Below are 122,229 nucleotides of genomic sequence, written 5' to 3' on the forward strand. Positions count from 1 at the left end.
TTATTCTTTCTCTCCCTTTTTCTTTGTTCCTCCCCCTCTTTTCCTCTCCCTTCCATGTATTCTCTATTTTTATTCCTTCTCTTACTCCCTGTTGGGGAGTATAGGATCAGTGGCAGTGCTGGCGGGGAGTTGGGATCAGTGGCAGTGTTGGCGGGGAGTTGGGATCAGTGGCAGTGTTGGCGGGGAGTTGGGATCAGTGGCAGTGCTGGCGGGGAGTTGGGATCAGTGGCAGTGCTGGCGGGGAGTTGGGATTAGCCAACTTAGGTGCTCTTGATCAAGGTCATCTGCTGATATGAGAACTCTAGCGGGGACTTTTAAAGGCAACTCTAATCACAGGTAGTGTTACTCACTGTGTCTTCGACTTTGTGATTTCTCGTAGCAGTGACACCTATGCTGCAATCAGCAGATAAGGTCTCCTCCAGCCCCTCCCACTTCACATTTCACAACTAATTGGGCGGCTGTGAAAAGGGTGAGTGGGTGGCTGCAGGCTTCAGGAACAGCCCAGGCTTTGGTGACCCCTGGCAAATCCTCATTTGACCCCCAAGGGGGTCCCGACCCCCAGGTTGAGAACCACTGCTCTAGAGCCTGGGCCAATGGGGCATAATGCAATCATAGGGAGGAGATAAAGGAAAGAATCACCTAAAATATATAGAAAAGATAGGTATTTCAGTACCTCTAAGGCCCCGTACACACGACCGAACATGTCTGCTGAAACTGGTCCGCGGACCAGTTTCAGCAGACATGTTCGGTCGTGTGTACGGCCGATCGGACAGGATTCCAGCGTACATTTGCCCGCCAGACTGTTTTCGAGTGGACAAATGTTTCTAAACTTGCTTAGAAACATGCCCGCTGGAATCCTGTCCGTCGGACATGTTCGGTCGTCTGTACAGACTTACCGTACATGTCCGAGCGGCCACCATCCCTCGCATGCGTCAAATGACTTTGACGCATGCGTGAAAGCATTGACCTTTCAGCGTCGCGCACGTCGCCGCGGCAACGGCGCAAACACGTCACCATGCTGTCTGTCCGCGTGGATTGTCTCTCATTTCAGTATGATGGAGTGTACAGCCATCATACAGAAATCTCCGGGCGGGCATGTCCGCTGAAAACGGTCCGGCGGACCGTTTTCATCGTACATGTTTGCCCGTGTGTACGAGGCATTATTAGTTACATATAGATCAGGTTATCCACATGTGAAAAATTTACATTGATCGTATCAAATTCAAAAGAATGACCAATTAGTTCCCCTTTTGACCTTAAAGAGAGTATTCAGCTGCTGAGATTGGGAAGAGAGAAAACATACATGGTATTTCCTAAGGAGGGCCCAGTGTGGAACGAAAACAGCGAAGATCCCTTCTACTGTGTGGACTTATTTAATCAATTTCCAAACAGGAATCAGCCAAATCCTAAAGAGAGAAAAGGGATGTATGTTGTCTCATAAGGAGTGATGTTGCGAAGGTTGAGATGGGGCCTCTACTTTAACCAAATAGGTAGGAGATAAAGTGCTTATCCCACCATGAATGTGAGGCAGATAACTTGTCTTAGATGGTACAGAAAACCCCCTCTCACAAAAAAAAAGGAAATGGTGACCAGAACATCCCTTATCTCATCCCTCTAATATGATTTAAGACATAGGTAAAATAGCTCATTAGAGTACTTGCATATCCTGGGAAGAAGTAAAAAAATATTTAGAGCACAAGTGGCTGCACTGTTGTATGAATTGCATGTTGCCTTGAATGCTTTTATTGTCATTTTGCAATTTTGATATTGAATAAAAATAATAATTTTTATCATGTTGTAAATTCATTCTTTGGCACCTTTTAAAAATGTATTTTGAAAACCCGCTGTTTAGGGGATCTAAGTCATTTTCTAGCATACAAAGGCATATTTCTACACGTAAACAAAAAGTGTAAGAAATGGCTTGCTCCTAACACTTGTGTTTATTTTTTGGACTAAAGTACCGTACTTAACGACATATAACACGCACTTTTTCCCCCTGAAAGGGGGAAATCGTGTGTTATACACTAATCCCCGCTGTCTCTGAGGGAAGAGAAGCAAGCGCCGCTGAATTACATAGAGCCGCGATCTCCTGTGTACCTGGCACTTCGTCACGCACAGCCATGCTTCCTGGCCCCGCATTGGGCCACTGTTCTGTCTATCATATGAGCAGGGCTAGGAGGCATGACTGTAAGTGACAGAGAGCCAGTTACACAGGAGATGTGTAATTCAGTGGCGCTCGCTCCTCCTCTTCCCTCGGAGACAGCAGGGTTAATCCCACACTGTGTAATCCAACACTGGCAAGGCTGCAATGATGGAAAAGGTGAGGCTGCAGATGGGCACTGAACAGGCTGCATTGTTGGGCAATTTAATGGCTGCAGATGAGTACTGAGAAGGCTGCAATGATGGGAAAGGTGAGGCTGCAGATGGGCACTGAACAGGCTGCATTTTTGGGCAATTTAATGGCTGCAGATGGGCACTGGGTATGGTGCATTGTTGGACAATTTAATGGCTGCAGGTGGGTACTGCGCAGGCTGCATTGTTGGGCAATTTAATGGCTGCAGATGAGCACTGAGAAGGCTACAATGATGGGAAAGGTGGGGCTGCAGATGGGCACTGAACAGGCTGCATTTTTGGGCAATTTAATGGCTGCAGGTGGGTACTGCGCAGGCTGCATTGTTGGGCAATTTAGAGGTTGCAGGTGGGCACTGGTGAGGCTGCATTGATGAGCTGTGACCCTAGTTTATTTAAAATGTACGTTTTTTTTCCTGAAACATCCCTCTTAAAATGAAGGTGCGTGTTATACGCTGATAAATACGGTAAGTGTAGCTTCTTTTGTACTGCATACAATTCAGTTTTTGTGTAGTGAATTCAGCATTAAATTGTCTTTACATTGACATACAAACATGCATTTGATGCAAAATAACATTTCTTATAACCCCACAAATTTGCAAAACATTAAAATTGCCAAAAGTGTCCATATATTTTGCCGCCACTGTATGCATGTTTGGATAGTACTAGGATATTGCCCCATTCACAATAAAGGTGAAACAATATTATGATGTGATCAGCCCTGTTTTGCAGTCCAAGCTCACAGAAAAAGTCAGGTATTCTGCACTAGCATCTAATCTCCATTTTATTGTCTGTTTTGGCAGGAGTTGGAAGATCGAAACCAGGACCTGGAGAAAGAGCTGCAGAAGGCAGAGCAAAGCCTGAAAGAAACACATATGGAAAAGGACAGGATACGAGAAGAGATCAGCCGAGCAGGAGATGAGCTGGATGTAAAGATCTGTCAGCTCAATGAGTTGCGTTTGGGACTCTCCCAACTCCTAGAAAGCAATTAGGTTTTTGGAAAGGGTTGGTGCTGAGAACTGTTGATAATGATTGTATGCCTAATGTAATTTAGGGCAACGTTAGCTTTGTTCCTGGGAGCTAAACAAAAGAGACAGGTGAGCCTGGATTGCTGGAGTTCGACTATAGCCGCTTCATTCTGTTTACTGGCTAAATGCCTGTAAATCATGTTGGTGTTCTAGCCCGGGCAGCTGTAGATGTAGGAATAACAGATCACCTGCTTAGCCAGGACGAGCATACTTAGTTGCTCTTATTTGTAATAATTACAGTGCGAAAATAGATTTTTTTTTTCATCTACAATTTCTATCAATTTTAAACCAGGAACAAAAGCCATGAAACAAAACCAGAATGAACTGCACCAAATGAGGGGTATGTCTATGTAAACTCCTCGGTTCCCTTCAATGAGGTATAGGATACTCCATGTAACCCATCTTCACTTCACATCCCAGACCAGCTTTCCAAGGACAGGTGCAGCAAACCATCCCTGTGAAATCTGGGACCAGCTATCTAAATGCCTTAATTAAACTCATGATTGGACTGTTATTATCTTATCAGAAGAGACATTCACCTGTTTTTTTAAGCACTTCTTGTTAGATATGAAGTATGGTACTGCAGCTTGCTGAGACTAGTGCGCAATAACTCTCACTGCCAAAGTTAATCCTTCTTAGAGGTATGAAAAGCCATGGAGACAGCAAATTAAAAACTGTGAGAAAAGGGCCCTTGGCCAGTAGAGGAAAGGTACATTCCTTGTTTAATTGAATATGTATCAAAGATCAGGGTTAGAATGACCAGTGAAATATACAGTCTTTAATTGATGGCCCATTACAGTGTTTTGTGGTGATATAATGGAATAAGAGAATAAATTAGGGAGCCATCATTTAGACAAGAATTTGCATTGCATTTTCTAATGTCTTGCAGGTTGTTCTTTAAGTACTGTAGGCTCAATGCTTGTCACTCACATGCTGTTTTCAGCGACTGTAGCCAAAAACTTCTCACAGCCTGAAATGCCACAAATAAGTGCATACATTATTTTCTAGGGTAATGCTTCTCAATCTTTTTTCCTATCAGGAACAGTCTGGCATCTTTCCTAAAGTCATAATGACTCCCTTTGTTACACAGATTATTTTACGCTTTTTAATGGTAGAAGATTAAAGCCCAATTAAAGGCTTACTAAAACCTTGTTTTTTTGTTTGTTTTTTAATTAACAAACATGTCATATTTACCTCCCCTGTGCAGTTGGTTTTGCACAGAGTGGCTCCTCTTCTGGGGTCCCTCAGCGGCGCTCATGGCTCCTGCTCTTCTTGAATGCCCCATCGGAGAAGCGATCTCTTTCCGGACACCCGCGCGGGCGCGCTCCTGTGTCCTGCTGCTCTATTGACACAGACAGCAGGACTCTTCCCCACGTCATTGGATTTGATTGACAGCAGCAGGAGCCAATGGCTGCGCTGCTATCAATCTATCCAATCAGGACACGATACACCAGCTAGAGCTGGTGTGCTCATCCCTGGGGCGAGAAAGAACAGGATCAGGTAAGTAAAAAGGGGGGCCTAGGGGGGCTGCTGCATGACAGAAGGGTTTTTACTTTACTGCATAGGATGCATTAAGGTGAAAAAAAAATGAGGATTTACAACCCCTTTAAGCTTTTAGTTCAAATTAGCTATATGTATTTCAGGTAAATCACAACAAAAGGTGCGCCGTATCTTACAGTTTGTTTTCCTTCTAAAGCAGCTACAAATTGAGTAGAAATCCCTGTCTCCTGCCAGCAATTGCTATCAGCAATGCTTACGCTCCCTTCTGGTTGGAGAACTCTAACTCTGACTCAGCAGGGGGAATGTCAGCCCTCAGGAGTGCGCTATGTGCAGGGTGCAGGACTCTGGAGTATGCTAGGTATAGGGGACAGGACTCTGGAGTGTGCTATGTATAGGGAGCAGGAACTCAAGATTGCACCACATACAGGAAGCGGGACCTAGGATTGTGCTATTTACAGGGTGCAGTACTCTGAAGAAGTGTGCTGTATACAGGGCGCAAGGCTCAGGAGGGTGCTACATACAGAGTACAGAGTTCAAAAGTTTTGCTGTGTACAGGGGGTAGGGTTCTAAAGACCACAAAGTACAGGGTACAAGGCTCAAGCGTTCTCTATGTACAAGGTGTAAAGTTAAGTACCGCATGCTTCACAGGCCAGAAGAGAGGACCGAGGGGCTGCTGCTGAAGAGCAGCTACAACTTACAGAGGGTGTGCAGACTAGGCTTATGAAGGAGCTGCCGCCAGGACAGTTGAGCTGTCATACACATTGCCTGCCCCCTCCCTCTTTCATGGAGATACTGCTGGGCACTGGCAGTTGACATCTTTCCGATCTCTTACTCCAATTGGCCGACACTGTTGCTGATCAGCCCTATGAATTGGTCTGGAGACATGTGTCTTGCAGCGCTGCCTGTCTGGGGCACTGTGACCCCGAGTGGCTTTGTGTGCTGTGTGTTGAGGGTTAATATGACACCAAGCCACCTCAGCAGCCAGCAGTCATAAGTGCAGCAGTAGGGCTCAGATTCATTTCATACAACTTTGTGTGTGCATGCCGCTCCCCCATAGCGATGCCACTGTGCTTCCGCACTTTGCAGCATGCTGACAGGACACAGGCTTTTCTACTCAAGCTGTGGAGGTTTTTAAACACATCTTTTTATGCACATGGGATGCATTTAGCTGACTAAAGTTCAATTGGGCTTTAATGTAACATACTGAGAACAGAATAAAACAAACTAACAAATATCGCTGTAAGATCCATATGCCCACAGATAAGTTCTTGTAATAGAATCCCTTTTCTAACCCAACCTATTTCCTACCCTTCCCCTCTCCACTTACCTACTTTATTTAAAAGCACCCAAATTTACACTTGAGGTTAGTTCTGGGCTCACTCCTACTTTTTAGCAGTGATGCAGATTGCCTGCATATAGATTGAATAAGCACATATATTGCAGCCTGCACTGCATGTATTTGCATGAGGTTGGTGGGCAGGGTGATTTCTGCATATTAAGTTAGGCAGTGCAGCAATATTAATTCAGCAGATAGTTTGGCAATTGGTGCCCTTTGCCAAACTCACCCATTGAAGCCAATGAGACCATGCCTGTAAAAAAATAAAAAAAATAAACAGGCATTTAGGAGGCAGCAGTATTATCTCCTGAACACCTGAAAACCACCTCTGAAAAGTGTCCAATTCAACCTGACCTTTGAGAGGAGGGAAATATGCTAGGTAAATAAACAGGTTTAGATTTGCAAGAATAACATGGCCCACACTGCTGCTGTGGTTCTTCCACCAGCAGCTATGTCACTAGGGGACACAAGTGTTGCTTAAGGATTTTAATTCTTATCAACTGGTCAAGTTACAACCCAAGGTCCTACAATTTTTGTATAGCACTCTTGCCATGTCTAGTCATGTACTGACCAATGTTCATTGTCAGAGGTACATGTGTTCTTGAAGTATCTTTTGACTGGTTCCTAGGATAATTCTGTATGTTTGCCCAGGTAAATGCTGCACAATAGCCTACAGGAGGAACAACGGAGTACTTTAGAAAACCTCATCATGTGGCCACTATTCCTCCCAAAGCTGTCACAAGCTACCACTAACGGTTTGCCCCCTTCCCTTCTTATAGAACTACATTTCAAGTTCAGCTTAGGCATATTTGCAGCTTTGTCACTAGCTTTGCAATCAAATGTGTTTGAGGGCATTAAGACTGCTAGCCTTTTCATTGCTTTAGCTTTTCGGTGGTACTACCAGACAAAAAGCTAGTATTGTACTGCTTCCTAATGTTTATTGTGCCCCTCCCCAGGCACAATAAACCATGCTTGTGGTAAGATATCCCCCTTGAATACAACAGTAACATCTTCTACACTGCCAATGTTCACAATTCCAGGAGGGGACATTGCCCAGATCACCAACACCTTTCACGTTAAAAACAACAACTTTATTAAAAAAATGTAATGCAATGTACACACATACAATACAGTTTAGTTCATAGGTTACATGTGATCCAATTGTTCAGTTCAACAGGCCAGGACAAAAACAAAAAGGGGTAAATGCATTAAATACATACCAATACATTAATGAATAACTAGCAGATGCGTGCCAGGTCTAATGCCCAAACATGGAAACCCAATAATGTATGAAAGGGATGATCTTCTCAGACACAAGTGGCGGGTTGACCATTTTGTAGGGGAAGAGGTAGGCCCCGTACTCACGACCAAACATGTCTGCTGAAACTGGTCCGCAGGCCAGTTTCAGCAGACATGTTCGGTCGTGTGTGGGCGCGAGCGGGCCGAATTCCAGCAAACATTTGCCCGCCGGGCCTTTTCCCAGCGGACAAATATTCCTGGACTTGTTTTAAAACAGTCCGCTGGAATCCTGCCCGCTCGGACATGTACGGTCGTCAGTACAGACCTACCGTACATGTCCAGGCGCCCGCCGTCCCTCGCATGCGTCGAATGACTTCGACGCATGCGTGGAAGCATTTTAAAGGCGGTCCGCCCACGTCGCTGCGTCATTGTCGCGGCGACACCGCGTCATCGACGCGGCGACACCGCGGACACGCCCCGCGTATTGTTTACGCGCGGACTTCTGTACGATGGTGTGTACAACCATCGTACAGAAGCCCTCTGGCAGACATGTATGGTGAAAACGGTCCGACGGACCGCTTTCACCATACATGTTTGTTCGTGTGTACCCGGCCTAAGATTCACCTCTCGAACTGAAGGTTCGCGCAATCAATTTATGGGCTGTAAATAGTTTTTCATGTAGAAATATGGTCATCACCGATACCTTTGATTTGAATGTACGCCCTGTTTTCCTGCATTTTTGGACCTACAGCGCCTCTTTTCAAAGCTGCTAATATCTGGGACTATAGTTTATGATGTCTTTATATTGTGCAAGGCATCACCAGCATGCTGTGTCATAGCTTAAACCCACTTCATACATCTATTTGCACACTTTAACATTCCATTCTGGAAAAATTAATGCAAAGCACTGTTACACGATATGAAAAACAAAATAGTGGATAGCTCTAAAAAGATCACTTGGACAGTGTATAACAAAAAGGACAATATTCTTTCTACACACTAACCATAAACCATTATTTTTTTGCTATTCATATCATCAGTTTATTATCAGAGTATTTACAAAGGTCAGAAATAAGCTTGAACAGGAAAAAAAAAGAAAATGAAAATTTGGACACAGCCAAAATAATTTAATAGAATCTAATAAAGACTTGGATTTAGGTTACAGACTCTAAAGTATCACACTGGCAATATATAAGCTACATACAGGCATTATAAACATCTACAGAGTTTTTTTTTTTATTCCTTCATGAACCCTTTAAGTGTATAGTACACTCTATTAGCTGGATTCAGGTACACGTGCCTAACATTAGGCAGGCATAGCGTATCTCATATACGCTATGCCGTCGTAAGTTAGAGAGGCAAGTGCTGTATTCACAAAGCACTTGCGTCCTAAGTTACGGCGGCGTAGCGTAAATGTGCTAGCGTAAGCGCGCCTAATTCAAATTGTGAAGAGGTGGGCGTGTTTTATGTAAATAAAGCATGACCACACGTAAATTATGTTTTGAAATTACGCCGCAAAGACTTATTGGTTTCGACGTGAACGTAAATTACGCCCAGCCCCATTCACGGACGACTTACGCAAACGACGTAAAAATTTTAATATTTGACGCGGTTCCGACGTCCATACTTAACATTGGCTGCGCCATCTTTTTGGTGGAATATCTTTAGGCCTGAAAACGCCTTACGTAAACGGCGTATCTTTACTGCGACAGGCAAGTGTACGTTCGTGAATAGGCGTATCTCGCTGATTTACGCATTCTAGGCGTAAATCAGGGTACACGCCCCTAGCGGCCGGCGGAAATAGACAGCTAAGATACGACGGTGCCGGCGGTCGTATCTTAGCTAGATTTAAGTGTATCTCAATTTGAGAATACACTTAAATATACGACAGCGCAGATTCAGAGTTACGACGGCGTATCTACTGATACGCCGGCGTAACTCTACCTGAATCTGGCTATATGGCTAAAAGCATGTAGACACCTTTTCAAATCATTGAGTTGAGGTGCATAAAAGCCAGGTCCATAAAAACATAAGTTGACGAGTTCGGTGTGGTGAAACTCCAATACCCTGTTCATAGCCTTGATCTCAACCTCATTGAACACCTTTAGGATGAATTGGAGTGAGAGATGCAAGCCAGGTCTTCTCATTCAACATCAGTACTCAACCTCAGAAATGCTCTTTTGGCTGATTGGGCGCAAATTTCGAAACGCTCGTAATCTTGTGGAAGGCCTTCCCAAAAGCAGTAGAGGCAGTTATAGCTGTACAGGTATACCCAACTCTATATTAAGGCCCATGGTTTTGGAATGGGATGTCCAATTAGCTCAAATAGGAGTGTCCAATAAGCTCAAACTTTTGGCTATATAGTGTATATCCATAAAATTAAGTATTTCCAGACATATTGCTACTTTTAATTCCAGAAGGCATTTTTAAGGAAAATATTGATGTATTTCTTAGCAACTCTTAAGGCCTGTACACACGATCGGCTTTTTCCGACAACAAATGTGTAATGGCAGGGTTTTGTCGGATAATCCGACCGTTTGTACGCTCCATCAGACAATTTTTGCTTTAACATTTTCCCACAACAAATGTGGATTATCTGATCGTGTGTACACAAGTCCATCGGAAAAAAATCCAAAGCACAAACACGCATGCTCCGAACCAATGCTAACCATAAGACAACATTGGCAGAAGTTGCCCAAAGGGTGGTGCTAAAGAGCTGAAAAAACGCGTAGTTTATGTTGGCTGAAAAAGTTCTGCCGTCTTTATGCATACCAAGTTCGCGGCCAACGCCCTTTCGTACAAAATTCCACGGATTTGTCAGATGGAAATTTGATCGTGTGTACGAGGCTTTAGAGTGTACAAATATTATGGGACAAACAAAACAGTACAAGAACAGTGAGCACACTTGAGCAATATGCAGTTCAACATATTGAAGCAGATAATTTGGCTACAGTCTATTAATTAGGGAAATACTAATCCTGTAAGAATCATGGTCCTTGAGGATTGGAATTTTGCTGCCATTGTTCAGAGGTTTCTTGTGCAATCTCAAAAGCTTGTGCAGATTGAAATGTCATAAAGATTATTTGGTTGCTTACCATGTGCAGAGGTAGTTGCTTGGGTGACAAATATACTGGGGTGGATTGAAAGGAGAACATATTAAAAAGGGTGAGAACCCTAAGCAAAGTTCCATTTCATATCCACGGTTCATGTGTACTAATAGCAGTTTTGCATTCCTTTAAAATCACTGAAAATCTGCGTATTAATACGAGGCTCCTTATTTCAGGCCTTGAAATCTCAGGAATGCCATGTAAAAATGATTACTGGGAAACAATAGACACTGCAACATCTGTTAGCTGGTTCAGTAGAATATTACAGGGTTTAGCTTGCTTTTACTTACAGTTCAGGAACAAGACTACCAGTTAACATTGAGCAGTTTCATATTTTCTTTTATAAAAGCACAACCCTTGTTTGCTACTTCCCTTATTTATACCTAAGGTATCTGTAGAACACAATGAGATTTCATACATTTGGAACTGTTTAGACAATTTGAAGCTTTTCTCAGACTTAATAAAGCTTTGCAGCTTTCAACAACCAGTGTGTGCAGATTTAATTCTTCTCAAAAAGAAACATACAATAGCTGCATCCAGAGAAACACAGGACAGCAGGTGCCGGGTCAATGCACCCTAAAATAATGTTTTGTTACAGATGTAGTCCCTGACTTTAAAAGCAATCCTTTTGTTTGTCCCAGGACATTCTCATACATCCATAATATAAAGTAAATTTAAAAATCCAACATTGGGAACCCTTTTGGTCACAGCAGTTATACAGACCCTGGACTTCAGTATCTCAACAGTTGAGTCAATGATAGATATAAATATTGTCAAGCAGTTTAACTCTTCAGTAGCTAACAAAAACTGTAATTACAGGTTTGGGTGGAACGACCTTTTAAAGTAACTTTTTGACTATAGAATTTGGTTAGGAAACCTGTACTTCTAAATGAAGGTAATCAGCTCTCCTGCTGCTTAGCACTACTCCAATTCTGGGAAATCACTCCCTGATGTCTGCCAGGAAACTGACACTGCTCAGAGTGTTGATCTGGATCCCCTGCAGCTCTCACTGGCTTCTCCTAGTAACAGTCACATCAATACAGGACATGGTAGGGATGTGGGCATAACTTTTGGTTCTTTTACGGTAAGTACAAACATATTATATCTAAGGTGACTGGACACTGGCAATTTGTTTTGCTAGAGCTGCCCCTAGAGCGGGGATAAGCAATTAGCGGACCTCCAGATGTTGCCAAACTACAAGTCCCATCATGCCTCTGCCTCTGGGTGTCATGCTTGATGCTGTCAGAGTCTCGCTATGCCTCATGGGACTTGTAGTTTGGCAACATCTGGAGGTCCGCTAATTGCTTATCCCTGCCCTAGAGTGTACACATAGAACCATGAGACCCCTGTACTTAGGTGATTGCCCTAAGTATTTTTTCTTTTTTTCTTCTTTTAAACATTGAATTTTTTTTTCATTTGACTCTATCAACATCTGACTTTTTATTGTGCTACGAGCAGTCTCCAAAACAGCTACCCTTGGCGTGTACTTTTTGGACTGTATCCAGACCCCACTCTGTGCCAGCTGTAATGTTTGCTCTAGGCACTGGATCCATGCATTAAACACTCATTTTGGCATGTGGTAAGTGCAATATGTGAAGTAAGCTGCAGGGTTCTGTACAGGTCCAGGGCTATGGTCCATGTTTATGGTTTTCAGACCCCGAAGACCCTTTCAGGCTTATGTCCATTGTGACAGGCAAAACCTGTACCTTATTACGGCTCAGCATTGTGTATAAGGTAAGACAAGGTTTCACTGTATTTGGACTCTGATTCCAGCTAGATGCCTTGGGCTGTTGAACATGCTTCTAAGTAACATCTTCTGTGCATGCCTTTTAATGGTGTATCCCTTGAAACATTCATCAAGGAGGGAACTGTACGTAAGATACTGTTCCCTCCCTGACATGGTGGATCTCCATTCCTGCCCTGGAATTAAGGAAGTCATTCCTTCACAAGACCTGGAAGATGGACAAATGCAAACCATATAAACTAAGGCAGCGTTTAAAACTCTTTAAATGCTCAGGGGTCGTGCTCCCCACAGAAATTACAACTACCCATCAACATTCTAGAACTAAGAGCCATCAAGACTGTCTCTACAAAATTGGGCCTACCTTCTACAAAGTCGCCCAATCAGAGTACAATCGAATGTCAAAGCAGTGGCCTAAATAAATCATTAAGGGGGCACCAGAAGCCTAGCAGCCCTGAGAGAAACAAGTCTAATACTTTCATGGACAGAATCTTACATTCCAGCTCTCGAAGGAGTTACCATTCTGGGAGGTGGACAATTGACAGGCAGACTTTTTAAACCATCAATGCTTGGACCTGGGAAAGTGGCATTTGCACCCAGAAAGCTTTCAAAACCCTTGTCAAATGTGGGGGAAACCAGATGTGGAAATCATAGCCTCCAGGTTCAACAACAAGCTGAACAAATTCAAAAGACACTCAGACTTCTGGTGGCTAACACTTGACCTCTTCCAAACAGGCCAGACTTACTAGCCCAAGGCTCCCTCTTCAACCCTGCTTCTCAGTCACTGGCTTTAAATTCATGGCTGTTGAAACTAAAGGATAGGGACACAATGTTTTTTTTTTTGCTCAAAGCTAGAAAATCCATCTCCTGCAAGATTACCATTGCATATGGAAGGCATTCTTTGCATGGTGGGAGCACAGAAGGCTTAACCCTAGGGAATACTCTGCCACTCGTATTCTGGTCTTTCTTCAGTCTGGCCACAACCAGCATCTGTCTCCAAGTACCCTCAAGGGGTTTCTGTATTATCTATCCTTTTCCAGAAACTCCTTGCTTGGCAATCTTTTTTTATCATTGACTATTTTTTTTTTACAGGCAGTTTCTCATATAATTCCCCCAATTTGACCTCCTATGGTATCTTAAACTGGTACTCTGTTCTTCAGGGACCCACCTTTAAAATGATTAGAGACATTCCTTTGGAAGACCTCACCTTCAGCGGTCTCTTGCAAAGAGCCTTTTCTTGTTTTGAGCAAGGACAAGATGTTTTTTTGACATCAATACTTCCTTTTTGCCTAAGGTGGTTTTCTCCCTTCCCCAAAACATGAAGAAATTTACCTACATTGCCTGGATATGGTGCTGTCAGGGGTCTACCTGAAAGCTACCATCTCTATCTGCAAGGCCGAGTCGCTTTTTTTCTTGCCTGTGGTCCATCGTAAAGGACACCCTGCCTCCAGCTCCACCATTGCCAAATGGATCAGACAGCCAGGGCCTTTCTGGGGTCTATAACCTTAACCACTTGCTACAGCGCAGTTGACCAGTTCTGGGAGGGTATTATATGACATCCTCCCATCATTGTGCTTACTGCGGCAAGTGGGCAGTGCAATCTGTGATTGGGGTAAAGAGCCAATCACAGCGACTTTTTACCATGTGATCAGCTGTGTCCAATCACAGCTGATCATGATATAAACACACTTGCCGGTGTTATGTCGATGTGTGTCCCATGTCGAAAAAGTGCCCGCGCGGGCACAGAACGGAAGGGCACCCCAGCTGACTTCCCAATCGGCTGGCGTGACGTCACCATAGTGCATGTGTACGAGGCTTTTTTCAACGGGAGGCACAATTGAATGCTATGCAAACAGCGGAGGGACACCCCTGTGTTGTAGGGCTGATTTTGTGTGCTGAACGGCGGGTTGTAACCTGTCCTGCAACAGCAAGGCTCAATCAGACAACTACGGTGTCCCTCTGCTCTTTGCATAGCATTCAATTGTGCCCATCAAATGGTATCACCCGTCAAAAAAAGCCTCCTACGATATAGGCACTTTTCGACAGAGGACACAAATCGATAGAACACCGGTTATTCACATTTGTTGAGAGGAGAGAGCCAGTAACCGCCTAGTGTGAAAGGGGACATCTGCACTGATCATCAGTGTCCTGATGATCAGTACAGCCCCAACAGTGTCCATCAGCGCTGCCAATCGGTGCTAGTGCTGTCAATCAGTGCCGCCTATAAGAGCTGCCTCATCAGCACACATCAGTGAAGGAGAAATATTACCTGTTTGCAAAATTTTATAACAGAAACTAAGAAATATTTTTTTTTCTTTTTCTTTTTTTTATTTGTTTAAAAAAAATATTACAATTTCATATGGGTACAGTGTTGTATGACCATGCAATTGTCATTCAAAGTGTGACACCAATAAAAGCTGAAAATTGGCCTGGGCAAGAAGGGGGTAAAAGTGCCCAGTAGGCCATTGGTTTAAGAAAGTGTTCCTACTTTTCCCATCAGAGCTGTAAGTATCTCCTGAGCTTTTCAGTATCAAGCATTTGTATGCCAAATTTGTATGGCTACCGTCTGGTCCTCTGTTCACACGGTTTCCATGTTCTACCAGGTGGACTTTCAGGCCTGAAGGTGCTTTAAGCTGTTATCTTGAGTATCTTGTTTGGGTTCTTTAAACCAGGGGTGCCCAACCAGTGGCCCGCAGAGCCCTCTGATGTGGCCGCGACCTCCTGCTCTGGAATAGTATATGATTCTACATGTATAGCGCCAACTCTTGTCACAGGTGGCGGGATACCAAATTCTCTCTTCCCGGGACAGCAACAGTTGGCGATATCTCAATGGAAGACTGTTATTAAAGGTACGTTTAATACTAAAATCACAGTATATGGCATATGTGTTCTGCAGTGGTTACTGGGCTGCTTTCAAACTGATTTGCAGGTGCAGCGGAGAACACCTGCGGGTTACCTGCACTGAGCCATAGAATTCTGTTATTACCTGTGGGTTGGTGCACTTCATAAAGTGCGCCACACCTGCAGGATATAATAGAAGTATATGGCAAAGTGCAGCTAACCTGCAGGAAAGCCACAGGTGCACTGCGCTGCACCCTCGGTGTGGGTATACTGCAGTGCATCAGTGTGAAAGCAGCTTTAGGCCCCTTTGACACAATCAGTCTGACCCAATTGGACCCTTTGCGCACCGCTATTGAGCCAGATGTCAACAGACTTGTGGTCGTTTACACACACCTACCTCGAATTCGATCCACAAAAAAAAACAGAAGGGGGGGGAGATCCATCGCCTTCCATCTGGGAGGATCGGATTGGAGGGCCAATAGAGTACAGTGGGCTGTGCCCCTGTCTGCTATGCATATGCGGAGTGGACATGGGCCTGTACTCTGCCCGCTCCGCTCATTGTGGCCCGCAACCGCAAGTCGCTTAAGTGGCCCTCACTCCTCAAAAGGTTTGGCACCCCTGCTTTAAACCCTTATGTTTCTTATGGGCCTGTTGCTAGTTCTTTGTTGTTGTCCACCCCTCAGTATTATTGCATGGATATGTCCGATTGCCTAGGAAAACAAGTCCTATGCTGTACGATTAAGATAATAGAAATGTTGACCTAGCTGTAAATCCCTCTTCTTGGAGTACAGTAGAAGACACAGGTTTCTACCCTGTATTTAATTATTTGCACAAAAAAAAAGCTGTAGCCTCGGATTGGGAGTTTTTTTTTATTTTTTTTTGCCAGTGTCCATACGCCTGAAGGCAGCAGTATAAAACCCATGATCTATGAATACAAGTTCTGTTGTCCCTTACTCTGAGTCAACTGTGAGTATAGGATTGTATACATTTGTTTTCCCTTGTATTGATTGAAATGTATTTTCAACCAGATTAAATGTCTCTTACCTGTAAATTCCTTATTGTGCACTGAGGGACATGGGCATGGGCGTCCGCTCATAGGGTTACATAGGGTCATAGCGAGTGACCCCCCCTGGAATCAGCAAGGGTCATGTAATCAGCAAATCATGCTCGCATCTGTAGCTGTGCTGACTCTGTGTTTGTGTGAGTCGGCTCCACAGCTGTTGTAAAATCAGTGTCACGGAGCTTACAGAGCTCTTTACTGCCACCTCTGGCTGCTTCCTGTATGTGCACCCTCATGTTTGCTTTGCTGCCTGTAATGTTTTTTCAAAGGGACATGTGGTAACAGGACTTGGGAGAAGGAAGACCACCGTGACCTTACAAGTGGGGGCTGTGAGTACAAGTCAAGGGAGGAGGCTGTTTGTGTACAGGGGGGGGGGGGCTGACATATATACAGATGAGGGGGGCAGCTGAGTGCATACAGAAATTATCAGTGAAGGGGGGGTGCCAGATATAGGAAAGATCATATCTGTCCTGTATACAGCTATATACACCCATCTTCCTTCCTGTATTCCTCCATCATCACTGACTGCAGATATACATCACCTGTCCTGTATATAGAGCTGTATATACCCACCTTCCTTCCTCTATATACCAATACCATCCACTCCTATATACACATACTGTACACCCTCTGTATTGTACATTTGATCAGCACAGTGAGGCTGCATATCATGGGCACATGCCTGCGCTTTATGGGATAATGACTAAGCCCATCCCCTTCATGACATTGTCAAAGAAGCGGAGCATAGGTGACCGTAAAATGATGTCCCCCCCTGGAAAAAGTTCAGCGGACGCCCATGGACATGGGATATAATTTTTCATTCCTTTTTTTTTTTTTTTTTTAAACAAAGGTTTTTATTGAACAAATTGGCATGTACATATGAGAAAAAAATACAAAGGGTATCATTAGTTGGTTCATACATGACATTGCATAACACTTCCAGAACTTGCTTTCATTAGCCAAAGTAACAATAAGGGCCAACAGACCAAACGAAGTGGAGACAATAACCCAATAACATATAACTTGTAATATATAAGCAGGGCGCTTCTCCCCGATCATGTGCATGTCTTAGAGTCATTCAACCAGCGGTCCCAAATCTTGTTATATTTCTCTGGGCACCCTCTATCAATGTACACGTACTTTTTATATGGCAACGTCCCATTTACCTCCACCTTCCACTCTGTCCATTCTGGGGACAAAGGTCTCATCCATTTCCTGGCAATGATCTTTCTAGCTGAAAACAGCATCTCCTGTAGGAAAGTTTTAGTGTGTCTGTCCATAACCTCTGAAAAAATGCCCAGAAGACACTGTTTAGGGTCAAGAGTTACTGGTGAGCCCATGCTGTCGTGCAGAAAAGTGACCATCCAGTCCAGTAGCCCTGGATCCTAGGACAGGACCACAGAAGGTGGAAGAATGTGCTTGTTTCTACCTCACACATCGAGCAAAGAGTGGATTGCTCCCTTCTGTATTTGTCCACCCTGATAGGGGCAAGGTACGTTCTGTGTAAAATATAAATTTGAGTCAGCCTATCTGACAGTTTGGGGGACAATTCCCTACAGGTCTCCAGTGCCTCCTCCCACTCCTCTTCGTCCAATGGGCCCACCTCTCTCTCCCATCAGGGTTTGAGCGCATAGGCCACCCTTCTAAACCCAGGAGTGAATAGCATACCATAAAACGAGGAGATAAGGCCCTTAGGGTCTGAGCTTCTGGCAACAGCTATAATGTGGTTAGGGGCGGGCTGAGGGATCGACAGTGAAAACTGAGCCCGCAGGGCGTGTCGTAGCTGGAGAAATCTGAAGAACAGATGGCTTTGGAGTGCGTATTCCTCCCTGAGGCTATCAAATGTTTTTAAGTCCCCATTTATCAGCACATGATGCAAGTAAAGTATACCCCGTGAGCTCCAGATCCCAGGGTCCTGAATATCACGGAGTTCTGCCAAGTGTTTGTTATGCCACAGTGGTGTGTAATCATTATGTGTCGGTATCCCAATTTTGGTGGATGCCAAGTCCCATATTCGTCTATAATGATGTAGTAGAGGTTTAACCTCCCCACATGGATCAATGCTACCAGTCCCCGCCGCTATGGCATAAAGTGAATCTCCCGTACGCTGGGCCCACCCTGGGCATGTTAAGATTCTAAATCGGTCACTATCCGTTTTGTCAAGATGGAAGTGTGAAAGTTGAGCCACAATATAATAATAGTTAAAGTCGGGTAGAGCTGTTCCCCCCATGTCCGACGGGTTTTTAAGTGACTGCCAAGACAATTTATGCCTGTTATTTCTCCAAACAAAAGGCTTGAGAAGGGTTTCTAGTGTTTTAAAATATTTAAGCGGGAGGTATGATGGAGCACGTACAATATCTTGGGCAAAAGAACCATCTTTATAAGGTTTATGCGGCCCCACACCCCTAGCGGCAGGCGAGCCCACGCTCTAATCTTGGCCCTAGTCATGGAAAAAAGAGGTTCAATGTTAAGTGCAACATAATCAGCTGGATTTCTGGATATATGTATCCCCAAATATTTTATTACCGCAACCCTCTGCAGTGGCAAGTCGGCTTGGAACTCAGGGGGAGGGAAACTGTCGAGTGGCAAAATCTGGGATTTATCCCAATTAATTTTAAGTCCCGAGAAGGTACCGAACAGTTCTATGGTCTGGAGGGCTTTATGTAGTGAGGGGCCAGAGTCAGCCAGATACAATAGCGTATCGTCTGCATAGAGACTGATCTTTTCTGTTAGTGATCCTACGCATAGACCCCTGATCTTTGGATCTGCTCGAACAGCCATGGTCAAGGGTTCCGCCTCCAATGCATAGAGCAGCGGGGAAAGTGGGCATCCCTGTCTTGTGCCCCTACTGAGGTCAAAGGGCATAGAAGGCCACCCATTTGCCACCACCCTGGCCGACGGGGCTTGGTAAAGGAGCTGTGTCCATCTGATGAAATTTGGCCCAAAACCACAACTCTCGAGGCACCTCCACAGATAACTCCATTCCACAGAGTTGAACGCTTTGGCAGTGTCAAGCGTCACCACAACTCGCGTTCCTGTGTCTTCATGATCTGCCTGTAAATTAATGAATAGTCTGCGGAGATTAAAGGAGGTATTACGACCAGGCATGAATCAACATCTGAACAAAGGGTTTCTGGAGAAAAGTCAACCAATATAGGGAAGGCCATTTTCAAGGGAATGACCCAGGAGGATCAATTCGATGCACCAGACAAAGACAGATAATCCCAGAGGAGGAAACTAGAACCTGCAGAAGCAATGGACAAAGGTAAACAACACTCTCTCTATAGCATTGGAGTGATTGTCCCGTATATATAAGACAACCTATATATCTTCCATTATTATAAATATAAACATGAACTATTTATTCTCTTTATATCTTTATATCTGTTTTCAAATCTTGATTCATCTAGCCTATACCTAATTTGAAAAATCTCTTTATTTCATTCTCTGCAGTTACTCATTATATATCTCCCTCAACAGACTTCTGGCTGTAGTCCAGGCACCCTTGGTCTATCTCCAACTATTGTTTTTATTGATTTAAGTACTCCATGTTCTCCCCTGGCATATATTATCACTTTACATTAGCACATTTTTAGTAAATCACTTTTGCCCATAGTTTCCATCTGGTCATCAGATGTTAACCATCTTGCCCATCACTACCTACATTTTTTTTATCTCTTACTACCCCCCCCCAGTTCATCTCTCCATCCAGACCATGCACTTCCACTGTTCTTCCCACCATCTCTCCTCATATGTCTGTATGCTCTTTACCCCTCTTTTTTACACGATCCCTTCTCCCACCACCAACCCCCCAAAAAACTCCCACTTTCCAACCGTATCTCCTCCCCTTTCCCCCTTTTCCTCCCAATTCATACTCTATCCCATCTCTCGTCTTTTTTCTTTTTCCCCCTTTTTCTCTCCCCTTCCCCACTCCCCACTTCTCCCTGGGGTCCCTGCTCTTTCTTAATTTCTCCCTTTCCCCCCCCCCCCTCCCCTCCATCCCCCTTCTCTCATCTTCCTCCTTCCCCCCATCCCCCTATCCCTCCTATCCTTTCTTTCCCCTCTCCTTCCCCTTTTCTCCCCTAATTGTCATTTCCTTCTTCTTCCTTATTTTCCTGCTCCCAGTCCTCCTTTCACCTCCTTCCACCTTTCACTTAAAGGAATGGAGATACGTTCGCCATCCGTTCAACAGGTCGGATGAAAACGGACATGCCGTCCGTTTTCATCTGATCTCTCCATAGAGGAGAGCATGGCTCTGACAGGTCCGTCCCTACACAGTGAGCAGAGACAGACCTGTCATTCGCTGGCTCAGTGGGAATCAACGGATCGTTCCACCCCCGCTGAGCTGGCAACATCCACGGAGCGGCTCCACCCTGCGTGAAAGGGGCCTTACTGTACTAATGACAATGGCAGGGAAGGGATTAACATCAGGGGCGATCAATGGGCCAAGTGTGTCCGCTATGCATGCTTTCCAACTGTGGGGAATATGCTTTCTTATAAACACAAGATCTCCATTTTCCTATCTGGCAGAACAATGCAACATAGGCAGACCTCCAATCTGCCTCTCCTCAGAATGATCGCAGGTTGCCAGCGTACATCGTGTCCACCGGACCTGTTGATTGGCTCCCAGCGGGAGCGGTGCTCCAGTGCCGCGTGCTTTTACGGGCCACACTGCCGCAGTAAATGTACGTGGGGAGGTCCTTAGGCAGTTAAACCATGACAGGTTTGCTATCTATTTATCCAGAACACCACAATATTTTATATTTTACCAAACATTTGAGTATAATATTGTCTTTGTGTGCATTGAAATTCATTAACCACTTCCATACCAGGCACTTACGCACCTTCCCGCCCAAGCCAATTTTCAGCTTTCAGCACTGTCGCACTTTGAATGGCAATTGCGCGGTCATGCTACACTGTACCCAAACAAAATTGGCGTCCTTTTTTCCCCACAAATAGAGCTTTCTTTTGGTGGTATTTGATCACCTCTGCGATTTTATTTTGGCGCAACAACTAAAAAAAGACTGAAAATTTTGAAAAAAAATATGTTTTTATTTTTTTCTGTTAATTTTTTTGTAAATAAGTACTCTTTCAATTACGGGCACTGATATGGCGGCACTGATGGGCACTGATGAGATGGCACTGAGACATCGATGAGGTAGTACTGACGGGCACAGATGAGGTGGCACTGATTGGCGGCGCTGGTATGCGGCACTGATGGGCACTCATGGGCAGCACTGGGCACTACTGATGGATACTTATGGGTGGCACAGATGGGCACTGATAGGTGGGCACTGGGCATGGATGGGCACTGTGGGGTGGCACTGATGGACACTGTGGGGTAGCACTGATGGACACTGTGGGGTGGCACTGATGGACACTGTGGGGCAGCACTGATTTACCCATGTTTCCAGTCAGTGCCCATTTGTGGGCACTGATTGGCATATTTTGTATTTTTTAATGCTTTTTTCTTTTTTCCCCAGACTTTAATTTTTTAGCCCCCTTTTTTTTTTTGCCCTTCCCTGATGGTCCAGGGTGGGCTTCCCTGGTGGTCCAGTGTGGCGATCCGAGGGGGGGGGCTGCGCTGATAAACAATCAGCGCAAACCCCCCCTGTCAGGAGAGCCGCCGATCGGCATACTCAGGACGAGTAGCAAACAGTGTTTTGGGGTGTAGTTGCAAGTATGCTTATGCGGTGTGAGAGAAAGAACTTATTAATATGACATTTTTGTAAAAAAAAAATATATATATTAATTTTCCAAAAGAATTGTTGGGGGGAAAAAAACTTGCCCTGCCTCTCACTAAATACATTGGGCTGTCTACTATCCAAAAATGGGTCATTTGGGGGATATTTGTACAGTCTTGGCATTTTAGGGCCTCAAGAAATTAGATAGGCCATTAGTACATCCGCTGCGATCAATTTTTAATGATTGGTACCATAGCTTGTAGACCAACTTTCACACAGACCAAATAATAAACACTGATTTTGGTTATTTTTACAAAAAAAATGTAGCAGTATAAAGTTTGGTCAAAATTTATGAAGAAAAATTACTTATTTGCGAAATTTTATAACAGAAACAAAGAAAATGCATATTTTTTTTAAAAAATGGCGGTCTTTTTTCATTTGTAGAGCAAAAAACTCAGTGGTGATTAAATAACCCCAAAATAAAACAGAAAATGTAATACTTACCTTTCCGTAAATTTCCTTTCCTGAGCCTACCCATGGCAGCATACATATGGTTGGTTACTCCGCCCCCAACCAACCCACAGGACCAATCATAACTCTATAAAAGAAAGAGTCAGCTTCCCACACACCATTCTTGTAACTGGACTCAAACATTTAAGGATTACAGACAGGGAGGGCTTATGCTGCCATGGTAGGCACCAGGAAAGGAAAATCACGGAAAGATACGTTTTCAATTTTCCATTTTCCTGGTGAGGGTAGCTGCAAAGATATTTTTTACGTTTGATTATTAATCCGAAAGCTACGAAGCCCCCGTTTTTTCTTTTTTTTTTTTTTTACAGGGGAGCAAGTGCAACCAGGACTAGACTATAGTGGCAAATGAATGAGGTGAAAGACGACCAGTTTGCCGCCTGACAGAGTTTCTGTAGAAAATCACACTACAGCTGCCCAGGAAAATGCCATGAACATTCACCCACTTTGGAACCGGAGGACTACTAGCTCGATATGTCCTCTGATTGAGATGAATAATTCAACTTGCCAAAAGATGCTTTTTTTATGTTGACCCCCTTTTTTTTCTACCGTTAGGAGTCCAAGAAGAAGCCGCTGATTTTACGAGAGGTTTGCGTCAGACCATTGTAATGTCTGAGAGACCTCGCCATATCCAGCTCGTGCAGTCTTGAGGTTGCTGAATCTTTCCTCCAAAGCTGGAAGCACCAATTCCTGGACAAGGTGGTTTGTAGGGAAAACTGTAGGTATAAACTGGTGGAACGATTGGAGTACCACTCTGTCTGGAAGGAACGTAATACAGGGGTCCTCAGCCCCTAGGGCTTGGATTTCCGAAACTCTTAGGTCAGCGATGACTGTGATTGAAAAAAAAAAAAGGAATTGCTTTGAGAGGAATGTCTTCTAGAGAGCGATCTTGTGCCTATGAGAGTAGAGAAGCTGCAAGTGCACTGAATACTGAAGGTCGTTTTTCCGTTAGACGTAATGACTCGCCCAGATAAACTAAGAATTGTCTTTAGGAAACGCTCTAACAGCGGATCCAAAACCCATTTGATGCCTGTCAAGGCTAAAAAAAGGCTGAGACCTGAACTTCTAGGGAGCTAAACCAGAACTAAATCTAGTCAGGAATTACCGAATTACCACAGCTAGTTTTGGTGAATTTCAAAACTTCTTCCAAATCCTGTCATAGGTGTTAATGGTGGAATTTTCTGTCTTGAAGCACCATTGTACCGTTCCATGGGAGCAACCTAATTCTAATAGCTTCCTCCGCTTAATTTCTGGAAGCTCAACTCCCGGATCTGTGGATGTGGACGTGGACGGAAGAGGCCTTCCCCGGACTTACGATTGTGCAAAACTGAAAGGAACGCCAAGGGACAATTTGAACAGTAGGATGAACCCAGACCCTTTTTATACAATAAAGTCGTTTACCCGTAGGATCTTGACACGCTTGGGTCTGGACACAAGTTAAGGCTGGCTTGTTGTCCATTTGTAGTAAAATGGATTCGCCTCTCAGAGAGGACGCTTAGGCGAGACATTGCCGAACTGCTGAACGGATTTTAAGTTCTTCGTATTGAACTGCCATGTGCCCTGGAACAACTGACTTTCGAAGTGGGTGCCCCAATCCAGACGGCTTGCCTTCTGATGCAAGAGTGAGACAAGAGATGGAACCAAGCTGGCAGTTATTTCATAGGTTATGAGCACTTACCTACCATCATAAATCAGAGTCTTCTGAGACAAGAATTCCCTCCTTCTCGTGGAGAGAGAATCCCCTGCTGAAAAGTGGGGAGATGCCATTGTGATCCCTGCACCATTGAGATGCAGGAGGAGAATAACTCCAGGAGACTCAGACATTCTGCTGCTGACAAGGTTCTGCTTGCCACCATATTTAGGCCATGATTAGAGTGATTTCTTCCGAAAGGGGAGACAACAACCCCTTTTTATGGGTACCAAACAAGGCCCCAAGGTATATAATTTTCTTTGCTGGCAAAGTCCACTCGGCAACCGTAGTTCACCAGTGCCCACTACTCCCCGTAGGTGATTCTGGAGCGCTTCATTCTGATGAGGCAGGAATAATGTATTGTCTTGTTATTGCAGGATACGTAACCCCTTCTCCTAAAGCCAAAATATGTAAGCGTTTTGAGGGCTATAGAGACCACCTAGTCCTTTGGTCGAATTGCCAGGAATACCGTATTTAGAGATTCCATCTTGTAGTGTTCAAGCCTGATGGGTATAATTCAAATGCAACTTCAATATAGCCATGTGTGTTTTGGGGTACAAAACTACCAAGAATCTCCTGATTCTTGAGCCGATGTTACTCTCCCTTGCTGTTTCGTCACCTGTACAAACCGGATAAGAATTTCCTGTCTTCTCCCCTAGATTTTGGGTTCTCGGTGGGTAGAATGGTGTGTGGGAGGCTGACTCTTTCTTTTATAAAGTTATGATTGGTCCTGTGGGTTTGTTGGGGGCAGAGTGACCAACCATATGTATGCTGCCATGGGAGGCACCAGGAAAGCTCTTTGTGTGAAAAAAAATAATAGAAATGTAATTAAAGGTACAGCGTTGCATGACTGAGTAATTTATCATTCATTCAAATTGCGACAGGACTGAAAGCTGAAAACTGGCCTGGGCAGGGAAAGGATGAAAGTGTCCAGTATTGAAGTGGTTAAAAGGGTTGTAAACCTCATGGTTTTTCACCTTAATGCATTCTAGCACCGTTGAGGGACACCATAAAAGGAGGATTGGGGCCAATCTGTGCAAAACAACAAGGGTTTAGTAACCCTTTAAAGTAGCGCAGGGCTAAATACCAAAAACTGGCCTGGTATGAAGGTGGTAAATTCTCCCGAAGCTGAAGTGGTTAAGGACCAAAAGTACTTGAAACAGCAACTACTTGAGCTGGAGAATAACTTAGAGTAACAGCTAAGGTGAGCAACACAAAGCAGAGTTAGGAGAGAAAAAAAAAAAAAGGCCCAAGCTTCAGGGAAGGAAGCAAAAACAGAAAAAGACTAACCAGTTAAAGTGGAGTTCCACCCATAAATATAACATTGCATCAGTAGTTTTAAAAAAATGTCATTAGTTCTTTAAGAAATTTTTTTTTTTTTTAGATGCCTTCAAAGTGTTGTTGCTAGGCAGAATAGTTAATCTTCCCACTTCCTGCACCTAGGTGCTTAAGCTTCCTAACCTACACTGCACAGACTCCTGGGAATGTAGTGGGTGTAACTTTCCAGGAGTCTGTGCACTCCCCAGTCTCGAAGAATCATGTGACTTAGGTTTCAGATCAGGTTTCAGCACCTGTACTGTCCATTACACTGCTTGTGCAGCACTGAGCATGTGCGACATCTGCAAGGCTGAAATCCAGGAAGTCATACAGTCTGGCTTCAAGATGCCCACACTTAAGATGGCCCCAGTCAATTTCTATTTTATAAAGTGTCTAAATGCTGTAACAACCTAACAAAACGGACCTTAGTTTACAGACTAACTTTACTAGAATACATTAAGCTTGTGTATTACAGGGGTTTTTATATTTAAAAAAAGAAATTGTGGCCGGAACTCCGCTTTAACAACTAAGCAAAAAAACACCCATATGCATTGATTTCAGGAGGAGGGAGGTCTAAATATAAAAACGGACATCTGAGAGGAAAGAAATCTCAAAGACAAACGAAGGAAAGAAAAGAAAAAAGTGTAGATATTATGCCGCGTACACACGACCGTTTTTCGGGATGTAAAAAATGTCATTTTTAATGGTCTAGAAAAAGCAACGTTTTTTTCAACCCGTTTATTGTTAAACCGGCCTTGCCTACACACAATCGTGAAAAAAAAATGCTCTAGCAAAGCGCGGTGACGTACAACACGTACGGCGGCACTATAAATGGATGGCGGATGGCACTACCCTTGGGGCTGATTTTGTGTAAGTAAAAGACGATTCGCGCTTTTCAGTCTGTTACAGCGTGATGAATGTGCCATCTCCATTACGAACGCAAGTTTTACCAGAACGACCATTTTTTACGTCATGAAAAATGCTCTGGAGCCCACACACGATCGTTTTTAATGACATTAAAAAAAAAACATAATTTTTTACAACCGGAAAAACGGTCGTGTGTATGTGGCATTAGAGTCGTATTAAAGAGTGTTTGTGGGGGTAGAGAATACAATAATAATAGGGGTGCTGCCCTGTGAGGAGGAAGGAAGCACACTCATTCGAAGGACCCTCACTGTTAAAGTGAAGAACATCAGATGCAGAAATCTGAAAACAGTCTATTGGTATAAACAGACTCTAGGAGTGTGTGAGATGATACAGCCATTGTGAGAATACTCCCAGAAGGAGGGAAGAGATTGTCCCCACTCTGGTCAAAATCCAGCAAAAGTTAGCAGGACTACCAGGAGGAAAAGGTACAAGAAAGTTGCATGTTGGATTCGCTAGGAAAAGAAATAGCTGAAGAAATGTATACGGGGGGGGGGGGGGGTGGAGGAGTTTCCAGATTATCCCAGAGATTCGCTAAAGAGGGGAATGGGAAAGAAATTGATTAAGCAAAAGGTGTCTAAGGCATTTTAAGGTCGGGAAACAAGGAAATAGAAGTCACTATGGAGGATACAACAGTCCATGCCATGTGTAGCGAGTAAAAATTAGTCTGGTGTCACAAGGACAAAAAGAGCAGTGGATACCGGTTCCTATGGAACTAGGATGTTACAAAATCACTACAGAGAGGGACAAACAGGATCAACAATTAGCTGGAGTACTATGCAACTTAATGAAAAAAAAAAAAAACTCTAAACTACAAAAAAAGTGTGTGGTTAAAAAGGGATACATGCTCAGAAATACATTTCTAATAATTTCTAACAAGAGATCCCAGGGTGCAGGGAACACAATTTTGTAAAAAAGCACAGTGGGGTGCATTAATGCCAAAAGAACAAATAAAATGAAGGTGCTTGATCTACCTGTTACAGTAGTGATACAGAGGAACATTGAACATCAGAACGTGCTTGGATACAAAGAATAAGTGATCCAGAAGAAAAGACAGACTATCACATGGAAAAGTGTGACTATCTTCATGTGGAGGCTTGAGCAGATTATACAGAGGGTTTTTGGCATCTAGATCTGCCAATTAGGTGGGAAGTACCGTAAATTATAAAAGTCTACAAGGAACTGTGGAAGAAGCAGATGAAGAATATGGTTGTTTCATTCCGTCTGTAGACCTTCACTGAGGTAGGCGTACACTCCAACCTTCAGAGGTTTTTAGGAATGACATTAGCAAAGGACAGAACCTAAAGGAAACACATACCCTTAAAGGGCGAGTTAAAAATAAATGTTCAATTAGGGAATTTCCAATGTGGCTGCCATAAAGCCAAAGCACCCTACACATGTGGACAGATTTTATGACCAAGCTTGCAAAAGAGACCACCACAACTGAAACACAGTGCTTGTTCCAAAAGCTTCAGGGTATAGGTATTTGACTTCGAAACGGAGCGGTCTCTTTTAAGAGTGTTAATCTGCTCTGATATGGATGCAAATATAAGCGTTGCCAATAATTGTTGGACAACCCCTTACGTCTGATAACTCAAACAGAGATAGAATCTGATAGTCAATGAAATCTGATAATCAATTAAATTCTTAAACAACATAGAAGTAGAAGCCTTTGGCCTTGGACACCATATGCACACCTGGGTGAATTCACTATATTCCTACCCTATTGCACATGTAAGAGCCAATAGTGTCCTTTCACCTCCTTTTCCTGGCACGGTCATAGATGTCCCCTATTAATCTTTTTCCTGACTCTCAAACTCTTTATTCATCATGTCTGGGGTAACCAAAACATTGATGTGAATAAGATAGGAAGTCATGTACATAAGGTCTCTGCATACACATTTTTTTTTTTTTAACAGTCCATAAACCACCCTCCCAAATCTAGAAAAGGGAAAAGGGAAAATTTATTATCATACTGACCGTAATTTTCCTTTCCTGATGGACTCCATGGCAGCATACGTGTGGGTTAATACCGCCTCCTCTCCAATGTGATAGGACCCCATACCCATAAAAGTTAACTCACCAATAGTCTCAGTGTTCCATAACTATCCCGACTCCATAATTTCAGGGTGGGAACTCTGTCTGCCATGGAGTCCATCAGGAAAGGAAAATTACGGTAAGTATGATAATAAATTTTCCCTTTTCCTGACTGACTCCATGGCAGCCTACGTGTGGGAAATAACTAGCCAAACACACGGGTGGGTATGCTGAACAAAAATATATTTTAATTTGTCCCGTCAGCCGACAAGACTGATAAACCAAAATTCACAGAAGACAGTGCTGCAGGTTCAACACAGTAATGGGACATAAAGGTGTTTATAGAAGACCAAGAGGCCGCTCTACAAATGACGTCTGGCGCCACATGACAGGCTGCTGCCCAGGAAGCTGCCATCCCTCTGGTGGAGTGAGCTGTTACCGCCTGCGGAGGAGCCAAGCCTTTTGCACAATAAGCCTGTTGTATCGTCTGGACGATCCAGGATGCGATTGTTCTTGAAGATGCCTTTTTCCCTTTGTTCTTGCCTGAATGCAGGATGAACAGGTGATCAGAACGTCTGAATGTAGATGTAACTTGAAGATATTCAGTGAGTATCTTGCCCATGTCCAGAGGGTGAGTCTCGTCAGAATCTGGGGTTTTAAAGGTAGGGAGAACTACTTCCTGATTCTCATGGAAAACCGACGAGACCTTCGGTTTGGAGCCCAGCATAGGTATCAGAACCACTCTGTCTGGAAAAAAGGTGAGAAACGGCTCCTTGTGACCCAGAAAACCGATCTCGGACACTCTCTTGGCCGAGGTGATGGCGACCAGGAAGGCTACTTTGGCTGAAAAGTTCTTCAACGAGGACGGGGAGGGCCCCGACATACTAAGTCCATTCAGGAAGTCAATTACTAGCGGGAGATCCCATTTGGGGAATCTTGGCTTCCTCAGAGGTCTCAGTTTTGAAGCTCCACGAAAAAACTGTTTGATTAGTGGATGAGCTGCCCAAGGAATTCCAGAGAAGGCTGATAGTGCTGAGATTTGAACTCTTAGTGAGCTTACAGACAAGGGAAGGTCTAGCCCTGATTGAAGAAAGCTTAGCATGTTTTGGATTTCTGGGTTCTTGAAAGAACTGCCTGTGGTTAAAGAAAATTCCACAAATTTAGACCAAATTCTACCATACACTTTATTTGTGCTTACTTTCCTTGAGCTCATAAGGGTAGAGATCACCCGAGAGGTGCAGCCAAGGGATTCTAGCCTTTCCCTCTCAAGAACCAGACCGCTAGTTTCATTTGAGCCGGACAGGGATGGAGGAGTGTCCCTTGGGAGAGAAGGTCTGGTCTGAATGGTATTAGAATTGGGTCCTGAAGACTCAGCTGGACCAGAAGAGGGAACCATGGCCTGTTCGGCCAGTATGGAGCCACCATTGTAATTTCTACTTCTTCCCCTAGAAGTCTCTTCAGGAATTTCAGAATTATTGGGATCGGGGGAAAGGCGTACGCCCTCTGAAACCACCACCGATCTGTTAGGGCATCCGTCCCAATTGCTTGGCTGTAGTAACCCCTCGTGTAGAATTTCTTCAATTTGGCATTGTTCGGGGAAGCAAAGAGATCCACTTGGGGATTGACTCCCAGGGACAAGATCCAATGGAAGGACTGATCGTGGAGAGACCATTCGTTGACGTCCACCTGAGTTTGTGACAGGAAATCCGCTTGGGAGTTCTGAATGCCTGGAATGAAAACAGCCGTCAGGTTGACCAGGTTCATTTGGGCCCATTTCATAATGGGCTCGACTTCCTGAAGAAGGGAAGAGCTCCGAGTCCCGCCTTGTCTCTTGACATATGATACTGCTGTGGTGTTGTCCATCCTTAGTATTACTGACTTTCCCTTCAGAAGTTGTGAAAAGGACTGTAGGGCACACCAGGCCGCTCGAAGCTCCAGGGTGTTCGAGCCTGGATTGTGGAGGCGAGCGTCCCACCTGCCTTGCGCCATGCTTGTGCCGCACAGGGCCCCCCAACCGGAGCATCTGTCGTCACTGTGACCCAAGAAACTGGAGCGATAGAGTGACAATTCAGCAGATTCTTCGGTTGAAGCCACCAGAAGAGGCTGCCCTTCATTGACGTTGAAATGTGGATCCGTTGACTCATGCTCCCTGACTTCCACTGCCTGAGAAAGCCGGATTGGAAGGGACGTAGCCTCCATAGCGCCCATTTCACCATTGGTGTTGTGGATACCATTGTCCCAATGATCTTCAAGCATTGATGAGCTCTTAGATGGCGAGTACTCAAGGCCCGGGAAATCCTCTCCTGAATTACCGGAATCTTCTCTACTGGTAGAGAGATGGTCTTCCTTACCGTGGCTCTAGATGGCTTTTTGCCAGGTTCAGGAGCCACCCGAATTCGGACAAGGTCGAGATGACCTGATCCCTTTGTGCCAAGAGAAGAGTTTTGTCTTGGGATAGGACCAGGAGGTCTTCCAGATAATGATACAAACAAATCTTCTTCAGCCTGATGAGAGCTACCAGTGCCAAAAGAACTTTGGTGAAGACCCGTGGGGATGTTGTTAGGCCGAAGGGTAGGCACACGAACTGAAGGTGTTCCTGGTTGGCATAGAACCTGAGGTACTTTTGCAGCTCTGCTGCTACTGGGACGTGGAAATAGGCATCCTTTAGGTCCACGGAAATCATCCAGTTGCCCGGCTGTATTGCTTGTTGGATGGTTGATAGAGTTTCCATTTTGAACTTTTTGTGTGTTATAAATTTGTTCAAATATGTCAAGTCTATGACTGGGCGCCAGGTACCGTTCTTCTGCACTAAGAAGAGAGGGGAGTACACCCCAAGAAACTGTTCGTCTTTTGGGACGTGTACCACCGCCCCTTGAATCTTCAGGAGGTGAATGTAGTCTAGAAGGACCTGTCTCTGCTCCAGCGACCCTGGAAGAAGGGTGGAGATGAACTTTGGACAGGGAGGACTGGAAAAGGACCATGCGTGTCCTGAGGTCACGGTCTTGATGACCCAAAAGTCCTTGATTGAGGCCGCCCAGACGTGCCGATAAAGGAGTAGACGAGCTCCCACACGATCCGCTTGGGCGGGCGTTGTCTCAAAAAGATTTCCCCTTGTCGCGTCCAGTTGACGCCTGAGTAGTTGTAGTAGGTTTGCGGTAGGAGCCTCTACCTCTGCTCCAATTCCTTCTGTAGTTTCCGCCAGGTCTGTAAGCGCGAGCTTCCCTAGCGCTGTCCGGGCTGTATCGCCGAAATTGAGGTATTTTTCTTCCTGTTTGGCGCTTGTCCTGAGGAAGGAAACCAGACTTGCCACCCGTGGCTTTGGAGATGGCATCATCCAGCTTGTTGCCGAACAGGGTTGACCCTTCGAAGGGAATCTTGCACCAGTTCTGCTTCGATGATGGGTCAGCAACCCAGGGACGTAGCCAGAGGGCCCGTTTCGCAGTCACAGAAGAAAGCATAATCCTAGCTAATAGGCAGATTAAGTCAACAGAGGCTTCACCCAGTTTTAGCTCTGCAGTGGCTGAGTTCTTGGCTAGTTCTTCAGAGACGCCTTTGAGGAAAGAATCAACGTTTTCCGTCCAGGCTTCCATGGCCTTTGATAATGCCGCTAAGGCTTGAGCCGGTTTGCACGCTGTGCCTGCTAGGCCATAAATTCTTCTAAGGTCCTGGTCCATTCTTCTGTCCAGGCCATCCTTGAAAGAGACGGAGTCAGCAATAGGTAGTGTGACGTGTTTAGCTAGTCTCGTTACTGCCGCATCTACTAGAGGAACATTCTCCAGATGTTTGACCTCTTCCTGTTTGAAGGGATAGAGCCTTGAGGCTTTGTTAGCCATGGAAGATTTTTTGTCCACCTTGCTCCATTCCTCTTCAAAGATACCCTTCAGTTCAGTCAGGAACGTAGGGCGTTCTTTCCCCAAGCGCTTAAAATATTTTTTCTGCTTGGCTGGAGAAGCGGGTTGTTCCTCCCATAAGAGAGCCTCTTTAATCGCTTTGACGAGTGGCGTCACCTGCGCGAAGTCAAATTCTAAGCCTTCTTCGTCACTCTCTAGGTCACCCTCAGGAAAAGCCGGAGTGGAGGCTTGAGGCCGGGAAGGACCTGGATCCTCGAGGATCTCCAAGTTTGGAGAAACAGACCCGTCAGTGTTGGTCTGAATCTGCGTGTGGGGCATATTCTCTCTTAGAGTTCGTTGAACCACACGTTCCACCAGAGACTCGATACGATGACCTTCAGTCTCTTTTTCCCTGACCGCATGGGCGTAGCATCGGTCGCACAATGACTTGCCCTCAGGGACACGAGTGTCACATCCCCAGCAGGCTCTGCGATCAGAGCGACTATCATGGCGGTGGGAGCGGTGTCTTGAGGAGGAATGTGAGCTTCTCCTCCGGTGGGAAGAAGTAGATGGAGATCTACGCTTGGACCTCGACTTTGAAGAAGAAGTGCGTTGCGGTCTGGCAAGGTCTTCCGGTTCTGGATTGGAAGGGCTAAATAAAAAACATTTAGGGAGGAAACTGTCAACACACATGAAAATGTGACTAGCAGCCCCTAACCCGAACCCTTTCCCGCACATACCTTGTGCGTGAGGGCTGGCCGCCTGTAGACGGTGACTGGTCCATAATTCCCGGACCTGCGTGTAAAGGGTGACGCTAATTCAGAACCACAAAGGAACCTATACAAAAGAACATAAGTATACTGCCCCTTTAAGAGTAAGAAATTCTTATTTCATCTGTGTGTTTTTTTTTTTTTTGTTTTTTAAATAAATAAATAAATAGAACCAATTAAATAAAATGAATGCATATAAATAAATTAAATTTAGAATTAAATAGAACTTAAATGAACAATCAATTGGAATAGACAATGTAATGTAGAAAGTACACAGCAAGGCAATGGTAAAATCAATTTAGCCAGAAGCAAAGGATTTCTCACTGACCTGACAGCTTTAGCAGAGTAGCACAGACGGTCAATCAGCTGCTCGCCTGTAGGGAAACCCAATGTACACAGGCCAGCAGCTGATTTTAAAAGGCCCGCCGGTGACGTCACACGTCCTCCACGTACGCGCCTGCGCAGTGGACCGCGAACCCACGGCGCCTGCGCGGCCGCCGCTGGAACCGACGGACTGCGCATGCGCGACCAAGCCTCGCTTCGGGAGTGGGTACAGCGCATGCACGGGGCTCAGGCGATGGGGAACCAGGAAGCCACAGGCGTGCTGGAACGCAGAAGCGTTCCAGCCGCCACATACAAACGATAGACAACATATATAAACAAATAGGCGACTGCCATGGAGGTAAAAGTAAAGATGGACCTTGCCAGCCGAATCCTGTCTTCAGCACACGCCACAGCAACAACCAAGTGTGCTGGGAAGCTCTCCACCCGCCCATGGCTGGGATCCGAGCTGCACCGCTTAAAGTGTGCCCTTTTCCATTCCTTGAAGAAAATGATTTTGATCCATGGAGGAGGAAAAAAAAAAGGAACACTGAGACTATTGGTGAGTTAACTTTTATGGGTATGGGGTCCTATCACATTGGAGAGGAGGCGGGATTAACCCACACGTAGGCTGCCATGGAGTCAGTCAGGAAAAGGAACTTTCTACATTTGATGAGTTATCAAACGTTCATATTTATTTTCAAAAGTCAGAAGCCTTGAACCTAACCCTTCCCTCAAAAACTGTCAAACATTCACTTAAAAAGGCTAAATCCCCAAAAAAATAAAATAAAAAAAAAGGCTAAATCCCACATTAGGTATCTAGGAATTACATTTTTTCAAACAATCCTACTCACCTATTCCATCTCAATTTTAAACCTCTCATCCCTGTATTATGTTCTGAAATGGTTGGTTGTCCTAAAAAAAAACCCTCTCCTAGACGGGAAAATTTAATGCTGTCAAACAACATTTTTTGTTTTAGATTTTATACTTATTGCAAACAATCCCACTTTTTTTCTCAACGTTTTTTGGTCTCTCCTCACATCCATCTCTCTAGGTCTTACAGATTTCTTCATGTAGACACTTCCAAAAGCCTGCCCCAATTTCTTGAGCACTAGGAAACAGATCAAAATTCTCTTCCCTTCATGCAAAATTAGTAACCAGTAACAAGAATCTGTGTGCAAAATCCTCACCCCCTGTTACTGCACCCCAACGGTACTTCATGCCATATATCCCTCTGTTGGCACTGTGGACAAGGTTTGGGAACTTTACTCAATATTTTTTGGAGTTGCCCTGCCTTAAAGTCTTTTGGTCTAGAATATTACTCAAGCTTTCATGGATAGGCTAGTAACTAAATCGCCAACATTTTATCTCTTACATCACAATTTTTTTCCAACAAAGACATACCGCTCATCTGTTCTGCAGCATCTGATAGACGCAGCACGTTCCTGCACCAGATTTTTCACTCTTCAGCTTTAGTAAATCAACCCCAGTATGTTTTTCAGCGAAGCAGTAGTTCTTTACATGATCCAGTTGTGCTCCATTTGGCAAACTCACTGTTGGTTGGTGGGCTTCCAACAGCGGGTTAGCCAAATGGAGGACAACAGGATCATGTAAAGAACTACCGCTTCACTAAAAAACATACTGGGGTTGATTTACTAAAGCTGGAGAGTGCAAAATTTGGTGCAGTTGTGCATAGCAACCAATCAGCTTCCGGGTTTTTCGTTCAAAGCTTAATTGAACAAGTTGAAGTTAGAAGCTGATTGGCTACTCTGCACAGCTGCACTAGATTTTGCACTGTCCAATTATAGTAAATCAACCTCAGTGTCTAAATTTACTTTAACCTGGTTCTATTAGGCCTCGTACACACGGCCGAGGAACTCGACGTGCCAAACACGTCGAGTTCCTCGGCGAGTTCAGCCCTGAAGCCGCCGAGGAGCTCGGCGGGCCGAGATCTCCCATAGAACAACGAGAAAATAGAGAACATGTTCTCTATTTTCTCGACGAGTTCCTCGGCGGCTCCATCGGGCCAAAAGTGTACACACGACAGAGTTTCTCGGCAGAGTCAGGCTCTGACCGAGTTTCTCGCCGAATTCTGCCGAGAAACTCTGTCGTGTGTACGAGGCCTTAGACTTCACTTGTAAGGATGACTTTAAAGTACAACTAAAAGGCAAAACTTTTTTTTGGATGGAGTAGAGCTGGATTAGAACATCTGTCAGTTTGTTGTCTATAAGTCCGTTAGGGAGAGTTACTATCTCTATTTGGCCTGTTTACCATTATCATTGAAAGTAAAAGAAAATCACACATTTTGGGTTGTCCCCTGAAAAATAATAGAGGGGAAATATTCCAATGGGGAAACGAGTTTCATTTCCCTAGGGATTCTCTTAATTTGCAGGGATTTTCTCTCACTTCCTTGTTTTGGCAATGGGACAGGAAGGGACACAGATGATTAAAAATAAACTGACATGGTTTATGACCCTCCCTTACTCTATCTAAAATAAAAAGTGTTGCCCATATTTACTTTAAAGCAGAGCTCCATCCAAAAATGGAGCTTCCGCTTTTCGGAGCCCTCCCACCTCCGGTGTCACATTTGGCACCTTTCAGGGGGAGGGGGGTGCAGATAAGACAGGTATTTGCACCCACTCCCTGGAATACGGAACTGCAGCAGTGACGCCCCTACCCGCAGCCCCCGCTGTCTTCTGGGAAACACACGGTTCCCAGGAGAGAGCGAGGATCAGTGACGGCGTGGCACGCTACTCGCGCAGTAGGGGAGCTGCAACGCTTCGCAGTGAAGCCGCAACGATTCCCTAACCGAGGATGGCGGCGGGTACACCCGAGGGACGAGCAATTGCTCGTCCTCGGCTGACGACATCGCGGGTGCGCTGGACGGGTAAGTGTGCATTTTTTAAAAGTCAGCAGCTGCAGAATTTGACCTGGAGACTATATTGGTCATATGGTAAACCCGAATGGCTACCCTGATTTTCTATACATTGTGAAGGTTCTGTTTTGCCGTCAGCTGTGCCCCGATCTCCCCCCTTGTATCTCCTAGTATGTTCTTAATTCCCTTCTCTTCTTCTCTCACTGGCCCTGCTAGATGCCCACTACCACTCTTCATTCGTGACCTCACCATATAAAAATGGCAATTTTCCCCCTATGCTTCCTCTTTTCGGCCTTGTTCAGCTTTCTGCTCATGCCTGTATATGTACTTGAATGGAAAGGGACTGTCGTGATGAGCTCTCATACGCAAAAATCGGTCAAAGGGTCATTGCCCAGTTGGAGCCATGCCTCCTGTAAAAAATAAATTTACTTTAATTTACATCAATATCTGTATTCATTGAATGCTGAATTTTTTTTCACTTAGCAACTGATGCTTTGATCCCTCAATGCTTTATACGGTCTGGTGTGTTATCTACCTTCTAGTCAATGATTCGATGGTTATGGCATCTCTTGTCCATGCAGAAGTCAATAAATATAGAATGCATAAAAAAGTAAGATCATCATTGCCCTTTTTGGTGGTATGTTCCTTAAGGCGGAAGACTGGAGTGTCTCCAGTGGCCAAAAATCATATATCAATAAAATCAATTTCAAAGAGGAAAAGGTTCCTTTACATTGTCAGCAGGGAAGCATGACTCCACAGGTTCTTTTCCAGGCCTTATAAAGGAAAGTTTTACAAATGGAATGTAATACAGGTACGTAAATCTTTGCTTCCACAGTTCTAAATGAGATCCCCCAGTTGCAGGGTAGAATGCACTGCATCAGAGGATCAAGGTGAACACAAGTCTTTACATGAAAAGGCTGTGAATTTGAATCAAAAGGTAATGGGGAACTCAAGCACACCTAGGTGAAGGCACAATAGTGGGTTCCACTGCAAAATGTGCTTAGAACCCCTGTGATTAGCTTGTTCTATTAATTATACACAGACAAATAAAAAAAATCCAAAGTGATGAATAAAGGTCTTGTGGAAGTATGCAGCCTCACACTGCAGAGCTGTACAAAACTCTGGAGAGGATGGCTCTGTAATAATAGGGTTCCCAGATTTGTGTTGCGGGCTTTGATCCCTTCTGGGAAAACCAAAAACTGCATTTAGACTTGCCAGTAACTTCTTTTCCAGTAGTGTTCTAGGACAACATAAGAGACCGAGGCTACTCCCACCAGGACAGGACACTTATCACCAAATTAAATGATAAAAGGCGTTCCTTGCGACACTCTTCGCCTATTACAGTGAACCAAAAGGACTGAATAAAATTAGGAGGATATATTTGTTTAATACAGGGTAGGAACCCTACTGTACGACTAGCAGAACAAAAACATTTTTTGGTTTTTAAAAATTTGCCTTCCAGGACAGCATTTGAGAGTATGAGCAAGAACTTACCGAGTTTGGCAGAACAACAGCCTGATGGCTTGATAAAACGTTGTGCCAAAAAATGGCAATTAAATTGACCATGTAGCAGCCTTGGACACTGGCAAAAAACAGAGGCATGACCGTTCAAATGCAGGGTTATATGGTGGCTGGCTTTACATTTGTTTGCCAGCATCCAAATCTCCTGCAGGCAGTATAACCCACATTTCCAAGAATGGCTTCTATACTATATCCTTCAATAGATGATATAAAAAAAAAAGGGGGGGGGGGGGAATCCGGTACAAAAAAAGTTTACATGCAATAGGTGAAACCTCCTGTCAAGATAACTGATTGTACCTCAGTTTAATCCCACAGCAAAAATAATCATCATGAATAAGGTCATACAGTAAATAGTACATTACAAGTACTATAAAAATAAGCAAAAAGACGGAGACTTCCAAGTGAATTCCATAAAAGCCCTCAGCTGGATTGTCCATAGGAATGTAAATAAAATAGAGCCAAGGGTCATTGTTTCTTGACCCAAGGTAAACCATATGTGTTAGCTTGTCACACAAGCTGGTCGTACTTCAATCAAGGCGTGTAAAAGTTACAGTAAATCAAAAAGTACAGAATCATTTATGTTAAATTTAAATACTGCAAAATGTGTAGCTATTATATGTGTATATGTATGTTTTCTGCAAACATCAGGCTGACATATGTAAAGTGGTAAGGATCACCACTACTCCCCACCAGCCAAGCTGAATAAACAATAAAGAGCAGCCTCAGCCTACATGTCTCCACCAAACCACACACTAGAGCCGCACGATTAATCGCTAAAGAATTGAGATCGCAATTTTACCCCCCTCGTGATTTTAAAACAGCATTTCCTTGAAAAAAACAGCCTGCCAAGTTTATCACAACATCACTTAAGCAGAGATAAAAGAGAAACATTTTGTTCTTTCAGATTAAAGGAATGAATTTGTCTGTAGATGAGGGCAGTTTAACCACTTAATTTGTAATAAAAATATCTTTGCCATTCTGAAGCTTCTCTCCAACCACTTTCCATATTATTTTATATATGCTGCAACTCTGTACTTGCCGAGTATGGAAAAGCGTAGCGCTTATTTTTGTAAATGGATCTTTTGCAACATTTAATATGTAGCTTCAACCGATCCATTTACAAAAATAAGCGCTACACTTTTCCATACTCTCCAATTTTTGCTTAGTCTACAGCTGAGTTGGCAGCTAATTTGTTGTATTCACGTTATACACAGCGCAGTATACCCTACATATATTTTATTTTATGCACGATTCTGTACTTGCCAACTATGCTGCAGAAATATCCCTCTACCAAGTCTGGCTGCAGCCATATTAAAGCATTTCTTAACCCAAAAAAAGACAATAAAGAATGTTATATAGCACAGTACTTGTGCTGTGTAATTTGGCCCCTTTTATCACCTGAAATACCTGGCTGATCCTGCCAGTTTCTACCCTCCCCTCTGTACACTGACCACGATATATCAGGGTTACCGAGTCCTGACACTGTTGGCAGCTTATGATGGAGGCACATACGCTGACATCTGCAGGTCTCCTGTGTTTCCCTCTGTCCTCCTCCCCCTCCCCTTCCTGCCCGTCATCTCTCACTAATCGCTGATCTACACCTCTCCCCACTGCTTCAAAACGAACTCATCTTTAGCTCATCCCCTCGGTCACATAAAAAGCCTATTACAAAAAAAAAAGTATATTTTGCTGTCCAAAGTCAAAACAACAAGGCCAGAAGATTTAAATAGATGGAAAGTAAAAAAAAAAACTAAACAGCAAAAGTTATCCCATTTTTTTTTTTTATGTGAAAGATGTTACACTGCGAGAATCGTGATCTTTATTCCAAGCAATTTTTTAAAAATTTTTTTTTTTTTTTATAAATTCTTTATTTTTGTTAACAGAAATAACATTATGAGTAAATACATATCTCAGTTCTTCCATTATAACGAAATCTTTACCAATTTAACCAATTATTACCACTTCTTTATATTAACTAACCGGTACCGGTATACTTCATGACCAAAGATTATTCCTTAAATACAAATCAACTAAATTCGCATTACACAATGTTAACACCATACCTTTTCCTAACCTCAGGCGTTAGCCCCTAGTTATCCTTCACATCAATAACACCAGGTGCTGCTCAAGAAAAATAAAAAAAGAAGCAAACACCTTAAAAAAAACAAAATATAGAAAAACAAGAGCGAGAAGAGAGAGAAAAAAAAAAAACGAGAACTGGTCCCACCCCCGCACCCAGTCCCCCCCCCCTATGGATTTTGTCTCTTATATTCCTCATATGGTAGCCAGATTTCTTGGTACTTTCCTTCCTGCTCTCTCAATATCATAGTCAGATTTTCCATTTGTTGAATCTCCGCTATCCTCCCCATCCATTGTATTTTTGTTGGAGCTACAGTATTTTTCCAGAGACACGGAATACACACTTTTGCTGCAGTAAGTAAATGCCTAACAAGAGAGTTTTTGTATTTTTCATTAGATAGCGGTATATCATGTAATAGAAAAGCTGACGGTTTTTCTCCAAGAGACACGTCTGTAATTTTTTTTTACAGTTTCAGACACCATTTTCCAAAAATCTCTCAAACCCGAGCATTCCCAAAAAATGTGTAGAATAGTACCTTCTGCCTGTTGACATCTCCAACATTGATTAGATACTTGTGGAAACATCCTATTTAGTACAGCAGGGGTTCTATACCACCTGGTTAGGATCTTGTACCCTCCTTCCTGATATTTAGTTGCCATTGACGCCTTATGTGTAAATAGCAGTATTTTCTTTTTCTGTGACTCCGAGAAGATAATTCCCAGATCCCGTTCCCATGCTTGTAAGAATGCCAGTTCTTGTGGGGCTTCTAAATCTATCACCATGGTATATAAAGCAGAAAGTAAATGCCTCATAGGTTCGCCCTTTAAACATAACTGTTCAAAGCCGGATAATGACCGGACTTCTGATATATGTTGTGTAGCTACTCGTATATACGCTTTGAGTTGAATTAACCTAAAAGGGTCTAGATTTTCAGAGAACTCATTTTCGATCTCCCCCCTTGACATTATACACTTGTTCCTTGAGAAATGGACTACCCTACTAATTCCTTGCTGCCTTAGCTCCTTAAAAGGTTGATCTACCAATCCGGGTTCAAAGCTTGGTGTCCCCAAAATTGGGGTCATCGGACTTGGATAATTTGATATCTTTGTTTTCTTAAATATTTTTTTACAAATCTTAATTGTAGCTCCTACCATAGAATGTCCCTTCACATTTAATGGTATCACCTCCTCCGCAATCCATACTATTCCTTCCAGGGGTATTTCCGTTATACTTTGCTCCATCTGTATCCAAGGTTTTTCCTTTTCTGCTATGCACCACTCCACTACTCTTGTTAAATGTGCCGCTACATAATAGTTCTCCGGGTCTGGGAGTCCTACCCCCCCCTTTTTCTTTAGGTAAGGTCAAGACTGTTCTACGGACTCTTGGGGTTTTTCCTGCCCATATAAAATTCACAAACCTGGATTTGATATCTCTCAGAAATCCGGCCGGTAGTTTAATAGGCAGAGTTTGAAATAGATATAACAGTCTCGGCATCACATTCATTTTGATGATATTTATTCTCCCAAACCAGGTAAATACCTCCTTATCCCATCTCACAAAATCCAATTTTATTCGCCGAATTATTGGGGCAAAATTAAGTTCAAATATACGATTCAACTTATTTGGTATTTTAGTCCCTAAATAGCTTGTATGTGAATCTGTCCATCTAAATCCAAAGTTCCCCACCAATTGTTGTTTTAATTTCTCACTCAATTCAACCCCCATTGCTTCGGACTTGCTGTAATTTACCTTAAAGTTGGATATCTCTCCGTACTTACGTAACTCCTGTAGCAACACAGGTAGGGACAGTCTTGGGAAAGTCATAAAAAACAGCAAGTCGTCCGCATATGCTGCTACTTTGTGTTCTCTCCCTTTTGTCAGAAGGCCCCTAATATCTGAATTAGCCCGGATTGTCCTCAACAAGGGTTCTACTGTAAGGATAAAAATAATAGGAGAGAGTGGGCATCCCTGCCGAGTTCCGTTACCAATTGAAAAAGGTTTAGACATCAAATCATTTACTTTAACTCTTGCTTTTGGGCATGAGTATAAACTCATAATCCAATTTAGCATTCCCTCTTTCAACCCTATATGTTGTAATACTACTCTCAGGAACGTCCAATCTACCCTATCAAATGCTTTTTCAGCATCGGCAGATATCATCACGAGCGGCTTTTTTTGGGAGTGGGATATATGAATAGCTCCCAGAACCCTTTGAGTATTTTCCCTCCCTTCTCTGCCCGGAGTAAACCCCACCTGATCTGGGTGTATGATCGCCGGAATATATCCTAATAATCTGTTAGCCAGAATTTTCGTGAGAATCTTAAGGTCTACGTTTAATAAAGATATTGGCCGATAACTGGCACAATTAGTTGGGTCTTTGCCCTCTTTGGGAAGTAATGTAATATGGGCCATCAATGTCTCTTCACGCATCTCCTGACCTTCCCGTATTGAGTTAAATGCATCAAGGAATCTGGGTGCCAATTTCTCAGAAAAGGTTTTGTAATATGACAGTGTATACCCGTCCGGGCCTGGCGCTCTACCTTGCTTCATTACTTTCAAAAGCTTCTATAAATTCTTCCTGCTTCATCTTCAGATAACCCAGGAAGACCTGATGCCACTACATACTCTTTTGCCCGTTGCTCTCTGATAGACCTCTTTATATTATCCTGATGCCTTTCTATATTATAGAGCTTGGTATAATACTCTTTAAATGCTTTAGCTATCTCCTGAGTAGATTTTACTAAAATATCTCCCTGCGTTTTTATCTGTTCAATATGATTCCTGGCCCTGGTTTCTCTTAAAGCATTAGCCAACATTCTACTGGGTTTATTTCCATACTCATAGTACGCACGTCTGCATCGTATTAATTTCGCTTTTGCACTATCCATCAATAAAATATTTAGTTCATCCCGCAAACCCATCAGTTTTTCTTCTACCTGTTGGGCCTGTGATTTCTTATGCGCCAGTTCTAATAGCCTAATCTCACCCAGTAATGTATCTATTTTGGCCCCTCTAACTCATTTTCTGTGTGCCCCTAGAGAAATTAGAATCCCCCTAATATAACATTTATGTGCTTCCCACCCACATAGTGGGGAGACTTCTTCTGATTCATTGATTGTAAAAAAGGCCTCTAATTCTTGCGCTATTCTATGTTCATATTCAGGTTCCTTCAGGAGCGTCTCATTTACCCTCCAGTTCCATTCCTTCGAGCTTACATCCCCTAGTTCTAAAGTGCAACTCATTGGTGCATGATCGGATAATGTAAATGAGCCTATAGAGGCATCTACTAAACACATTAATGCATTCTGGGATACAAAAATATAGTCAATTCTGGTATACGTCTTGTGATTCGCTGAAAAAAAAGTATAATCTCTATCGTGGACATTTAACACTCTCCAGGTATCCATCATTTGTAAATCTTGCAATAATCTTTTCGCCCTCCGAAGTTTGGGATAGGACAAATGTGACACTCCTTTTGAAACATCCAACGTGGGATCCAAAGCCATATTCAAATCCCCCCCCCATTATTACAATTCCTTCTTTATTTTGATGAACCAGATCCAAATATGTCTCCAATGCAGACACTTGGTCCTCATTTGGTAAGTACAGATTCACTAACGTGACCTTTTGCTCACATAAAAATCCATTTATAATAAGAAGACGTCCTAACTCATCTTTCACCGTCTTGGACTCCTTCCATGAAACTTGATTGGACACCATAATTGTTACCCCATTAGCTTTCGTGGTTTGAGACGCACTATGGTACACATTTGGAAATCTACGGTTCCCTATTCTTGGAATCTTATCGTTTCTGAAGTGTGTCTCTTGTAAGAAAATAATTTGGGACTTCAATCTACTTAATTCCGCTAACAGTCTCACACGTTTTTCAGGGCTGTTTAGCCCCTTCACATTATATGAAGTAAAGTTACACCTCGTCATCTTTACAAACCACCCCACTTATTCCCTGAGCAGGTCACTAATGGGGGAGGGGATGGGACCAGAACTCAACAACACAAAAAAAAAAAAAAAAAAATTCCCTTAGGGTCTGGATAGTTTTCCAGTTCCCTTTGTATTGTACTCTCTAGCTTGTTGCAGGCTCTATGCCCTAGCAAGTCTGCTTACACCTTGCCTAATAAAAAAAAAAAAAAAAAAAAAAAAAACAAGAAAAACAAAAATAAAATTCTAAACGTCTCCGACTTCCCTCCACTTGGAGGAGAGACGTTATAATAGGTAGGAGTGGATAAACACAGCAGCGATCTTGAGCCAACTTATCTACCCCCTTGCACCCAACTTTTAGCCCACACCTCTTATTATACCATCACCTTCAATTTCCCCCTTAGTTCCATTAAGCTTTTATTAGGCCTTTTGGACTCCTATTCTTCTATCCCATATAGACTAACTTAGATCCCCAATTCTTTAACCACTTAAAGACCTCAGGTGTTTTTCAGATTTGGTGTTTGCAAGACTAAAAACATTTTTTTCTGCTAGAAAATTACTTAAAACCCCCAAACATTATATATTTTTTTTTTCTAACACCCTAGAGAATAAAATGGTGGTCATTGCAATACTTTTTGTCACACCGTATTTGCGCAGCAGTCTTACAAGCGCACTTTTTTTGGAAAAAATTCACTTTTTTGAATTAAAAAATAAGACAGCAATACATTTGGCCCAATTTTTTTATATATTGTGAAAGATAATGTTACGCCGAGTAAAATGATACCCAACATGTCACGCTTTAAAATAGCGCCCGCTCGTGGCATGGCGTCAAACTTTTACCCTTAAAAATCTAGATAGGCGACGTTTAAAAAATTCTATAAGTTGCATTTTTTGAGCTACAGAGTAGCTCTAGGGCTATAATTATTGCTCTCGCTCTAACGATCGCGGCGATACCTCACTTGTGTGATTTGAACACCGTTTTCATATGCGGGCGCTACTCACGTATGCGTTCGCTTCTGCGCGCGAGCTCGTCAGGACGGGGCGCTTTAAAAAAATTTTTTTTTTGTTTTCTTATTTAATTTTATTGATTTTATTATTTTTTACACTAAAATATAAAAAAAAAAAAAAATGATCACTTTTATTCCTATTACAAGGAATGTAAACATCCCTTGTAATAGAAAAAAGCATGACAGGTCCCTCTTAAATATGAGATCTGGGGTCAAAAAGACCTCAGATCTCATATTTAGGCTTAAATGCAAAAAAAAAAAAAAAAAAAGGAAAATTTGTCATTTAAAAAAATGACAGAAAAAAAATTGTCTCTTTAAGAGGCTGGGCGGGACTGACATTTTGACGTCACTTCCGCCCAGCAGAGCTATGAGGACGGGTGGGGGCCATCTTGCCCTCACTCAAGTCCTCACTCTCCTGGCGGCAGCATCGGATCTCCTCCGCCGCTACCGACGGCTCCGGTAAGCGGCGGAGGGCGCGGAAAAGCGGCGGGAGGGGCCCTCTCCCGCCACCGATAACGGCGATCTCGCGGCGAATCCGCCGCGGAGACCGCCGTTATCGTTTACACGGCCGCCAGCTGAAAACATGGATATCTCAGTTGTGGCAGCACCTGCTGCCGTTACTGAGATATCCATGTTTAAAAAGAGGACGTATATATACAGTGGGGGGTCCGTAAGTGGTTAAGTACGGAACAGGGAAAAAAAAAAAAAAAAAAAAAAGAAAAGCCCTCCCCTCACTGGAGTAAGGGAGCTAATTCTCTCCCCCTTACCCTCCCACCCTCCCCCCTAGAGTCTCCCCTTTCCCCCTTACCCCATGTGACCTGAGTGAATGTGCTAACAAACTCCCTTTTCCCTTACCATCCCTCCCATCCCACCCCCTCTTAATATTCTTAACCACTCTTAACCATTTACCCCTCTATCCCCCCCCCAAAAAAAAAAAACACCCCTCCGGGTATCCTTCGATACCAAATCTATTCTAGCCACAACAATAATAAATACATTTTCTATACAATTCATATATTCATATATTTAAACAGTGAAATATCGTGCCCCTCCCCTCCTGTTCATAGAGTGCCAAACTCCCTATAATCCAGACAAAAAAAAAAATGCAAAAAGCAAAAAAAAAAAAAGGGGGCGGGTATTCCCCCACATAGGTTATCTAACTATTTCTACATATATGAGCTATGTCAGATCTATTTACACATTTCACATACATCATTAGAGATTCCAATCCTAGTCTCTTAAACTCCTATTGGGAGACACACCCCTCCAGCACCCTAAAAAAACATAAAAAATATCAATCAGTACCAGGTCTAGCCCAGCAAATATATTAGTGCATTAAGTGCATTATTTCATGCGAGTCATATATCAAACTGTGAAATATTGTGACCTCCCCCCCTTACCCCTATTACAGGGTGCCTATCCTCCCCATCTCCTCCAAAAAAAATAAAAAATATGGGGACACTCCCACCAGTAGATTATTGATTCCCTTTTCCTGTACCCAACCCTCATTTTAATTATATTATTTAAATATATTCAATATATTGTATTTTAAACTACCTCCAGATACTAAGGGAAAAAAGAAAAAAAAACAAAAAAAAACACATCTTTTTACATGTGCCTCGCTACTCCTTAGAGCATTAAACTAATTCCCCCCCCTTTTCCCTTTCTCTCCCCTTCCCCCCCCTTCCCTTCCTACCCACCCCTCCACACACATTACCTATTCCACCCCCTCCAAGCACATTACCTATTTCACCCCCCTCCCGCAAAAAAAAAAAAAAAAAGGGTTTTTTTTCCCTTCCCCAGTTCCGTCCTAACCAATCCTTTTCTTCTCTTTCTTTCTTCTTCCCAGATTATTAATCTCTTTTATTCAAAATGTCCTTCTATACGGGATACTCCAATCCTGACGGCAAATCTGTCCAGTTAGGAATCTCAATAGGCTCGATCTCCAACGATCTGAAGAGGCTTGGGAGATGGCCCGGATCTCTTAAAATAAAACTTTGACCGTTCCTTTTAATAATTACAGCCAAAGGATACCCCCATCTATATGTAGCTCCCTTACTCAGTAAATATTCCAATAATGGCTTTAATATGCGCCTCCTCATTTTAGTATATTTACACAAGTCCAGATATATCTGAATTTCTTTCTCCATATATATCACAGTACCTTCTTGCCACGCCGCCCTCAATATGTCCTCTTTCACTCTGAAAAAATGGACCCTACACAACACATATCTAGGCTTAGTGTGTGCTGGATTACGGGTTGTGGGTATTTTGTGTACTCTATCCAGCTCAATAGGTGTATTTGGAGGACATTTTAATAATTGATTCAAAACGGCCGTAACAGTCTCCCTTAGTACCACACCTTCTATTTCCTCAGGGATACCCTTTATCCGAAATGTTATTTCTTCTGCTTCTATTCTCAGATTCTTCCGACTGTAATTGCATTATTATCATTTGCTGGTGCAGAGTATAAACTTTTTCCTCTAATATTCCTATGCGGTCATCCGAAGCATTTTGTTTCTGCTCCAGGTTGGACACTTTCAGATCCACCACCTCAACTTTATTTTGCACTTCCACAATCTCCTCCCTAAGCGACCCAGTTATGCTAGACATTAACTGATGGATATCGTCTTTGGTGGGGAGAGCCTGAATTAACTGCTTCAGATGGATAATATCCTGCTCTATCCCCCTTTCCTGAGCGATAGGTATAACATGAGAACATACCTGTATATCTTCTTTATTAGTACTGCTCGCTGGGGGATCCTTCTCCAACTCAACCCACCTAGTGTCTGTGCTCCGAGTTGTTAATGCAGCTGATGCCTGTCCTGTTACCAAGCGCGCAGCTTCAGGGTATGGTTCCTGTGTCAGAGCCATTTCCATACTTCCCCCGCTGCTATCAGTAGGCTGCTTCAGATCTTTCTTCACTGTCAAATACCTGGTAATGTAAGTATGGGTCGGCGTGGACGGGACTCCTGGATTTCTCCCTCGCCTCGACATGAACCACCGCCGATTCGACACTTGTGTAAGTAGTAGTTTTTGTCTAAGTAGTAGTTCCACACTCCCGCCCCTCAGCGTTCTGTCCACCTCTCCCGTGTTAGCCGGGAAATGCCGCGGGACTCACGCCGCTCACTGCTCACAATGCCCACATTCAGATGACCCCCCTTCTCTCTTCAGTCGTCAGCAATCCGGGGTATAGTGCTTTTCGATCGCGGGACGTAAGTGCTGCTTTTAGGCGGTCTACTGGCGGTTGCTTCACGGGGGTAATTTAGGCTCCGATCTCCACGAGACTCACGCTGCCATGATCAAACCACTCCCCCTAGGAAACGGAAGTCCACCGGCCGGTTTCTATTGAATTGGCCAAATGCCGGCCAACCTTTTTAAATTTTTTAGCCACGATTGTGCAACTCCACCACCAACCCTGATGCATTTCACCCCACCCACCAGGAGTTGCACCCTATGATTAAGCCCTGGTGGGAGAGGCAAAATGCATCAGGGTGTGTGGTTTGGTGGAGACATGTAGACTGAGACCGCTCCTTATCGTTTATTCATCTGGGCTGGTTGGGAGTAGCAGCGATCCTTTCCTCTTTATATTTTCTAACCCCCTGGATTGGTATCAGGACAAGCTTGCACCCCATGTTCTGAAACACAGGGATATGCTTTTCAACTCTACTTTGAGCTGCGTCATAAGCAATCAAACAGGCATCAGACTGACATAGGTGGAATGCATCTGAACTTGTCAACATGCAAAATGTGTTGCTTCATAGAACATTTCTCCTGACCACTCCAAAAATATCCTCATATGTCTGCTTATTGGTGTTGGATGATCATCTTCCATGGTCTATTTACAGCATTGCACTCACTCAAAGAAACTGGGGAAATGGACAGGTCACTTCCTCACTAATGTTCCAAAGCTCTTTGTGCTACTATTAATAGTTACAGAAAACTGTTCAGTCCCCACTTGCTAAATAGGAATCCATTTTTATTTTTTTAAAATCAAATTCATTCTGCAAGAGTAGGCCCAAGTGCATTCCTTGTGTTCCCAGAGCTTTGCAATCCCAATGGAATACCAAAAGCAGCAACATCATTTTGGATTTATAGAATTAGTAAAATTACTTTTACAGTGTATCCTGGACTGAAGGTTGAACACTGTTCATTTTTGTCATACAACAAATTTTTTCTTTTTTTAAATAAATTCATTTTGTAAATCCGCTGAGCAAACTGTTGCCGTTATATAAATCCTGTATAAGAATAATAAATATGGATAATACTTCTATTTTGTCCTCTCCCTTCCTTATTTTAGGCCCAGTGATAATCACTAGGTCGCTGACATTCTCTATGCAATACATGCAGAGAATGGCTGGTGGGAGGGGCAAGAAGCATGCTGTACATAGTTTTCAGAAAGCATCAAAGCACCCTGTTTGCATTTGGGAGTATTTATGCAAATATTAAATGCCTTAAATGGTGGGTGTCAATCTAGAGCTGATGGCATCCTAAGCAGAATGTATTTGTATGCCCACTGCCATAGGTAACACCCCGATGCAAGGTTGAACCCTCATGATTGCAAGAACTGAAGTCCAATAAATGAAAGAGTAGGCCAAAAACAGCTGGGATGGGGAGAAAAGCTCTAAATCAGAGGTGGCTCTAGGCTTTGTGAGGCCTTAGGCAAAACTTAGACATGAGGCCCCACTCACGCCCATAATGGGAAAAATAATTCAAGCAAGAAAAATGGCTGCAGAAAATGCACGGATCTAGCACACAGGTGATCAGCGCCACTTCCAGGGCACCCTCCTCACCCATCAGACATATTCAGCCAATGCAGGGGGGGGAGAGAGGGGGAGGCGAGAAAGAGGGGTAACAGAGAGATCCGATGATGCTGACATTAGTATTGATCACAGGCAAATTAGGCGGCCGCGATGGCCCCTGTGAGTGCGAGGCCTTAGGCAACTGCCTAATTTGCCTAATTAGAGAGCCGCCTCTGCTCTAAATGTTGGATGTCCTCCATCCAGGAAATAATGTTGGCTCTATCTGAAGACCTACAGCTTCTAATGTATACTATGAGAAGATCACAGAGTGCAGTGAAATCAGAGTAAGCCGATTCAGTACAGGAAAGAGCCTGTACAACTGTACAAAACTGCAGGTAAGGCTGGAGTTCAACAACGTCGATCCAAAATAAATTTGCTCTTTATGTTATACGAGACACAACATACCATCAACAATTGCATAAGAAATGTAATACTTTACAAGTCCCCCCCCCCCCCCCCCCCCCACACAAAAACAAAGTTATCATTTTGAATAATGACATTATAATATAGACCTCCATTTGTGATCAGATATCTGTGAGCTTCAAGGTTAATATCAAACAGTCCTCCTGCCACAAACAGGTACATCTGTCTATAAAGCTACCAGGCCAATGACAAGCTCTGCAGGTGGCAGTAATTCAGTTCAGATCCTTGCAACCAAGAGCAGAACATTCCCCCAGGATAATGCATATTTTTTACGGTTCTGATATGTCTCATACAGCCATCTTTGCGGACCTGTCAGGTCTTCATTCAAAAGTGGGTGATGCAGCCTACTCTTGGTTTAGTCACTGTTGCATTTTGGCTGCCTTCTTCTTTTGTCTCAAGTGTTTCTTCTGCAGCTTCCTGCGCACCACAGCATCTTGTTTCTTCTGCATGGACTCTTGAATGTGCTCCTTGAATTTCTTTTTTTGCTTCTTAATCTTTTCAAGCTCTGCTTTTCTTTTTGCTTCCAGATCAGGATCCTTACATGGAGAAGGAGGAAAGCATTAGAAGAATATCATAAATAGACAACCCCCAATTCCAAATAAGTTAGGACGCTGTGTAAAATCTACATAATAAAACAAAATGCAATGATTTGCATACCTTATAAACCCAGATTGTATGCACAATAGAAAACATATCAAACGTTTAAAGTGAGAAAATTTACTAATTTTATGAAAACCAAAAATGAAAATTTTAGAAATTGAGGAGACAGGGCAACAAAAAGCTGGCAAAGTAAGTGATCCCAACAATGAAAAAGTGGAAGAAAACTTTGCAACCAAGTAGGTTAATTGGCAACACAGGTCGGTAACATTAAAGAGAATATTAGAGAGTCAGAGGAGGTGATTTACGAAAGGCAAATCCACTTGCACTACAAGCGCAAAATTACAAGTGCACTTGAAATTGCACTGAAAGTGGACTTGGAAGTGCAGTCGCTGTAAATCTGAGGGGAAGATCTGAAATGAGGGGAAGCTCTGCCGATTTTATTATCCAAACATGTGCAAGCTAAAATGCGTTTATTTTCCTTGCATGTCCCCCTCAGATCTACAGCGACTGTACTTCCAAGTGTACTTTCAGTGCAATTTCAAGTGCCCTTCGCACTTGTAGTGCAAAGTGGATTTGCCTTTCGTAAATAACCCCCAGAGTGTCTCAGAAGTAAAGATGGGCCAAACATTGTCGAATAACATTCCTCGTAAAAAAAACAAGGCCGAAATGCGATCTTGGATGCTCACGATTTTTAGGGCCTGGGGATAACACTGCATTAAAATCATATATATCCAAGCTTTAGAGCAGCATATGCTCCCATCCAGATTATGTCTTTTTGAGGGAAGGTCTTGCATATCTCAGCCGGCCAATGCTAAACCACATACTGCCTCTTATAAAACAGCATGGCTTCATAGTAGAAGAATCTGGATGCCTGCCTGCAGTCCAGACCTTTCACCAATTGTTATATTTTCCGTTTCAAGATGTGCCAAATATTTTCAAAGATGACCCAGGACTGTTGAGCAGTTAGAATCCTTTATCACGCTAGAACGCAACAATTTTCCTTTCCCAAAACTCCAGCAAATGTTCTCCTCAGTGGGGGGGGGGGTTGTTCGCCATAGTAAACATGGCCCTGTTCCCAACTTTTTTGAGATGTGTTGCTACGATCAATTTCAAAATTACCTTTTTTTGTGGTACATTTTCTTATGTAAATAAAATGATGGATTTGCAATTCATTGCATTATGGTGTTAAATGTATGTTTTACTCAGCGTCCTAACTTTTGGGGAATTCAGGTTGTGTAAATCAAATCAATCTATTACTGCTCAGAATTTTAATATAAAAAACAAAAACCGGAGCAGCACTATAAACACATAAAATCAATCAACAAGTGTCCATATACTACAAATGTGACGGAAGCCCATCAACCCTCATGCAATTGTCCGTGATAAGTCTGATTGCAATAGCATGAGAGTTAATGAGAACCTGTCACATAGTATATGGGCACATACTGTATGCGTTAATTATTTAGGCTTTTTTTTTGCGCCACAGTTTTTTGGTTTTATGCAATAACAGTGTATTTTAGGCTAACACTGGAACTTTGCGTAGCAGCTGGGTCACATATATATTTGATTTTATTCACATATAAGTTTTTATTTGTAGCGTGTTCTATTTTTGGTTTGTTTGCAGAATTTGTATACGATTCTGTGACATACATACATTTTAGAACTCAGGCAACCATCATACAAATGTGTGTGTACATGAGTACATTACAAATATATGGAGGCATAATGCTCCCCCCCCCATGCTGCATCTGACTCCTGTCCAAGACTGAGAACCAAGCGATCAAAACTCTTGATCGCTCAGTTCTCAGAGCTCCATGAGCAGAGAGCCAGTGACTGTCAGTCACTGGCTCTCGGTTCTGCCCCCCTCCCCGCACTCACTGATGCGCTGGGCTGTGGAGGGGGGATGTCTCAATCTTTCAGCGGCTCACCGAATGGCTGAGCCAGGTGACGGTCCAGGGTTCTGGGTGGATCTCAGCTTTGTGACTTCAGCCCACTGACTGCTGAAAAAAGGGCACACGAGTGCAAAACGAACTTCAGTTGCGAGAAGTACAGCCAAACGAGCTTTGGTTGAACTATTGCCTTTGAAGTGGAAGTTCAGCCTAAAACTAAAATCTCTAAATCTACTTGCAGCCACAATATATATATACACATACACACACACACACACACACACACACACACACACACACATACATACACACATACACACACACATACACACACACATACACACACACACCTTTTCTGAAGCCACTCTGGTCCGGTGTTCAGGAGACAGCCAACAACTGCTCGAAAATGCCTAGGAAGTGATGTCACTCATAGTTACTATGGGGCTTCTGTTGTCTGCTGCCTCTTCTGCACACTCCCACATATAGAAGCTGCTGCTGACAGCTCGGTGTGGGACTGGAGCGGCTCCAGAAAAGGTATGTATAGCGATTTTTGCTTTAGAGGGCTAGATAGGTTAGTTTCAGATTGTGGCTGCAAGTAGATTTAGCAATTTTAGTCTTAGGCTGAACTTCTACTTTAAGACCCCTTTCACACAGGCATTTTTCAGGCGCATTTGTGCTAAAAATAGCACCTATAAAGCGGCTACCCTACAGTCTCAGTGTGAAAGCCCTCGGGCTTTCACACTGAGGCAATGCGCTGCAAAAAATCATGCAAGCAGCATCTTTGGAGCGGTGAAGGAGCGGTATATACGCCGCTCCCCCACCACTCCTGCCCATTGAAATGAATGGGCAGCGCCGCTTTGCGGGTGGTTTGAACCCTTAATCGGCCGCTGACGGGGGTTAAAAGCACCCTGCTAGTGGCCGAAAACCTCTGCAAAGATGACAATAAAGGTCAATACCATACTGGCTCCCCATCCCCTGCATATATGTCGGGAAATAGAGTGGATTCAATATTTTATTCCCTGACAGAAGGGATATATACAGTTGTGATCATAAGTTTACATACCCTGGCAGAATTTATGATTTCTTGATCATTTTTCTGTGAATATGAATAAAACTTTTTCACTCATGGTTAGTGTTTCGCTGAAGCCAATTATCAATCAACTGTGTTTACTCTTTGTAAAGTTAAATCGATTTTGGCCTGATAACATGCACACAAGTTGACACAAAGGGGTTTGAATGGCTATTAAAAAAGGTAACAATCCTCACCTTTGATCTGTCTGCTTGTAGTGTGTGTGTGTGTGTGTATGTGTGTATGTGTGTATGTGTGTATGTGTGTATATATATATATATATATATATATATATATATATATATATATATATATATATATATATATATATATATATATATATATATATATATATATATATATATAAAAATTACATATATATTACACACACACACACACACACATACACATACATATAAAAGGTCAATGAGTTGCTGGACTCCTGACGGACCCTTGCATCTTTCATCCAGTGCTGCAATGACGTGTCTGGATTCTGAGTCATGGGGAAAGCAAAATAATTGTCAAAGGATCTGCAGGAAAGGGTAGTTGAATTGTATAAAACAGGAAAGGGATATAAAAAGATATCGAAGGAATTGAGAATTCCAATCAGCAGTGTTCCAACTCCCATAAATAAATGAAAAATTAGGAGTTCTGTCTACCACGGTCAGGTAGACCAACTAAAATTTCAGCCACAACTGCCAGGAAAATTGTTTGGGGTGCAAAGAAAAACCCACAAATAACTTCAGGTGAAATACAGGACTCTCTGAAAACATGTAGTGTGGCTGTTTCAAGATGCACAATAAGGAGGCACTTGAAGAAAGATGGACGGAATGGTCAAGTCGCCAGAAGAAAGCCATTACTATACAAATGCCACAAAGTATCCCGCTTACAATTTGCCAAACAGCACAGAGACAAGCCTCAAACCTTCTGGCACAAAGTCATTTGGAGTGATGAGACCAAAATCAAGCTTTTGGCCACAACCATAAATGTTTGATTTGGAGAGGAGTCAACAAGGCCTATGATTAAAGGTACACCATATTCCTACTGTGAAACACGGAGGTGGATCGCTGATGTTTTGGGGATGTGTGAGCTACAAAGGCCCAGGAAATTTGGTCAAAATTAAATGACAAGATGAATGCAGTAGGTTATCAAAAAATACTGGAGGAACATTTGCACTCATCAGCCAGGAAGCTGCGCATGGGACGTACTTGGATATTCCAACATGACAATGATCCAAAACACAACGCCAAGTCGACCCGTCATTGGTTACAGCAGAATAAATGTGAAGGTTCTGGAGTGGCCATCTCAGTCTCCTGACCTCAATAACATTGAGCCACTCTGGGGAGATCTCAAAAATACAGTTCATGCAAGACAGCCCAAGAATTTACAAAAACCATGAGTGAAAGAAAAGTGTTTGTATTATTCTGCTAGGAACTGGGGAACTGTCACACACAGATCAAAGAAGCTCCGTGACAGCTTCTCTGATCTGTGTGTGACAGTTCCCCAACTACACCGACTGCCTATCCAGTGATTCAGCGCTTTCACTCAGATTTGGGGACTATATGATTATCTCATTTGAGAACTGCCAGCTCTATGATTGTCCCCTAGTTTGATGCATTGATCTGTGTGTGAAAGTTTTCAGCCACACTGTCTGTCAAGCCAGTGTATTAGCGCTTTCATTCAGATCAGTGCACCATATATTTACAACATCTGAGAATTGCCAACCCTTTTGTGTTTCTTAGTGGATATATTGTTTTAGTTTGCCCACTATATTCTTTTTTTAGTTGCCGTTTTATATGTTCACTTAATAATAATTATTTTTTTGGGGGGTTGCGCTACATTTTACACTTTTTATAATTTCTGTTTATTGCTGCCTATTCCAGCAATACCTATTTTGCAGCACCTATTCAGAGTTTTCTCTGTCCCAATATTTATTAAGTTTTTTTCACTCACCTTTGTTTTATAATTTCAAATTTTTACCACCGAATAGGTTGAGGTTAATTAGCAGGTGTTGCCCTGCTTAACCCAGTTTAACCCTTTATTATCACCTTGATTTTGTGGTTTATTTATAAGTACACCCTTTTTTGGGGAAGCGCAAATTCACCATTGCTTTACATACAGGACAGGGGCATTGAATTAAAATTCCCAGAGGTCCGGTCAGTAAAATTTTCTGACAGCAGCAGAGGTCCGAATATCATATTGGTACCCATGGCACATTTTTGCATTTGTGCCAAACCTTATGTTCCTGCAGCACAATGCGGCATGATTTTGGAAAAAAAGGTCAACTACTTCTTTCTCTGTGTTTATTGGGGGTAGTGAAGCCCATTAAAATGGGCTTATCTACCCGCAACGTGTGCATCTTATGCACATGCACAGATCTGAATCCATTCTTACATCAGCATCCTCTGTCCCCAATGCACATCACAGTCCCCTTCCCATCCCCTCTTGACGAGTGTCCTCAGGTCCCCATTTACATCATCCCCCTCCACGTCTTTCACAGTAGTGTTCTCACATTTCCTTGACATCAACCCCCCCATTACTCTCCTCAGTCGTCGTCGTCCCCCCCCCACATTACAATCCTCAGCCACTCCACATAACTATCCTCATTGCTCCACACATCACAGCCTCCCCCAATTTAATGTCCTCAGCCACCCCCCCCCCCCCTACATAGTACAGTCATCAGTCCCCCCCACATTACAGTCCTCAGCCCCCAACCTTTAGGATCTCAGCCCCCCACCACATTACAGTCCTCTCACAGTCCTCAGCCACCCCCTCCCCCAATTCACAGTCCTCAGCTCCCCTGACTTTAATGTCATCAGCCCCACATAACTGTCCTCAGCACACACATTCTCATGACTTTTCAGCCCGACACATTAGTGTCACTGTCCTCACTCCCTGTACCTTCTTCCCTTCCCTCGCTGTCTTACCTTACATAGAGCGGCCATCATTCTAGCAGCCAATCACCTGCTTGCTAACCTCAGGCAGCTCTGCCCTCTATCCAGAACTGTCCCACCCCCTGCTGTCGTCTGAGGATTACAGAGCAACCACAGGGGGAAGAAAGGTCTGCTAAATGGTGGTAGTGCAGCGGGCCACATGAGAGAGTGACGCAGTCAGCATTTGGCCTGCGGTCCGCCATTTCATTATGGCCGCTATAGGAGACACTTGTTTTTCTATTTGGCAAGTCTTTTGCACACTGCAAGCTTTAGTATATTTATATTATTTTTGTCTGTCTGGATTTAAAATGTACATTATGGTTGTTTTTGTAGTGTATTTGGATACGGCTACCTTTTTAATTTTTATTTGGAAATTCCCCTGTGCTGCTTCACTGGCCTGTCAAAGGTTGGGGCATTAAGATCACCTAGCTGTATTTCTTAACCACAGTAGAAAAACAGGTTACTAAGAAGGTTCTGTTTTTTAGAATTGGACGGACAGAAATACAGCTCTCATGTATGCATTTCATTCTTGCATTTACTGTAGCCGTCTGTGTGGAGTTCATCTTAAAGCCACCAGTTCTCATTGCCAAGTGGAAGGAAAATGATTAAACCAATTAGGACAACCCCATTTATTGCATTTTACCTTTCCTTCCAGAATGAGCTGCTTTCGTTTGTTGATCTCCTTCTTCTCATCAAAATCTGCACATTCCAGTTTCTACAATGAATAGAAAATACATTTTATTGTGTAGAGGCATGAAATGTACAAACGTCCTGCACTTCAGAGAACCCAAAAAATTCAAAGTGAACTGAAATTCTACTCACAATTTCACATTCTCTTCGGGTCACATTCACCTGAGTAAGGATTTGTAATACCTCCCTTTCTTTTACAGCAAACTCTCCCAGTTTATGATCTATTTAAAGACATTGGAAAACACAAACACATTAAGACATAGACATGAGAAGTATCCACCCAAAACACCTGTATCAAAATATATTTCCATTATTATTATTGCAAGAAAATTGGGATATTCACTATTTATTTAATACATGTTCCCATTCAGATAGAACAAAAAAAACAAACAAAAAACAATGGTTAAAAACTGTGGCTTACCTATTTACTTGCTTAAAAGAGCAAACTTTTTTAGTCAACCAACAGGCTATCAATGTCGGAGATGCAGAGTTTGTTCTCTTAATAGCTGTACCCATAGGAGGACCAATCAATTTTTGTCCACCAGTACACAAATTAGACATGATATTAAACCTTTTATCACATGTTCTTTAGTAGGCGTGGTCTTTTTACTTCAATGCCCCTGTGGGTTGCAGTACATGGGAGGACTAAATGCCCCCTACAGGTCAGATTAAATTAACACATTATGAATATAAAATCAGGTTCAAAAACCACTCGGTTTAAAACATTATCGTCTGGTGCATAATAGAGACCCTTCAAATACTTTATTTTTAGGCATCGACAAATTTAGCCCTAATTGGAGAGGAAGCTCCCTAGTAAGGAAAATTTCCAAGCTAGAGATGTCTTGGCCAAGACTTATGTGCCTTACGGTTTAAACATCGATGTAGATGTCAACGCCTTTGATAATTCATAGCCATTACTGTAAACTGGGTCTGAGTCACGCTCATAAGTTCATCAGTCTTTGTCTAGTTTTAACTATTGCCTATTTAAAATTAATTTTGTTATTAGAGTAATTTACTTATGTAAGATTTACATTAATCACTTATTGTTATAATTAGTCATAATTAATTTTAGATTATTCAAATAAATTTACACACATACACCATTTATTAATTATATTATATGTTCCTCTATAGTCAATATTGAGGATCCGTTTTATGAATTAATCATAAGGTTTAGTATACACGTTAATTTAATATATCAAGATTAACTAGTTAAGCCCCGAGCCTGTTTTTCAGATTCGGTGTTTACGAGACTAAAACATTTTTTTTTGCTATAAAATTACTTAAAACCCCCAAACATTATATATATTTTTTTCTAACACCCTAGAGAATAAAATGGCAGTCATTGCAATACCTTTTGTCACACCGTATTTGTGCAGCGGTCTTACAAGCGCACTTTTTTTTGAAAAAATTCACTTTAAGTTAAAAAAATAAGACAACAATAAATTTGGCCCAATTTTTTTACATATTGTGAAAGATAATGTTACGCCGAGTAAAATGATACCCAACATGTCACGCTTAAAAATTGCGCCCGCTCGTGGGATGGTGTCAAACTTTTACCCTTAAAAATCTCGATAGGCGACGTTTAAAAAATTCTACAGGTTGCATTTTTTGAGTTAGAGTAGTTATAGGGCTAGAATTATTGCTCTCGCTCTAACTATCGCGGCGATACCTCACTTGTGTGGTTTGAACACCGTTTTCATATGCGAGCGCTACTCGCGTATGCGTTCGCTTCTGCGCGCGAGCTCGACGGGGCGTTTACATTTTTTTTGGGGGTTTTCGGATTTATTTTTATTTATTTTACAATTTTTAACACTGAAATAAAAAAAAAAAAATTATCACTTTTATTCCTATTACAAGGAATGTAAACATCCCTTGTAATAGAAAAAAGCATGACAGGTCCTCTTAAATATGAGATCTCATATTTAGGCTTAAAAGCAAAAAAATTGAAACTGTCATTTTTTCAAATGACAAAAAAAAAAAAAATGTTTCTTTAAGACGCTGGGCGGAACTGACATTTTGACGTCACTTCCGCCCAGCAGAGCTATGGGGACGGGTGAAGGACATTTTTCCCTCACTCGCATCCCCAGTCAATAGCCGAGCGCACCCGATCGCCTCCCCGCCACCGATAACGGCGATCTCGTGGCGAATCCGCCGCTGAGACCGCCGTTATCGTTGACAGGACCGCCCACTGAAGAGATGAATATCTCGGTTGTGGCAGCAGCTGCTGCCGTTACCGAGATATCCATCTTTAAAGTGCCGACGTATAACGACGGTGGGCGGTCGGTAACTAGTTAACACCCGCCTGGGTGGTAATTTTATACCCCCTTTTCTTGGATGCCTATTTATTCACAAGCTATTTAGTTAATTTTTGCCTAACATTAGAATAATTGATAATGTTCACATATTATTAATTAATTCACTGATCTTATGTGTGTGTTCATTAATATACATTTTTGATTTTTTTCTCTTTTCTTATATACACACACGTTACTTTATTTAGTGGACATGCGATAGTCTTTGTCCTTGTTTAGTTTGCAATTAATCCCTATATTTTTTTTTGCCATCCGCTATCTTGGTCATAACAAGTGCGAGATGTACATTGGATTATGGGGTTTGCCATTAATTAATATGGCAGGTAAGGACTCATGTTCGGGACTCAGACTGAGGTTTGTTATCATTCATGTTCTCCTGATTGCCCATTCCTAATTTGAACAGCGTGAAAATGCAATCTCGAACGAGTTCCATTCAGTATTAGTACTGCCATCAGTCAAGATGGCGGCGACCTACTCACATCCGGACTCAAAACCGAGGCATGGTAGTATTTATTGTGGTGATTCAGCACGATACCCGTCCCTTATTGAAAATGTCTGATGACGAAACGCGTCTGAGGGGGGGGGGGTACATGCAGAAGTCACCACTTTCGCAAGACGGGAGTTTTGCATTGGAAGCCGGCAGGCTTTTTTACTATATACGTTGTTTTTATCGTCTTGCATGCAAGTGTATCCGTTTTTTTATAACATTAAATATCCCAATGGTATTACACTATTGGGCCCTTATTCCTTTTTGGGTACTTACCTAACGTATGAGCCCCACAAAGTTTTGTTTACCAGCGAGGAATCTATATCTATCCATCCATCCATTAGCCTGCAGCAGAGGTTGATTACATCCTGCCTACGTATATTGTCAATGCCTACAGCTGTTAATATCTGGTAAGGAGACATCCTTACCAGATATTATACATAGTGTGTATGTATAATATGCACACCTGTCCTTACAAATAAAACAAAAGCTCCTATTCAGGGCCTCTCGCCCACTTGCTGCGCTGACCAGGGGACTCACCTTAGGAGGAGACTGCCCAGCGCTGCCGTCCGCTCTCAGCACACAGCGTGTGAGAGAAAAAGAACCGTGAGGTAACTGTGCGGCATCTGCAGGGACCTATGTGCCAAATGGCGGCAAAATGCCGTGTTTAAACAGGAAAAGCCTCCTATCGCTTTTTAACAGTGAAAACCCCCTCACAGGAAAGCCCCATACAAAAAAAAAAAAAAACACAGGCCAGATAACAGTCCCCTCAGGAAGGCCCCCTCCCCCCTGACAGTGGCAATGTTAGCAAAGCATGCAAGGGAAAAGGAGCAGGGAAGGGAGGAGAAGAGGACCCCCGAACCCCAGGAATGCCCAGCCATACCAACCTACCGAAGCAGGAGGGACTGTACTTACCCGTCCGAGCGAGGACTCACTGACACATTCCTGACAAAACTACAACCGTAATGGAGGTAGCTGTCGGACCGGTCCACTGTGAGTGAGACAACACCACAGCCCAGTCATATGTGGACCTCGGAGCAAAGCTCACTGGCCACCCCAGGAGTCATGGGGTATGGCGTGGCAGACCCAGCCTCTTTGCAAAGGTGTGCCCACGCTTGCTGGTCGGACTGAGTAGACTACAAGGATCTATATTATCCAGCCTGTCTCTCAGCCGACAGTTGAAAGAAGATTCTTCAAGAAAAAGTAAAATAAAATAAAAATTCTCCTCAGGGCGCTGGGCCCAAAGGGAGCCATATGTCCTTCTCCTTGCTAGGCAGAACGAAACTGAGGCTGCATGCTGCATGCGGGGCTGTTAAACTCTGTTAATGTAACATGTATTTAATTATCTAACATGTTTCTGCCTAGTCCTCTCCTGTAAACAGGGAACATAACCCACTTGTCAAGATTTAAGGAGCTGTGTCCGTCCATGGACGATAAGAGAAATGCAGTTTTTAAATCAGGATTTAATTTATTAAGGGGAAAAAGCTGTCCAAACCTGCCTGGCCATATGTGAAAAAGTAATTGCCTGCCCACCTTGCTAAATCATGAATGAACTGTGATTAACCAAAATTTTTGGAAAGCAGAGTTAATTTCACTTGCCACACCCAGGCCTGATTACTGCTAGACATGTTGAATCAAGAAATCACTCAAGTAAAAGTGGTCGAACAAAGTGAAACACTTTAAGGCCTGGTTCACACCTTTTGCATTTTGTATGTAGAAACACACTTGAGTCCATTTAACATGGTTTCCATCTGTGCATTTCATGGAAAGGGCTAGGGACTTTTTTCTTGTTTTGTTTCCATAGAGGTCAATGGATCAAAAGCGTTCATTGAAAAATGCAAATGCATTATGCAACCTGAATAGGTGTGAACCAGGCCTAAAGGATCTAATAAAAGCAACACATCATGCTGCGATCTAAAGAAATTCAAGAATAGAGGAGAGACAAAGTAATTGATATGCATCAGCCTGGAAGGGGTTACAAAATAATTTCTAAGGCTATGAGACTTCAGCGAACTACAGTGAACCTTCCCAGGAGTGGCCAGCCTACCAAAATTCTTCCAAGACCACAACGATGACTCATCCAGGAGGTCATGAACAAACCTAGAACATCTAGAAGAACCGAAGGCCTAACTAAAAAGTCAGTGTTCATGATTCAACAATGGAAAAAAAATGGCAGCCATGGGAGAGTTCCAAGGTGAAAGCCACTGCTAACCAAAAAGAACACAAAAGGCTCATCTCACATTTGCCCAAAAAATATAAAAAAAATCTTGATTATCCTTTATGACTTATGGACAAATATTCTGTGGACTGGTGAGACAAAAGTTGAATATTTTGCAAGGGGTGCGTCCCGTTACACCTGGTGTAATACTAACACAGTATTTTGTAAAAAGAACATTATACCAACAGTCAAACATGGTGGGGGTAGTGTCATAGTATGGGGCTGCTTTGTAGCTTCAGGACCATGACAATTTGCCATAATTGATGGAACAATGAATTCTGCGCCCTACCAGAAAATCCTGAAGGAGAATGCCTGGCTATGAGTTTGACATCAAGCTCACTTGGGTTATAGAGCAGGACAATGATCTGAAACACACACACACACACGTGCAAGTCCACCTCTGCATGGCTCAAAAAAAAAAAAAAAATTAAAGTTTTGGAGTGGCCTAATCAAAGTCTGGACTTAAATTTAATTGAGATGCTGTGGCATGGCAGGCTGTTCATGTTCAAAAACTCCAACGTAGCTGAATTAAAACAATTTTGCAGGGGGCATGTCCTGGCTATGGAGGAGTGAGGACGTGCATCTCCTGAGCTCCGTCCCACCGCCGCACAGATCACAGCCTACGGGAGAATCTTACCCCATCCGCAGCCCAGAATGTCCCAGCGGAACCGGTCCACGTCCCAGCCGCCGAGACCGGACCGGACCAAGCAAGGGCAGCTCGATTTCTTCGCCGGGAGCAGCACACGCAGCCGCGAGGCTCCAAAGATGGCGGCGGCGACGAAGGCCTCAAAGACACCCAAGGCCTCGCTACACACCAGGTCGCAAGCACTGGAGGAATCCCCGATCCCGTCACCAGAATCGGTGAGTGACTCTCTCCCACGGGACTCCCCAGATTCCCCCAGGCTTAGGGGAGACGATCACGAGGCCCCCGATCCTATAGATGACCTGGAAGTCCGGCGCCATATTTTCTCCCTCCCCACTAAGGCAGACCTGGAACGGTTTGCTGACAGGGTAGAACGGGCCCTGAAAGAGGAGATAGCCCAGGTCAAGGCCGATACTGCACATTTAGGGGGGAGGCTGGAGACCCTGGAGCAAAAATTTGAGGAATCCCTACCGGTCATCTCCATGCTCAGAGACAAATGCACTGCCCAAGACCACCAAATAGAAGCCCTGCTGTGCCAGATTGACGATATGGAGAACCGCAGTCGCAGGGCCAATATTAGGGTCCGCGGCCTACCAGAAGCCACAGGTGCCAGGGACATTGTCCCAACCATGGAAGGAGTCTTCAAAGAAATCCTGGGCCTCCCGGCTACAGCCACTATTGAAATAGACCGGGCGCACAGGGCCCTGAAGCCCCCCTCCCAAGATGTAAATAACCCCAGAGACATTATATGTAAACTCCATAAATACACTTTAAAAGACCGCATCATGCAGAAAATGAGAGGAAAACCCTTCTTTGACTTTGATGGCGCCCACCTAGCCTTTTACCAAGACATTTCCAGACGCACTCCTATGCAGCGCAGAGCATTGCGCCCCCTGCTGACAGCTCTCCAGGATGCGGGCCTGACATATCGCTGGGGGTTCCCCTTTTACCTGCAAGCTACTAAAGAGGGCAGGACTGTGACACTTCGCACCAAGGATGACCTCCCAAACTTTTTAGACTCCCTCGGCTTGGATCCGGTGGACTTCCCTGACTGGAGAGGCTGGACAGACCAGCCGACGCTAAACCTGCCACAGCCCCAACCATGGCAATCATCCTCTCGCAGGAATCGCAGAAGAGACGGCAACCGCCGCCCATCGGATCTCCCAATGGACCCGTCCTTTTGAAACGACAACCGGTGTTGCTGCACAATGCTACTACAACTCAAGCTGCTACCATAGGAGCAATTCCCCTGACTGTTGAGCTGAAGATTTCACCGCTGCCCTGGCCCTAGGGCCATATACGCTTTAATTTTGATCTGTTCCCCCCCATTTTTACACTTTGCCACTTTTATCCACCCCCCCCCCCCCAATTTGCTTCTATAACCAGATGTGCCCCCTTTCTTACTGAGGGTTATTGAACATGACTCTGCCCACTGCTATGACCCGGAACAGGAATGTGGAGCTCGACTCACCCAGAGGGAACGGACAGTTCTTCCCCATGCGAACATACCCTCCCTGGTTCTCCCCCCCTCCACACTACACTAGATGAGGTGGGCGGAGCTGGGAGTATTCCCGTCCCATCCCCAGGTTGGCTCACGTATCCCCAGTAGGCCACCCTTCTTAGGGTGATGGTCCCAGTTGGGACCTCAGGTTGTACTCCGGGAACCTCCCCCCACATAGGGGACGAGGCCCTGGACGAGACCTTTAGTTTGGAATGTGTATGTGGTGGCAAAGGCCACTGCGATGTACAAATTGTCTACCTGTTACTTACCTTTTGTGTTTTCCTCCCCCCTCACCCCCTACTCTCTGCTCTTGACTCTACTCTTGCTCTCTCTAGACCACCTATGCCAGGTATGCCACACTGCTGGACCACCTCGCCGGGCTCGACATCAACTCGTGGACCCCCGATCTCTCCCATGACATCTTTAAAGGTAAGCACATACAATGTTAGGGGGCTTTGTTCCCCCCACAAACGCAGTAAGCTGTGGTGGGAACTAAAGCGTTTAAAAACACAAGTGCTCTTCCTGCAGGAGACACACTTCACGCCCCAATCCCTTCCCAGACTACCTACCCACCTCTTTAACCAATGGTTCCTTAGCAATTCACCAACACCCAAATCTAGAGGGACAGCCATAGCAATTCACAAATCATGCCCCTTCTTGGCCCTAGGGAGTGAAATAGATCCTCGGGGCAGATATGCGTTTCTTAAAGGTAGCATCGCAGGCCAGATGTACACGTTTGCAACGATCTATGCCCCAAACACAGACCAACTCACTTTTCTTGACTCAACTCTGGACCGACTGACAGATTTCAGGGAAGGCCGACTGGTCCTAGGAGGAGACTTCAACATCAGCCCTGACCCCCTTTTGGACACTTCCCACGCAAAGACCACACACTCTTACGCATTTCTTAGACGCTTTCGGAAAACACTCCAGTCCCACCTATTGGTAGATTGCTGGCGTACGCTACACCCGACGGGTCGCGACTTCAGTTACTACTCCACAGTACACGACGTATACACCCGGATAGACCACATATACGTGGACCTCAGGACGCTAGACCTACTTCAGACAGACCGCGGCCATTGGCAACATATCCATATCGGATCACGCTCCGGTCACCGTTGCCTTAGATTTGCCGGCAGGTTTGAACAAAGCTTGGACATGGCGGTTAAATGACAACTTATTGGATGACCCGGTCGCGGTGAAGGGAGTGTCGGACACATTGTCACACTACTTTGCCGATAATTCGGTGGACGGGCTGGAGGACGGTCTGGTGTGGGAGGCCCACAAGGCGGTGGTTCGGGGGGAACTGATTTCACAGGGGGCGAGGCTCAAGCGAGAAAGAGGTGCGGACTTTCTCAGGGTACATACTGCCCTGGGAAGGGCTGAACTACAACACAAGGCGAACGGCACCCCAGAGGCCCTAAAGGAACTGACGGAACTAAGGGAGCTTTTCTTACGCCTCCTTGACCGTCAAACCCGTAAACAATTCCGGTACGTGGCCCACAAATATTACGAACATGGGAACAAATGTGGACGGATGCTGGCACGAGCAATTAAAAAACAAAATGCTACATCTCACGTCCAGAAACTACGCTCCCCCTTGGGTGAATTAGTGGTCCACTCTTCCAAAATAGCCTCAGGATTTAGGGACTATTACACAGGTCTTTACAATTTAAACCCTGACATACCCCCCAACACACAAGACGTCAGACGACAGACGATCCGGAAATACCTTGACTCGGCTAACCTCCCCCCACTCACTGACGATCAGACTGCGACATTGGAACTCACTATCACCGTTAAAGAAATTGGGACCACAGTGGGGTCCTTGCCCAACGGGAAGAGCCCAGGCCCAGACGGGTTCACTAAACCGTACTATACGACTTTCCTTTCCCACCTGGCATTGCCCATGTGTAAGTATTTTAATTCCCTGGCAGAGGGTAGGAATATCCCCTCCGAAGCCTTACTGGCGCACATAACGGTTATTCCGAAAGAGGGCAAGGATCCCACTGTCCCCCAGAGCTATCGCCCCATTTCCCTTCTCAATTTAGACATTAAACTGCTAGCAAAAAATTTGGCAAACAGGCTTAAACATCTTCTGCCCAACATCATACACCCTGACCAAACAGGCTTTATAGTTGGCCGAGAGGCCAGAGACAATTCCCTCAGGGCGGTCCAACTCATCCACTGGGCCCGAACTTGCCCAGACCCCACGCCTTATATTATCCTGTCAACTGACGCCGAAAAGGCCTTCGACCGCGTGGACTGGCCGTACATGACGGAGGTCCTGCGGTCGATCAGCCTAGGCCCGCGCACACTGACCACGATCCTGGCGTTATACTCCACACCCTGTGCCCAAGTCAAAGTTAATGGCACCTTATCCACTAGATTTCCCATCAGAAATGGCACGCGGCAGGGGTGCCCATTGTCACCCCTCCTGTTTGCCTTGGTCCTGGAACCCTTACTCCGGACCATTCGAGCTAACCCAGACATCAAAGGCCTTCAGATAGGTAACACGGAACATAAGCTTTCTGCATACGCAGATGATGTCCTGTTTCATCTATCAAACCCGCTGATATCATTGCCCAACCTAATGAAAGAGCTGAAGCTATTTGGGACCTTGTCCAACTTCAAAATCAATTTGACGAAGTCAGAGATTCTTCCCATCAACCTCCCTGCACATGTAGCCAGTGGTCTCCGGACCTCCTTCCCCTTCACCTGGGCCACGACATCCCTGCGATACTTGGGTATACAACTGACAGATACATTTGACACCTTGTACGCTGCTAACTATACCCCATTATTGACGACGGTTAAAAATGACCTACAACGCTGGACGCGTACGGCTTTCACCTGGCTGGGTCGGGTTAATATTATCAAGATGACTGTACTGCCCCGCATCCTTTTTTACTTACAAATGCTCCCGATCCCCCTGCCCAAGCAATTTTTCGACCGCATCTCTAGCATGATGATCGCTTTCATCTGGAACGCACATAAATCTAGAATAGCGCTCAGAATACTGCGACGCTCAAAACGCACGGGAGGTCTAGGGGTTCCCGACGTTAAACAATACTACCGAGCAATAGCTCTGCAAAGGATCCTGAACTGGCACTTCCATACCCACACCAAGGTCTGGGTGCCTCTTGAGAAAAGCCTGGCGGGCAGGAATTTATCCTACGCACCACGGCTGTCGCGGGAACACAGGGGGCTGTCCGACACAACTTCGCCTCTGACGACCCATGTTCTAAACGTCTGGGACAAGGCCAATACCGAGTTCGGCTTGGCCCCCCCGGTGTCCCCGCTGGCCCCCCTGGGAGGTTTCCGATGGTTTCCCCCAGGCGAACAAATGTCCTTCTTTGACTCATGGGTGGATGATGGGAACGCCAGCTGTGGGAAACTCATGAGGGACGGTAAACTTCAGAGCTACGAAACACTCCCGGTAGGCAGATAGGGCTCCCGTATGAACTTCTGGAAATATGGACAGATACACCACTTTTTCGAGATTCATGGTCGCACTATTAGAGACCCCCTGACACTCACCCCCTTTGAACGGTTGTTCACAGAGGACGCTCCTATTACGCACATGGTATCGGAACTACACCGACTCCTCACTTCCACTGCAGCACAAGTGAGACCCGCTTATGTTAGGCGATGGGAGTCTGATCTGGGAACGACGTTCACAGGGCCACAGCTTGATCACCTATACCAACTAACCCACTCGTCTTCCATTGACTCAAGGACGCAGGAGACGAACTTTAAACTTCTGTCCCGGTGGTACAGAGTGCCAACAGACCTGGCAAATATTTATACCTCTACGTCGCCACTATGCTGGCGAGGCTGCGGACTTAGAGGCACACTACTCCACATCTGGTGGGACTGCCCCTTGATCAAACCCTTCTGGAAGGACATACGGGAGCAAATTAAAGTAGTGACTGGACTGGAGATCCCTTTATCCCCGAAACACTTCCTGCTACATGTCCCCACGATCCCCATTCAGCAATACAAAAAAAATGTGCTGCCTCATCTGCTTAATGCAGCAAGGCGCCTTGTGCCACTTCACTGGAAAACATCCAGGATCCCTACGAGGGAAGACTGGATCACGGGGGTGACTGTGGTTAAGGAAGCAGAGGACTGGATAGCGACCTGTCGCGACACACGAGATAGATACGCTACCATATGGGCCCCCTGGTCGGACTATACCTCAGACCCCACTTTTGTCCCGTCAAGTTTGGACACTGCCCTACTAGAACTGTCAGACCCTTCCCTTAAAGCCCGCAGGTTGGCAAGTGCACAGGACAACCCCCTAACCACGTGAATCCGGCTATGCCCAGCGGCCGGAGAGAACCAACGGAGATTGATCACTATGGCACCGAGCCCGGCGAGGGGTAACTTGCAGCCTTTTGGACGCCTGAAGGTAAACCTGGTCTGTCCTTCTTTCTCCCCTCCCTCTCTCTTTCTATTTCTTCCCCTCTCTTTTCCTCCCCTTGTTTCCCTTCTCACCCAATCCCTATTCCCTATTTACAACTGTTGATTCACATATTCTGTTGCTGATTGCACTCTCAACCAAGGAGCCACTCAAGGAGCCGAGGGTAAGGCTGATTTTTCAGACACTGGTGACTATGGGGCCGTCCCCAAGTATTGAGGGGACACTGGTGGCCTCGAGTCTAACTCCAGGACCTCATGTGGGGTGCCCGGGGCGGGCGAGTTGTAGCAGGGAGAGGTTTGTTGGAGGCCCTATGCCCCCCCCCCTGTTCGGCTCGCGGGTTAGGGCCCCCACTGATGTAGCGACCCGCGTGGACGGACACCAGACTCGCCTCGGTGGGGCGGGGCCGTTCACGGGGATTGCTGTAGCCTTGCCCTCGGGGAACGGCTGGCGTTACGGCTGGACCCTATATTACAACCCAGAAATTAACACCCTCCTTGGTTGACACCATGTTATGGGATGCCCGTTGGCGCCCGCACGTCCTATTACATTATATGTTTCTGTTTTGTATGTTTAACAGACCCCTCCGGGGCCTTGAAGCCTGCGAGACCCTGCGAGGTCGCTAGTACTGCCTACCGACAACTTTCTGTTAAACATGTGTATGTCATGTGTATTTCTTTGGTTGAAAAAACTAATAAACTTGATTATACAAAAAAAAACAATTTTGCAAAGAAGAGTGGGCCAAATTTCCTCTACAGCAATGTAAACGACTCATTGCCAGTTATTGCTTGATTGCAATTGTTGCCACCAGAGGTAGGGACAAACATTTTTTAGGTTTAGAGGGCCAGGCAGGATTGGACAGATTTTTTCCGCATTAATAAATTAAATAATTGAAAAACTGCATTTTGTATTTACTCGGGTTATCTTTGTGGAATATGATCTGAATCATTAAAGTGTGATGCATGCAAAACACAAACACACACACGCAGGAAGGGGGCAAATACTTTTTCACAGCACTGTATGCACCCTGGGACCTCTGTGGGATTTATTATAGGCTTTAGACAATACCTAAAAGGTAATTTTACCTTTACAGAAAATCTGTAAGGTGAACTTACACTGACAAAAACCATAGCTTGACACAAATAGGTTATATCCTGCCAAGATGGAAACAAATAAAATGATAGTTGTGCTGTCCTGCATTCCACCTTATTTATTTTTCTTTTGCTATACAACTTGGCCCACATTCCCACTTGAGGGTGTGTACATGGACGATTTTGAGGCAGGCTTTTGTGCAGTTTTGGTATTTTGTCGCTTATTTTTTGGGAGTAAAGTGCTGTACAGGAGCTTCTTTGCGGCAGGATCACGTGTTTTTGGGCCATTAAACTTGGATGGGAACCTTTGCTGTGCATAACACACATTTTTGCATAAGATACTATGGTAGTCAATGGGAACAACAAGTCCCCATTTGGCTTCCAAAAGTAGCTCATGTTCAGCTTTAGGTGAATGAATGCTCAACTGGTAAACAAGGAGCATATAAAAAGCATGGGATTAGGCTTGTTGAGAGTTTTGAAGCTTTGAGCTCAAAGCTACAAAATGCTCAGATGTGAACAGGGGCTAAAGCCAATATTATAACAAACATTTCCTAAGCAACCAGCAACTTACTGATTTGTTCTTCTATCGCATGCACCAGATGAATATCATACTGTGTCACCAGAGTAATTGCCGTGCCTTTGCGACCTATGATAAAAAAACATTTAGCAGTCAGTCAGATGGCAATATTTACAATACCAAGGTTGTTACCAATTCTAGCTTTTTTTTTTGTCAGATATCCATTCTCAGAGGAAGATTGACCAGAAATTATACGTCACGTCTAAGAAAGCACAAAATTTACATTTTATTTGCTTATGGCGCTGTTCAAAGTAGAGGTGCAAAACATATCCCCGTATCCCAAAAAACATGAGGTGCATGCTTGTCCCACTACCAATCCAGAGGGTTAGCAAATGGAGAAAGGATCGTGGCTACTCCCAACTAGCCCAGGTAGTACACACGATCGGTCAATCCGATGAGAACAGTCTGATGGACCGTTTTCATCAGACCAAACCGATCGTGTGTAGACCCCATCGGTTAAAAAATTAGAAACTTGTTAAAAATCCACGCATGCTCAGAATCAAGTCGACGCATGCTTGGAAGCATTGAACTTTTTTTCAGCACGCTGTTGTGTTTTACGTCACCGCGTTCTGACACGATCGTTTTTTTAACTGATGATGTGTAGGCACGACTGACCATCAGTCAGCTTCATCGGTTAACTGATGGAAAAATCCATCAGACCGTTCTCATCGGATTGACCGATCATGTGTTCAGGGCATTATAGGCTTTTCCTTCATTTTGACTCAGTGCTCCGACCAGTAACACTACACTATACTATAAGTAGTACCAGAACACTCTACTTGCTATCCTAGGCCGACAATGCTCCTTCACTGTACTGCATCTATGAAACAGCAGCATTGTTACCCTAAACTGCTCTCCTGATTTCAACTACAAACATAGGGAGGAGTGTTCTGAAGTCCAGAAGAGAACCTGCAAAGCTGAAAACATGATTAGAGATTTCAGTTCACTACAAAGGAAGTTACAAGCTTATTGTTCTCTACAGGACCAACACGAATTGTTCTGTATTTGTTGAAAATGCTCTTAGCTGGAAAAAAAAAAATATTATTATATTAATAATACTACCTCATGCACACTGGAGTTTTTTTTTTTTTTTTTTTACAGCAGCCGTTTTTGGTTGTAGACTTTTTTTTTCTACAGTCAATAAACTCTCCATCATATTATCCTATGTGTCCATGCACAAATAGGCTGTTATCAGCAGTTTTGGGCAGTGGCGTTTTTGATCAGTGTAAAAAAAAACAAAAAAAAACAAACACACAACTTGTGGGTTCTGAACGTTCAACTGTAAAAACGCTCCAAAGCTGGTAAACGTTGATAAATGCTCAAAAACCCAGGAAGAGGAAGAAAGAAGAAAGAAGAAAAAAAAGAAACGCGGAAAAATGCTAAGGGACATAACTAACCACTAATGAAGTGTTTCTCATGTCCAGCTGGGCTGTTGCATAGTGTAGAAAAGAATAGTAAAAGTTCTGTGAATAAAGGAGGTAGACTGAAGAAGCAGGCGAGCGGTGCAATTGTTTCACACCTGTACAGGCAAATGTTTACAACTACAGAGATGGAAGATCAGCACTGCAGGGAGGACCCTGAGCGACTATTACAGTCAAGTTATGTCCCCGTTACTGTATAGCAAACAAAAAGGACAAAATAAATAAAACACATTTACAAAAACTTCAGGTTTAAGTCAAAATTATCAAAAAAGGAAAGTGTCAATTGCCTTACTGTTTACCTTTTTTTTTTTTTCATCCCCAGACAATGCAAAATACTCCCATGGCTGGCAGGAGCATGTAGCATGTGTTATGTGCATTGTCGTCATCACCAATGCTGCAATCAGCAAAGCTCACACTCCCTACCGATTGCCGTTTACCCCAATCGAGTGATGGTTTGTCAAAATATTCCTGGCTGTGCAGGTTTTCTACCCTCATTTTTTTTTGCCATGAAGATTTAGGCTGCCCATAGATGAATCAAAATTTGGGGGTTCAGGCAAATTTAAATCCATGACCATTCCTGCTCAACAGAAGTTGATCTAGCAATTGACTTCTGTTGAACAAAACTTTTGGAAAAATTTTGATCAGGGACACAGCGGCTAGGATTCCTCTATCCACCTCCCTTGTATGGATGGGGAAGGGGAATACATCCCTCCCCCCCATCAGCAGTGAACAGTTTCATGTCACTAGAAGTGAAAATAAATCACCCCTATAAATGTGAAAAGATAAAAGTTTATTTTAAAACATGGGGCAATTCAGCTTACCGACATCTAACAAAAATAAAAAGAGCCTGTAGGGATTTCTCCTTCCCATACTGTAGGTTGTGGCTGATCTCCATACCTGCTCTTGCTGTTCTTCCTACACGGTGGATGTAGCTCTTTGGAAGGCCTGGGGTGTTGTGGTTGATCACTACCTGGACGGTGGGGATGTCCAAGCCCCTGGAAAATGTAAAAGATTAATGATCTGTATGATCTTTGCAAGCTTCACAGACAAACAAATAAAATAAAGAAAGGATTGCTATAGCTCAATTGTGAGAAAACATGGTAAACACAGCAGGTAAAAGTAGTAGTAAACACGTCACCATTTTTCTAGGTTTTTAAAAAGATGCTATTGACACATGCCAGTAATAACCCATACAATCCATACATACAAAGAAAACAAAAACAAATACATTCAGAAATTAAGTTATGTGTAATAAAATGGAATGACACAGTGAGGCCCCTTTCACATTGAGGAGTTTTTCAGGCGGTACAACGCTAAAAATAGCGCTGCTATCCCGCCTGAAAAACTCCTTCACTGCAGACTCAATGTGAAAGCCCGAGGGCTTTCACAGTGAGGCGATGCGCTGGCGGGAGACAAAAAAATCTCCTGTCAGCAGCATCTTTGGAGCGGTGAGAGGAGCGGCATGTATACCGCTCCTTCCCATTGAAAACAATGGGAAACCGCGGCAATACCGCCCGTAATGTGCCTCTATAGGAGGCGCATTGCGGGCGGTATTAACCCTTTATCGGCCGCTAGCGGGGGTTAATACCACACCGCTAGCGGCTGATTCCCGGCGGTATATCGCCGCTATTTTTAGCGGCGATATACCGCCACCGCGGCTACAGGTCCAATGTGAAAGGGGCCTGAAAAAGTATTGAAAACGCTAACTGAAATTGTATTTAGTACTTCGTACATCATCCTTTGTTGGCAATGAGATGACAGCCTCAAGATGCCTTCTGTATACAGAAACTAGTCCCATGCATTGCTGAGGTGTGATTTTGGCCCATTCTTCCACACAGTCTTCAAACCTTGAAGGTTCAGTAAGCCTCTTCTATAAACTCTGATCTTTAGTTCTTTCCATAGATTTTCTATTGGATTCAAGTCAGATGATTGGCTGGGCCATTCTAGCAGCTTTATTTTCTTCTTTTCAAACCAATTTCTTTGCCTTTGTGTTTGGGATCATTGTCTTTCTGAAATGTCCACCCTCGTTTTTATCTTCATCCTCCTTGTAGATGACCGCAGATTTTTTTTATCATCAAAAGTATCTTGGTACATTTTGCCATTCATCCTTCCTTCAATTCAATTAAGTTTTTCTAGTACTGTATGCTGAAAACAGCCCCACACCATGATGATCCCACCTCCAAACTTCACTTATCGTATGAGGGCGTTTTTGGGGTGCAGTGCCATTTGACCTCCAAACATGGTGTGTATTATAGGTTTCAAAGAGTTCAATTTCGGTGTCATCTGAGAATATTATATTCTCCCAGCATTTCACAGGCTTGTCTAAATGTTATGCATCAAACTTTAAAACAAGCTTCAACGTGCTTTTTCTTCTGCAATGTAGTCTTGCGTGGTGAGCGTGCATGCTGGTCATGGCGGTGCATTCCTTATTGTTCTCTTTGAAACAATTGTACCTGATAATTCCAGGTCTTTCTGAAGCTCTCCACAAGTAGTCCTTGGCTCTTGGACAACTCTTCTGATAATGCTTTTCACTCCTCTGTCAGAAAACTTGCAAGTAACAAGTGATTGTGGCTGGTTTATAGTAAACATTAAGGGCCAGATCCACAGTGAGAGTACGCCGGCGTATCTACTGATACGCCGGCGTACTTTCAAATTTCCTGCGTCGTATCTTTAGTTTGAATCCTCAAACCAAGATACGACGGCATCTGGGTTTGATCCGACAGGCGTACGGCTTCGTACACCTTCAGGTCGTAGATGCAATACTTTGGCATCCGCTGGGTGGAGTTTGCGTCGTTTTCCGCGTTGGGTATGCAAATTAGCTATTTTCAACGATCCACGAACGTACGAGCGGCCTTTGCATTCTCTTACGTCATCTCTAGTTGGCTTTTTCCGGCGTATAGTTAGATTTGCCATGTTAAGTATGGCCGTCGTTCCCGCGTCAAAATTTAAATTTATTTCTTTTGCGCAAGTCGTCCGTGAATCGGAATGTACGCAAGTCCCGTCCAAGTTAAAAAAATTACGTCCTAGCGACGTCATTTAGCGCAATGCACGCCGGGAAATTTCGGGACGGCGCATGCGCAGTTCATTCGGCGCGGGGACGCGCTTCATTTAAATGAAACCCGCCCCCTAATCGCCGATTTGAATTCCGCCGCCAGAGATACACTACGCCACGGTAACTTACGGCGCAAATTCTTTGAGGATTCAAAGCAGCCAAAAGTAAGTTACAGCGGCGTAGCGCATCTCACATACGCTGCGCCGATCTATTTGTATGTGGATCTGGCCCTATGTTCTTTCCACTTCCGGATTGTCCCCCCCACCAACAGTGCTCACTGGAACATTCAGAAGTTTAGAAATCATTCTGGAACCAATGGCATCAATATGGTTTTGCAACAATAAGGTTGTGAAGGTCTTGAGAGCTCTTTGCTTTTACCCATCGTGACATTTTTCTTGTGCGACACCTTGGTAAGACACCTTTTTATAGACTGAACCATCTGATATTAATTTGTACTGACAAGGGACAGAGTTGCTTTCTAATTACCGATATAAGCTGGTGTCTTGGCTTTCCATGCCTTTTTGCAACTGCCTTTCTTCATGTGTTCAACGCCTTTTTCCTGTGTCATTCAATTTCATTACACACAACTTAATTTCTGAATTTATTTTGTATGTATAGATTGCATGGGTTGTTAACGTGGTGAAAATGTCATGCCAATAGCACCTTTAGAAATAGATTTACATTGAAAAAATGGTGGATGTATTCAATACTTATTTTACCCTCTGTAAGTTGCCGATTTACCCTGCTGGGGCTTTAATTTCGGTTCTACAGAGGATGCTATATAAAAAAAAAATTCTACTTTTCCTGTGTCCACTTGGATTTTCCTCCCACAAGTGTGTCTATGTCAGTGCTATATAAACATGTGAAATACAGACATTTCACTGGTTACACCAAAAACATGCAAGGGACTTTCATATGCAATATGTAATTTTGTTTACCTGGCAGCCACATCTGTTGCAATAAGAATCTTAAAAACACTTGATTTGAACTTTGCAAGTGCAGCAAATCTCTGTTTCTACAAAAAGAAAAAAGACAAACATTTACTACTGGACCATATTTGTATAGCTACGATCACATTAATATAGCCAGGGCCTTTTTTCTTTTTTTGACAGACTATATATATCTGTATGCGTTTTGATTTAGAGGAGCACAGTGTGCCTATAATAAAAGCCAAACTACACATTCTGCAGGATTTATTTCCTTTTCAAAAAACCTGGGGATGGAATATGTTCTCTCTCTGTCCCCAGAAATTACTCACGATTACAGCGCCAAGCTTATAGCCAAACACTGGCTTCTCAATAAATGCAGAATATCCTCTGCCCTTTCCAAAACCAGTTAAATTACATGAATCATTCTGAAATTCTGTTCATATGCAATGAATGTGTACAGTATAGTTTGATGGCTTTTGCTAGCTTCAACCGGGTTTTGCACAACATGGGAGTGCAAACCTGCTTGAAGCAGATCAGAAGGAGATAAAACGACTGGCTAAATGAACCCGTCAATGAATACTGAATAGGGCTGAAAAAAAAAAAAAACACACTAATCAAAGTAATTGCTCATAAATCGAAAATAGTTGTCAACTATTGTCATAAACTATTAGTTGGTCAGCCAATTAGTTGGCCTGCCTTGTTTACATATCAGGAAATACAGTGTAACACACACACACACACAGCTCAGTACACTGTTCATACAGGTCAGTACACACAGCGCAGCACACATACAGCTCCGTACACCATCCACACATGTTAGTATATACATTGCAACACACATACAGTAAGTTTTTCATACATGTCAGAAGACACAGTGCAGCACACATACAGCCAAGTACACCCTCCATGCATGCCAGCAAGTGCCTGAGAACTTGTGAATGTGCAAGGAGCAATGCCTCATGGAACATGTAGTCGTACGGCCGTCGGGAAGTGGTTAATGTCTAAACTGCTGGCAACAAAAGTGAGTACACCCCTAAGTAAAAAAAATTCAAATTAGGCCCAAAGTGTCAATATTTTGTGTGGCCACCATTTTTTTTCAGCACTGCCTTAACCCTGTTGGGCATGGAGTTCCCCAGAGCTTCACAGGTTGCCACTGGAGTGCTCTTCCACTCCTCCATGATGACATCACAGAGCTGGTGGATGTTAGAGACCTTGCGCTCCTCCACCTTCCGTTTGAGAATGCCCCACAGATGCTCAATAGGGGTTAGGTCTGGAATCTGTTTGCCTGTGTGTGCGCGAGTGCGTGTGTGTGTAAAGGGTCAAAGAGTTTCTAGACTCCTGAAAGTCCCTTGTATCTTTCAACCAGTGCTGCACTGACATTTCTGGATTCTGAGAGTCATGGGGAAAGCAAAAGAATCTGCAGGAAAAAGGATATAAAAAGATATCCAGGGAATTGAGAATGCCAATCAGCAGTTTTCAAACTCTAAACAAGAAGTGGAAAATGTGGAAGCAAACCACGGTCAGGTAGACCAACTAACATTTCAGCCACAACTGCCAGGAAAATTGTTCAGAATGCAAAGAAAAAGCCACAAATAACTTCAGGTGAAATACAGGACTCTCTGAAAACATGTGGTTTGGCTGTTTCAAGATTCACAATAAGGAAGCACTTGAAGAAAGATGGGCTGCATGGTCGAGTCACCAGTTGAAAGACATTACTATGCAAATGCCACAAAGTATCCGCTTACAATACGCCAAACAGCGCAGAGACAAGCCTCAAACATTCTGGTACAAAGTCATTTGGAGTAATGAGACCAAAATGTTGCTTTTTGGCCGCAACCATAAATGCTTCATTTGGAGAGGAGTTAACAAGGCCTGTGATGAAAGGTACACAATTCATACTGTGAAACACGGAGGTGGATCGCTGATATTTTGGTGATGTGTGAGCTACAAAAAAAGGAACAGGAAATTTGGTCAAAATTGATGGCAAGATGAATGCAGTATGTTATCAAAAAATACAGGAGGAACATTTGCATTCATCAGCCAGGAAGCTACGCATGGGACGTACTTAGACATTCCAACGTGACAATGATCCAAAACACAAGGCCAAGTTGACCCGTCATTGGCTACAGCAGAATAAAGTGAAGATTCTGGAGTGGCCATCTCAGTCTCCTGACCACAATATCATTGAGCCACTCTGGGAAGATCTCAAATGTGCAATTCATGCAAGACAGCCGAAGAATGTACCGGAACTGGAGGCCTTTTGCTAAGAGGAATGGGCAGCTTTACCATCTGAGACGATAAGAGCCTCATCCACAAATATCACAAAAGCCGTCATTGATGTTAAAGGGGGCAATACACGGTATTAAGAACTGGTGTATGTAAACTTTTGATCAGGGTCATTTGGGTAGTTTCTGTTGCCATTATGATTTAAAGTTTTCCCCTAAATAGCTTCCTTTACCGTAGTGCAGTCCTCCTTCGCTTACCTCATCCTTCGATTTTGCTTTTAAAATGTCCTTATTTCTTCTGAGAAATACTCACTTCCTGTTCTTCTGTCTGTAACTCCACACAGTAATGTAAATGTGGTCCAAAATGTATAGATTCACCTAATCCCAATTAGATAGATAACGTTTTTTCCAATAGGAAAGGAGAGGGGATAATTTACGGTAAATTATCCCCTCTCCTTTCCTATTGGAAAAAACTTTATCTACACACAGTAATGTGAGGCTTTCTCCCTGGTGTGGAGAAGGCCTCTTAAGGGGGGAGGGGGCGAGCAGGAGTGTCAGGACACTCTACTTTGCAGATAGAGAAAGGAGCTGTGTGTTAGTGGGCGCCCTGACACTCCTGCTCGCCCCCTCCCCCCTCAAGAGGCTTTCTCCACACAGGAAGAAAGCCTTGCATTACTGTGTGTAGTTACAGACAGAAGAACAGGAAGTGAGGGTTTCTCAGAAGAAATAAGGACATTTAAAAGCAAAATCAAAGGATGAGGTACTTGAAGGAGGACTGCACTAAGGTAATAGAAGCTATTTAGGGGAAAACTTTTTTTTTTACCTTTACAACCCCTTTAAAAAAAAAAAAAAAAAAGTAAACACAGTTGATTGATAATTAATGGCTTCAGCCAAACACTAACCATAAAGTGAAAGTTTATTTTTTTGTGTTATCAATCATATTCTCAGAAAAATGACCAAGAAATCATAAATTCTGCCAGGGTGTGTGTGTGTGTGTGTATGTGTATGTGTATGTGTATGTGTATGTGTATGTGTATGTGTATGTATGTGTATGTATGTGTATATATATATATATATATATATATATATATATATATATATATATATATATATATATATATATATATATATATATATATATATATATATATCACAAAAGTGAGTACACTCCTCACATTTTGGTAAATATTTTACAATGTGACAACATTGAAGAAATTACACTTTGCTACAATGTAAAGTAGTGAGTGTGCAGCTTGTATTAATTTGTCTGTCCCCTCAAAATTACCCACATAGCCATTAACCACTTCCTTACTGGGCACATATACCCCTTCCTGACCAGGTGAAATTTCAGCTTCTGGCACTGCGTCGCTTTAACTGACAATTGCGCGGTCATGCGACGTGGCTCCCAAACAAAATTGACGTCCTTTTTTCCCCATAAATAGAGCTTTATTTTGGTGGTATTTGATCACCTCTGCGGTTTTTATTTTTTGCGCTATAAACAAAAATAGAGCGACAATTTTGAAAAAAAACAATATTTTTTACTTGTTACTATAATAAATTGCCCAATTTTTTTAAAAAAAATAATTTTTTCTCAGTCTAGGCGATACGTATTATTCTACATAGTTTTGTTAAAAAAAAAAAAAAATCGCAAGAAGCGTCTGGTTTGCGCAAAAGTTATTGCGCTTACAAAATAGGGGACAGAATTATTATTTTTTACTACTAATGGCGGCGATCAGCATTTTTTTTCGTGACTGCGACATTATGGCGGAGACATCGGACACTTTTGACACATTTTTGGCGCCATTCACATTTATACAGCGATCAGTGCAATAAATATGCACTAATTACTGTATAAATGTGACTGGCATTGAAGGGGTTAACACTAGGGGGTGAGGAAGGGGTTAATGTGTACCCTGAATTGTGTTACTAACTGTGGGGGAAGGGGGGTGACTGGGGGAGGTGACCGATGCTGTGTCCCTATGTACAAGGGACACAGATCCGTCTCCTCTCTCCCCTGACAGGACGTGGAGCTCTGTGTTTACACATAGAGCTCCACGTCTTGTCCCTGTAGCCGCCGATCGCGAGTCCCTGGCGGACATCGCGGCCGCCAGGCACTCGCATCGGCATCTCAGCGATGCGGCGAGCGCGCACGCGCCTCCGCCGAACGCGCACGCGCCGCTGGCTGCGCGCGCAGGCCGTAAAAACACGGCCTCCCAGAGATGTAGAGCCACCCTGCGGCCGTACAAAGTCGTACGGCCGTCGGGAAGTGGTTAATGTCTAAACTGCTGGCAACAAAAGTGAGTACACCCCTAAGTAAAAAAAATTCAAATTAGGCCCAAAGTGTCAATATTTTGTGTGGCCACCATTTTTTTTCAGCACTGCCTTAACCCTGTTGGGCATGGAGTTCCCCAGAGCTTCACAGGTTGCCACTGGAGTGCTCTTCCACTCCTCCATGATGACATCACAGAGCTGGTGGATGTTAGAGACCTTGCGCTCCTCCACCTTCCGTTTGAGAATGCCCCACAGATGCTCAATAGGGGTTAGGTCTGGAGAAATGCTTGGCCAATCTATCACCTTTACCCCTCAGCTTCTATAGCAAGGCAGTGGTTGTCGTGGAGGTGTGTTTGGGGTCGTTCTGTTGCAATAATGCCCTGTGGCCCAGTCTCCGAAGGAAGGGGGGATCTGTCACAGTACATTTTGGCATTTATGGCTCAATGAACTGTAGCTCCCCAGTGCCGGCAGCACTCATGCAGCCCCACACCATGACACTCCCACTAGCATGCTTGACTGTCTTTGTACATCTCACCTGGTTGCCGCCACACACGCTTGACACCATTTGAACCAAATAAGTTCATCTGGGTCTCAGATCTCAGGACATGGTTACAGTAATCCATGTCCCTATTCTGCTTGTCTTCAGAAAACTATTTGTGGGCTTTCTGGGACGACAGCCAAGCAGACAAATTTGATGCAGTGTGCGGCATATGGTCTGAGCACTGACAAGCTGACCCCCCCCCCCCACCCCTTCAACCTCTGCAGCACTCATACATCCATTTCCCAAAGAGAACATCTGGATATGACGATGAACACGTGCACTCAACTTCTATGGTCAACCAGGTCGAGGCCTGTTCTGAGTGGAACCTGTCCTGTTAAACCAATGTATGGTCTCGGCCACCGTGCTGCAGCTCAATTTCAGGGTCTTGGCAATCTTCCTATAGCCTAGGCCATCTTTATGTAGAGCAACAATTCTTTTTTTTTTCAGATCCCCAGAGTTCTTAGACATTAGGTGCCATGTTGAACTACCAGTGACCATTAGGAGAGCGTGATTTGGACATTTTCACTTAGAAATGTACTCACTTTTATTCCCAGAGATTTAGACATTAATGGCTCTGTTGAGTTATTTTGGAGGGGGGACAGCAAATTTACACTGTTATACAAGCTGTACATCCACTACTTTACATTGTAGTAAAGTGTCATTTCTTTAGTGTTGTCACATGAAAAGATATAATGAAACATTTACAAAAATATGAGGAGTGTACTCACTTTTGTGGAAAATCTTTCTCACTCTCACATACATACATACACTTTCAATGTATCATAGTATAAATTAACCCCCTATAGTAGCGATACGTCGCATTGTCAGTTAAAGCGATGCAGTGACACATCGCAAAAAATGGCCTGGTCATTGAGCAGCCAAATCTTCCAGGGCTGAAGTGGTTAAAGAAGAGTGGACAAATATTGCCAAGTCAAGATGTGCCATGCCGATAGACTCATACCCAAAAAGCTTGAGTGTTATAATAAAATAAAAAGGTGATTCAATAAAGTATTAGTTTAAGGGCGTGCACACTTATGCAACCATATTATTTTAGGTTTTTATTTTTACTTCCCTCCACCTAAAAGATTTCAATTTGTGGTTAAACCGAGTTGTACAGTTTATAAGTCACAAAAAAAAAAAAGCGTCAAATGATTTAGCTTTGTCTCAATTTTTTACATCACGGAAACCTAACATCTTAACAGGGTTATGTTGACTTTTTATATCCACAGTACATGTTTCATAAACCTTTACAAAAGAATGTAAAGTTGTAATGTACAAGAACAAATAGTCAATTATAGCTTCCAACTTCATAGAGCTACAGACAGAAGTCAGCTCACTGAAGAGAACATACAACCCCACCTAGTGGCTGAAAACAGAAAATGACAGTACCAATAGAGCACCACTATAGCACATTTCAAAGTAAGATAGTAGTAACCAACGGCATTCTGCCCCAATATTCGATCAATAATCAGGTCTACTGGTGCCGATCCTGGTACATCAAGTCAACCCCTTCAACCACTTTGAAATTTGCGAGACATCCACAGTGCTGGTAAATAACCCGTTAATATGTTAAACTAGTACCCATGTGGTCTAGCCATTCCTTAAGGGATGGAGAAGGAATTGTTTTTTTCCCAGTGGAGGAAGATCATTTTACATGCCTGAAATAAAGCCCTCTTAACCGCTTCCTTAGTAAAGACATCCAGTATAAGGTCATCAAAAACTCCAAGCAGACAGCGACAGAGGTCGGAAAGGATGTTCGTTTGGAATACTCTGTTAACTGCTGCAAGAACAGACGCCCAGTATCTGTGTAACTTGGGACATCTCCACAGCATGTGTATGAGATCCCCATGGTCTCTTCTACATTTGAGACAAAAAAGCCCAATTTTAAACAATTTCACAGGGGTATAATGAACTCGTAATAAAGGGTATAATTGTGATAAGCGCTAAAAAGTGTTGAGAGCACATTTTCTCACTGTTCTCCACACAAGTCCCCCACATCCATATCCATCAATTTGCTCTTTAACTTACAATTTTATGATAATTTGATTGAGTCCTGGTTCACACTGGGTACGATTTGGAACGATTTGAGATGCGATTTGACATGTCAAATCGCATCTCAAATCGGCGGCAATTGTCGGCAATGGCACTGTCCTAATCAGTGCGACGCCGCATCTACGATTTCAAAAAGTAGTTCCTGTACTATTTACATTAAATTGCGACCGAAATCGCGGCAAAATCGCGCATTTTACCGCGATTTTGAATTTGCAGCAGTGTGAACCTAGGCTCAATTGTACAAAACCCATTTGAAACTTCATTACCTTTTTGTGTATGTTCACAGGCGACGACGATAGTCTGATTGGGTTTACGATGAAAGGAATAAACTGTGGATCTCAGTAAATGAAGATTTCTTTAACTTTTATGACGTAAACCTGTTTGAGACCCGTTTTAGATGTCTTGCCCCTCATCGTTTCAACTATTTTTCAAGCATGGAATGACATGCTTAAAAAGGGATTGCTATCCTCTAGACCAGGGCTGATGACGCCTCTATTCTCTAACCCAGATCCGCACTAGCATTCTATTGCCCATAATTCTATCCTGGAACAGAAAAGATGGTACACAAATCACTCAAACTCTTTGACATTAAACCTTGATTCCTGTAACGGAACCCAAAATGGGAGAGGTTTAAACAGTTTAAGATAGTCCATTCCCGAACCCAAGACAGCTATCGACACTCCACAGTCAGGCAAACGAACCACGATAACTAGACACACCACTCTGTTTGAGATTCCACACGAATCGACCCTTTATTGAGAAAATCAGGCTCTTATATACAGTTAGGATCCTGCAGTAACCAAAATGAATGAGACAACTCCACCCACATCATCACACAAAGGTTCCTAACAAGCTCCAATACACATCTTTTAGTAGACATTCTGGCTCCAGCTCTGGCATAATTTACATGAGCTAAATAACTACAGCCGATATCTCAGACACATGACCTTTAGACTGTCTGTTAACTTGCAATACACATTTATCACAGGACTTCTTCACACATTACAGTGTCAATTAGCACAAGCCACAACGACAGATCCTCAGAAGCCATCCTAGATTCATTTACATCACAACAAACAATAGAATGCAATCACAGCAAGCTTTATAGTACACTCTGTTACAATCCCTCTCCACGCCCTGCATTCAGATCTTCCCTCAACTATGGGTAGGGATCAGTTGAAGTGGCTTAGAAGTTTTAACGGCCTAGGCATAAAATGGTTTGGATACCTCAACTGTTTATTAACTCCCCTATATAGGCCCCACTAACCACCTCAAGACCAAACCGTTTCACCTTCTACCTGCCCAGGCCATTTTGCAGTCTTCGCACTGTCACACTAAAAAAAAAAAATGTAATTTGGGTACAGTGTTGCATGACTGCATAATTGTCATTAAATAATGACAATTACGCAGTCATGCAACACTGTACTCAAATATATATATTTTTTTTATACCGATAGAGCTTTCTTTAGGTACCATATTTGCCAGCGTATAAGACGACCCCCTAATTTTCCAGCTAAAAATGTGGTTTTGGGATATACTCGACGTATAAGACGACTCCCTTCTGACACACCTCACTGTGCCCATTGCCTACCTCACTGTACCGATCTCCATGCCTTATCCCTGTATGCAGAGTCAGACTTCGGGCGTCTATCGTTCAAAAGCCGTGCCGCCTCCTCGTCCTGTTCCGTGATAGTTTCCCAGCAGAGTCTGTGTTCTGCCCATCACGGAGGTCCTCTCGTCCAAGGATGAGAAGACCTCCGTGATAGGCAGAACACTGAACACAGGCTCTGCTGAGAAACCAAGTGTTCCGCCTATCATGGAACAGGACAAGGAGGAGGCATGGTTTTTGAACAATGGACGCCCGCAATCTGACTGACTTTGCATTACAGGTACTGGCGTACAAGACGACCCCTGACTTTTGGGGGATATTTTTAAGTACAAAAGGTCGTCTTATACGCTGGAAAATGCGGTAGTATTTAATGGACTACTGGATTTTTACATTTTTTGTTATAAAAAAAAAAAAAAAGAAAAAAAAAAAACACAACCTAAAATTTTCAAAATAAATACACTTAGTTTCAGTTATAACATTTTGGAAATAAATATCTTTATTCATAAATTTAGGCCACAATGTATTCGGTTACATTTCATTGGCACATTTTGTTTTTAGAAAACGAAGAAGCTAAATAAAATGTGTTTTTTGTTAGCCAAGTTGTAATTTGAACAAGTATGGGCATACTTTCAATTACACGGCGGCGCTCACTGCAAGATATTTTTGTGCAATGCCCAGAGTTCAGCTTAAAAGGATTATTTAACCTTTTCACAAAGCATAAAAAGATAAGCACTCACAACAGCCTCCTCACCCTTCTGGTTGCATGTATCTTATATGTTCCCATCTCTTCTAACCCTCAAGCTGACAGAACGATCTGGCACTGAAACAATCTCTTTACAGCTTCAGTGATATTACTTACCTGTAATGATGGCATGTGAGGCCATGTTGCAGGCAGCTTGATCCTGTAGAAATTTTGTACAGGCATGTCAATAAACTTCCGGTGCTGCTATAAGTACATTTTGTGTCTTTGGGCAGAACTGCAGTGAAGCTGGACTGACCGGTACCTGTACCCTCCCTTCATTGAGAATAGTTTTTTTATTATGTACACTGCACATAATCTCTGAATGGGGAAAGGATCATGTTGAACTATTTTCACTGCAGTTGTGCCCGAACACACAAAGCTATTAACTACCACAGTGGCAGAAGTTCAGCAGGAAGAGGACTGTCATACCTGCACAGATTACTACTTATTTTTGGCTAAACTTCAGCTTTAAAAATGTCACAAAAACAGCACTGGATTGTAAAGCAGCATACTGCTCGCAATGACAAGTGCTCATTAGTCAGCACTGGCCACATGACTGTGCTATAAAAGAGAAGAAAGAGAGCGGAGGGCGCACCGACCTCGTGTGATACTGATAAAAAATATTTATTCCAATAATAAAATCAATGGTTATACTCACAAAATTGGAGTTAAAAACAGGCTTTAAAAGTGAGTACAGCAGATGTCCAGCACCGTCTGTGGAACACGAATAATCGTTTGAACCAAATCGGTAGATGTAAAAGCTGACGCGTTTCGGGGGCGTACCCCTTTCCTCAGAGCTAACGTGGTCTGCAGTGCTGTGAGCATTGGAATAAATATTTTTTATCAGTATCACACGAGGTCGGTGCGCCCTCCGCTCTCTTTCTTCTCTTTTATAGCTTCATGAATACCCACGATTCTGAGGAGGGCTGCAAGACTCTAGATGATAACTTTTAATTGAACCGCACCACCCCATAGCACTCCCTACAAAATATCAGAGCGCAGGAGACTTGTTCTTGTATATTCACATGACTGTGCTGATCAATGAGAATCTCTGCTTTTTTTCGGAGACGCAATCCTGGAAGAAAGGAGCCTCAAAAAGGATTCTCACTGCCAAGTGTGGGCACGGATCAAAGAGAACTCTCCAGCCTCCAGAGTTACACGCCCCCTGTATGTTTAAGCTAACCTTTAAGTTGTTGGTACAGTGAGGAACAAAAACAGACAGCTTGGCTAACAAACTATTTGTTACAAAAATACTTATGATCTACCAGGAAATAAATGTACCTGCTTCATCATAGAATGCAGTGGCACACATGGGAAATTAAACTCTCGAAGCATCATATTCAGGATTTGACAGTTTCTGAAAAAAAAAAAAAAAAAAAAAGAAGACTTTAATATATAAAAGCAGATTAAACTGAAATGTGGTATAGTAAAGCACAAAGAACACAACAGAAAAACAGCTATCAAACATCTAGTTGTTTCTAGATGGGAAAAAAAAAAAAACGCACACACGAAAAGAAAATGAGGGTACTGTGACATAGGGAATTGTTCGGCTCAGTGATAGATGCATGACCGGTTTCATCAAGGGGCTCCTTGATGACGTCAGGTCGACAAAACCGGTCGAGCAACTCGACAGAACGCCACAATACTTCCTGGCTTTACATGTAAATGACATGCTCTGCAGAATCTACTAAATTGTGAGTACTCATTTGACCATAATAAAAGTTAAACATTTTAAAAACAGTACTACACTATCTGGGACCCCTTTACTTGGGATAATCATTGGGAGCAACCACCAGGATTACAGCAGGACATACTACTGCCAGAGTGCTGCACAGTGGCATACACTGTGAACGCTGTAGACCCCAAGAGGAGGTGAAAATCCGGTGAGTGCGGGCCACATTGGAGCACAGTTTGAGGTGGTATTTTTATTTTATTTTTTATTCTGTCATTTATACCATTTATCATATGTATACGTTTGGATTGGGGAGTAATAATCCATACGCAGCACTTAAGATTTTTATATTTAGCACTAAGGTTTTTTTTATTAACGTGCACTATTTTATTTATCTGAATTTTCACTGTAATTTTTACTAACAAGCACAGGTGCACTTTACTACACTACCCATATTACGGACACTGCACTTTTACATATATGTATTAATGTAGCGCCAATCCTACTTTCAATCTTACTCAAACTGTTATCTCACTTAGGTGAAATAAATTAAGTAGGGGCAGCTGCTTAATTAATTAAGGGTGTAAAAAAAAAAACATAATCACTCACGCGGATTCATTTCATATATTATATAGTTAAAGGTTTGTGGACACCTGACCATAATGCCTAGATAAGCTTTTGGATATCCCATTCCAAATCCTAGGCATGTTGCCACTAACCCCAGAGCAACAATTTCCGACCCAGGCTTGAAGTAAACAAGTTTTTTTTTTTAAACCTCTTCACAACCGCACTATAAACCAAATGACAGCTACAGCACAGTTGCTGGGAGGGCGTCATGCTTCCCATGCGCCCTTTGTGGCGCACGCATCGGCAGTGATCTGCGATCGCTGCGTCTTTCGGAAATCAATTAAATCGATCACAGTGGCTCTTTATAATGTGACCAGCTGTGTCCAATCACACCTGATAAAAGTGCGAACAGGATTTGTCAGTTATCGACAATCCTCTCCTCACGCTGACAGCTCGTGAGGAGAGGAAAGCCAATAAGCGGCAATCCACACAGTGCACATCTACACTGATAATCAGTGCTGCCAGTCAGTGCCACCTATCACTGCAGCATCATCCGCGAAGAAGAAAAGTTACCTCTTAGATTTTTTTTTTATCAGAATTGTTAATTCTAGTTAATTACTTTTTTTAGTAAAAAGCAAACAAAAAAAAAAAAACTGTGGCGATAAAATACCACCAAAAGAAAGCTCCATCTGCCTCCAAAAAAAAAATGATTAAAGTTTTGTTGGGTGCAGTGTTGCATGGCTGCGCAATTGTCATTCAAAATGCAACAGCACTAAAAGCTGGTGTGGGCAAGAAGGGGGTGAAAGTGCCCAACGCAAAAGAGAAAGAAAGAGCAAGATGAAGATTTTTTTTTTTTTTTTAAATCTCTCTGTGCTTGGGCGCAGAAGCGAACGCATATACGCAAGTCGCGCACACATATGCAAATGGTATTCGCACCACACATGTGAGGTATCACCGCAAACATTAGAGCGAGAGCAATAATTCTAGTGCAAGACCTCCTTGCCTATGGAGATTTTTAAGTACCATAGTTTGTCTCCATTTCACATGTGTTCGCAATTTTAAAGTGTGACATGTTGGGCATCTGTTTACACATCTTTCATATTTTACCGAAAAACTGGGGTAAATTTTATTCCCCCCCCCCCCCCCAAAAAAAAATTGCGTCTGCAAAACCGCTGCACAAATACAGTGTAACATAAAATAATGCAACCATCGTCAGGGTCTCTGCTAAAAAATTTACTTGTATAACGTTTGGGGGTTATATGCAATTTTCTATCAAAAAAATACTGATTTAAACTTGTAAACAAAAAGTGCCAGAAAAAGTCTGGTCTAGAAGTGGTTAATAACTACTTCCCTTCTGTTATCCTGCACATAAACCACTCATCTCCATTCTCCCACTGTATGTAACCTGTACCAGTAAACTCCTTACTCCCTGTGTATAACCTGTACATTAAGTATGCAACATTACCAAGCTCAAGGTTTTAACCCAATCATACCAGCATGCACAGCTATCAATCTATCTAATGAAGAGCCGAGAAGCAGTGGGGAGAGTGACGCGGGATAGCGCCCACTGAAATTTGGGGCTCAGGTAAGTAAAACGCTGGGGGGCCAGACACAGCAAGGTGTTTTCACACTAATGCACGGAGTGCTATTATCTGACACTTTGGAATGCTGAGGATAGCACGTTCCCTGCTGTGTACAACCGGTGGGAAGAAGCACAGCAGACAGCAAGGGACAGGCTAACCGACACTCCACAGTGTCAGATAATGGAATCGCCCAATTACGCATATAATTACAAAGTAGATAACACACGTTATCAAAAGGGTATCCTTTTGATAACGTGTGTTTACACGAAACGCGTCAGGGAAGACTCCATTGTTGCCATGATTTTACATCTAATATGTAAGTGCAACCTTTAATTAAATTTTATATTGATTTTTACGGTGTTACACTATGGCGTCCCCTCTTCTCTTTTTTACATTTATACGTAACCTCTAATACGGATGACCATCTCCTGCACTTCCTGGGTGAGAGATTCTCCAGCCTGTCTCCGGGTTACCGAATTTTGCCTTACAGCTATCTGCAGACCCCTTCTTTGAAGAGAAAGCACACCAACGGTCCAAGCATATACCAAGCCTGATTGACTCTGGAAATTTACTTTTCACAGAGTCCATACTTTCTGGTAAGCCTGCATCTACACTGGTGGTGGGATATCTTTCTGCATTTGAAAAATCCAAATCACATATTCTGTCACTGGAAGCCAACAAATTTTTCTTCATTTATTTTGTTCATTTTTGAACTTTGTGGTATTCACCTATCACGTTGCATATTCTGGACTCTAACATATATTCATTTATTGTTTATTGTATGGGCCTTGACTTTATGTGCAACATATATTTCAACACTGTTTATGCGATTTTGACTTTGTCACATATTTTGCATTTTATTGTATCAGAGCGCTGCACTTTCTTTTCCACATATGAATTAACACATGTGGAATTATACATAACAAAAAAGTGTGAAACAACTGAAAATATATTTCATATTCTAGGTTCTTCAAAGTAGCCACCTTTTGCTTTGATTACTGCTTGGCACACTCTTGGCATTCTCTTGATGAGCTTCAAGAGGTAGTCACCTGGCACAGCACCCCATCACTCTCCTTCTTGGTCAAATAGCCCTTACACAGCCTGGAGGTGTGTTTGGGGTCATTGTCCTGTTGAAAAATAAATGATGGTCCAACTAAACGCAAACCGGATGGAATAGCATGCCGCTGCAAGATGCTGTGGTAGCCATACTGGTTCAGTATGCCTTCAATTTTGAATAAATCCCCAACAGTGTCACCAGCAAAGCACCATCACACCTCCTCCTCCATGCTTCACGGTGGGTACCAGGTATGTAGAGTCCATCCGTTCACCTTTTCTGCGTCGCACAAAGACACAGGGGTTGGAACCAAAGATCTCAAGTTTGGACTCATCAGACCAAAGCACAGATTTCCACTGGTCTAATGTCCATTCCTTGTGTTCTTTAGCCCAAACAAGTCTCTTCTGCTTGTTGCCTTTCTTTAGCAGTGGTTTCCTAGCAGATATTCTACCATGAATGCCTGATTCACACAGTCTCCTCTTAACAGTTCTAGAGATGTGTCTGCTGCAAAAGGTGGCTACTTTGAAGAACCTAGAATATGAAATATATTTTCAGTTGTTTCACACTTTTTTGTTATAGTTTTGATGCCTTCAGTGTGAATCTACAATTTTCATAGTCATGAAAATAAAGAAAACTATTTGAATGAGAAGGTGTGTCCAAACTTTTGGTCTGTACTGTATAATAATAAAAAAAACAAAAACAAACAAAAACACACACACGTTATATGGGTATGCTTGTGTTAAAACCGAGCATGCAGAAACACATTCAAAATGGATCGGAAGGACATTTTTGTGATGTGAGCAGGCACTTAATTTGTTTCCTTGTGACCACAAGAAACTCGAACTTTCACCTGCCCCGAGTTACCAAAACAACAATCATGCTAACAAGCGCACACACAAACACTCCCTATGGTTCCCGTCCCATTATCAGCTTTGGCAGCTTCCACACACGACTCACTTGCAGGTGTTGGTGAAGATCATGATGGACCAGTCCTCATGCTCATCCTGAAATTTCTGGATCAGATGAACCAGATACGCATCTTTCACCTTCTCAGGCACCAGAATATATCTTTGGTCCAGCTCTTCTACTGTCCGCACCCTAAAGCAAGGCATTTATAGAGATCATTAGACATTAGATCCACAAAAATCTTTACAAAGGTCAATTTTCACAAGCTACACAAACCCATTATTGAATTCCTGAAGCAATGTTTCAACCTTAAAAAAAGGAATTAGGAATTAAAGGAATTCAAAAAAAAAAAAAAAAAAAAAAAAAAAAAAAAAAAGGCCTGGTTCACACCTATGCATTTTTTGCCACTCTTTGCCACAGTTCATTTAACATGGTTTCCTATGGGACACGTTCACATCTATGCTTTATTCAGCCAGTGCGTTTTTTTGGAAAGGGTCAGGGACCTTTTTAAAACGCGGAACAGTGCTTTTTGTTTTACTTTTTTGGTTTAATAGATTTCAATGGAGAAGTACAGTGAGGAAAATAAGTATTTGAACACCCTGCTATTTTGCAAGTTCTCCCACTTGGAAATCATGGAGGGGTCTGAAATTGTCATCATAGGTGCATGTCCACTGTGAGAGACATAATCAAAAAAAAAAAAATCCAGAAATCACAATTTATGATTTTTTAACTATTTATTTGTATGATACAGCTGCAAATAAGTATTTGAACACCTGTCTATCAGCTAGAATTCTGACCCTCAAGGACCTGTTAGTCTGCCTTTAAAATGTCCACCTCCACTCCATTTATTATCCTAAATTAGATGCACCTGTTTGAGGTCATTAGCTGCATAAAGACACCTGTCCACCCCATACAATCAGTAAGAATCCAACTACTAACATGGCCAAGACCAAAGAGCTGTCCAAAGACACTAGAGACAAAATTGTACACCTCCACAAGGCTGGAAAGGGCTACGGGGAAATTGCCAAGCAGCTTGGTGAAAAAAGGTCCACTGTTGGAGCAATCATTAGAAAATGGAAGAAGCTAAACATGACTGTCAATCTCCCTCGGACTGGGGCTCCATGCAAAATCTCACCTCGTGGGGTCTCAATGATCCTAAGAAAGGTGAGAAATCAGCCCAGGACTACACGGGAGGAGCTGGTCAATGACCTGAAAAGAGCTGGGACCACCGTTTCCAAGGTTACTATTGGTAATACACTAAGACGTCATGGTTTGAAATCATGCATGGCACCGAAGGTTCCCCTGCTTAAACCAGCACATGTCAAGGCCCGTCTTAAGTTTGCCAATGACCATTTGGATGATCCAGAGGAGTCATGGGAGAAAGTCATGTGGTCAGATGAGACCAAAATATAACTTTTTGGTCATAATTCCACTAACCGTGTTTGGAGGAAGAAGAATAATGAGTACCATCCCAAGAACACCATCCCTACTGTGAAGCATGGGGGTGGTAGCATCATGCTTTGGGGGTGTTTTTCTGCACATGGGACAGGGCGACTGCACTGTATTAAGGAGAGGATGACCGGGGCCATGTATTGCGAGATTTTGGGCAACAACCTCCTTCCCTCAGTTAGAGCTTTGAAGATGGGTCGAGGCTGGGTCTTCCAACATGACAATGACCCGAAGCACACAGCCAGGATAACCAAGGAGTGGCTCTGTAAGAAGCATATCAAGGTTCTGGCGTGGCCTAGCCAGTCTCCAGACCTAAATCCAATAGAGAATCTTTGGAGGGAGCTCAAACTCCGTGTTTCTCAGCGACAGCCCAGAAACCTGACTGATCTAGAGAAGATCTGTGTGGAGGAGTGGGCCAAAATCCCTCCTCCAGTGTGTGAAAACCTGGTGAAAAACTACAAGAAACGTTTGACCTCTGTAATTGCAAACAAAGGCTTTCTGTACCAAATATTAACATTGATTTTCTCAGGTGTTCAAATACTTATTTGCAGCTGTATCATACAAATAAATAGTTAAAAAAATCATAAATTGTGATTTCTGGATTTTTTTTTTTTGATTATGTCTCTCACAGTGGACATGCACCTACGATAACAATTTCAGACCCCTCCATGATTTCCAAGTGGGAGAACTTGCAAAATAGCAGGGTGTTCAAATACTTATTTTCCTCACTGTATGTAGTGTATTTTTGTGGTTTTTAATCTGCCCAACAACAAATAGGCCAAAAAAAAAAAAAACATAAAAAATGCAAATTGCATGTCCAAAAGCACAAAACGCTCAGCAAAAAGCACTGCCGAGACAATCAAAAGAAAACTGCATAGGTGTGAACATAGCCTATCATGGTTTGGCAAATGTTAGGCTCCTTTTACAGCTTTAATGTGTTTTGTTGTACATAGTGCCATTTGTAAACTCCAGGCAGATATAAAAGACACACATTAATTATGCTTTGTATATTGATATTTTTTTAATTCAGCAAGTATAAGGATTTGAATTTGACCAGTCTTATGCAATCCCTTGTAAAGCATTACTCACAATAGGAAAGAAAGCAGCAGTATAAGGAGCTGATCAGGTGAGCTGCAATCAAATGCAATTTGGCGCAGTTTACTTTTATATATAATCAAATGCAATGACAGAAGGAATGAGCAGAGAGATGAGCTCATCAGTCCCCTGATGCTCTTTTATTGTACAATCAGATGGTGTCACTATGTTTCATAACAGAAATGTGGTGTCATCCTGCTGTCTGCTCAAATGCCAGATAAAAATACAGCTGAAACTGTTTCTATTTACCGTATGTATTTTATCTATGTTTTTAGATGTTACGTTTTAATAGAGAACCTTGGGCACAACATTATATTTCTTGATAGCCACAAAATATATAAGTCTGCATTGTTTGCACCAAATTCCACTGCAAACCCAAACTTGAAGTAGCTGTGACATCATCGCAAAACTGTGCATAGACCAGGGCTGTGGGTAGGATTCAGCAGGTCCTTAAACTATAGTCTGCCTGCAAAAAAACACAGTGGGGAGGATACAAGCAGCAGTGACTGGTCTATAATACAGGAAACTTCCACACAGAGGCAAAGTGCAGCAGTGGTTTCATGCCGATTACTGTACAGATCTGAAGGAAACACACAAAGCAGACCAAGAATAAAATAAAAACATACGCGCCTCTAATTTAGACAATGTTCAACCTGGATTTCAGCTTTAAGGCAGAAATATCAACTAGAACAGGATATCAGTAAAATGCTGCTTGCACAGGACATCGGACTGGGTAATCAAGATGGCTGAAGACACTGAGCCCCGAAGAACAGGTGAAGATGTTGGAAGGGAGTTAACACATTGCTGGAGCAGAAATACCGTTCTGTTTAGTTCCACTTTAAATTATGGCTGAGCTACCAAGACGTTTTGAAGTACAACAGAAAGGCTAGTGCAGCATCTTTTATAAAATTATGAGCAGGACAAAAAAAAAAAAAGGAGAAGGACACAAGGGGGTAAGACCACTAGCTAGATTTTGAAAAAAAAAAAAAAAGTTATATTCTAAAATATATATTTATTTATTTATTTATTTATATTCTTTTGCCCCTGGAATGCTACAGAATAAAAACCATATATCTTTAAAAAGTGCTATCTGCAGAGCAAATTCAAGAACTTATTCAGCAAAAATGCTGAACATATGCAGAGTGGGATGTGTGAAAAGCTGTCAAAAATTGAAAAGAAATGTCCTACTAGTTGCAACCCCTTTTGCTCATTGTGAGCAGCAGCACCACCATATTAAAACCTGTACCGACATTGTACAAGGTTGTCGACCATTACCTTATCAAATGTTTTGGTAATCATCCTGCTTGACCAGTATTACATCCCATCTATCATCTGGTTGCTTTCCAGCTATACTATGGATATCATCTCATCACTATCTTAGTATTTGCATGTTTTCTTTTTCTATGATAGATCTGGTCACTTTATGGATATGCTGTTCAAAAATGTTTGCATTACTACCTTTGTATATTTCCCTCCCACTTTGTGGAAGCCTGGAGGTATATTACATTTATGTAAGTTTTAATTTGTGAAAAATGAATATATTGAAATCCAAACATCTGTCCTGACAAGGGCTTTACTTTAAGTGATGAACCACAGACCCTTTAAATGATTGCAAACAACAACATCACTTACATTTTGCCAATTTTTTTTAACAGCTAAATAAAGGAGCAGAAATCTTACTCTGAAGTGGATTCCCAGAAGAATGGTTTGTTCATGGCAACAGATTTCAGCTCCTGCAAGGTGTCTGTTAAGGTGGCACTGAACAGTAGGGTTTGTCGCTGGGCAGGAACGGCGCTAAGAATGACTTGCAGATCTTTAGTAAAGTCTGTACAACCTTGCTCCAGCAGACGATCTGCCTCATCTAGAACCTAAAAGGACAAATGTACATTACTTACAAGTGGGGAAAGGCAAGTATAGATCTCTTTAGTCCTGCTTTAAAGTTATAAAAGTCTTACCAAGAATCTAATCTTCTTGATGCTGAATGTGTTGGAACTCCGAATATGGTCAGCTAGGCGACCCGGAGTAGCTATGACAACATGGGGCTTTCTGGCTAGCTCCAGGGCTTGAGCAATCATATCTAAGAGAGAAAATAGGACTTAATTACAACTGGGAAACAACTATACAAACTTAAAGTTGGTTTCCTTTTTCATGACTTGGATAAAACATAGGTATTCTACTAAAACAATAAAAGTCTTTACCCTAACTCTACCAACTCATAGCATGCATTAACCTCGTACTGAACCGAACAGGTTAACACCTTTTATGATGGAAGGTAAAACAAATCATATTGCCTGAATTGGGTTATGCAACTTTACTGTACGATTGCTTAAAATGGACCTTAAAGGGGTTGTAAAGGTTTGTTTTTTATTTTCTAAATTGGTTCCTTTAAGCTAGTGCATTGTTGGTTCATTTACCTTCAATTTCACTTGTTAAAGTGGTTGTAAACCCCACTTTTTGACTTTTACCTACAGGTAAGCCTATAATAAAGGCTTACCTGTAGGTATAAAGAATATCTCCTAAACCTGTACGGTTTAGGAGATATTCCCCTCGCATTGCAGTGGCGCAGGGGGGATCCTCGGCTGAAGGGCCGGCCGCCGCCGGCCCTTGCCGAAATGAAATCTCCCACGCGCATGCGAGGGAGTGACGACATCGCCGATCCAGCCAATCACAGCGCTGGAGCGGCGATACCCGGAAGACACGCCGGAGCAAGACGACATCTCGCTCGGCGTGGACCAGGTAAGTTCCCTACACCTCGTTTTAAGGTAAGTATTTCATAATGAGCTGGTATGCAGTACATACTAGCTTATTATGGCTTTTACTTTTCAGGTGTGAAAAAACAAAAAATGCGGGTTTACAACCGCTTTAAATGTTTTTTTTCCCTTTGTCTGAATTTCTCACTTCCTGTTCCTCCTCAGTAAAGTGTTCAGTAAGCTGTTCTAAATTACTTTCCACCGCTCAGATGATGGTGGAAAGCTTACTGAGGAGAAACAGGAAGTGAGAAATTCAAACAAAGAAAAAAAAAAACATTTAGAAAGGAAATCGAAGGAAAAGATAAGTGAACCAACAATGCACTAGCTTAAAGCAACCTATTTAGAAAATAAAAGACGAACCTTTACAACCCCTTCAACTCATAAGTGAATGCACTGCTCATCCTCCTGCTTGTCCCCCCACCACTAAGCACATTTCAAGTGTTTTTTTTTTTTTAATTTATTTTTTTAGGGAGTTGGTACTTGCTCCCACTTTCTCAATTCCTGCCTAGGTGAGAAAAAAAAACCATTAATCACTTCAGGAAGGTTTTACCCTCTTCTGGACCAGGCCATTTTTCTTCAATACAGCAACACTTTACTTGAACTGACAATTGCTCGTGCAATGCTGTACCCAAATAAAATTTATATTCTCCCACCCCCCACAACTAAAGCTTTCTTTTGGTGGTATTTGATCTAATTTTTTGTGCTATAAAAAAATAAAAAACACTTTTTTTTTACTTTCTGCTATAAACACACACACACACACACACACACCAATATGTATTCTGCTACATGTTTTGGTTAAAAAAAATCCAAATAAGTTTGGTTTACGGAAAAGTTATAGCCTCTACAAACTATAGGAAAGATTTATTGACTTTTTTTTTTTATATATTTTTACAAGTAATGGTAGCAATCTTTAGCGGGATTGCCGGACAAATCTGACACCAAGTGACACTTTTTGGTGAACAGTAACACCAATACAATGATCAGTGCTAAAAAATAAAAAAAAAAAGGGGGGAGAAGCAGTATCACTGTACCAAAGACACTGGAAGAAGGGGCAACATCCGGGGCAATCAAAGGGTTAAATGTGTTTTCTAACTGTGGGGAATGTGCTTTGGCAGAACGCCAGCCTGCCTTGTTTACATTCCCAGCAGGCCTGTTTGTTGATTGACTCCCACTGTGTCCAATAACAGCGATAGCGAGTCTCCGGCGGTGCATGCACGTGCCCCAGAGCAGGAAGAAGGAATAACGTACAGATACGTAATTTTGCGCTTAAGGGCCGTCCTGCTGCAGTACAAGTACGTGGGGCGAGCCTTAAGCAGTTAGGAGGAGAAAGGAGTACAGTATGGGCTATACTGAGTAATCGCTATGAGAGCAAATCACAGGCCGTCACAGCAATTATGTGATCGACCGACAGTCCTCCCACCTCCTGGTTATTAGTAAGACCAGGAATAGATAGTTTGCGCTCTTTGCTGGGAGCATGTTTCCAGGAGTATATACTGTACATTTGTATGTTGAGCCTTCGAAAGCAGGCCCACCTCCATAATGATAGCGATAGATAGATATATAAATCTATCTATCTATATATATTTGGACACACAACAATGAGACTTTTAATTTAAACCAGCTAAATACAGTATAACAGTATATTCCAGGTGCATTAAAACAAAATGTGTTACGGGTAACACCATAAGAACTGTAAACTCTTACAGTTAATTTTCTTTAAAGAGCCGCCGCTGTCTTAGTAGAAAAACCTGTCCCCTGCCAGCATGCCGTAAAGAAGGATCTTGCACTTTGAAGAAGCAGTGGTGGCTCTGCAAGGGTTTGGACACATTCCATGCTGTGTCAGACCTATAATCAGCAAGACTCATGCTCCCTGCTGATTGAGGCTGGGTTCACACCTATGCAAATTTCTCTGCATTCAATTTGCATAGTAGGAGAATGTGACCGGCTCTCTATGGAGCCGGTTCACATATCCCCACAGCAGGTCCAGTGCAAATTGCACAAAAAATGTGTGCCTGTTTTGGTCCATTTCAGGTCCAAATTCGGGCTAAAATCGGACCCGAAACAGTAAACCAGCATGCACCACCCCTGCTGTGCGGCGGATCCGGCGATGATGTGAACCAAGCCTTAAGCTTTTAAGCTCCAACTCAAGAGGAAGCACATCAGACCTCTGTAAAGACACCACTCTGTCCACACAGAAAGCAAGTATCCCTTTCTACAGCATGCTTGCAGTGAATGGGCTTTTCTTATTTAGGCTGTGGCTACATTCCATAAAAAAAAAAAATACATTGCATGCATACAGTTTGTTTAGATGGTCTTGGAATGTATTTAGCTGGATTTAAAATAAATGATTTTTGGGGGGTGTACCCTGTTTAAATATGCAAACATGAGATAGTCATCAGTGCCTCAGGTGGGCAGTATAGTAAATAGACAAAGATACCTGGGTATTTAAATTATTGATGTAAAGTTTCTCTTTGGAATGGCTAAAACTGCGGTAGCGCATACTGCAAATCTGCTGTGTAAACTCATCCAATCAAAAAGCGGAGAAAACATATGCATATCGACCAATATGTTAATACCTTTTAAATATTTAATACATACCCATTCCTCCAACAATGATACAGTCCTTCAAACCTAGTGGCTTGCCTAGAACTCGAAACTGTTCTGCAATCTGATAAGCCAATTCTCTGTAAAAATAAAAAGAACGAATAATCCTTTATATAAATTATAAGTAAACCTCTCACAAGAGAAATATTGGAGCTGCCACTTTTGAAGACCTTTGGAAAGTTGCCTGGCTCCTTTTTGACCCACTGGCTTTAATACTCTAACTTGGCATAGTTAAACTGAACCATGTCCAGGTTCAATTGTCCCCCCACCCACTCCTCCTCTGGTCAAACCGCCAATTTCCTACACAGTTTTTGATTCTGTCCAGTGGTTCAAGACTTCTGGGCAGATGCAGGTTCTTTAATTTCCTCAGCGATGTGTCTCCCAAACATTGTCCATCCCAAGAACTGCCTTATAGGCATCTTTGGTGATTTACACATATCATCCCATGCTAACAGACTACTCCGCAAAAAAAAAAAAAAAAACACGAAGGGAGTAAACTGTGTCTGCTAGTGTGAGAAAACCTTAGTCACCTAGCTGGAAGAGTATGGAGCTGAGAAATTTCAGGAGTTCATATCTGCATTACTGTTCCTGGTCAGTATCTTAATTCAGAGGCCAATGGGTCAGCAACTAGCATCTTCCAAAGGTGAGGTGAGAAAAGGCATCCTCTATGTTTCTCAAATTACATGCTTTAGGGTTCTTTAATTTAACTCAAAAGAATTAAAAGTGGAATAAAACTTAAGGAAAACAAAATTCTGGCAGGCAGGGTTTTTATGGCAGAAGAGACCCGATCAGTCTCGTCTGCCATAAAATCTTCCTACTTGTCGGCAGCAATTTACACTGAGGCACAGGTGCGCAGCTCAGATTATATTAAGGCATCGGCTCGGGATGATGCGACTCCCATGCCTAGAAGCGATGTCATTGCAGCAAGGCCCTCAAGAGGTCAAATACAGCGAACCCAGAAGGAAGGAAGGCCAGGTGAAGATAGAAGCGCTTGACCACTGACAGCACACCACTGGAGGTCTTCCTTTGACAGGAAAGTCTGATAATCTATTATGCAGTGCATACTAGCACATTATGGCAGCGGCAGGGGTCCCAGATAGAGGGAGAGGGAGAGGGAGAGGGAGAGGGAGAGGGAGAGGGAGAGGGAGAGGGAGAGGGAGAGGGAGAGGGAGAGAGATATATATATATTATATATATATATATATATATCTCAGGAGTTTACTACTGCTTTAATAGACAACAGACTAAATTCCAGGAGTAATAATTTGATATTATTACTTTTTTGGAGAGTTTAGATACTGGCTAGCTGTACACAAAATTATATATATATATATATAAAATCAAATGATTCACCATTCCTATTTATAACAAACAAAAAAAAACACCAAACAAACAGTTTGGCTAATAAGAAGCATGTTTTTATACTTTCCCAAAATATGGTACCAGATTAAAATCTAGCTACAACAGTTTAGAATATTGACAACCTGATTTAAAGTGGAGGTTCACCCAAAAATAAATTCTTAACATTACATTCAGCCGAGTTGTCCTAATGACAATCGGCTGTTTTTTTGTTTGTTTTTTTCCCATACATACCGTATTTCACCGCCGCTTCCGGGTATGTCTTCTGCGGGACTGGGCGCTCCTATCTGATTGACAGGCTTCCGACCGTCGCATACTACGCGTCACGAGTTGCCGAAAGAAGCCGAACGTCGGTGCGGCTCTATACGGCGCCTGCGCACGACGTTCAGCTTCTTTAGGCAACTCGTGAGGCGTAGAACTCGTGTCCCGCAGAAGACATACCCGGAAGCGGCGGTGAAATACGGTATGTACGGGAAAAAAAAAACAGCCGATTGTCATTAAGACAACTCGGCTGAATGTAATGTTAAAAATTTATTTTTGGGTGAACCCCCGCTTTAATAAAATGTATTTGGACGACTATAAAATACAGAAAAATGCAAATAAGAATGCTCATAAATCACTTTTTGTACAGTAGGATTTATATAGTGTTAGCTGATGTCAAATGGTTTATACTAACCTTGTTGGTGTTAGCACCAGGCAAAATATTCCAAAAGGATCTTCAGAGAGTTTTTGCAGTATAGGCAACACAAAAGCAGCAGTCTTACCACTACCAGTTTTGGCACAACCCATGCAGTCCCGACCTAAGAGCAACAAAGAAAATGTAAAACTTTTACTTGGTCCCCTCAATTCACACCCAGAACTTTATCAAAAAAATAAAAATCCCCCCACCCAATTTACCAGTTTTAGGTAACAGTTTTACTGAACTAAGTAAGCTAGAGTAATGCCACGTACACATGATCGGAATCTCTGACCAGAAAAGTTCGATGTAAGCTTTTGGTCAGAAATTCCGACCGTGTGTAGGCCCCAGTGGACTTTTTCTGTCGGAACTCCTGACAGCAAAAATTTGAGAGCTGGTTTCCAAATTTTCCGTCTGTATGCAATTCTGACACGCAAAAAAAAAAAACACTCATGCTCGGAATCATTGAACTTCATTTTTCTCGGCTCGTTGTAGTGTTGTACGTCACCGTGTTCTTGATGGTTGGAATTTGGTGCGACAGTGTGTATGCAACACAAGTTTGAGCCAAAATTCCGCCTGAAAAAAATCCAGTATTCAGGTTGGTATTTCCGGTCGTGTGTACGTGGCATTAGGCCGTGTTTTCATATGCGCGGCCGCCGTTCACAGCATGGGGTCTGGTGCATCCCTGTTTGACGGTTCGGGTAAGAATTAGGTCTAAATCTTAAAAGTAATTAACAATTGTAGCTCAGGGACTCCACTGTGAAGAAATTAGGGAACTTTGATTTCCCAATTTAAAGTATTTGTGAAGCCTCTAAGGGCTAGTTTACACTTGCTTCAAAACATGACTTCAGGCACATTTTTTTAGAGCTCTCTGAATACCAATCAAAACACCTGTCACTAAATAAAATACAGTCCTGTTCACATGTTGGGCCAGATTCACAGTCAGCGGCGTAAATGTAGGCGGGCGTAGCGTATCGTAGTTACGCTACACTGCCGCAACTTAGAGAGGCAAGTGCTGTATTCACAAAGCACTTGCGTCTAAAGTTACGGCGGCGTAGCGTAATTTTGCCGGCGTAAGCGCGCCTAAATCAAATGAGGAACAGGGGGGCGTGTTTTATGTAAACTAGTCATGACCCCACGTAAATTACGCTTTTTTCGGACGGTGCATGCTCAGTATCACATTGAATTTTCAAATTAAATTACGCCCGCTCAATGCCTAGTCGACGTGAACGTAACTTACGTCCAGCCCCATTCACGGACGACTTACACAAACGATGTAAAACACGACGCTGTTCCGACGTCCATACCTAACATGACTTACCCCTGCTTTATTAAGGGGTAACTTTACGCCGGCGTATGCCTTACGTAAACGACGTATCTTGCTAGGCCGGGCGCACGTACGTTCGTGAATCGGCGTATCTAGCTCATTAGCATATTCGACGTGGAAATCTACGGAAGCGCCACCTAGCGGCCAGCGTAAATATGCACCCTAAGATACGACGGTGTAAGAGACTTACGCCGCTCGTATCTTAGCCAAATTTATGCGTAACTGATTCTAAGAATCAGCCGCATAGATACGACGGCTCTCATTCGGACATACGACGGCTCTCATTCGGACTTACGACGGCGTACATGGCGCTACGCCGTCGTAAGTCCTTTGAGAATCTGGGCCGTTGTGTTTGCTTTGCTTCAAAAATTATACCCTATGTCGCTTTAGTGTAGAGCTGCACAATTCTGGGAAAAATTTGTATGGTTGTATGTCAAATCGCATGTCAAATCTGCGGCATTTGTATGGTTGTATGTCAAATCGCATGTCAAATCTGCGGCATTTGCCGCAAATGGCACCATTCTAATCGGTGCGACGCCACATCTGCGGTGCTGCACCAATTTCAAAACGTAGTTTCTGTACTGCTTTTTGAGATTTTGGCCCGCGATTTACATTGACATCTGTGCAGAAACCGGGACTGACAGGCAGGAGTGAAATTACACAAGTTCAGCTGAACTCGCACAGCTTGATTTCCGCAGCCCAGTGTGAACCTGGGCTAAAGATCACAATTCGCTCACGAATTTTAAAGATTTACAACCCCTGATCATTAGATCATGAAACAAGAGAGTAATAAAATATACCATAATACTCTTTGCTTCAATCAAACTAAAAGAAATGTGATGAAAAATAATTATGTAATGTGAAATAAAAAAAAAAAAACATTAGAAAAAAAAATTATTCAGGCATTATGTCAGATAAACCGATTGAAAGATTCTTAGCTAGAAACACCAGCCACTGTGTATAGTGCGAGCGAGACGTTGAGTGACCGGATCAGCACAGCCAAAGACCGCACAGTTCACTGTGCACCTGACCCACTCCCAGCCACTGAGTTGCGGCTGGGCGGCAGGTGAAGCCGCCAACATTCAGCGATGATTGGTTACAGACACGGTCACTCAAGGAGGCTCAGTAAAGGCGACGACAGCCCAGCTGGCAGGTGGATCTGAAGATGCCACAGCCCGCTCAGCCTGACTCCCTTGCCCCCACTGCTAGTGCCAAAATCTCAGTGCAAACTGAATCTGGACAGGGATCGGATCGCATGGGTGATTCGATTCTGCTGCGGACCAAAAAAAGGGTTCTGTGGGAGTTTGGTCCGAATGCGATATGAATTCAGCCATACTATCTGTATGGGTAAAAACGCATCACACAGAGACCGCATGTGATTTGCAATGCACTGCGAATCACATCCGATGTCGGACAGAATTGGCCTTAAAGAATTTTCAGTAGCCTGAGTAAACACCTAGGTAAGGAAAACACAGACATACAATCTGCAAGGAGCATGAGGGTCATAGGTAAGGCACTAAGAAATTTTGGTAATAAAAAAAAAAAGTGTATTTTTCTTATTGAACTGTAACAATACAGCGATGGTATAAATACATGGAATATGCTGAGATTTGGAAATGTCCCTGCTGTGCTGCTCATGATCATCAGCTTCTGACTGCATTCTATTTCAGTACAATATACATGAGTGTAAACAAATTAGAAATAAAGAGCCATAAGTGTAAGTGTTATACAATATCAGTGCAGACATATGCCTGTGGTTATTCTTCTGGGGTACTCACCTTCTAGGGTGGGCGGTATACAATTCTCCTGGACCGCGTTGGGTTTGCAGATCCCAACCTGTCTGCACTGTTCTATAAGCCATGACGACAACCCCAACTTAGCGAAGCCTTCCATCTCTGGGTTCACATGTGACTAGTGGAATACTTCCGGTATGGACACGTGCCGTCATCAGCAAGCGCTGGACCCCCATTGGCTTCCGTGTGCTCGTCCCCTCCTCCTATCCTGAGGATTACAGCTGGGCGGAAGTGACAGCCGGAAGTAGTGTTCGACAGACCGGGTGACGTGTCTAGTGTAGAGATGGCCGCCCAAGGAGAAGTGGATGAGCTGTTCGATGTAAAGAACTGGTTCTATATTGGAAGTTACCAGCAGAGCATTAACGAGGCTCAGAAAGTGAAGGTAAGTGCTTGCTAATATGGGTTTGGCACTGGGTAGGTTGTTCAGTGGAATAGAGGACCCTTGCACTGGCAGTCCTTGCTTCTGCTTTAATGGGTCTGTACTCCTCATAGGGGAATGCCATTGCTCCCCCTTCTTCTGAAAAATCCAGTTACCTGGCTGTCTTGGTCATACTGTTCTCTAAATGCATTTAGTCACTGACCTGGCACAGACATGTAAACAAGATCTTCTAGAGTTTAGTTATTCTTGGTCTGGCACTCCTAATTACAGCCAGTTCAAATATGAGCCAGGCACCTAGCATTTATTAGAAGGTGGTCAGCTATGGGAACATACATTGCAATAAATCGCCTACTTCATATGGTAACTCCTTAATGGCAGTTGTAAACCTGTGGGGAGTGTCCCTTGTGCCATACTTGTGTGTGTGTGTGTGTGTGTATATAATGTGTGTATATATATATATATATATATATATATAATCAGGGTTGTCCCGATACCACTTTTTTAGGACTGAGTACAAGTACCGATACTTCAAGTACTCGCCGATACCGAATACCGATACTTTTTTTTTAAATGTGTCCCCAAATGCAGCCATGTCCCCCCCATATATGCAGCCATGTCCCCCCCCCATATATGCAGCCATGTCCCCCCCCCCCATATATGCAGCCATGTCCCCCCCCCCATATATGCAGCCATGTCCCCCCCCCCCATATATGCAGCCATGTCCCCCCCCCCCCCATATATGCAGCCATGTCCCCCCCCCCATATATGCAGCCATGTCCCCCCCCCATATATGCAGCCATGTCCCCCCCCCATATATGCAGCCATGTCCCCCCCCCCCATATATGCAGCCATGTCCCCCCCCCATATATGCAGCCATGTCCCCCCCCCCCATATATGCAGCCATGTCCCCCCCCCCATATATGCAGCCATGTCCCCCCCCATATATGCAGCCATGTCCCCCCCCCATATATGCAGCCATGTCCCCCCCCCCCATATATGCAGCCATGTCCCCCCCCCATATATGCAGCCATGTCCCCCCCCCCATATATGCAGCCATGTCCCCCCCCCCATATATGCAGCCATGTCCCCCCCCCATATATGCAGCCATGCCCCCCCCCCCCATATATGCAGCCATGTCCCCCCCCCCATATATGCAGCCATGTCCCCCCCCCATATATGCAGCCATGTCCCCCCCCCCCATATATGCAGCCATGTCCCCCCCCCCCATATATGCAGCCATGTCCCCCCCCCCCCCATATATGCAGCCATGTCCCCCCCCCATATATGCAGCCATGTCCCCCCCCCCCCATATATGCAGCCATGTCCCCCCCCCCCCATATATGCAGCCATGTCCGTCCCCCCCATATATGCAGCCATGTCCGTCCCCCCCATATATGCAGCCATGTCCGTCCCCCCCATATATGCAGCCATGTCCGTCCCCCCCATATATGCAGCCATGTCCGTCCCCCCCATATGCTGCAGCCATGATGTCCCCCCCCATATGCAGCCATGTCCCCCCCACCTACATGCTGCCGCGCCACCGCTTGGGTAATACGGGCGGGGAACATTACAGCTTTCATTTGATTAGCTGTAGTCTTTCGCGCCGCGCTGCGTATAGACACTCCCCTTTGCTCGGGATTGGACAGTTCACCCAAGCAAGGAGGAGTGTCTATACGCGGCGGGAAACACTACAGCTATTCAAATGAAAGCTGTAATGTTCCCCGCCCGTATTACCCAAGCGGTGGCGTTAGCGGGGATGCGGCGGTTAGCGATGGCGGCGGGGCAAGTATTCTATTTAGGTATCGGGGGTATTTTCGGGGGTCCAAGTACTCCCGCAAATACTCGGAATCGGTCCCGATACCGATACTAGTATCGGGACAACCCTTATATATATATATATATATATATATATATATATATATATATATATATATATATATATATATATACACACACAATGTATGTGTGTTTACTCAATCGCACCCCCCCCCCAGCACTGTGACTGAGCTGTCATTGGGGACTCCCAGTCAAAGAATGACAATCGGGAGCCAGTGAGATGGGTTCCTGATCACTTTGATAGCCAAACACAGTGATCACAAGATTATTTGCCCTCTCTGAAGCCAAATTGCACACTGCTGTTTCTGGTCCCTACTACAGGTACAACCTGTAAATAATGCTTGCGCGTCCCCCAAACTCATTTCTAGCCAAAGGCACACTTTTTTTTTTGCTCCAGTGAGCTGCGCTGCCCCGCCCTACAGTTCACTTAGGGTCCTTTCACACTAGCGGACCGTTCGTCCGCTCATTACAAGTCCGTTAACGCACTTGTAATGAAGCCCTATGGGGACGCGTCCGTTAGCGGATGGAGCATCCGCTAGCGTCCGTGTCAGTCGGGATCCGCTTTTCCGAACGGAAGAAACCCTATTTTTCTTCCGTTAGGCGGAGCGAAACTGATGCAGACGGTCCGTCTGCATCCGGTTCCCCATAGGGCAGAGCGGAGCAGAGACAGGGCGGTCCCTGCACTGTGTGCGGGGACAGCCCTATCCGCCGACAGCTGAGCGGGGACCCCCGCTGAGCTGACGGAGACACACGGAGCGGACCCGGAAACGGTCCGCTCCGTGTGAAAGAGCCCTTAAACAAAGAGGCAGGTTAGAGGGCAGGAATGACCTCACCTGCAGCTCATCGGAGTAGAAAGCAAGCATAAATTCATCTAGAGATGAGATCAGAGGATACCAAAGCTCATCCCTAATAACCATGCACATCAGGAGTGGGTAAAAGTTCATTTGGGCTGTTTTTTGGTGGTGGGTCATGGTAATGACAAGAAAATACACAGCTACATTTTAAAAAAAGTTGTATAATTTTATTATTTAGGCCAGATTTCTACTGACCATAAAAAAAAAAAAACGGGAGATATCCATTGTTAACACAGAACGAAGGCCCCATTTGTCCTGAAAAAGCAATGTGTGATTCACTATGGAATAGACTAAGTGGTTGCAAATAGGGTTGTCCCGATACCACTTTTTTAGGACCGAGTACAAGTACCGATACTTTTTTTTTTCCAAGTAGTCGCCGATACCGAATACCGATACTTTTTTTAAATGTCATGTGACCGTTTTCAAACCACAATACAGACTAAGGATATTTTCTTTAGAATTATGAAGAACTGGTACATCATGGCGTGCGGCTGTTTTTTAGCATACGGTACTGGAAAACTACATATCATTGAAGGAGTGATCACTGCCAGTGCCACCTATCAGTGCAGCTCATCGGTGCCAGTGCCCAAAAGTGCAGCTAACCAGTGCAACCTATCAGTGCAGATCAGTGCCCATTAGTGCATCAGTGCAGGGAGGCAGTTTATTAGTGCATCTCATCAGTGCCACCCAATCAATGCCAGTGCCACCTATCAGTGCCATCCATTTATGAGTGCCATTCAATCAATGCCAGTGCCACCTATCAGTGCCATCCAATGGCACTGATAGGTGGCACTGGCATTGATTGGATGGCACTCATAAATGGATGGCACTGATAGTTGGCACTGGCATTGATTGGATGGCACTCATAAATGTGGCACTGATGAAATGCACTAATAAGCTGCCTCCCTGCACTGATATAGCACCCCCCCCAAAAAAAAAAGTTAACCACTTCAGGTTGGTTGCAGCCAGTACTGTACCCACACTTCTTCTGCACAATTAAACATTATCTCATCTGTATGACAGTGACTTCCCCAGCGCTCATGGCTTACTTGCTTTTTACTGTACTTTTCCTGTCGATCGTGCGGTGCGGTCCTTTCGCAAGGCAATGGAGACTCCTAGGACGCCGGGGACGGCCTCTGGATGATGTCATGCACGCCGCCGGGGGACGTCAAGCTCCGCCTACAGTCAGTGTCTGTGTTCAGTACAGTACTGAAGGGGAGGAGCACGCTCAGCCTCGGCGCACTGGCACCGCCCGCGCTACAAGAGGCTGTGTTGTTGTGGATAGCCGCAGCTCTGCTGTGAATCATAGCAGCGGCCCACGGCCCTCGATTAAATGTTGTTCACTGCGTCAATTGGGCCTATATCATAATGCAGGCTGCAGCTGCCTGGACGTGTGGATTTATTATATAGCGGTCGTCGGCCGGCCGCCGGACCCTGGTGAGAGAATTAAGTTTGGGCCTATATTATGATGGGGGCCTGGAGCTGCAGCTCCATCAGCCCCACGGTTAATCCGGCCCTGCCTCTATGCACCGCTCGATGTCACAAAAAAAAAAGTATTCTATTTTGGTATCGGGAGTATTTGCACGAGTACGAGTACTAGCGCAAATACTCGGTATCGGTCCCGGGGCAACCCTAGTTGCAAAGATATGAATAGTTTTGTTAAAGTATGGCAAAGTTGCCAAATTGGCTTTAACTTTTTCCTGCTGTGTGTGTGTGTGTGTGTGTATGTATGTGTGTATGTATGTGTGTATGTATGTATGTATATATATATATATATATATATATATATATATATATATATATATATATATATATATTATGCGGCCCCTCGACAGGTGGGCTTCAATGCAAAGAGGCCATGTATATGCGTCCCTGTGTAAACACAGAGAGCACAGTCATTGGTGAGGACCGGAAGGCTCCCGATGCATACTTGCAATCGGTAGCTTTTCGATCATGTGACAGCCAATCACAGCTTTCATATGAACGAATTGCCTGCTTCTGCCTCCTGGAATCTAGAAGTTTTATAAAGGGCCTGGAGGCAGCGGTGGCAGAAGGTGTTTTTTTTTTGGCATTTTATGATAAGATAAAAATAACCTTCAGTGTGCAGCAGCCCCCCTAATACTTACCTGAGCCCATCTCGATCCAGTGATGTTGCACGAGCCACTCGGCTGTCTGAGGCCCCGTACACACGACAGAGGAACTCGACGTGCTTGGCGGGCCGCCTTCTCCCATAGAACAACGCGGACAACGAGAAAATAGAGAACATGTTCTCTATTTTCTCGTCGAGTTCCTCGGCGGCTCCATCGAGCCAAAACTGTACAGACGACAGGGATTCTCGGCAGAATCCGGGTTTTGACCGAGTTTCTCGGTGAATTCTGCCGAGAAACTCTGTCGTGTGTACGAGGCCTGAGACTCTCCCTCCTCGTTGGCTGAGACAGCAGCAGGTGCCACTGCTGTCAATTAAAGTTAGTGAGCCAATCAGGGGAGATGGGGATGAACTGTGGCTTGGGTGCCCCTAGGGCAAGCTGCTTGCAGTGGGGGCAGGAGGGAGGAGCCAGAAATGCAGAAGAGGGACCCAAGAAAAGGAGGTTTAGGGCTTCTCTGCAAAACCACTGCATAGAGCAGTTACAGTAAGTATATAACGGTTTGTTTAAAAAAAAAAAAAGAGCATGCAACTATGTGGCCAATCAACTGCTGGGCCTTGGTGCCGAGCGGCTGCATATTTGCATGCAATAGTGCCGATAGAGCTGTGCTAAGCACTCACCCTGCATGTTCCCGGCAAAGTTACCAGCGGCTAATGGTAAGCTTTCGCTCGCAATCGGGAGCTTTCTGATGATGTGACTACCGTGACAGCCATTCATGGCGTTCGCATAACCATAAGCCCCACCCCACTTCATAGCATTCTAAACCCCTATAGAGCCGGCTCTAAGGGGTTAATCTATTCTACTGCGATATGTGCTCCAACTTAGGAGACTCTGGAAATTTATAGAGTTAGGGCCGCAGTTTACAGAGGAGTGTTGACATGGGCACTGCAGCTTACACATATATTTGCAAATGTGTGCAAACAAAATCCTCTGTTTTTAACGTAACCTTTTAGACAGGGTCTGTTTGGTTGTTTTGTAGGCTGGTTGGTAAGTGTGCTGAGAAATCTTTTGTTTGCAATTCACAAGGAACATATCTAGCAGTATAGTACATATCTAGTACAGTATACTGGCAGGGGACATGCTTTTGTACTGCTTTGTAAAGAAATCGATGTGTAAATTTGCACACCGTTTTGTTTTGATGTACATGGAGGGAATTTTGCTGATTCATTTCAAACGAAATCCATGCTTAGGATTTAATAATCGCTACAGTTTACTTTACATAACTTTCAGGTGTTTAAAAAATGTTTTGGTGCTTGTGAAAATGTATGTTTTTATTATTCATAAATCTAGATTTATTTTCTGTGTTGTCTTCTTTAGGCTTCAAGCCCTGAGAAAGAAGTGGAGAGAGATGTATTTCTGTACAGAGCATATATAGCACAGGTAAAATAGAATTTATATCCTTGTTGTATGTCTATATTTATATTTATATGCTATTTGTGTGGAATTGTTTGAACAAATTCTCCAGTATTAACCTATTTGTCAATTGGAACAGAAAAAGTATGGCGTAGTCCTGGATGAAATCCGCCCAAATGCCAGTCAAGAGCTGCAGGCTGTGCGCATGTTTGCAGAATATCTATCCAATGAAAGCCGCAGGTGTGTATTGCAGTTTTGTTTACCTTTTTTGTTACTGTCGTTGACTTTATTTCAAGTATGCCTGCTCAGTGTGTTTCCGCCTGTGTTTGCGGGGTGTCATTTTGGATGCGTTTATATATGTTCTGCATTCACATGTGAAAAAAATGCAGCCCGCTATATGTTTTTAAATGCACATGAAAGCAATGCAATTATCTAAACTAGGCTAATGAAATGCATGTGCATTTAAAAACTTGTGACTGCGTCTGTTATAATGGAGCCCTAAACCAGGTAAATTGGCTGCTGGAAATAAATCCAGATGCACAGAGGTACTTGCACATACTGTGAACTTGGAAGCCTTTAAACCAGCAGGCTTCTCTGCTCTCTTTTCCAGCTTCTGTAGTCTAAAGCTCTCCCTCAAACCTGCCCCTGTCCCTCTGTTGGTCTGTGAGCCCAACCATCTTCATTTTGGACCAATACCAGTACAGGAGGTGGTCATGAGCAAAATCTGACAAGTGAGGTGGAAATGATCCACAAACCCCCAGTAGTACACCTCCCCCCCCCCCCCCCCCCATAACAGGTGCGATTGGGTAAACGTGAAGGAGACCAGCGAATGTCTGTTCACTAATCTCCCTAAGTGAGCATGGAAGTTAAGTGCATTACATCCCTTCCATATTTTTTTTTTACTTTTTTTCTCAGCTCCTGTTGCCAGGGAAGAAAGTAACAAAATGTGAACAATGCTCTATTAACTGCAGGTGACCCTTGATATCTCATTAAAGAACACCTGTCACAGCAAAATGCTATCACACTGGAGATTTTTGTTCCCCTATGTGATGTAAACAAATAAATAGTGTGCACCTAGCCACCGAACCCAACACCCCCCCCCCCTCAAAAAAGTTGAGCCCACATATACGTACTTAAACCAGCATGTCGGGAATGTCTATGTAGAAAAACATTGATAGTGCTACATTTCGCTGTGAGTAGACTAATAATCAATAGGAAACTCTTGGGTCCGAAGTCTATTTTACAGGTTCTTGCAGTTTTAATGTTTGACGTGGGGTTTTTTTTTTCCATCTATTTACTACTGTTTATGTATAAAAGATAATGCAGCACATGTTACCACCTAATACAATAAGCAACAATGCAAGTCAATTTTATCACATGAAATGCTTATATTGCAAATTAGCACTTCACATGTTAAATATGTCAAGGATTTTCCTCTCGATATCTGTTTACCAGTTTATCTGTTTGTTGTATTCAATTCCCTATGTATATTTAGTTAGGAGAATGCTCTCCAAATTTAACATATTGCTTTCATTCCAATAGGGATGCCATTGTCTCTGAGCTTGATAAGAAAATGGCCAAGAGTGTGGATGTCACCAACACAACCTTTCTGCTAATGGCAGCTTCAATTTATTTTCATGATGGCAATACAGATGCTGCTCTGAGAGTTCTCCACCAAGGAGACAGTCTGGAATGGTAAGGCAATGCCATCTTGCTGCTAAATATGTTGTGGATACAATGTAAGCAGTGTTTAACTTCAGTTGTTATAAAAGGGGCAGTGCTGGAATAATTTTTTATTTTTTTTTTCTTATTCTTCTTTTTATTTTTTTTACATGTAACCTGCTTACATTGTTGACCTTGTTTTTAAAGCCAAAGTGGCAGCTAGATTTCAAATATGTTGTTCTCCAAGGCACCGTGTGTTTTTTTTTTTATTCATTTTTTGTGTTTTTGAATGTCGTACTATAAATCTGTTTCAGTAGGAGCTATGCTTTGGTAATGAATGCCTAGACTGCTGTGGCACTACAGGGAGTCCTGTCAGGGACAATTGATAAAGCAGTGCTATGGCCTCACTGCAGCCACCAGACATACTGCTTGCAGAGTGCATTTCATGTTCAGGTACTATGCCCAAGTAAGGTCACGCAGGCCGCATCTTTCAATTTATGTATATACCTTGTTGGCTGTATGTGGGTATGCACTGCTACTTTCAGAACTTCTTAGGCCGCGTACACACGATCGGTCCATCCGATGAGAATGGTCTGATGTACCGTTTTCATCGGTCCAAACCGATCATGTGTGGGCCCCATCGGTTATTTATCCTTCAGGTCAAAAAAATAGGAACTTGCTTTAAAATTGAACCGGTTAAAAACCACACATGCTCAGAATCAAGTCGACGCATGCTTGGAAGCATTGAACTTCGTTTTTTTCAGCACGCCGTTGTGTTTTACGTCACCGCGTTCTGATACGATCGGTTATTTAACCTATGGTGTGTAGGCACATCAGACCATCAGTCAGCTTCATCGGTTAACCGATGACAACACTCCATTTTTGAGAGCAGTGCCTCCTTTTTTATTTTTTTTTATTTTTTTGACAATATGTAGCATGCCTAAGGTTTGTGACTGATTTAGTAGATGGCGATTGATTAGAAGATTGCAAAGAGCATTTGCGGCGTTGGTAGAAGAATGATAAAATTTTGTCATTTGAGTTATTTAGACAGGAGTAATTCAGAAATCGTAGAGGGGGGGGGGGAGAACAAAGGGGGTGGGAGGAGGGAAATACACTGGTTGTACATTTTGTATTACTTGCTGCCTACAAAACAGTTGATGCATACAGACACTGGGGCAGATCCACAAAAGGATTACGCCGGCGTATCTACTGATACGCCGGCGTAATTTAAAATTTCCCGCGTCGTATCTTTGTTTTGTATCCACAAAACAAGATACGACGGCATCTGGGATCGATCCGACAGGCTAAGTATGCCGTCGGATCTAAGCTGCAATTTTTCGGCGGCCGCTAGGTGGCGTTCCCGTCGAAATCCCCTTTGAGTATGCAAATTAGCTAGTTACGGCGATCCACGAACGTACGTCGGCCCGGCGCATTTTTTTACGTTGTTTTCGTTCGGCTTTTTCCGGCGTATAGTTAAAGCTACTATATGGTGGCGTACTCAATGTTAAGTATGGCTGTCGTTCCCGCGTACAATTTTGAATTTTTTGCGTCGTTCGCGAATAGGAATTTGCGTAGAATGACGTCACCGTCGTAAGCATTGGCTTCGTCTGGTCAAATTTCGAGCATGCGCACTGGGATACCCCCAGGGACGGCGCATGCGCAGTTAAAAAAAAACGTTGTTTATGTCTGGTCACAACGTATTTACATAAAACACGGCCCCATTACATCCATTTGAATTCAGCGCCCTTACGCCGCAAGAGATACACTACGCTGCCGTAACTTACGGCGCAAATTCGTTGAGCATTCAAACCAAAAACAAGTAAGTTACAGCGGCGTAGTGTATCTTGGATACGCTACGCCCGGCGCACTAATGCGCCGTTGTACGTAGATCTACCCCACTGTGTTTACTCTCATTTTACCTTCAGTACCTGTTCACACTGGTGCAATTTGAAAGTTCCAAATCGCATGACAAGTCGCCCTGCATTGTCGGCAATGAAACTGTTCAAATTGCCCCGACTCATGTCGAAGTGACTTTAAAAAAAAGGTTCCTACACTACTTTTTCCCGATTTCATTGCGACTTGCATAGACTTCTGTTGTATGAAGCCGCAGTGAAAATTGCAATGATTTGCAACTTCGAAATTACACTGAAGTAGCACGGTTTCAAGGCCACACCAGTGTGAACGAGGACTAAAGGAAGTATAATACTAATGTCCATTTACTCAGCATAGTTCATTACTTTTTATGAAATGTTTTCTGGGACTACACCTTTATTATAGTAGATTGTGTCTATCTATAAAATATCTTATCAGTATTTTTTCCCCATTTATAGCTTGGCAACAATAATCCAAATATTGCTGAAAATTGACAGACTAGATCTAGCTCGGTAAGCATATTTTAATTCATATTATCAGTGTTTCACATTAGATTTTAGTTGTACTGTAAATTAAGTTTTATAATTCTATTTATGAGGCAAATGTGAAGGTAAATGATTCTGTCCAGATAACACAGAATCTATTTTGCAGAGTTCTGAAATTGGCTGCAAATTAAAGCAGAACTTCATCCAAAAGGGGACTTTCTGCTTGTTTGCATACCCCCCCCCCCTTCCCTCCACTGCCACATTTGGCACTTTTTGGGGGGGTAGGAGGAGCGGGTACCTGCTCCAGCTTCCAGGCAGATCGCATCGGTGATCTGTCCGGAAGTTTTACCCCCCTTATTTCTTTGCAGCCTTCTGGTCCCAGAAGACTGCAGTACCAATCGCAAAGCGCAGGGAGGCTTGAGCATGCACAGTAGGAACCAGAAAGCTTCACTGCTGGTTTCTCTTACCTAAGATGCTGACCTCTGCACCCTAAGCTGAACCTTATATTTAAAGTCAGCAGCGACTGTTTTTGTAGCTGCTCACTGTCTTTTAATTGTTTTGAGGGAGACTGGATTTTCTCTGTTAAGGGTGTGTGTGTATTTTATTTATTTATATACTGTATCAAATTTAATTATAATTTGACCAAACCTTTTTTTCTTTTTATTTGGCCACAAATCCAAATCCTAATATCTGTTTGAACTGACTGCTCTGCCTCTGCTGCACTAAAAATTATTAGAAAATGTGTTGTAAGTGTGACCAGTTCACTTTGCTGGACCATAGAACACTTCTAACTATCTTCATAGAAGGAGATGTTCTGTAGTCAAACATACGAAGTTCGAAGCTTACTGTTTTTTTTGCAGATCAAGTATTTTTAAGAGACAAATCATGGGGAAAGCTGCATGCATTTCAGAAATGCACTAAATGTTTTTAATGTGCCTAAATATAGACTTAACTACTTTGGTAATGAAAAGGGCATGGTATTTTGGGCATTTGGTAGATTTGCCCTCTGGGGGCTAACTCTGCAGGTTTAAATTTTTATTGTAAACAAACATATGGCATGTCAAATTCAGAAGGAAGTTAAAACAATGTGAACAGGCAGGCTCTTTATTGCAGAAAAGAAATACATTGGGGTTGTTTTACTAATGACAAATAGTCCGTGCACTGCAAGTGCAGTTGCTCTAGATCTGAGGAAAATATGCAAGGAAAATTAAAAAAATACGCATTTTTGCTTGCACATGATTGGATGATCGTAATCAGCAGAGCTTTCCCTCATTTTAGAACTTACTATCAGATCCAGTGCAAGTGCACACACTATTTGCCTTTAGTAAATCAACCCCTTATGTCTCTTTTGCAATAAAATGCATTTACCTGCCTGGTTGTAATCTCCTGCAGAATTTACACTGAGCTACATATGTGAAGTTCAACTTACATTTCTGGCACGGTGCCAGTGTGTCAGGATGAATGAATCATGTGTATGCGTGGGAGTGAAGTCATTTTGCCCCAGCCAATCAAGATGGCCGAAGACCAGCAATCGGAAGAAGCCAGAGAGATGATGCAGGAGAAGGACCTTATGGACTTTAGTTCCACTTTAAATATCTATTATAATCTCTATCCCTTACTTTTATTTGCAAATACTTTTTATATGATGTAGTCTTCGTTGTTAGTTGTATTCAATTTCGTAAAGAAACTTTTGTATTTTGTTTTTTTAAATTTTAGCAAAGAATTGAAGAAAATGGTAGAGATGGATGAAGATACAACACTAACGCAACTTGCAACCGCATGGGTTAATATTGCTATGGTAAAAATATTTGTATTTAAAATATCTGTCAAAATGAGACCAGAAATAAACCCCAGCTTTATAGGACTGTTGAGACTCTTGGCTCCTTGTTGATGCTGTCCATGAAAAGGTGTTCTCTTCAGTTCATATTAGGGTTGTCCCGATACCGATACTAGTATCGGTATCGGGACCGATTCCGAGTATTTGCGGGAGTACTCGTACTCCCGCAAATACCCCCGATACCAAAATAGAATACTCAACAAGACCCCCCCCCCCCGACGCCGCCGACGCATCCCCGCTTGGTTAATACGGGCGGGGAAAATTACAGCATTCATTTGAATAGCTGTAGTCTTTCCCGCCCCGCCGCGTATAGACACTCCCCCTTGCTCGGGTGAACTGTCCAATCCGGAGCAAGGGGGAGTGTCTATACGCAGCGCGAATCATTACAGCTATTCAAAGCTGTAATGTTCCCCGTGCGTATTAACCATGCAGGTAAGGAGACAATGGCTGCATATGGGGGGAGACAATGGCTGCATATGGGGGGAGACAATGGCTGCATATGGGGGGAGACAATGGCTGCATATGGGGGGAGACAATGGCTGCATATGGGGGGAGACAATGGCTGCATATGGGGGGAGACAATGGCTGCATATGGGGGGAGACAATGGCTGCATATGGGGGGAGACTATGGCTGCATATGGGGGGAGACTATGGCTGCATATGGGGGGAGACTATGGCTGCATATGGGGGGAGACTATGGCTGCATATGGGGGGAGACTATGGCTGCATATGGGGGGAGACTATGGCTGCATATGGGGGGAGACTATGGCTGCATATGGGGGGAGACTATGGCTGCATATGGGGGGAGACTATGGCTGCATATGGGGGGAGACTATGGCTGCATATGGGGGGAGACTATGGCTGCATATGGGGGGGGACATGGCTGCATTTGGGGACACATTTAAAAAAAAAGTATCGGTATTCGGTATCTGCAAGTACTTGAAAAAAAGTATCGGGACAACCCTAGTTGATATAGTTGTACAGTAAATGGTGGTCACCTTTTTGTCTTGTCTTATCTCTATCCACAGTAATTACCGTTTTGGTTTAACTATATTTTTTTTTACAATGTTTTATATATCCTCTAAAGTTTTGTAAAATAGACATTCTTCTTCTGTCCTGCAAACGCACCACCCCAGTGTGAAAGCACTTTGGCTTTCACACTGGGGCTTCAGAGGAGGCAGTTTATAGGCACTATTTTTAGTGCAAAAACACCTGTAAGACGCCTCAGTGTGAAAGTGGCCTAAACCTTTTTCTGACACTTGTTATTTACAAATTAAAATCTATGTTTTTAGCTAGAAAATAATTTGGAACCACCAAACATGATATGTAATAATTTTTAGCAGAGACCCTAGAGAATAAAATGGCGGTTGTTGCAATATTTTATGTCACACTGTATTTGCACAGTGGTCTTTCAAATGCAATTTCTTTGGTAAAAATACCCTTTAATGAATTTAAAAAACAAAACGGTAAAGGCGTTGATGTAATGCCGCGAGAATCGTGATCTTTATTCTAAGCAAAAAAACTGTGATTCTATTTTTAGCCAGAATCGTGCAGCTCCTACTGTGCACAGATCTCTGCTGGGTCCTGAAGGCAAATCTGCGCACCTATGTAGTGGCAGAGGGAGGAGGATGGAGCCAGGTGCAAATAAGTTGTTTTCCTGGGTGATGGTCTGTGTTAAAATGTCACAAAACCCACACCATAAAAAGCTTTTAAAAAATGCTGTATTAAACGTTGTTCATACTCGGTCACTAAGATTAGTTTTCTGTATTCTGCAAAAAAAAATGGTTGATCCTGCTGCTATCTATCTCCACCTTCTGCTCATGTCCTCAATTCAGCTAGGGATTTTCAGCTGTGGTGGCAACTCATCTGAGTAGCCCATGTGACTATAGAGGGGGATGACAGCCTGTGACCGGCAGAAATCCGCCCACACCATGTTTTTTTCCACAAAATAATAGATTTTTATTTCAAATATATATTTGTATGACAATTTAAAACGGCTTATTGATATTTATTTGTTTTTTCTCTGTATTTCGAAGGCTAGTTCCTCCTCCCCCCCCCTTTTTTTTTTTTTTTCTCTACGCTGTATCTCTAGTTTTTGCCTGCTTTTCTTATATATGTGCCTTATTGTAAACAGGGTGGTGATAAACTGCAGGACGCCTACTATATCTTTCAAGAAATGTCTGACAAGTACTCATCTACTCTCCTGCTACTAAACGGACAGGCCACTTGTTATATGGGACAGGGCAAGTGGGAAGATGCGGAGGGGGTCCTTCAGGAAGCCCTGGACAAGGTATATATCACACTGGAACTCTCCTAAACTTTTGCAAACTTAGACTCTGTGCGCTAGATTCAGAAAGAAATGCCTATCTTTAGGCGGGCGTAGCGTATCTCAGATACACTACGCCGCCGTAACTTAGAGCGGCAGGTCCCGTATTCACAAAGAACTTGTTTTCAGGCGTATCTAGCTTTGTGAATCGGCGTAAAGATGCAACGGCGCACATTTTAAATTACCGCGGCATATTTGGAGATACGCCACCGTATCTCCTTTCTGAATCTGGCCCTGTGTGTGTGTGTGTGTGTGTGTGTGTGTGTGTGTGTGTATAAATAATAATAATAAGAAAAACAATTCTCATTAACCAACCAAAACATTGCTGGGTCTTCATTTTGGATACTTGCTTGTTTAGGAATATTTTATTCTGTGCTAGGATTACGTCTTAATCAAAGAAATAATATCAATCCTTGTAGATCCTTTATTGCATGGATGGCTATGAGTGAGGTGTCTAATGAAAATGGGCATAACATTTGTTTGTGTTTGACTTGTAGGACAGCAGCCATCCTGAAACTCTGATTAATTTTATTGTACTCACTCAGCACATTGGCAAGCCACCAGAGGTAAGAGAACATTTTTGGTGTTTTTTATTTGTAAGCTGCGTCTTTGCTGTGCCTAATACCTTAAAGGGGTTTTAAAGGGTTGTTTTTTTTATTTTCTAAATAGGTTCCTCTTAAGCTAGTGCATTGTTGGTTCACTTACCTTTTCCTTCGATTTCCCTTCTAAAATGTTTTTTTTTTTTTTCTTTGTCTGAATTTCTTACTTCCTGTTCCTCCTCAGTAAGCTGTTCTGGCTGACTAACCCTTGGCCAGAACGGCTCAGATGATGGGGGTTATGAGGAGAAACAGGAAGTGAGAAATTCAGATAAAGAGGGAAAAAAACATTTAGAAGGGAAACTGAAGGAAAAGGTAAGTGAACCAACAATGCATTAGCTTAAAGGAACCTATTGAGAAAATAAAAAAACTAACCTTTACAACCCCTTTAACAAAAACTTGTGTGTACCCACCCCATCGAGCTTGTCATGCAAATGTATGCAATATTTGATCCAGGAGCAATATGGGAAAGCAGCCACTAAACTTTTAAAGGATTTTATATTCCCTAGTTTTTGACCTGCTTAACTATGGGATGCTAAAAGAATAGAAATTGCCACACACGGGAACAAATATACATGTTTCTGCAAATGGAGTTTTAAACATATATCACTCAGTTTAGCCATTCTGTAATGGGTAGTTATTTTTTTGTGATAATCCTCCACACATTTTTAGGCAACACCATTTACATGACAAGCATAAGACGGCCATAAATGTTGCAAGAAAGAAAATCGCTAATATCCTCCAACGCAGTCCGTGTTGAGTGGGGAATCCCTCCCGTGGAGCTATTTTGTTCTCCTGGCAGGGGGGTGGGTGGTGCAGGGAGCTGTCCCATCCTGGTGAACACCGTGATTATTGCTAGGGGCTATAGTCGATGGCAAAAATCGCATGCTAGAAATTCCACATGCTGGCTGTACCCTAGTCGATCGATGGATTGACTTGGGTACAATCGGCCTGCCCATACATGGATCAAATCTAAACTGGTCCCTGCTAAACCGGCCAAGATTAGAACCATGTATGACCGGCTTTATTCCTGTGTGTGACCATCACTGAAAAAAAGGCCTGGGTTATTTTATTTGACTGTATGAAGACATTTTGTTTTTTATAGCGCCCCTTCACCAAAGTTTTCTTCTAGCTTTACTACTTCAACATCCTTGCCTATATAAATTTACAGTAACTAGTGAGGTGTGCATGAGAAACCCTGTTTACATTAATATGTCTATTTACCCCCAGGTCACAAACCGTTATGTATCTCAGCTGAAAGATGGACACAGAAATCATCCATTTATTAAAGAATTCCAAGCTAAGGTAATAATCGCCACCCTTTTATATGACATATTTGTTTTAAAGCAAATGGGGAATATCGAGAAGATGGTGGGGCTACCAAGGACCTATATATTCCCTTAGTAGCCATTAACAAGTAGCTACTACTCCTCCATGTCTTATTTTACTGATCGCATCAAGCTGTAAACAACTAGGCTTGCATTTTTGCTTTTATGTTTATTTTATTCTATTATTGGTAAATGATGGAACCCATCATGGGGAGGGGGGTCGTCGATTTGTGCACCATTTCTGTGGGCAAGAACTTTGTAGCTACTTATATTAAGGTAACATTATCTATAATGAATTTACATGAAATGTATTCCTATGATCATGCACAATGTTTATTTTTTATATTTCACCTCTTTACAACAGGAAAATGAATTTGACCGCCTTGTCCTTCAGTATGCTCCCAGCTCATGAATCAAACCTGATTAATTTATATTTGTAAGCTTTGGAAACAGGCTGAAATGCTTTCAAGAGAAATCACGATCTGCTTTATAACGATTATTTGTGACTTTGTAAAGTTAATATAGTTGGCTTACAGTGGATACTTCCCGAGGAGAACATGAGCTATTTCTACAAATTTTCATTGTAGTGTACTCCATTTGTTTCCTTTTGTTCCTGTCAACATTCCCAATAAAACATCTTCTTATTTTTTTTTATTTTTTTACTACCAAAGGTATCTGTGCAGTGAACATTTTACATCCTTTGTCCAATTTTCCGGCTTGCTGTGTAAATAGACTTCAAACTATTTAGTAAACTAATTAAAGTTAAAAGCAGTCTGACATAATTGAATAACTTTTATCCTTCTAGTAGGTGCACAGGCAATTCTACTTGGAAAAAATTTGAGTGTAGAATTTGTGTTTAATAGACTTTTATTTAAGTTTAATGGTAACATAGAAGAAATGGACAAAAATCCAAGCTTTGCAGAAAGTTACAATAACAGCTATCGATAGTATGGTTTACAACATTACATAACATTTTTATTAGGTTAATAGAGTGAAGTCTAAGACCTGGATCAGTGTGTGTACAGTTTCTCAATATACTTGAATAAGTGGACACTGCCAGTAGATATGATATAGAAAGCCTAGTTCCACTCTACACTGCCACCCTCTATCCATGGCTGTAGGGCAGGGGTTTCCAAACTATGGCTCTCCAGTTATTCAGGAACTACAATTCCTATCATGCCTAGTCATGTCTGTGAATGTCAGAGTTTTACAATGCCTCATGGGGCATGTAGTTCTGCAACAGCTGGAGGGCCATAGTTTTGAGATGCCTGCTGTAGGGTATGATTTCATGAACTCCTCTTACTCCACAGGAGGCTCTTCCTTAACAACGTATACCACATGCGTTAAGTGTATTCTATTAGCTAAAACTAATAGAAACAGCCAAGATGTTGTTTACATAAGATTAGAGATGGGAAGGCCCGGAAAAAAAAAAGTGTGGAATATGTTTTTACAATGATAAATTAATATATAACATGGAGACCTTTAATGAAAG

At 43.1% G+C, this 122,229-nt stretch overlaps 3 protein-coding genes across 4 annotated transcripts in view; 2 read left to right on the forward strand and 1 right to left on the reverse strand.

Moving 5' to 3' along the window:
- The window catches only part of HOMER3 (homer scaffold protein 3), a 277,994-nt gene extending 273,465 nt beyond the window's left edge, over positions 1-4,529 (forward strand). For both annotated transcript variants that reach the window (XM_040320899.1, XM_040320890.1), the window contains one exon: positions 3,153-4,529. In XM_040320899.1, coding sequence (XP_040176833.1) covers positions 3,153-3,341 — 189 coding nt within the window. In that variant the 3' untranslated portion in view covers positions 3,342-4,529. The remainder of the gene's footprint in view (positions 1-3,152) is intronic.
- A 45,455-nt stretch (positions 4,530-49,984) lies between these two features.
- On the reverse strand, positions 49,985-104,239 carry DDX49 (DEAD-box helicase 49). Its single transcript, XM_040320910.1, has 13 exons — positions 104,051-104,239; positions 100,946-101,069; positions 98,905-98,990; positions 95,509-95,630; positions 95,234-95,421; positions 91,061-91,201; positions 86,509-86,584; positions 75,797-75,873; positions 72,704-72,801; positions 70,380-70,454; positions 57,260-57,348; positions 57,081-57,152; positions 49,985-50,482 (listed from the first exon to the last, which is right to left on the reverse strand). Exons 1-13 carry the CDS (start codon positions 104,163-104,165, stop codon positions 50,306-50,308), a joined length of 1,440 nt encoding a protein of 479 aa, XP_040176844.1. The 5' UTR covers positions 104,166-104,239; the 3' UTR covers positions 49,985-50,305.
- A 56-nt stretch (positions 104,240-104,295) lies between these two features.
- On the forward strand, positions 104,296-121,391 carry COPE (COPI coat complex subunit epsilon). The gene is made up of 10 exons (XM_040320922.1): positions 104,296-104,447; positions 110,596-110,658; positions 110,771-110,871; positions 112,174-112,326; positions 114,624-114,677; positions 116,367-116,448; positions 118,622-118,777; positions 119,311-119,379; positions 120,640-120,714; positions 121,102-121,391. The coding sequence occupies exons 1-10, from the start codon at positions 104,349-104,351 to the stop codon at positions 121,147-121,149; spliced, it is 900 nt and encodes a 299-aa protein (XP_040176856.1). The 5' UTR covers positions 104,296-104,348; the 3' UTR covers positions 121,150-121,391.
- The last annotated feature ends 838 nt before the right edge of the window (positions 121,392-122,229 follow it).

Source organism: Rana temporaria, chromosome 1 (assembly GCF_905171775.1).
Source record: "Rana temporaria chromosome 1, aRanTem1.1, whole genome shotgun sequence".
Lineage (NCBI taxonomy): Eukaryota > Metazoa > Chordata > Amphibia > Anura > Ranidae > Rana > Rana temporaria.

Bases quoted from the DNA above. Each gene is read 5' to 3' on its own strand.
- DDX49 (XM_040320910.1), bottom strand. From the start codon at position 104,165: ATGGAAGGCTTCGCTAAGTTGGGGTTGTCGTCATGGCTTATAGAACAG. The intron at 95,631-98,904 runs GTATGTATTAAA...TTTCTCTCTTAG, and splicing joins TATCATTGTTGGAGGAATGG to ATATGATTGCTCAAGCCCTG. The intron at 75,874-86,508 runs GTACATTTATTT...TTCTTTTTGTAG, and splicing joins TGCATTCTATGATGAAGCAG to AAACAGAGATTTGCTGCACT.
- COPE (XM_040320922.1), top strand. From the start codon at position 104,349: ATGGCCGCCCAAGGAGAAGTGGATGAGCTGTTCGATGTAAAGAACTGG. The intron at 110,872-112,173 runs GTGTGTATTGCA...TCATTCCAATAG, and splicing joins CTATCCAATGAAAGCCGCAG to GGATGCCATTGTCTCTGAGC. The intron at 114,678-116,366 runs GTAAGCATATTT...TTTAAATTTTAG, and splicing joins GACAGACTAGATCTAGCTCG to CAAAGAATTGAAGAAAATGG.